The sequence below is a fragment of the Quercus robur genome, chromosome 10, assembly GCF_932294415.1.
Source record: "Quercus robur chromosome 10, dhQueRobu3.1, whole genome shotgun sequence".
Taxonomy (NCBI): Eukaryota; Viridiplantae; Streptophyta; class Magnoliopsida; order Fagales; family Fagaceae; genus Quercus; species Quercus robur.
Genome location: NC_065543.1, coordinates 55,756,108 through 55,900,286, shown reverse-complemented (window position 1 = coordinate 55,900,286; position 144,179 = coordinate 55,756,108). Strand labels below are relative to the sequence as shown.

The 144,179-nt window shown below is 36.1% G+C and overlaps 6 protein-coding genes across 7 annotated transcripts; all 6 read left to right on the top strand.

The window, feature by feature from the left end:
• Window positions 1-50,697: 50,697 nt before the first annotated feature.
• Window positions 50,698-51,168, top strand: LOC126704384 (uncharacterized). Its single transcript, XM_050403366.1, has one exon. It carries the CDS (start codon window positions 50,698-50,700, stop codon window positions 51,166-51,168), a length of 471 nt encoding a protein of 156 aa, XP_050259323.1.
• A 10,040-nt stretch (window positions 51,169-61,208) lies between these two features.
• LOC126702111 (cytochrome P450 CYP72A219-like) lies at window positions 61,209-65,793 on the top strand. Its single transcript, XM_050400736.1, has 5 exons — window positions 61,209-61,538; window positions 61,956-62,173; window positions 63,565-63,809; window positions 64,428-64,806; window positions 65,207-65,793. The coding sequence occupies exons 1-5, from the start codon at window positions 61,262-61,264 to the stop codon at window positions 65,630-65,632; spliced, it is 1,545 nt and encodes a 514-aa protein (XP_050256693.1). The 5' UTR covers window positions 61,209-61,261; the 3' UTR covers window positions 65,633-65,793.
• A 7,715-nt stretch (window positions 65,794-73,508) lies between these two features.
• On the top strand, window positions 73,509-78,055 carry LOC126702108 (cytochrome P450 CYP72A219-like). Its single transcript, XM_050400732.1, has 5 exons — window positions 73,509-73,835; window positions 74,255-74,472; window positions 75,859-76,103; window positions 76,720-77,098; window positions 77,499-78,055. Exons 1-5 carry the CDS (start codon window positions 73,559-73,561, stop codon window positions 77,922-77,924), a joined length of 1,545 nt encoding a protein of 514 aa, XP_050256689.1. The 5' UTR covers window positions 73,509-73,558; the 3' UTR covers window positions 77,925-78,055.
• An 8,777-nt stretch (window positions 78,056-86,832) lies between these two features.
• Window positions 86,833-87,721, top strand: LOC126702113 (uncharacterized). The gene is made up of 2 exons (XM_050400738.1): window positions 86,833-86,967; window positions 87,048-87,721. The coding sequence occupies exons 1-2, from the start codon at window positions 86,908-86,910 to the stop codon at window positions 87,561-87,563; spliced, it is 576 nt and encodes a 191-aa protein (XP_050256695.1). The 5' UTR covers window positions 86,833-86,907; the 3' UTR covers window positions 87,564-87,721.
• Window positions 87,722-96,248: 8,527 nt separating this feature from the next.
• LOC126702109 (cytochrome P450 CYP72A219-like) lies at window positions 96,249-100,825 on the top strand. The gene is made up of 5 exons (XM_050400733.1): window positions 96,249-96,576; window positions 96,996-97,213; window positions 98,601-98,845; window positions 99,462-99,840; window positions 100,241-100,825. Exons 1-5 carry the CDS (start codon window positions 96,300-96,302, stop codon window positions 100,664-100,666), a joined length of 1,545 nt encoding a protein of 514 aa, XP_050256690.1. The 5' UTR covers window positions 96,249-96,299; the 3' UTR covers window positions 100,667-100,825.
• A 14,842-nt stretch (window positions 100,826-115,667) lies between these two features.
• Window positions 115,668-128,062, top strand: LOC126702110 (cytochrome P450 CYP72A219-like). 2 transcript variants are annotated; one of them, XM_050400735.1, is made up of 6 exons: window positions 115,668-115,996; window positions 116,416-116,633; window positions 118,022-118,266; window positions 118,881-119,259; window positions 119,660-120,047; window positions 127,991-128,062. In XM_050400735.1, exons 1-6 carry the CDS (start codon window positions 115,720-115,722, stop codon window positions 128,026-128,028), a joined length of 1,545 nt encoding a protein of 514 aa, XP_050256692.1. In that variant the 5' UTR covers window positions 115,668-115,719; the 3' UTR covers window positions 128,029-128,062. The 2 variants fall into 2 exon arrangements, with proteins under 2 accessions (XP_050256692.1, XP_050256691.1); XM_050400734.1 differs by lacking the exon at window positions 127,991-128,062 and having other exon boundaries at window positions 115,669-115,996; window positions 119,660-120,246.
• Window positions 128,063-144,179: the final 16,117 nt, after the last annotated feature.

The window sequence follows — 144,179 nt, the reverse complement described above, 5'->3', positions numbered from 1 at the left end:
AACACTTGGCTAATTTACTAGGTTAATCCAATTGTGTTTTTAAGGGGTCTAAAAACTATCAGAAATCAAGAGAGTTATTATCATTTGAATATGTCCCAACGAGTTACCCGAAATGTTGATTCCAATTATGTGCCGATGGAGGGGCGTAAAAATGTGAAAGTTCAAAAACGTGTACAAAAACACTTTTGAACGTTTAGACCCCCAAAAAACAATTTAAACAACACACGCAATATGTTAAACAACTAGTGTGCGGAAACTTAACATATGCTATATCATGGAATTGATTAAACAACTATCTAAGCCACAACAAAATAAATCACAGCAGATAAAGTAAAGGCAGAGATAGAGAGGAAGGAAGATGCAAACACAGCGATAATACCAGATATGTTATCGAAGAGGAAACCGAAGACCTTGGCGAAAAACCTCTCCGCCGCCCTCCAAGCGGTAAACAATCCACTAGAAAATACAGTTGGGATACAAGGACAGCAATAGACCCTCCAAGCCTAATCTACCCAATGCACCTAAGCCCTCCAAGCTTCTTGCTCCAACGAGGTTACGCCGAACCTTTTTCTTTTCTAGCTTTCCGGATTCCGCTACTATACCGTAGCATCCACCAATAAATATTGGCTCCTTCCTAACTGCTTCCCAGAACTTCAAACGACTGTCTCACAGAGATGATAATGGTGAGAACCAGGTTTGGTATAAAGCCTCTCAAGGATTTGACAATGGAGAGGAAGAGAGTGAGGGATTTTGATGAGACTCTAAGGTAGAGATTGTGGGTGAAACAATCTGGTTTTTCTTTAGGGTTTCTCTCTCAAAATTCTCTCTGGAAGCTCTCTTTCAAACGTGGGTTAAAAGGGTATTTATACTGGAGTGAAGAGGAATGCGAAACGTCAGGTTTTTCCAAAACAGGGGTGGCTCGCGGCTTGACCTCGCGGCTTGACTAAGTCGCGAGTTCCAGTCGGGAGTTAACCGTATGGCCAGTTGTCCTGTTTTGTCCTGTAGTGCTCCAGCTAGCATGACTGTTCATCTTCCAGCATGCTTGGCACGTGTACATCTTCTGGCGGGTTGAAGCCGCGAGTCCAGCCGCGAGTCCCAGCCGCGACACTCTGTTTTCTTGCACACTCTTGAGCAATCTTCACACTATCTCACTCACTACCCTTACAACAATCCCACCTAAATACAGGGTTACTAAATGCTGAATTACAAGCAAATTTGGCACGGAATAAAGCCAATTAGATGGTTGAATAAATTCAACCTTACAATCTCCCCCTTTGGCTATTCCGTGACAAAACCCTAAAACAGACTCTAGACTTAACATGTGAGTTGGGAACAGTTGATCAAAACTCACTCACACCTAATTCTAGAAGCTGTGAAGCACTTGAATCATATGAACATAAACTCCTGAAACACAACAATACACCTTGATCATTGTAAGCAGAAAATTAAAAATGCATGTGAAACAGGCAAAATGAGATCAAGCATAAGATGGAGTTAATAAACAAACCATGGCTTGATCAACCAAGTGAACACCACAAGGTAGTGATCACAGTGTTCATTCACACTTGGAATGAACACAAGGACATACAAGTTAACAAGCACAAAGCAAGACACTTGTATGTTCAACACTCAACCAATGCATAGCTCACATGGCTTATGCATCTAGGAACAATCCTACAAGGGCACAAGAGTGACAGTACAACAATCACAATGCAGAACATTTGGATTAAAGTACTGATTTCAACATAGCATAAAGGCTGCACTTAAGCATGGTACAAACCACAAGGCCTACAAACTATGCATAAAGCCATAACCCTAAAAGCTTACAAAAGCATATGGGTACAAACCAACAAATATCCTGAATAACATCAACAACATATATTAAAGATTAAAGCAAAAGTATATGAAATGAGTTATGAACAGTTATACACCAAAACACAGTGTATCTAAAACCATAGAAACATAAGTTTAGAAGAAAAGATTAAAAACTAAGGAATGACAAAAGTATGTGTGTATGTGTGTACTCCCCCTATCACTATGCACACTTCCCTTTGAACTTTTCTCCCCCTTACTGAATGCTCTCCCCCTTTTTGTCACGAATAGCTAAAGACTCTCGTCCAACTTTCGTTGAATCTCATCTAGCTGATTCTCCATAGTCTCGAGTCGCATTTGGACATGGTTGTTTGTGGAGTAGAGAAGTGCCACAAGCTCATCAACCCGTTTCTGAATATGCTCAAGAACACTGCCAACTCTGTCAGTAGGAGAAGCAGTTTGTGCTTGCAAAATACCAGCCGGTGAAGCTTCAGGAACATCACGAGATGTAGATGTGGTATGTGCAGGTGTCTCTGAGTCAGGGGCAAATGAAGGACCCGGAGAGATGTGAGCATGTCTTGGTGATTTGGAGGAGTGACTTCTGCTCGCTTGAAGAGTGAACAAAGAAATGGGACGTTGACGAGTCAACATTTTACCATCTGCAGGAGGAGTAATGCCAGCACTAAGGATGAGTTTCATGACGAGACTGCAAAATGGAATGATTCCTCGAGCTGTAGATCGACAAGCGGTCTTCCTCAAGTTGTAGTAGATGTGAGCACATATATCAATGGGGGCTCCGGTAATGAGATCACACAGAAATATAGCTCTCCCAAGATTGATGAATGTAGTGTTGGACAGTGGGTAGAGATTGGTGAACATGATCAACTTCAGTGTGGTCAACTCAGGTGCAAACTTTGCGGTGCTAATGGAAGTTCCTGCACTAGACACCTCATGATCGTGTCCTAGGATTTGTAGAATTTCCCCAACCTCTGGATTTCGTTCATCATAGGGAGTTAAGTTCACATTCTGAGGTCTGGTGATGCCGAGAAGATCTGCGATGGAGTCTGGGGTAACACTAAACTCTGTTCCTCTGACCCAGAAAATGAGGATAGGTCCAAGATCAGATGCATTGGAGAAGCATTCCTTGACCAGCTCATCCATTGGATCATCAAAGTTTCCGAACAAGTTTGCCCAGTCTCGTTTCTCAAAGATTCGAGGGATGAAAGTAGTCCCTAAGGTGTTGAACTCTACTACCCGCTCCACTATAGTTGTTGACTTGTCAAACACATTTGAGTAGGCGTGTGAGTTCAGGGGAACTCTGAATCTATCCTCATTGGGATCTTGAGATGCTTGAGATGAAAGACGAGTCCTTTTAGCAACTGGGGTTGCTGGTTCGTCAGAAACAATGTCTTTACCCCTGGAAGATCGACGAGACATCTGCAAGAAAACAGGCCAACAGAAAAGAACCAAGCAACAATACCCCACAAAAGATTGTCAACAAGATTCAGTATAAACAATATTTCAATATAAAAACCCAGACTGAATATAGTGCAGACCCAACCAATCCTTTAAAAAAAACGCACAAACTAAAACGTGCATCAAACTTGGTGAAAGAGCACCAAGACAAAGAAAGACATCACAACTGTCATTGAGACAGGCTAACATGACCATGATATGCAATAAGAGACAGCATATGAACATTTAGAACAGATAACATAAATCACTCCATCAGAGACATGAGCATGGGAAAAAAAATTTCAATCATGAAGAAACCAAACATCCACACATCAAGATTCAGGCAAGAGTAATGAGTAAGTCACATAAACACCAAACCCATTTCAGAAAAGATTCTCAGATTCAATAATCAGAAAAAAAATCAGAACAATGAACAACACATTGACTGCTCAGCATGAAAACTGGTGAGAACAATATCAAAACAGGATACTCCATACCCATTATACATAGAGATAAGAATAACGAACACAATACCAGTCCAAACAGTAGCAGAAATATGCAGGAAAAAGAAACTGAGATTGAGAAAGCAAAACCCATACCTTTTCTTGATGATTTGGAGAAGAAACGAAGCACCAAAGGGGTTTGAAAAATGGATTTACGAAGAGTTTTGGGAGAAAACAACAGTTTTAAGAGAAGATGAACAGTTACAAAAGTTCGAGGGAAAAACTGAAAAAGTTTAAAAACTGCTCCTGTTTCTGCAAAACACGCGATTTTCGCGACTGGTTCAAGTCGCCACACAGTCGCCAGCTCAAGCCGCCAAATCACTCAAGAGGAAAATTTTGAAAAATTTTTCTAAGTGTTTTTCGCGACTGGAAGGTCTACCCGCGAGTGAGTCGCGAGCTGAGCCGCGAAAATCTCTGAGTGAATCTCGCGACTGGACCTTCCACTCGCGAACAAGTCGCCAAAACTGACCAGCGAAGATGCGACTGAGGCTCGCGACTTGACACATCCGCGACTGAGCCGCCAAAACAGGGCAAAACTGTATTTTTGAAATTTTCAGATTTTTTTTTTTTTTTTTTTTTGGCAAAACACTTTCCAAAAACACCTAAAACACTCAAAAATCTTTTTGTGCTTAAATTAACAAAGATTGAGCATGTGAAAACACATTTTATCAAGTACAATCACACAAATGAATATGGCATTTATCGAACATAAACTTGTGTGTTGTGTGTGGATATCAACAATGAGATAGTCCTTTGTCTAATGTGAAGCTTCAATGATCAATTCAACCAAGGCATACACAATTAGCACTAGATCATGTGACCAATCTCAATTATAGAAATATGAATATATGACTTCCCACACAACTTGATAACATAACTTGGAGCCTTTCATTTGACTCCACTTTCAGCCATAACATTTGATCTTTTGAGGCAATCATCTCTCATTGTGAGAGGGATAGACAACACTTTTCTTTGAAGAACAGGCCTTTGGCCTTTTTGAAAGAAATTTTACTTTTGATATAAGGTCGCTTACCCTTTTTCCTAGTCAAATACTAGAATGTGCGACAGGCTTTTGCAGCTCAATATCTTTTTTCATTTGGAGATTTACATTTAGTGAGCTCTTTTTAGCAAAAAAAATAAAAAATGGGAAGAGATATAGACACAAGTCTATGCATGTTTCAAGATCAACATAACCATTCACTAATCATTCATGACAAGTTCGAAGATCTATTTACAACAATCACATAGATTTCAAGATTTTTCCCATGGTGATATGAGTGCATGAAAACAAGCAATGCTCGAAAATGCACTAAGCCATTAGCACAAAGGTACAAGGCAAAACGAGTTTTTAAGACAAAACTCAACAAAGTCAATCAAGCTTTTTGATTTTCAAATTTTTTATGTAATTTTTGGATTTTTGACTCAAGAAACAAAAAGATTGATAAAACACAATTAAGAAATATTCACAAACAAACAACCAAAAACAAAAACAACAAGCATACCAAACAAACATAGTCACAAAGCATAGGAAGTATTAATGCATGGACATGTTGTAATGCTTATGCATGAGTACCCCTTTTCACCCACACGTCACTTGCGTTTGGGGTGATTTCCTTAAAGGATTGGGTACGGGAGTTAGGGCTTTCAAACCTTCGTGAGAAGCTTTCCAAGCAGTTGGTGAATGCACCAATCATCTTCATCACGTTCATCATTCCGGGATCTCCATTTTGCTCTCTAGGTTGATCCCCTGCCTAAGTTCTCCTATCAATTCTTGGTCCTCCTGACCTTTGAGGAGTAGCACTGTTCTTTGCTCTCAGCTTTTGGCAATTCGGTCGAGTGTGCCCTTGAAGTCCACAATAATGGCACACATACATTCCTCTAGGACCTCTTTGTGGTCGAGGACGTGACATGGGACGAGACTCAGACCTGCCCACATACTGATTACGATGTTTCAGCATCCGTTGGTCCACCACATTCTTCTTCTCCTCCACCTTGAGCTTCACACCAGTAGAGTCAGCTACAACTGGATCTTTGGCTTTGACAAACTTCACTTCTTTGGTGACATTTCCAGTTGAACTACTTTCTCCGCTATATCCCAGTCCGGATTTGTCTGAGAAGCTCTTTTGAGAAGATATAACATCGTCTAGCTTCTTGGTGGTGACCCTCTCTATTTTTGCATTTGCTTGAACAACCTCACTTTCAAGAAATCTTACTTTAGTGTAAGCTTCGGAGAGCTCACCATTCAAGATTTCAATCTCGCATTTGGCCTCCCTATACCGGATTAGGAGACTTTTGTAGTCCTCCTCAGCCTTCTTCATCTTTCTCACAGCAGCCTTGGCCACCCTTGTTTATTCACCAGATTTCTCCAAAAGTGAGTTGTAATTTTCTTGAAGAGTAGCTGTGCTTTCTTCTTCTTCAGCTTCTGATTCTTCAACAATTCCTAGTGAGTCATCCTCACTATGTTCTCCAAGGTCTTGAACAAGCAAATTCAATTCATCCGAAGACTCAACATGAGCAATAGTCATGAAAGCTGAGTAGTTCCCTTCTCCATCACAGCTCTCTTCAGATTCTGAGTCGGATGAGTCTGAATCACTCAAGGTCGTGGCATATACCTTGCCTTTCGATTTCAAATAATTAGGACATTCCTTCTTGAAGTGTCCATGCCCGTTGCATTCAAAACAAACGACACCTTGTGTGGATTGGGATTCTTTTCCATCTTTCCTTTGGAAATCCCTCTTCTCCCTTCCAGAATTTTGGAATTTTCTCTTATCATCAAATTTTCCATTGTTTTTGAATTTCAAAAACTTCTTGAAATTTTTAACAAGATAGGCTACATCCTTGTCCACCATATCTTCTCCTGACGAGCCTTGATCTTCCACCTTCTCATTAGTGGTCTTTAGAGCAAGGGATTTTCCCTTCCGTTGATTTGGCAGCGACATCTCATAGGTCTGTAGAGATCCAACCAGCTTCTGTACCTTGATGTCGTCAAGATCCTTGCTCTCTTCAATGGCTGTCACCTTAGCACGGAAACTTTCCGGCAATGATCGAAGGATCTTCCTTACAATCTTAGAGTCCTCCATCTTCTCCCCCAAGTTAAACTTACTGACAACCACTTCATTTAACTTCCCATAGAACGAGTCGAAAGACTCATCCTCACTCATCTTGAGCTCCTCAAACCGAGTGGTCAGCATTTGTAACTTGGTATCTTTCACCTTCTTCGTGCCTTCATAAGTTGTTTCCAGAATCTCCCATGCAACTTTGGCAATGGTAATGTGAGAAATCCTGTGAAATTCATCTGGAGACACACCACAGAAGATAGCATTTAGTGCTTTACTGTTAGCATTAGATGCAGCAAGAGCTGCCTTATCCCATGTGGATTTGGCTGCCTCAGGTTTGGTCCAACCCATCTCAACAGCATCCCACACGGATTCATCAATAGAGCATAGAAAAGCTCTCATACGAACCTTCCAAAACGCATAATTACTTCCATCAAAATATGGAGGTGCATTAAGGGATTGAGACCTATCCATCTCAAAAAGGGAGTCAAGGATCACACAATGGTAATGAAACCAAACAGCTGTGTACCCGCTCTGATACTAATTGAAAGTTCAAAAACGTGTACAAAAACACTTTTGAACGTTTAGACCCCCAAAAAACAATTTAAACAACACACGCAATATGTTAAACAACTAGTGTGCGGAAACTTAACATATGCTATATCATGGAATTGATTAAACAACTATCTAAGCCACAACAAAATAAATCACAGCAGATAAAGTAAAGGCAGAGATAGAGAGGAAGGAAGATGCAAACACAGCGATAACACCAGATATGTTATCGAAGAGGAAACCGAAGACCTCGGCGAAAAACCTCTCCGCCGCCCTCCAAGCGGTAAACAATCCACTAGAAAATACAGTTGGGATACAAGGACAGCAATAGACCCTCCAAGCCTAATCTACCCAATGCACCTAAGCCCTCCAAGCTTCTTGCTCCAACGAGGTTACGCCGAACCTTTTTCTTTTCTAGCTTTCCGGATTCCGCTACTACACCGTAGCATCCACCAATAAATATTGGCTCCTTCCTAACTGCTTCCCAGAACTTCAAACGACTGTCTCACAGAGATGATAATGGTGAGAACCAGGTTTGGTATAAAGCCTCTCAAGGATTTGACAATGGAGAGGAAGAGAGTGAGGGATTTTGATGAGACTCTAAGGTAGAGATTGTGGGTGAAACAATCTGGTTTTTCTTTAGGGTTTCTCTCTCAAAATTCTCTCTGGAAGCTCTCTTTCAAACGTGGGTTAAAAGGGTATTTATACTGGAGTGAAGAGGAATGCGAAACGTCAGGTTTTTCCAAAACAGGGGTGGCTCGCGGCTTGACCTCGCGGCTTGACTAAGTCGCGAGTTCCAGTCGCGAGTTAACCGTATGGCCAGTTGTCCTGTTTTGTCCTGTAGTGCTCCAGCTAGCATGACTGTTCATCTTCTAGCATGCTTGGCACGTGTACATGTTCTGGCGGGTTGAAGCCGCGAGTCCAGCCGGTTCAATAACGTGTACAAAAACACTTTTGAACGTTTAGACCCCCAAAAACAAATTTAATCAACACGTGCAATATGTTAAACAACTAGTGTGCGGAAACTTAACATATGCTATAACATGGAATTGATTAAACAACTATCTAAGCCACAACAAAATAAACCACAGCAGATAATGTAAAGGCAGAGATAGAGAGGAAGGAAGATGCAAACACAGCGATAACACCAGATATGTTATCGAAGAGGAAACCGAAGACCTCGGCGAAAAACCTCTCCGCCGCCCTCCAAGCGGTAATCAATCCACTAGAAAATACAGTTGGGATACAAGGACAGCAATAGACCCTCCAAGCCTAATCTACCCAATGCACCTAAGCCCTCCAAGCTTCTTGCTCCAACGAGGTTGCGCCGAACCTTTTTCTTTTCTAGCTTTCCGGATTCCGCTACTACACCGTAGCATCAACCAATGAATATTGGCTCCTTCCTAACTGCTTCCCAGAACTCCAAACGACTGTCTCACAGAGATGATAATGGTGAGAACCAGGTTTGGTATAATGGCCTCTCAAGGATTTGACAATGGAGAGGAAGAGAGTGAGGGATTTTGATGAGACTCTAAGGTAGAGATTGTGGGTAAAACAATCTGGTTTTTCTTTAGGGTTTCTCTCTCAAAATTCTCTCTGGAAGCTCTCTTTCAATCGTGGGTTAAAAGGGTATTTATACTGGAGTGAAGAGGAATGCGAAACGTCAGGTTTTTCCAAAACAGGGGTGGCTCGCGGCTTGACCTCGCGGCTTAACTAAGTCGCGAGTTCCAGTCGCGAGTTAACCGTATGGCCAGTTGTCCTGTTTTGTCCTGTAGTGCTCCAGCTAGCATGACTGTTCATCTTCCAGCATGCTTGGCACGTGTGCATCTTCTGGCGGGTTGAAGCCGCGAGTCCACCCGCGAGTCCCAGCCGCGACACTCTGTTTTCTTGCACACTCTTGAGCAATCTTCACACTAACTCACTCACTACCCTTACAACAATCCCACCTAAATACAGGGTTACTAAATGCTGGAATACAAGCAAATTTGGCACGGAATAAAGCCAATTAGATGGTTGAATAAATTCAACCTTACAATCTCCCCCTTTGGCTATTCCGTGACAAAACCCTAAAACAGACTCTAGACTTAACATGTGAGTTGGGAACAGTTGATCAAAACTCACTCACACCTAACTCTAGAAGCTGTGAAGCACTTGAATCATATGAACATAAACTCCTGAAACACAACAATACACCATGATCATTGTAAGCAGAAAATTATAAATGCATATGAAACAGGCAATATGAGATCAAGCATAAGATGGAGTTAATACACAAACCATGGCTTGATCAACCAAGTGAACACCACACGGTAGTGATCACAGTGCTCATTCACACTTGGAATGAACACAAGAACATACAAGTTAACAAGTACAAGGCAAGACACTTGTATGCTCAACACTCAACCAATGCATAGCACACAAGGCATATGCATCTAGGAACAATCCTACAAGGGCACAAGAGTGACAGTACAACAATCACAATGCAGAACATTTAGATTAAAGTACTGATTTCAACATAGCATAAAGGATGCACTTAAGCATGGTACATACCACAAGGCCTACAAACTATGCATAAACCATAAACCCTAAAAGCTTACAAAAGCATATGGGTACAAACACATTATATTGAATAAAAACTTAAGCAATATAAACTAAAAGTGCTTAAAATTTCTCCCCTTCAAAGTGATGAGAAGCTGTGATGCACTTGGAACATATATACTTGTAACCTGAAACACTTGCACAAAATACATTAGACCCTCAAGGTAAAGCAAGTAATAAAGAACAAGTATAATATAGCAAGTAGAGAAATGGCTATAATGATCACATAGCAAAGCAAATGATCATCTGAACATGCATTCAATGAAGCATAATAGCATAGGGATATATGCATGACCAAAGCACAAACATGATGCAATGAGAACACCAAAGCATAACACAAAGCACCATAAAGCCAACAAGAAAACAAACAGAACAAGGTTTTCTAGTTAACACAATGTCTTCTCCCCCTTGGTATATGCATCTCCCCTATGGAATATCTCTCCCCCTACAAATGTGCATGAGAAATAAAATTTCTCCCCCTAAGGATGTGCACAAGAGTCATATAGAAATGACAAAATACTCCGAAACATATTCTAGAGTATACTCTCCCCCTTTTTGTCAGGAATAGACAAAGGGTTAAGAAGAAACGAGGGCAAGAGATGAAGTAATGAACAATGATAATGATGCATGAGGGATGAGAGAAGAATGAGAAAATGAAGCTCAAACCTAAGACAAAGTAACATGCTACAAAGCATAAGGTAGACATGACAAGCTAGGATGAAACAGCAAGGTCAAGACCAATGCATGACAAGGATAGCAAAGGTGTGTGCAAGAGGTGGTTAAGTGCAATGCATGACCAATGCATGAAAAATGCACATGTGGGACAAGGTGTGTTAAATACACAACCAATGAACCAAACATGTTCCTAATGAGGAAACATGAGAAACCCCAAAGTTTGGTACTCATCGGAGTCCAAACAAGCGAGAAAATGCCTAAGAGACATTTTATCAAACACCTAGCATGCACACTATGAACAATAATGTGAAACAATGCATGAACATCATGAAATCCACCCTTAATACATGTTCTTTCTGCCACAAGGGGCCAACATCCAATGCATATCAACAAAAGAAACCAATCCCATGAAGAAAATTGACAGAAAATAAGTTTTCCCAACCCCAATGATAAAAATCCCAACCAAGAGCACAAAACTCTCCAAAACATAATCCAAGGATCAAAAAATAATGAAAAGAGTTTATAATTACCTTAGAGATGTTAATGGATTGAAAAACCATTCAAATTAGTTGGGTTTTGATGTAAAAATATTGAAAGAGGGGTTTTAGAGAGGATGGGAGAGGTTTAAAACAAGTTTCCCACGAAAAAGCTCTTTAAAAAGCTGATTCTGGGCGACTCGCGACTGGCGAGTCGCGAGCCAAGTCGCGAGCGAGCCGCGAAACCTCTCTGTCTGAGCTCGCGGCTTAGACTCGCGGCTTGCAAGCCGCCAAACCGACCAGCCAAAACTGGCAGCTTGCTGGCAGCTCACGCGACCAGCCAAAATGAGTGGCCAAAAAATCTGACACTTGTTTTTCAAACCAGAACATGTTTAAACATTGAAAAACAAAGTAAGCACTAAACATAAACACAAAAAGTGATAAAAATCACTTCCAAAAACATATAAAATGATCAAAAATATTTTTGGATTGAACCATATATGATTGAGCACACACACATCACATTTAGACAAGTACAATCTAACAAATGAATGAGACATTCATTGAACATTAGGCATGTGTGTTGTGTGTGTGTATCAAATGTGGAATAGTCCTTAGTCTAGAGTGAAGCTTCAATGATCAATTCAATCAAGTCATACACAACTAGTGCTAAGTCAAGTGGTCTATCTCAATTATAGAAATGAACATATATGACCTCCCACAAGAAAATGATTACATAAGATTGAAGCTTTTTATTTGGCTTCTTACAATTCATATCATTTGATCATTTTGAATCAATACAACTCATTTTGAGCAATACATCTCATTTTTGAGATTGATGCCTGAAATTTTTGATATTTCAATTTGATGAACAAGCCTTTGGCTTTTTGGGCATCATACATTTTCATATAAGTCGCTTTCCCTTTTTCCTAGTCGAATACTAGTATGTGCGACGGCTTTTGCAGCTCATTATCTCTTTTCATTTTGAGATTTACATTTATTGAGCTCTTTAAGCAATAAAGATAAAAGAGTGGGAAGAGATATAAGCACAAGTCTACGCATGTATCAAAACCAACATGACTATTGACAAATCATTCATGACAAGCTTGAAGATCGATTTACAACAATCACACAAAGATGTCAAGATTTTTCCCACAAAGATATAAGTGCAAAAATAACAAGCTAAGCTCGAAAATGCACAAAGCCATTTGTACAAAGGTACAAGGCCAAACTCACATGTGATATGTGCTCAAACATATACGATCAAACTTTTTGAATTTTTCACTTTTTATGTGGTTTTGGATTTTTACTCACACAAAAATAGAAACATAAAAGTAAGATAAAAAATGAAACAATGCATACAAATAAATGCAAGATGCACAAAATGTATGAAGATATGACATTTAATGCATGAAGGGTCCTACAAAGATCGAAAGAATTAGATCAAGGACCAAAGGAGCAAAAGCTCAACCATAGGAACCCTTCCTCATCCAAACAGAACAATTATTTGGAATGAGTGTCTCATGAGAAGTGAGACGAGGGTTGGAAGAATGAGAACCGAAGATGCACATAGACAAGGAGTTAAGAGCATTAAACACTTTCTTTAACAACATGCTATTATCACTCAAATCCGGTTTATCCTTTTTAGCACAACTTCCAAAAAGCTCAAGTTTCTCTTTTCTTTTGATTCTCTTAAGAGCTTGAAACTTAGAGCAATGAGGTCTTAGATGACCAAAGGCACCACAATGGTGACAAATAATGTGTTTAGGTCCACTAGGCTTTTTGGGAATGGATCTAGCAACATGGTTTTGTTCCCTCTTCAACTTATGACATTGAGGTCTTATATGACCAATCACACCACAATGGTGGCAAGTTGGAACAAACTTAGATCCATCCAAAGCCTTAGGTTGAGACCTAAACGAAGGCTTTGACTTAACAGCCTTTCTCTCCACCTTTTGATTTCTTTTATGTGGAGGAATGTACACCGATTTGTCCTTTAAGGTAGAACACACACTAGGCACAAAATCGGGTACCACAACATGATTGCAACAAAGATTATCATCCTTTTTAACAATAGGTTCAGCAATCAAACACTTGGCATGCATCTTAAGAGATTCATTTTCACATTTAAGATCATCAACAAGTTTGTTAGACAAAACAAGTTTAGCATCCAAGTCCATATTCAAACATTCAAACTCTTTCAGCTTTTCAAGAGAAATTTCAGCAAGTTTTTTATATTTCTCAACCAATTTGTTGGATTCATTGAGCTTAGCAATCAAATCATCCTTTTCACGAAATAACTTGCTCAAATTCTTTTGAAACTTCTTAGCATTTTTCTTGAAGAGTTTGTCAACAACACCCATAGATTCAAATAACATGTCATCACACTTATGAGGATTAACACTCATAGAGGCATTTTCACAAACACGTGGCATGTTACATTCATCACCAACCAAATCATGCAAAGAGGCATACAAAGCACAATCCATGGCAAATAAACACAAGGGGTCAAGGATCACACTTAGGTATTTAAACCACAACAAGTGTACCCGCTCTGATACCAATTGAAAGTTCAATAACGTGTACAAAAACACTTTTGAACGTTTAGACCCCCAAAAACAAATTTAATCAACACGTGCAATATGTTAAACAACTAGTGTGCGGAAACTTAACATATGCTATAACATGGAATTGATTAAACAACTATCTAAGCCACAACAAAATAAACCACAGCAGATAATGTAAAGGCAGAGATAGAGAGGAAGGAAGATGCAAACACAGCGATAACACCAGATATGTTATCGAAGAGGAAACCGAAGACCTCGGCGAAAAACCTCTCCGTCGCCCTCCAAGCGGTAATCAATCCACTAGAAAATACAGTTGGGATACAAGGACAGCAATAGACCCTCCAAGCCTAATCTACCCAATGCACCTAAGCCCTCCAAGCTTCTTGCTCCAACGAGGTTGCGCCGAACCTTTTTCTTTTCTAGCTTTCCGGATTCCGCTACTACACCGTAGCATCAACCAATGAATATTGGCTCCTTCCTAACTGCTTCCCAGAACTCCAAACGACTGTCTCACAGAGATGATAATGGTGAGAACCAGGTTTGGTATAATGGCCTCTCAAGGATTTGACAATGGAGAGGAAGAGAGTGAGGGATTTTGATGAGACTCTAAGGTAGAGATTGTGGGTAAAACAATCTGGTTTTTCTTTAGGGTTTCTCTCTCAAAATTCTCTCTGGAAGCTCTCTTTCAATCGTGGGTTAAAAGGGTATTTATACTGGAGTGAAGAGGAATGCGAAACGTCAGGTTTTTCCAAAACAGGGGTGGCTCGCGGCTTGACCTCGCGGCTTGACTAAGTCGCGAGTTCCAGTCGCGAGTTAACCGTATGGCCAGTTGTCCTGTTTTGTCCTGTAGTGCTCCAGCTAGCATGACTGTTCATCTTCCAGCATGCTTGGCACGTGTGCATCTTCTGGCGGGTTGAAGCCGCGAGTCCCAGCCGCGACACTCTGTTTTCTTGCACACTCTTGAGCAATCTTCACACTAACTCACTCACTACCCTTACAACAATCCCACCTAAATACAGGGTTACTAAATGCTGAAATACAAGCAAATTTGGCACGGAATAAAGCCAATTAGATGGTTGAATAAATTCAACCTTACAAGCCCGTTGCATTCAAAACAAACGACACCTTGTGTGGATTGGGATTCTTTTCCATCTTTCCTTTGGAAATCCCTCTTCTCCCTTCCAGAATTTTGGAATTTTCTCTTATCATCAAATTTTCCATTGTTTTTGAATTTCAAAAACTTCTTGAAATTTTTAACAAGATAGGCTACATCCTTGTCCACCATATCTTCTCCTGACGAGCCTTGATCTTCCACCTTCTCATTAGTGGTCTTTAGAGCAAGGGATTTTCCCTTCCGTTGATTTGGCAGCGACATCTCATAGGTCTGTAGAGATCCAACCAGCTTCTGTACCTTGATGTCGTCAAGATCCTTGCTCTCTTCAATGGCTGTCACCTTAGCACGGAAACTTTCCGGCAATGATCGAAGGATCTTCCTTACAATCTTAGAGTCCTCCATCTTCTCCCCCAAGTTAAACTTACTGACAACCACTTCATTTAACTTCCCATAGAACGAGTCGAAAGACTCATCCTCACTCATCTTGAGCTCCTCAAACCGAGTGGTCAGCATTTGTAACTTGGTATCTTTCACCTTCTTCGTGCCTTCATAAGTTGTTTCCAGAATCTCCCATGCAACTTTGGCAATGGTAATGTGAGAAATCCTGTGAAATTCATCTGGAGACACACCACAGAAGATAGCATTTAGTGCTTTACTGTTAGCATTAGATGCAGCAAGAGCTGCCTTATCCCATGTGGATTTGGCTGCCTCAGGTTTGGTCCAACCCATCTCAACAGCATCCCACACGGATTCATCAATAGAGCATAGAAAAGCTCTCATACGAACCTTCCAAAACGCATAATTACTTCCATCAAAATATGGAGGTGCATTAAGGGATTGAGACCTATCCATCTCAAAAAGGGAGTCAAGGATCACACAATGGTAATGAAACCAAACAGCTGTGTACCCGCTCTGATACTAATTGAAAGTTCAAAAACGTGTACAAAAACACTTTTGAACGTTTAGACCCCCAAAAAACAATTTAAACAACACACGCAATATGTTAAACAACTAGTGTGCGGAAACTTAACATATGCTATATCATGGAATTGATTAAACAACTATCTAAGCCACAACAAAATAAATCACAGCAGATAAAGTAAAGGCAGAGATAGAGAGGAAGGAAGATGCAAACACAGCGATAACACCAGATATGTTATCGAAGAGGAAACCGAAGACCTCGGCGAAAAACCTCTCCGCCGCCCTCCAAGCGGTAAACAATCCACTAGAAAATACAGTTGGGATACAAGGACAGCAATAGACCCTCCAAGCCTAATCTACCCAATGCACCTAAGCCCTCCAAGCTTCTTGCTCCAACGAGGTTACGCCGAACCTTTTTCTTTTCTAGCTTTCCGGATTCCGCTACTACACCGTAGCATCCACCAATAAATATTGGCTCCTTCCTAACTGCTTCCCAGAACTTCAAACGACTGTCTCACAGAGATGATAATGGTGAGAACCAGGTTTGGTATAAAGCCTCTCAAGGATTTGACAATGGAGAGGAAGAGAGTGAGGGATTTTGATGAGACTCTAAGGTAGAGATTGTGGGTGAAACAATCTGGTTTTTCTTTAGGGTTTCTCTCTCAAAATTCTCTCTAGAAGCTCTCTTTCAAACGTGGGTTAAAAGGGTATTTATACTGGAGTGAAGAGGAATGCGAAACGTCAGGTTTTTCCAAAACAGGGGTGGCTCGCGGCTTGACCTCGCGGCTTGACTAAGTCGCGAGTTCCAGTTGCGAGTTAACCGTATGGCCAGTTGTCCTGTTTTGTCCTGTAGTGCTCCAGCTAGCATGACTGTTCATCTTCCAGCATGCTTGGCACGTGTACATCTTCTGGCGGGTTGAAGCCGCGAGTCCAGCCGCGAGTCCCAGCCGCGACACTCTGTTTTCTTGCACACTCTTGAGCAATCTTCACACTATCTCACTCACTACCCTTACAACAATCCCACCTAAATACAGGGTTACTAAATGCTGAATTACAAGCAAATTTGGCACGGAATAAAGCCAATTAGATGGTTGAATAAATTCAACCTTACAAAATGGAATACTAATGATTCACTCACAAATTTGGCTTGGAAATATTTTTCCTATATCATGAGATCAATCATCTTGAAATCAAATTTTGGGGAAAAAAATGTTCCTGGCTAGTTCTTGACGAGCATTAATCACTTTGAAAATGTGTTGAAAAGTAACCTTCGGTCACCGTTTCAACAAAAACTATTGAATCGTAAGGAATTTTCAAACGTGGCCTGAACGTTTCAAGAAGTACACTTTCGGTGCATGAATTTTAATGCAAATTTTGTATTTTTTCGATGGAAATCAAGAGAGTTATTGTCGTTTGAATATGTCCCAATGAGTTACATGAAATAGGGATTCCTATTATGTGCCGATGCTGGGGCGTAAAAATGGAAGTTTAAAGATTCGCACACGAATTTCGCCTAGAAATATTTTTCCTATATCACGAGATCAATAATCTTGAAATCAAATTTTGGGTAAAAAATATGTTAGTGGCTAGTTATTCACAAGCCATAATTGCTTATAAAATTTGTTGAAAAGCGACCTTCGATCACCGTTTCGACAATAACTTTTGAATGGTGAGGAATTTTAGACACGGCCTGAATGTTTTAGGAAGTACACATTTAGAGCTTGAATTTGAATACAAATTTTGCATTTTTTTTTTCTATAAATCAAGAGAGTTATTATCATTTGAATATGTCCCATCGAGTTACCCTATATACGGATTCCAATTAAGTGCTGATGGAGAGGTGTAAAAATGGAAGACTAATGATTCGCTCAAGAATTTGGCTTGTAAATATTTTTCCTATATCATGAGATCAATCATCTTGAAATCAAATTTTGGGGGAAAAAATGTTTGTGCCTTGTTCTTGACGAGCATTAATCGCTTTGAAAATGTGTTAAAAAGTAACCTTCGGTCACAGTTTCAAAAAAAACTTTTGAAAGGTAAGGAATTTTCAGATGTGGCCTGAACGTTTTAGGAAGTACACATATGGTGCTTGAATTTGAACACAAAAATTGTATTTTTTCGATGGAAATCAAGAGAGTTATTTTCATTTGAATATGTCCCACCGAGTTAGCTGAAATACAGATTCCAATTATGTGCTGATGGAGGGGCATAAAAATGGAAGTTTAACGATTCGCACACGAAATTGGCTAGGAAATATTTTTCCTATATCACGAGATCAATAATCTTGAAATCAAATTTTGGGTAAAAAATACGTTAGTGGTAAGTTATTCACGAACCGTAATCGTTTAGAAAATGTGTTGAAAAGTGACTTTCGGTCCCCGTTTCGACAATAACTATTGAACGGTAAGGAATTTTTAGATGCGGCCCTAACGTTTTAGTAAGTACACATTCAGTGCTTGAATTTGAACACAAATTTTGTATTTTTTTCAATTGAAATTGATGCAGATTGGTTAAGGAAGAATAAAATATTTTAATATTTTATGTTGTTTTATTTTTTCTAGTTGAATTAGGATTTTAATTGTTTTTCTTTTCCTAGTTAAATTGTTTTTCCTTTCTCAAGTAGAAGTAGGTTTATTATTTCTTTTCCTAAAAGGAGTAAGAGAAATTCTATTCTTATAAATACTCTTTATAGAGTGGTTGATTATTGTTGTTATGTGTTGATTAATAAAAGCTTGTTAGAGAGGTTTTCTCTATTATTTTGCCTACTAGCCTAGTGTTCTTGTAGAACTTAGTTTTCGTGGAAGAGTTGTAGTAATTGTGTGTTACAGATTCTGCTTCTACACACCTACGCTGCATCAGAAATCAAGAGAGTTCTTGTCGTTTGAATATGTCCCAACGACTTACGTGAAATACGGATTCCAATTATATGCAGATGGAGGGGCGAAAAAATGGAAGTCTAATGATTCGCTTGGAAATATTTTTCCTATATCGCGAGATCAATAATCTTGAAAACAAATTTTGGGTAAAAAATACGTTAGTGGCTAGTTATTCACGAGCCGTATTCGCGTTGAAAATGTGTTGAAAAGTGACCTTCGGTCACCATTTCGACAATAACTTTTGAACGGTAAGGAATTTTTAGACGCGGCCTGAACATTTTAGGAAGTGGACATTCGGTGCTTGAATTTGAATGCAAATTTTGAATTTTTTTGATTGCAATTGTTAGGTTCTAAAGATTTAGGAACTTATGTATTTAGAACTCTAATGTGTATGGCTGGCAAACTATGATCAAAACAAGATGTTTAGTCGTGTTTAGACTTGCTCGCAATTGTGTCATTTATGTAAAGTTGGATTTAAGTTGATGCAGATTTAATAAAGCAATTCAGCCTGGTTCGATCGATCGAAGCTTAGGCTCGATCAATCGAAATTCGAGCAGAATGCATTTTCTACAAAATTCAAACTCAGCCCTAGTTCATTTAAAGCATTTAGGGTTTTGTATTTTTGCCCTAGGTATATAAGGCAAACCCTAGCCACATTTTAGTTTTGCTCATATTACTATTTATGTAAATCTCTTGTGAGATCTATGAGGAGCTTTCCTTTACACAAGCTTAGGATTATCAAGAAGGAGATTTTGTTCAAGAACTTGATGATCATTCAGTAGATGCCATAAGAACTTAAAGAAACACAAGCGGGTGTGCTTGTACTTGCTGGAGAATCCAAGAAAGAAGAAGTCTGTGGTCTCGGAGCTTGCATGTGGTCGTGTCAGTAAGTTTCTGCTGGTGGGTAGCAATAGGATGTTAGTGGTCTAAGTCATATTGTAAAACTTCGATTCTTTCATAGTGGATTAAGGTTTACCATGTGGATAGCTAGGTTAAATCCTCCCCAGGTTTTTACCAGTTTGGTTTCCTAGGTGATCTTATCATTGTGCTATTTATCTTTCCACTGCTTTGCATGATATTATTATATGATCGTATTAACCTAGATCTGAAACTTGGACTAAGTAATCACTTGGCTAATTTAATAGGTTAATCCAATTGTGTTTTTAAGGGGTCTAAAAACTATCAGAAATCAAGAGAGTTATTATCATTTGAATATGTCCTAACGAGTTACCCGAAATGTGGATTCTAATTATGCGATGACGCAGGGGTGTAAAAATGGAATACTAATGATTTGCTTACGAATTTGGCATGGAAATATTTTTCCTATATCACGAGATCAATCATCTTGAAATCAGATTTTGGGGAAAAAAATATATTCGCGGCTAGTTCTTGACGTGCAATAATCACTTTGAAAATGTGTTGAAAAGTAACCTTCGGTCACCGTTTCAACAAAAAAATTTGAACGGTAATGAATTTTCTGATGCGGCCTTAACGTTTTAAGAAGTACACATTCGGTGCTTGAATTTGAACACAAATTTTTGTATTTTTTCGATGGAAATCAAGAGAGTTATTGTCATTTGAATATGTCCCTCCGAATTTCCAGAAATACGAATTCCAATTATGTGCTGATGGAGGGGCGTGAAATTGGAAGTCTAACGATTTGTTCACGAATTTGGCTTTGAAATTTTTTACCAATATCGTGAGAAGGATAATCTTGAAATCAAATTTTGGGTAAAAAATACGTTATTGGCTAGTTATTCACTAGCCGTAATCACTTAGAAAATGTGTTGAAAAGTGCCTTCGGTCACCATTTCGACAATAACCTTTGAACGGTAAAGAATTTTTAGAGGCAGCCAGAATGTTTTAGAAAGTACACATTTGGAGCTTGAATTTGAAGACAAATTTTGAATTTTTTCGATGGAAATCGAGATAGTTATTATCATTTGAACATGTCCCACCGAGTTAGTCGAAATACGGATTCCAATTATGTGCTGATGGAGTGGCTTATAAATGGAAGTTTAATGATTTGCTCATGAATTTGGCTTGGAAATATTTTTCCTATATCGCGTGATCAATAATCTTGAAATCAAATTTTGGGTAAAAAGTACGTAAGTGGCAAGTTATTCACGAGCCGTAATCGCTTAGAAAATGTATTGAAAAGTGACCTTCAGTCCCCGTTTCGGCAATAACTATTGAACGGTTACAAATTTTTAGACGCGGCCTGAATGTTTTAGGAAGTAAACATTCAGTGCTCGAATTTGAACCCAAATTTTGTATTTTTTCGATTGAAATCAAGATATTTATTGTCGTTTAAATATATCCCAATGAGTTACATGAAATACCGATTTCAATTATGTGCAGATAGAGGGGCGTAAAAATGGAAGTTAAAAGATTTGCTCGCGAATTCTGCTTCGAAATATTTTACCTATATCGCAAGATCAATAATCTTGAAATCAAATTTTGGGAAAAAAATACGTTAGTGGCTAGTTATTCACATGCCATAATCACTTAGAAAATTTGTTGAAAAGTGACCCTTGGTCCCCGTTCCAGCAATAACTTTTGAACGGTAAGGAATTTTTACACGCGGCCTGAACATTTTAATAAATACACATTCAGTGCTTGAATTGGAACACAAATTTTGTATTCATTCCATTGAAATAAAGAGAGTTATTGTCATTTGAATATGTCCCAATGAGTTACGCAATAAATGGATTCCAATTATGTGCCGACGGAGGGGTGTAAAAGTGGAATACTAATGATTCACTCACGAATTTGGCTTGGAAATATTTTTCCTATATTATGAGATCAATCATCTTGAATTCAAATTTTGGGGAAAAAAAATGTTCATGGCTAGTTCTTGACGAGCATTAATCGCTTTGAAAATGTGTTGAAAAGTAACCTTTAGTCACCATTTCAACAAAAACTTTTGAACGATAAGAAATTTTCAGATGCGGCCTGAACGTTTTAGGAAGTACACATTCAGTGCTTGAATTTGACCACAAATTTTGTATTTTCTTGATGGAAATCAAGAGAGTTATTGTCGTATGAATATGTCCCTCCGAGTTTTCGAAAATACGAATTCCAATTATGTGCTGATGGAGGGGCGTAAAAATGGAAGTCTGACGATTCGCTCACAAATTTGGCTTGGAAATATTTTTCCTATATCGTGTGATCATTAATCTTGAAATCAAATTTTGGGTAGAAAATACGTTATTGGCTAGTTATTCATGTGCCGTAATCGCTTGGAAAATGTGTTGAAAAGTGCCTTTGGTCATGTTTTCGACAATAACTTTTGAACGGTAAAGAATTTTTAGAGACAGCCTAAATGTTTTAGAAAGTACAGATTCTGAGCTTGAATTTGAAGACAAATTTTGTATTTTTTAGATGGAAATCGAGATAGTTATTGTCGTTTGAACATGTCCCACCGAGTTAGCCGAAATATGGTTTAAAATTATGTGCCGATGGAGTGGCGTATAAATGGAAGTTTGAAGATTCGCTCACAAATTTGGCTTGGAAATATTTTTCCTAAATCATGTGATAAATTATCTTGAAATCAAAGTTTGGGTAAAAAATACGTAAGTGGCAAGTTATTCACGAGCCGTAATCGCTTAGAAAATATGTTGAAAAGTGACCTTCGGTCCCCGTTTTGGTAATAACTTTTGAATGGTAAGGAATTTTTAGACATGACCAGAACATTTTAGGAAGTACACATTAATTGTTTGAATTTGAGCACAAATTTTGTATTTTTCCCTTTGAAATCAAGAGAGTTATTGTAGTTTCAATATGTCCCAACGAGTTTCATGAAATACGGATTCCAATTTTGTGCCGATGGAGGGGCGTAAAAATGGAAGTTTAAAGATTCGCTCGCGAATTTTGCTTGGAAATATTTTTCCTATAACATGAGATCAATAATCTTGAAAACAAATTTTGGCTAAAAAATACGTTAGTGGCTAGTTATTCATAAGCTGTAATCACTTAGAAAATGTGTGGAAAAGTGACCTTCGGTCCCCGTTTCCGCAATAACTTTTGAACGGTAAGGAATTTTTAGATGCGGCCTAAACATTTTAGGAAATACACATTCAATGCTTGAATTTGAACACAAATTTAGTATTCTTTCAATTGAAATCAAGAGAGTTATTGTCGTTTGAATATGACCCAATGAGTTACATGAAATACGGATTCCAATTATGTGCTGACGAAGGGATGTAAAAATGGAATACTAATGATTCGCTCATGAATTTGGCTTGGAAATATTTTTCCTATATCACGAGATCAATCATCTTGAATTCAAATTTTGGGGAAAAAAATGTTTGTGGCAAGTTCTTTACGAGCATTAATCGCTTTGAAAATGTGTTGAAAAGTAACCTTCGGTCACCGTTTCAATAAAAGCTTTTCAACGGTAAGGAATTTTCAGACGCGGCCAGAACATTTTAGGAAGTACACATTCGATGCTTGAATTTGAACACAAATTTTGTATTTTTTGGATGGAAATCAAGAGAGTTACTGTCGTTTGAACATGTCCCTCCGAGTTTCCGGAAATACGAATTCAAATTATGTGCTGATGGAGGGGCATAAAAATGGAAGTCTAACGAATCGCTCATGAATTTCTCTTGAAAATATTTTTCCTATATCGTGAGATCAATAATCTTGAAATCAAATTTTGGGTAAAAAATAAGTTATTGGCTAGTTATTCACGAGCCATAATCGCTTAGAAAATGTATTGAAAAGTGCCTTCGGTCACCGTTTCGACAATAACTTTTGAACAGTAAAGACTTTTTAGTGGCGGCCTGAATGTTTTAGAAAGTATACATTATGAGCTTGAATTTGAAGACAAATTTTGTATTTTTTAGTTGGAAATCGTGATAATTATTGTTGTTTGAACATGTCCCACCGAGTTAGCCGAAATACGGATTCCAATTATGTGCCGATGGAGGGGCGTAAAAATGGAAGTTTAACGATTCGCTCACGAATTTGGATTGGAAATATTTTTCCTATATCATGAGATCAATAATCTTGAAATCAAATTTTGGGTAAAAAATACGTTAGTGGCAAGTTATTCATGAGCCGTAATCTCTAAGAAAATGTGTTGAAAAGTGACCTTCGGTCCTCGTTTCGGCAATAACTTTTGAATGGTAAGGAATTTTTAGACACGACCCGAACGTTTTAGGAAATACACATTCGGTGCTTGAATTTGAACACAAATTTTGTATTTTTTCAAAGGAAATCAAGAGAGTTATTGTCATTTGAATATGTCCCTACGAGTTTCTGAAAATAGGAATTCCAATTATGTGCTAATGGAGGGGCGTAAAAATAGAAGTCTAACTTTTCGCTCATAAATTTGGCTTGGAAATATTTTTCCTATATCGTGAGATCAATAATCGTGAAATCAAATTTTGGGTAAAAAATACGTCAGTGGATAGTTATTCACAAGCCGTAATCACTTAGAAAATTTGTTGAAAAGTGACCTTCGGTCACCATTTCGACAATAACTTTTGAACGGTAAGGAATTTTAAGACGTAGCCTGAACATTTTAGGAAGTACACATTTGGAGCTTGAATTTGAACACAAATTTTATATATATATATTTTTTATGTAAATCAAGAGAGTTATTATTGTTTGAATATTGCCGATCGAGTTACCCGATATATGGATTCCAATTAAGTGCTGATGGAGGGGTGTAAAAATGGAAGACTATTGATTCGCTCACGAATTTGGCTTGGAAGTATTTTTCCTATATCATGAGTTCAATCATCTTGAAATCAAATTTTGGGGAAAAGAAATGTTCGCGGCTAGTTATTCAAGAGCCGTAATCGCTTAGAAAATGTGCTGAAAAGTGACCTTCGGTCACCGTTTTGACAATAACTTTTGAACAGTAAAGAATTTTTAGATGCGGCCAGAATGTTTTGGGAAGTACACATTTGGTGCTTGAATTTGAACACAAATTTCGTATTTTTTTCAATGGAAATGAAGAGATTTATTGTCGTTTGAATATGTCCATCCATGTTTCTGGAAATACGAATTCCAATTATGTTCTGATGGAGGGGCGTAAAATTGGAAGTCTAACGATTCGTTCACATATTTGTCCTGGAAAATTTTTTCCAATATCATGATATCAGTAATCTTGAAATCAAATTTTGGGTAAAAAATACATTATTCGCTAGTTATTCACGAGCCGTAATCGCTTAGAAAATTTGTTGAAAAGTGACCTTCGGTCACCGTTTCGACAATAACTTTTGAATGGTAAGGAATTTTAGACGCGGCCTAAATGTTTTAGGAAGTACACATTCGGAGCTTGAATTTGAAGACAAATTTTGTATTTTTTTTTATGTAAATCAAGAGAGTTATTGTCATTTGTATATGTCCCAACGAGTTACCCGAAATACAAATTCCAATTATATGCTGATGGAGGGGCGTAAAAATGGAAGTTTAACGATTCGCTTGGAAATATTTTTCTTATATCACGAGATCAATAATCATAAAATCAAATTTTGGGTAAAAAATACGTTAGTGGCAAGTTATTCACGAGCCCTAATCGCTTAGAAAAGGAGTTGAAAAGTGACCTTTGGACACCGTTTTGGCAATAACTTCTTAAGGGTAAGGAATTTTATGATGCGGCCTGAACATTTTAGGAAGTACACATTTGGAGCTTGAATTAGAACACAAATTTTGTATTTTTTTTTTATGTAAATCAAGAGAGTTATTATCGTTTGAATATGTCCCATCGAGTTACCCGATATATGGATTCCAATTAAGTGCCGATGGAAGGGTGTAAAAATGGAAGTTTAACAATTCGCTCACGAATTGGGATTGGAAATATTTTTCCTATATCGCGAGATCAATAATCTTGAAATCAAATTTTGAGTAAAAAATACGTTAGTGGCTAGTTATTCGCGAGCCGTAATCGCTTAGAAACTGTGTCGAAAACTGCCTTCGGTCACTGTTTCGACAATAACATTTTAGCAGTAAGGAATTTTTAGATGCGGAGTGAACGTTTTTGGAAGAACACATTCGGTGCTTGAATTTGAACAAAAATTTTGTATTTTTTCAATGGAAATCAAGAGAGTTATTGTCGTTTGAATATGTCCCTCTCAATTCCAGAAATACGGATTCCAATTCTGTGCGGATGGAGGGGCGTAAAAATGGAAGTCTAACGATTCGCTCACGAATTTGGCTTGGAAATATTTTTCCTATATCGTGAGATCAATAATCTTGAAATCAAATTTTGGGTAAAAAATACATTAGTAGGTAGTTATTCACGAGCCGTAATCGCTTTGAAAATGTGTTGGAAAGTGACCATTGATCTCCGTTTCGACAATAACTTTTGAACGGTAAGGAATTTTAAGACGTGGCCTGAACGTTTTAGGAAGTACATATTTTGGAGCTTGAATTTGAACACAAATTTGGTATTTTTTTTAATGTAAATCAAGAGAGTTATTATCGTTTGAATATGTCCCATCGAGTAACCCGATATATGGATTCCAATTATGTGCCGATGGAGGGGGTAAAAATGGAAAACCAGTGATTCGCTCACGAATTTGGCTTGGAAATATTTTTCCTATATCATGAGATTAATCATCTTGAAATCAATTTTTTGGGAAAAAAGATGTTTGTGGCTAGTTATTCAAGAGCCATAATCGCTTAGAAAATGTGTTGAAAAGTGACCTTTGGTCACCGTTTCGACAATAGCTTTTGAGCAGTAAGGAATTTTCGAACGCAGCCTGAACGTTTTAGTAAGTACACATTCGGTGCTTGAATTTGAACAGAAAATTTGCATTTTTTTGTTGGAAATCAAGAGAGTTATTGTCGTTTGAATATGTCCCTCTGACTTTCTGGAAATACGAATTCCAATTATGTGCTGAAGGAGGGGCATAAAAATAGAAGTCTAACGATTCGCTCACGAATTTGGCTTGGAAATATTTTTCCTATATTGTGACATCAATAATCTTGAAATCAAATTTTGGGTAAAAAATAGGTTTTTGGCTAGTTATTCACGAGCCATAATCGCTTAGAAAATGTGTTGAAAAGTGCCTTCGGTCACCATTTCGACAATAACTTTTGAACGGCAAAGACATTTTAGTGGCGGCCTTAATGTTTTAGAAAGTACACATTTGGAGCTTGAATTTGAAGACAAATTTTGTATTTTTTTCAATGGAAAACAAGATAGTTATTGTCGTTTGAACATGTCCCATCGAGTTAGTCAAAATACGGATTCCAATTATGTGCCGAAGGAGGGGTGTAAAAATGAAAATCTAAAGATTTGTTCGCGAATTTTGCTTGGAAATAGTTTTCCAATATCGCGAGATTAATAATCTTGAAATCAAATTTTGGGTAAAAAATATGTTAGTGGCTAGTTATTCAAGACCCGTAATCGCTTAGAAAATGTGTTAAAAAGTGCCCTTCGGTCACTGTTTCGACAATGACTTTTGAACGGTAAGGAATTTTAGGACGCGGCCTGAACGTTTTTGGAAGTACACAATTGGAGCTTGAATTTGAACACAGATTTTATATTTTTATAATGCAAATGAAGAGAGTTATTATCGTTTGAATATATCCCATTGGGTTACCCGATATATGGATTCCAATTACGTGACAATGGAGGGGTGTAAAAATGGAAGACTAATGATTCGCTCAGGAATTTTTCTTGGAAACATTTTTCCTGTATCATGAGAGCAATTATCTTTAAATCAAATTTTTGGGAAAAAAAATGTTCACGGCTAGTTATTCAATAGACGTAATCGCTTGGAAAATGTGTTGAAAAGTGACCTTCGGTCACCGTTTCAACAATAACTTTTGAGCAATAAGGAATTTTCAGACGCGACCTGAACATTTTCAAAGTACACATTCGGTGCTTAAATTTGAACACAAATTTTGTATTTTTTCGATGGAAATCAAGAGAGTTATTGTCGTTTAAATATGTCCCTCCAAGTTTCCGGAAATACGGATTCCAATTATGTTCTGATGGAGGGGTGTAAAAATGGAATTCTAACGATTCGCTCATGAATTTGGCTAGGAAATATTTTTCCTATATCGTGAGATTAGTAATCTTGAAATCAAATTTTGGGTAAAAAATATGTTATTCGCTAGTTATTCACGAGCCGTAATCGCATAGGAAATTAGTTGAAAAGTGAACTTCGGTCACCGTTTTGAAAGAACTTTTGAAAGGTAAGGAATTTTTTGACACGGCTTGAATGTTTTAGGAAGTACACATTCGGAGCTTGAATTAGAAGACAAATTTTGTATTTTTTTGATGTAAATCAAGAGAGTTATTGTTGTTTGAATATGTCCCAACGGGTTAACCAAAATATAGTTCCCAAATATGTGCCAATGGAGGGGTGTAAAAATGGAAGTTTAACGATTCGCTTGCGAATTTCGCAAGGAAATATTTTTCCTATATCGCGAGATCAGTAATCTTTAAATCAAAATTTGGGTAAAAATTACGTTAGTGGCATGTAATTCACAAGCCATAATTGCTTAGAAAATGTGTTGAAAAGTGACCTTCGGACCCCGTTTCGGCAATAACTTTTGAATGGTAAGGAATTTTTAGACTTGGCTTGAACGTTTTTAGAAGTACACATTTGGTGCTTGAATTTGAACACAAATTTTGTATTTTTTCGATTGAAATCAAGAGAGTTATTGTTGTTTGAATATGTCCAAACTAGTTACACAAAATACGGATTCCAATTATGTGCCGATGGAGGGGCGTAAAAATGAAAGTCTAAAGATTCACTTGGAAATATTTTTCCTATATCGCGAGATCAATAATCTTGAAATCAAATTTTGGGTAAAAAATACGTTATTGGCTAGTTATTCATGAGCCGTAATCGCTTAGAAAATTTGTTGAAAAGTGACCTTGGGTCACCGTTTCGACAATAACTTTTGAACGGTATGGAATTTTTAGACACGACTTGAATGTTTTGGGAAGTACACATTCGGTGCTTGAATTTGAACACAAATTTTGCATTTTTTTGATGGAAATCAAGGGAGTTACTATCGTTTGAATATGTCCTAACGAGTTACTAGAAATACAGATTCCAATTATGTGCCGATGGAGGGGTGTACAAATGAAAGTCCTACGATTCGCTCACGAATTTCGCTTGGAAATATTCTTCTTATATCATGAGATCAATAATCTTGAAATCAAATTTTGGGTAAAAAATATGTTAGTGGCTAGTTATTCACAAGCCGTAATTGCCAAGAAAATGTGTTGAAAGGTGACCTTTCGTCACCGTTTCAACAATAACTTTTGAACGGTAAGGAATTTTTAGATGCGGCCTGAACGTTTTAGGAAGTACACATTCGGTGCTTGAATTTGAACACAAATTTTGAACTTTTTCGAAGGAAATCAAGAGGGTTATTGTCGTTTGAATCAGTCCCACCAAGTTACCCGAAATACGGATTCCAATTATGTGCCGATGGAGGGGCGTAAAAATAAGTCTTACGATTCGCTCGCAAATTTCGCTTGGAAATATTCTTCTTATATCACGAGATCAATAATCTTGAAATCAAATTTTGGGTAAAAAATACGTTAGTGGCTAGTTATTCTCGAGCCATAATCGCTTGGAAAATGTCTTGAAATGTGACCTTCGGTCACAGTTTCGACAACAACTTTTGAACAGTAAGTAGTTTTTGGGTGTGGCCTGAACGTTTTAGGTAGTACACATTCGGTGCTTGAATTTGAACACAATTTTTTTTTTTTTTTCAATGGAAATCAAGAGAGTTATTTTGATTTGAATATGTCCTAACGAGTTACCCAAAATACGAATTCCAATTATGCACCAATGGAGGGGCACAAATACTGAAGTCTCATGATTTGCTCACGAATTTGGCTTGGTAATATTTTCCTATAACAATATCCCAAAAGGGAAACACAAAATTTATATGGAACTACATTTAACAAATTTCCAAATCAACAATATCCCAACAGGGAAACACAAAATATCAAAAAGGAAAAGATAATAATAAAAAAGACAAAAAAATTCTTTGTTAATCAAGAATCCTCATCCAAGTTCCAATTAGAAGTACTCCTCCAATCCCCCTATTGAAAAAAATAATAATAAGATAAAAAAAAAAAAAAAAAAAAAGATTGTATTGCTTTATCATAAATCTATTGTTTAATAGAAAGAGAAGGAAAAAAATAAAAAAAAATAAAAATTGCTAGCTGCTTCTAGCCTCCATTTGGTGACTTGCATCAACTCGGTTCACAAATCAATTGACACTAGTCTCTCTCTCTTTGTCCCTATTGCATTAATTTATTTTATATTTAGTTTTTTATTTGAATTATTTTTCTTTGATTGATTGCATACAGTTTATTATTTATATATTTTTTAAGTGGATATATAACTAGTGTCTAAAATTTAATATTCAAAGATCAAAATATGAGTAATTTTAATGCAAAACTATTCACGATTGATGCATAATTTAAGATAAAAAGGCTCAAAGATGAGAATTGAAGAAATAACATATTGCTTCCTTAGAACATTTTTGTTGATTAAGATGATCGAATATCCAATTAATCAAAAATTATGTCATTATTTTTTTTTTAAATTAGAAAAAATATAAAATTATAAATTTAAAAAACCCATAATAATTTTGTTATATTTGGCTCCACTACTAATTATAATGTATTAAGAAATAATATATAAATATATATATATATATATATTTTCTATATTAGTTGATAGTTTGTTAAATACTAAAATGAACACTTGTAGAGAGTCTTTTGACTAAATATTGCTTAAATTCGAGTTTATTTATGATATATGTACTACAACATGAGGAGAGAGGTGAATATCAGCAATTATGTTGCCGGAATTTTGAGAAAAAGTAGGAAAGAAGGGAGAAACAATGTGACCAGCCGGAGGAAAGAGAAAAGTAATTTCGACAATACCATTGCTCCCTAATTTTTGTGCATGTATTCGACTGCCCAACTAACCAAAAAGAGGGGAGAAAATTTTAGGGCTTGTTTGGTTGTGAGATTTAAACAACAGTTTTCGTTGTTTAAACAGCACAACACGTATTTTCACAGCACATTTTCACCCACACATATTTCCACAATACTTAAACAACATTATTAGAACAACATTACCAAACGGACCCAATTGTGGCAATCATATAGGAGGGAGGAAAATTTGAATCATAGCAATCCAATTGCCAAAAATAGGAGAGACAAAGGGCCTGTTTGGTAACAATGTTTAAGTATTGTTGTTTGTTTTTAGTGTTTTGGAAATATGTATTTTAGTGTTACATAAATACGTGTCAAAAGTGTTATTATTATTTAAATACTTAAAATTGTTGTTTAAACACCCTAACCAAATAGGCCCAAAATATTTGTGGTGGCCCATATAAAATTGTTGTTGCTTAACCATCTGTCTTTTTTTATTGTAAAAAGTGCTTTGCCCTGGACTTTTTAATTATTTATTATTTAATTTTTTTTTTTTGATGGAGGACTTTTTAATGAAAAAGTATGGTGCCACAACTTGTGCCGCAATTTGCCCATGTGGCGAGTTGTGGTTGGTGGAGGGGTAAGGGTTGGTCCATGTGGGGACACCTCTCCACCAATCATAACTTGCCACATGAGCGAGTTGTGGCATAAGTTGTGCCACAAGTTGTAGCATCAGAACTACTCCTTTTTAATTCATAAGAGGTTATGTAGTCAATGATGCAATGTGCACCACATGAATCATGGGTGACGTCATTTTTTTTTTTTTTTGGTCACATTAAAACTAGCTCATTCTAGATTATAAACTACATTGAATATCAAATACACACTACTATCAACAGTATTTTATTTTATTTTGTTGTTATTGAGAAACCTATCAACAAATCCAATGAAAAAATGTTTTTTTACAGAAATTTTTTGGAGCTATATATATATATATATATATTTTTTTTTTTTTTCTAGCCGAATCAACAGTTGCACCAGCACTAGGCTGGCCATCAAGCAAGTGTGCCTTTGGAGCTCTATATTTGATTGCACAAAAAAGAGAGAAGAGTGCGAATTATCTATTTGGTTCAAGAGTGCGAATTTGGTTTGTAAAAATCAAATTTTCTAAAATCTTCTTTTTCTTCTAATTGCTTCCTCTATTTTCTTTCCACTTTTTTGACATAACCAAATAATAGAAAATCATAACTTTCTCTATACTATATACTAGTCGCTAACCCGTGCGATGCACATGAAAACTATTGATTATAAAAAAATAAAAAATCCAACAATGAGTAAAGAATTTAAACTTACACTTTTTTGCCACAACTTTGTCGTGGCAGTGGTAGAATGTTGTTTATGCACAAAAAAATTATTTATAATAAAATCTAAGAAATTTAGAAATAGAAAATTGGGTTAATAATATGCATATTATAGACATTTTGTAAGTTAGTATTAAAAAAAAAAAAAAAGAAACGAAGAAATATTTAACTTCTATACTTTTCTCAATCCTACTTAGTACTTGTTTGTTTCAGCATTTGAAGCCCAAAAGTTGCATTTTCAAAAAAGTCAGCCCAAAAATAGTGTTTGGTTAGTATAAAATGCAACTTTTTGGAAAAAGTTGCATTTTATATTTGTGAAGAGAACGCACGTTTGATATTTGGAGCTTTGATGGTCCATTTTGTTAAAAGTTCATGGGTGTTTAATATATTTGTTGGGGGTGAGTTGGCAATTACCAAATTGCCCTTCAATAAAGGGCAAGGTGTCTTCAGAGTCTCACGCATAGTGCCTCATTCCTCTCATCTCATCTCTCTGCTCTGCGCAAGCCAGCTCCATGCCTCTCATCTCTTCTCTCAGCTCTACCCTCTCCGTGCTGCTACAAGCCTCCCCTTGAGCGTAAGTCTCTCTTTTCTTTTGTCACCCGTTGAAAATCTTCTTCCTCTTCTACTTCTTTCTTTGTCTTCTTCAACGGGCCTTCCTTTGTAATTTTTTTTAAAAAAATTTTATTTGTCTAATCTGATATGAGAAATACATTTTGAAGGTAGAGTTTTGATCAACAAAACCCCAAGCAACACCGATCTGCTACTAAAAACCACCAGGTACCAACACTGATCTGATTTTTTTTTTTTTTTTTTTTACCTATCAAAAAAAAATTTTAGATCTTGCATGCTATGTTCTTGCTAAAGATCTATTTGATCTCTTGTCGGCAACTGAAAAAAATTTGTGGGTACATGCTTCGTAATTTATTTTTTATTATTTTGTGGATGCCTTGTCTTAAGTTATGTGATATCTGATTTGGCTATTTTAGCATGATTTGGGAATTTTAGAAATATAAAGAATGAGAAAGAAAGAAGAATTTTCAGAAGAAAATTCTTATATTTTTCATGCTAGTTGTCGTGGTTCGTTAAGTATGTGACATTCTGGAATATTGGGCTTGTTTGGTTGCTGCATGGTGAGGTGCTGCAGGGTGTGCCTACTCTGCTGATGTGGGGTGCGTCTGCTGCTGATGGGGCATGCCTGTGCAACTGCACATGCATGCCCCATCAGCAGCAAATGCACCCCACATCAGCAGCCCACGCACACTCCATCAGCAACCCGCACAAGTTTTTGTGTTTTAATGTTGATTATTAGTTATTTAATTATCTGGGTTTAGCAATACGTGTGGTTGAAAGTCTTTTGCTTGATTAGAATTTTCAAGTTTTAGTTATGTTATGGGGTTATATTATTTTTATGTTTTCTAGTACTGAGTGGTAGCTTGAGTTTTTTGGGTTGGTTTTTGTGGTTTTTGTTGATTATTAGTTATGTGATTTTTTGGGTTTTGAATGCTTTGGTGTAAGAATTTATTGCTTAGTTTAAGAATTGAGGTTTAAGCTGTACAATTTTTTTTTTAATGGTACTAAATGGTAGATTTTTTTGAAAATTTTATTGTTTATGTGATTTTTTTGGTCTTTAGTAATGAGGAGTGGAAGCATTTTGCTTCATTAAGAATTGGAATTTAATGTAAAGTTTAATCTAGTTGACTCGTAAATTGTTATTTTGTTATTTGTATGATTTGTTTTCAAGGTTAATAACCTTGGATACTGCAGTTTATTTGTTGGATTAAGATTATTTTTAAGATCACTATATGGAATTGTTAAATGTTTTGGGTAGTCTCATCTTCCTCTTTTTTGGATTCTCACGACTTGTTAAAATTTCAGTGTAAGACTTTTAAGAGGACCTCTTGTATACATATACTTGAAGCACTCCTATTCATCTCTAATAAATTATCCTTTACTTAAAAAATAAATAAATAAATAAAAATTAAGGTCCACAGAAGCAGAGGAGTTACTCTTGTAGGTTTGGTAAAGAAACCCAATTTAAATGAAATGGATTGTTATGGTTTGGCATAACTTTAGCCTTGAATTATGGAGGAGATAAGATTGGGTTTTAGAAAAAGGTTTTAGTGTGTTCTTCCCACCTTGATGAAGTTTGCATACACCAGTTTGGTTTCCCATGTTCTCCTTTGGCCATATATATTTCCGGTTAATCTAGTTGAAGTCCACCCTAGGTAGTGATCATTATTTGTTAATTTAAGGCTTCTAGTTTAAAGGTTTTATAGTCTCTTATCTTATACTTGGGGAGAACTCATCAAAAACCATTTATAAAACCATTATAAGACCACCTATGCTTTTATGGGATTGAATGTTGAGTTATTAAGAGTAGTCTATTGCAATGAACCTATCTGCTTTTGAGGCTAGTGTCCTCAATTATGGCAGCAATTTCTGGCTGTGTTTACTGACTAGTGAGTGTACAAACGATGCTTTTATGAGTTGTGACTTGATGAGATTCCTCTCTAGCCCTTCCTATTTTAATGCTCAGACTAGGCTGCAATTTTATTCATTTATTGTGGATTTATTAGATCATGTTTGTAACTAGTTCACTAAATTGGAATATTATGAATTCTATTTTTTGCATTTCTTATGGTTGGTTAGCTTTATAGATGGGTAAAAAGACCACTTCCAACCCCGAGGTAAAAAAGGCTAGAGCAGATTGGGATATTAATCCAACACGGACAACTACTTTTTGTAACCTTTGTGTGGAACAAATTCAAGCCCGGAATAGAACAAAAGGTGCTGGCTTTAGTAGCAAAGGTTGGATCAATTTGGTGACCAAATAATGTGATGAGACCGGTCAAAACTATGATAAGGACCAATTAAAAAGTAGGTGGGATGTATTAAAAGGTGATTGGAGAGTGTGGGAACAATTGAGGAATCTTGACATAGGATTAGGTTGGGATGCAGTGAAGGGAACGATTGCTGCTCCTGATAATTGGTGGGACCTGAAGTTGAAGGTGAGTTGAGTATTTTATTAATATGTAGTTAGTTGGAGATAGTTTTTTTATATTAATGTTATATGAGTGAAATTACAATTACATTTTGTAGGAATTATCATTCCCTGAGTTGGAAGACATTGGGTGTAGTTTTGATTTTTCTCCAAAAAAAATAGAGATGTTTCATCTGCCATATACAATATAAAATAATTAGTAGACATTTCAACCCAAAAACTAAATCCACGAAAACAATGTCAATATAAATACGGAGATTAACCCAAATACTCAAAAGAAAATCAATTCTAAACATAACAAAAGAATAAGATAGAAAGAAAATCTCAGGCACATACGAAAGCAAATAAAAAATTCGACATAAAAGACAAAATTCATTAATAACACTATAAACAAATATCCACATATGTTAAATTGAAATTCATTAATAATAACAATATAAACAAATTCGACATAAAATTCATTAATCAAAGAAACAATCACCTTTCATCCCAATGGAAGGACCCTATTTTCTGGTTGGAAGATAGTTTGAAGATTTGGAATGTCATTGTCATGTAGTTTAATGAAATTGTATGAAGATGGTACCTAAACATCACATCCATGGTTGGAAATTGCAGGTTTACTCATGGGAGCCATTAATTTGTCATGATGTTGTTGATATGGGATTATCAACGTTTGGGTTTGAGTTTAAACTGGACTTGTTAAAGAGATACAGTTTCACTTCTTGTTAAGTTTGGATTAAACAATAATAATTTTGTTTATATATATATATTAAAAGTCCTTGAATGGAGGTTTAACCACAATTACCAAAAGTGTTGAAATATTTCATCCAAACTTATGCATCGCACGTATATTAATCCATACTGTTGGGTTTGGAATCTCTCCCTTTCTAAAGTGGGAGCTGATGAGAATGAAAGAAAGATTGGAATGAGTCGGAGTTACACTAAATTGGAGTTAGACTAAATGACTGACATATATATATATATATAAGTTTGGACGAAATATTTCAACAATTTTGGTAATTGTGGTTAAACCTCCATTCAAAGAATTTTAATATATATATATATATTTCAACAATTTTGGTAATTGTGGTTAAACCTCCATTCAAAGAATTTTAATATATATATATATATATATTAAAATTCTTTGAATGGAGGTTTAACCACAATTACCAAAATTGTTGAAATATTTCGTCCAATCTTATGCATCGCACGTACATTAATCCATACTATTGGGTTTGGAATCTTTCCCTTTCTAAAGTGGAAGCTGATGAGAATGAAAGAAAGATTGGAATGAGTTGGAGATTTGGCTTTGAAATATATCTCCTATATCATGAGATCAATCATCTTGAAATCAAATTTTGGGTAAAAAATACGTTAGTGGCATGTTATTCACGAGCCATAATTGCCAAGAAAATGTGTTGAAAAGTGACCTTTGGTCACCATTTCGACAATAACTTTTAAAGGGTAAGGAATTTTTAGACGCGGCCTGAACGTTTTAGGAAGTACACATTTGGTGCTTGAATTTGAACACAAATTTTGAACATTTTCGATGGAAATTAAGAGAGTTATTGACATTTGAATCAGTCCCACCGAGTTACCCGAAATACAGATTCCCATTATATGCCGATGGAGGGGCCTAAAAATGGAAGTTTAATAATTCGCTCACGAATTTCGCTAGGAAATATTTTTCCTATATCGGGAGAACAATAACCTTGAAATCAAATTTTGGGTAAAAAATACGTTAGTGGCTAGTTATTCACAAGCCATAATTGCCAAGAAAATGTGTTGAAAGGTGACCTTCAGTCACCATTTCGACAATGACTTTTCAACGGTAAGGAATTTTTAGACGTGGTCTGAATGTTTTAGGAAGTACACATTTGGTGCTTGAATTTGAACACAAATTTTGAACTTTTTCGATGGAAACCAGGAGAGTTATTGTCATTTGAATCAGTCCCGCCGAGTTACCCAAAATATAGATTCCAATTATGTGCTGATGGAGGGGCGTAAAAATGGAAGTCTTACAATTCACTCGTGAATTTCGTTTGGAAATATTTTTCCTATATCACGAGATCAATAATCTCTTAATTAAATTTTGGGTAAAAAATACGTTAGTGGCAAGTTATTCATGAGCCATAATCGCTTAAAAAATGTGTTGAAAATTGACCTTTAGTCACTGTTTCGACAATAACTTTCGAATGGTAAGGAATTTCTAGACACGGCCTGTATGTTTTAGGAAGTACAAATTTGGGGCTTGAATTTGAACGCAATTTTTATATTTTTTTGATGTAAATCGAGAGAGTTATTGTCGTTTGAACATGTCCCAACGAGTTAGCAGAAATACAGATTCCAATTATATGCCGATGGAGCGGCATAAAAATGAAAGTTTAATGATTCGCTCACGAATTTGGCTTGGAAATATTTTTCCTATATCACGAGATCAATAATATTGAAATCAAATTATGGGTAAAAAATACGTTAGTGGCTAGTTATTCACGAGCCGTAATCGCTTAGAAAATTTGTTGAAATGTAACCTTCAGTCACCATTTCCACAATAACTTTTGACAGTAAGGAATTTTTAGATGCAGCCTGAATGTTTTCGAAAGTACCAACTCGGAGCTTGAATTTGAACAAAAATTTTGTATTTCTTCAATGGAAATCAAGAGAGTAATTGTCATTTGAATCCGTCTCACCATGTTACCCGAAATACGGATTCCAATTATGTGTAGATGGAGGGGCACAAAAATGGAAGTCTAACGATTCGCACACGAATTTGGCTTGGAAATATATTTCCTATATCATGAGATCAATCATCTTGAAACCAAATTTTGGGTAAAAAATACGTTAGTGGCTAGTTATTCACAAACCTTAATTGCTTTGAAAATGTTTTGAAAAGTGACCTTCGGTTACCATTTCGACAATAACTTTTGAAGGGTGAGGAATTTTTTGACACGGCCTGTATGTTTTAAGAAGTACGCATTTGGAGCTTGAATATGAACACAAATTTTGTATTTTTTCATTGTAAATCGAGAGAGTTATTGTCGTTTGAACATGTCCCACTGAGTTAGCCGAAATACAGATTCCAATTATGTGTCGATGGAGTGGCGTAAAAATGGAAGTTTAACGATTCGCTCACGAATTTGCCTTGGAAATATTTTTCCTACATCGTGAGAACAATAATCTTGGAATCAAATTTTCGGTAAAAAATACGTTAGTGGCTAGTTATTCACGAGCCGTAATCACTTAGAAAATGTGTTGAAATGTGACCTTCGGTCACCATTTCAACAATAACTTTTGAATGGTAAGGATTTTTTAGTCACGGCCTGTACGTTTTCGAAAGTACCCACTCGGACCTTGAATTTGAAATCAAATTTTGTAATTTTTTGATGTAAATCCAGAAAGACATTGCCGTTTGAATATGTCCCAACGTATTACCCGAAATACAGATTACAATTATGTGTAGATGGAGTGGCATAAAAATGGAAGTTTAATGATTCACACACGAATTTGGCTTGGAAATATTTTTCTTGTATCGTGAGATCAATAATCTTGAAATCAAATTTTGGGTAAAAAATACGTTAGTGGCTAGTTATTCACGAGCCTTAATCGCTTTGAAAATGTGGTGAAAGGTGACCTTTGATCACCGTTTCGACAATAACTTTTGAATGGTAAGGAATTTTTAGACGCTGCCTTAATGTTTTAGAAAGTACACATTCGGAGCTTGAATTTGAACACCAATTTTTTTATTTTTTATTTTTATGTAAATCGAGAGAGTTTTTGTCGTTTGAACATGTCCCACCAAGTTAGTTGAAATACGGATTCCAATTATTTGCTGATGGAGTAGCGTAAAAATGGAAATTTAATGATTCGCTCACGAATTTGGCTTGGAAATATTTTTCCTATATCACGAGATCAATAATCTTGAAATCAAATTTTCAGTAAAAATTACGTTAGTGGCTAGTTATTCACGAGCCGTAATCACTTAGAAAATGTTTTGAAATGTAACCTTCGATTACTGTTTCGACAATAATTTTGAATGGTAAAGAATTTGTTGACAGGGCCTGGATGTTTTCCAAAGTACCCACTCGGAGCTTGAATTCAAACAAAAATTTTTTATTTATTCAATGGAAATCAAGAGAGTAATTGTCATTAGAATCCATCCCACCGTGTTACCCGAAATACGGATTCCAATTATGTGTAGATGGAGGGGCACAAAAATGGAAGTCTAACGATTCGCACACGAATTTGGCTTGGAAATATATTTCCTATATCATGAGATCAATCATCTTGAAACCAAATTTTGGGTAAAAAATACGTTAGTGGCTAGTTATTCACAAACCTTAATTGCTTTGAAAATGTTTTGAAAAGTGACCTTCGGTTACCATTTCGACAATAACTTTTGAAGGGTGAGGAATTTTTTGACACGGCCTGTATGTTTTAAGAAGTACGCATTTGGAGCTTGAATATGAACACAAATTTTGTATTTTTTCATTGTAAATCGAGAGAGTTATTGTCGTTTGAACATGTCCCACTGAGTTAGCCGAAATACAGATTCCAATTATGTGTCGATGGAGTGGCGTAAAAATGGAAGTTTAACGATTCGCTCACGAATTTGCCTTGGAAATATTTTTCCTACATCGTGAGAACAATAATCTTGGAATCAAATTTTCGGTAAAAAATACGTTAGTGGCTAGTTATTCACGAGCCGTAATCACTTAGAAAATGTGTTGAAATGTGACCTTCGGTCACCATTTCAACAATAACTTTTGAATGGTAAGGAATTTTTAGTCACGGCCTGTACGTTTTCGAAAGTACCCACTCGGACCTTGAATTTGAAATCAAATTTTGTAATTTTTTGATGTAAATCCAGAAAGACATTGCCGTTTGAATATGTCCCAACGTATTACCCGAAATACAGATTACAATTATGTGTAGATGGAGTGGCATAAAAATGGAAGTTTAATGATTCACACACGAATTTGGCTTGGAAATATTTTTCTTGTATCGTGAGATCAATAATCTTGAAATCAAATTTTGGGTAAAAAATACGTTAGTGGCTAGTTATTCACGAGCCTTAATCACTTTGAAAATGTGGTGAAAGGTGACCTTTGATCACCGTTTCGACAATAACTTTTGAATGGTAAGGAATTTTTAGACGCTGCCTTAATGTTTTAGAAAGTACACATTCGGAGCTTGAATTTGAACACCAATTTTTTTATTTTTTATTTTTATGTAAATCGAGAGAGTTTTTGTCGTTTGAACATGTCCCACCAAGTTAGTTGAAATACGGATTCCAATTATTTGCTGATGGAGTAGCGTAAAAATGGAAATTTAATGATTCGCTCACGAATTTGGCTTGGAAATATTTTTCCTATATCACGAGATCAATAATCTTGAAATCAAATTTTCAGTAAAAATTACGTTAGTGGCTAGTTATTCACGAGCCGTAATCACTTAGAAAATGTTTTGAAATGTAACCTTCGATTACTGTTTCGACAATAATTTTGAATGGTAAAGAATTTGTTGACACGGCCTGGATGTTTTCCAAAGTACCCACTCGGAGCTTGAATTCAAACAAAAATTTTTTATTTATTCAATGGAAATCAAGAGAGTAATTGTCATTAGAATCCATCCCACCGTGTTACCCGAAATACGGATTCCAATTATGTGTAGATGGAGTGGCATAAAAATGGAAGTTTAACGATTCGCACAAGAATTTGGCTTGAAAATATTTTTCCTATATCGCGAGATCAATAATCTTGAAATCAAATTTTGGGTAAAAAAAACGTTAGTGGCTAGTTATTCACGAGCCTTAATCACTTTGAAAATGTGTTGAAAAGTAACCTTCGATCACTGTTTCGACAAAAACTTTTGAACGGTAAGGAATTTTTAGACATGGCCTGAACATTTTTGGAAGTACACATTCGGAGCTTGAATTTGAAAACAAATATTGTATTTTGTTTTATGTAAATCAAGAGAGTTATTGTCGTTTGAATATGTCCCAATGAGTTACCCGAAATACAGATTCCAATTAAGTGCTGATGGAGACGCATAAAAATGGAAGACAAATGATTCGCTCATGGATTTGGCTTTGAAATATTTTTCCTATATCACGAGATCAATCATCTCAAAATCAAATTTTGGGGAAAAAAACGTTAGTGGCTAGTTATTGACGAGCATTAATCGCTTTGAAAATGTGTTGAAAAGTAACCTTCGGTCACTGTTTTGACAAAAACTTTTGAACGGTAAGGAATTTTTAGACACAGCCAGAACGTTTTTGGAAGTAAACATTCGGAGCTTGAATTTGAAAACAAATATTGTATTTTTTTTTATGTAAATCGAGAGAGTCATTGTCATTTGAATATGTCCCAACGAGTTACTCGAAGTACGGATTCCAATTATGTGCCAATGGAGGGGCGTAAAAATGGAAGTTTAATGATTCGCACAAGAATTTGGCTTGAAAATATTTTTCCTATATCACGAGATCAATAATCTTGAAATCCAATTTTGGGTAAAAAAAACGTTAGTGGCTAGTTATTCAATAGCCTTAATCGCTTTGAAAATGTGTTGAAAAGTAACCTTCGATCACTATTTCGACAAAAACTTTTGAACGGTAAGGAATTTTTAGACGTGGCCTGAACATTTTTGGAAGTACACATTCGGAGCTTGAATTTGAAAACAAATATTTTATTTTGTTTTATGTAAATCAAGAGAGCTATTGTCGTTTGAATATGTCCCAACGAGTTACCCGAAATACAGATTCCAATTAAGTGCTGATGGAGACGCGTAAAAATGGAAGACAAATGATTCGCTCATGGATTTGGCTTTGAAATATTTTTCCTATATCACGAGATCAATCATCTCAAAATCAAATTTTGGGGAAAAAAACGTTAGTGGCTAGTTATTCACGAGCCTTAATTGCTTTGAAAATGTGTTGAAAAGTAACCTTCGGTCACTGTTTTGACAAAAACTTTTGAACGGTAAGGAATTTTTAGACCCAGCCAGAACGTTTTTGGAAGTAAACATTCAGAGCTTGAATTTGAAAACAAATATTGTATTTTTTTTTTAATGTAAATCGAGAGTCATTGTCATTTGAATATGTCCCAACAAGTTACCCGAAGTACGGATTCCAATTATGTGCCAATGGAGGGGCATAAAAATGGAAGTTTAACGATTCGCTCACGAATTTGGCTTGCAAAATATTTTTCCTATATCACAAGATCAACAATCTTGAAATCAAATTTTGGATAAAAAATACATTAGTGGCTAGTTATTCACGAGCCTTAATCGCTTTGAAAATGTGTTGAAAAGTGACCTTCGGTCACCATTTCGACAATAACTTTTCAATGGTAAAGAATTTGTAGATGCGGCCTGAATGTTTTAAGAAGTACATATTTGGAGCTTGAATTTCAACGCAAATTTTGTATTTTTTCGATGGAAATCAAGAGAGTTATTGTCATTTGAATATGTCCCAACGAGTTACATGAAATATGGATTCCAATTATGTGCTGATGGAAAGGCGTAAAAATGGAAGTCTAATGATTCGCTCATGAATTTGGCTTTGAAATATTTCCTATATCACGAGATCAATCATCTCAAAATCAAATTTTGAGGAAAAAAATGTTAGTGGCTAGTTTTTGACGAGCATTAATCGCTTTGAAAATGTGTTGAAAAGTAACCTTCAGTCACCGTTTCAACAAAAACTTTTGAACGGTATGGAATTTTTAGACGCGGCCGAAACGTTTTAGGAACTATAGATTCGGAGCTTGAATTTGAACACAAATTTTGTATTTTTTCGAAGGAAATTAAGAGAGTAATTGTCATTTGAATCAGTCCCACCATGTTACCCAAAATACAGATTCCAATTATGTGCCGATGGAGGGGCGTAAAAATGGAAGTCTTACAATTCACTCGTGAATTTCGTTTGGAAATATTTTTCCTATATCATGAGATCAATAATCTTGAAATCAAATTTTGGATAAAAAATACGTTAGTGGCTAGTTATTCACGAGCCTTAATCGCTTTGAAAATGTGTTGAAAAGTGACCTTCGGTCACCATTTCGACAATAACTTTTCAATGGTAAAGAATTTGTAGATGTGGCCTGAATGTTTTAAGAAGTACATATTTGGTGCTTGAATTTCAACACAAATTTTGTATTTTTTCGATGGAAATCAAGAGATTTATTGTCATTTGAATATGTCCCAACGAGTTACAAGAAATACGGATTCCAATTATGTGCTGATGGTGAGGCGTAAAAATGGAAGTCTAATGATTCGCTCACGAATTTGGCTTTGAAATATTTCCTATATCACGAGATCAATCATCTCAAAATCAAATTTTGGGGAAAAAATGTTAGTGGCTAGTTATTGACGAGCATTAATCACTTTGAAAATGTGTTGAAAAGTAACCTTCGGTCACCGTTTCAACAAAAACTTTTGAACGGTATGGAATTTTTAGATGCGGCCGAAACGTTTTAGGAACTACAGATTCGGAGCTTGAATTTGAACACAAATTTTGTATTTTTTCGAAGGAAATCAAGAGAGTAATTGTGATTTGAATCAGTCCCACCATGTTACCCGAAATACGGATTCCAATTATGTGTCGATGAAGGGGCGTAAAAATGGAAGTCTAATAATTCGCACACGAATTTGGCTTGGAAATATTTTTCCTATATCCTAAGATCAATCATCTTGAAATCAAATTTTGGGTAAAAAATACGTTACTGGCTAGTTATTCATGAGCCTTAATCGCTTTGAAAATGTATTACCCGGGAAAAAAAAAATAAAAAGATTTAAAAGGAGGGGTATTTAAGTAATTTTATTTTGTGGGACCAATTTTATAATTTTTACATATAAGGGAGTTTTTAGAAAATAAGGTTGAAACCCTAGCTATATATAAGCTTATTAAGTTTTGAGAGAGGTGACTACCCAAATTACTCAAGCAGGGAATGTTTGACTGTACAATTGAGGTAAGAGCCTAAAAATCTCTTTTTGTTAAATCTAAATTATATTTAGAATTAAAATATTTTTTATATCAGCATTTTGATCAATGGTGAGACTATTTAAAAAATCCAATGAGTACGATGAAGGAAACAAAGGAATTAGATCTATTTCCCTGTGCTGGCCATGGTGTTGCATTAACTGAAAGTGCTGCACAGGTTTACCGAATTATGTTTTGGTGAATAGCAAAAAACAATTATGGGGTAAGCCGGAAGCGTGATAAATTACAGAGGTAAAATATATGTGTCGAATTGTATTTTTGTAAAAGCATGTCAAGAGCTTAATTTTGGTTTGATATAGTGCTTTTCTTAGTTTTGTCCTCATGCCAAAAGAGAACTAGGGTCGGTGGCAAAAGAAAAAAAAAAAATATATATATATATATATACATTTATATATGTGTATATGATGAATGGAATTACCACCTTGAGAAAGCAATGCCAGCTCCTTTTCTCTATTATTGTTATTATTTTTAGTATTATATTTGTTTATTTAGTTGGTTGAGGCGTAAAGGGGAAGTCAGTAGGTCTGGCATAAGTGATTAAATATATATATATATATATATATACACATATATACATACATCAACACACAAATATAATAATGGGTGATGTACTTTTGGCCCTTTATGCCTATAGGTATGGTGTAACTATAGACTTGATTCCTAGGAACTATTAGTGGCAGAAAATAAAGAGAGAAAAACTATTGTAAATTACGTGGGATTTTGGTGTGAGTGGATAGTGGGCAATTATTAGTTATTTTAAATAGTCTCTCTTCTAGTTGGATACTGTTATAAGTTTTCTTGAATTATTTGATTATTGAGTATACTGTTTGGAGGTAAGTAACCTTATCTTAATTGGTTTTATTGTGCGTATTTTAACTACTAAAAATTGTTTACAGATGTTACAATTTTATTTCTATTGTACTACTGATTTCAAGTAAAGAATTATCACAAATATATTTGATTACTGAATATATGATGTATCTTATTTAATTGTTTTTAGTTATACTGATTCAAATTAAAGAATAAGGAATTTTCACAAATACATATGAGCATTGAATATAAGAATTATTTATTTAATTGTTTTTTTTAGCTATATTGACTTAAAGTAAAGAATATAGAAGTATCACAAATAGATTTGAATATTGAATATATGATTTTAGATATATATATATATATATATTTATATGTATTTGAATAAGATATATTTTTGGTAGAAACTATGATTTCTTATATATGATAATGGATAATCTGACTATGAATTTACCCTGATACCTAGCCAATGGGGGTTATTCATTGGTACTCTGATACCCAGCCAGTGGGGGTAATTCATTGGTACTCTGATACCCAACCAATGGGGGTTATTCCTTGGTATATTGATACTCAAACCAATGAGGGTTATTCATTGGTATTCTAATGCCTAGTCATGGGGATAGAGTGTGACCATAGTCATAAGATTGTTAAGAATATGAATCATGTTTGAACATTGAACTATTTTGAGTCCTTAAAATTACATAGGTGATTTTGAAAATGTTTGAGTATTTGAACTATTTCGAGTCATTAAAACTACTTATGTATTTTTAGAACCTATTGTAAGTTATAGCTTTTGATATATGAAAAACTGACTGCTTTCTAAACCATCTATGATATAGTTGTAAGATTAAAGTATGTGATCTATTTGCAACTTATTGTTTTAAAACTATGAAACTTCTTTAGTAATTTCTGATAACCCATAGCATATTATAACTTCTGAAGGCTCATATTACATCTTATTACTTTACAGATCTATTGCTTGATAGAATTTCTTAGGATTTTGGTTACTTATTGAGTTGTCAACTCACCCATTTTTTCCCCTCCTATTTCAGATTATGAAGAATAACAAGTTTTAGAAGTTCTGATGTTGTGTTGTGAACGGGAAAATAAGCTTAGTGATTTTGGGATTGAATGGTCTTCAAATAGTTTTATATTTATTGGCCAATTGGCATTATGTACATAAGGTTTGGATTTTTGTTCCTATTAAATTATTGGAGATCTATTCATAAGGAAATTGTTTAGGTATTTTGTATTTAATTGATTTAATTTTGAGGATAAATTTTAGTTGCTAAGAAGGCATACATGGACAGCTATTAGTATATGGACAACTATCTCCTAAACCCTGGAAGGTAAATGACATTATTTTTGGTTGGTGTGTGTTTGACATGTGATGGCATGAAGGCTATGGGTTGGTATATATAAAGGGGTAGAAGTGCAGGAGGTTAAAATTGTGAATTAAAATGCAAAATATATATCTTGATTTTTATTCTAATGCTACAATTCATAACCAAACTTACAAATAAGTTTAAAAGGTAAAACACATTCTTGTTTCAGTTAATTCTCCTTGAAAAAAAATATATAGAACTACATTTAACAAATTTCCAAATCAACAATATCCCAAAAGGGAAACACAAAATATCCAAAAAGGAAAAGATAATAATAACAAAGACAGACAAATTCTTTGTTAATCAAGAATCCTCTTCCAAGTTCTAATTAGAAGTACTCCTCTAATCCTCCTATTGAAAAAAATAATAATAAGATAAAAAAATTATTTTAAAAAAAAGGTTGTATTGCTTTATCATAAATCTGTTGTTTAAAAGATAGAGAAGAAAAAAATAAAAAAATAAAAACTGCTAGCTGCTTATAGCCTCCATTCGGTGACTTGCATCAACTTTGTTCACAAATCAATTGACACTAGTCTCTCTCTTTGTCCCTATTGTATTAATTTATTTTATATTTAGTTTTCTATTTGAATTATTTTTCTTTGATTGATTGCATACAGTTTATTATTTATATATTTTTTAAATGGATATATAACTAGTGTCTAAAATTTAATATTCAAAGATCAAAATATGAGTAATTTTAATGCAAAACTATTCACAATTGATGCATAATTTAAGATAAAAAGGCTCAAAGATGAGAATTGAAGAAATAACATATTGCTTCCTTAGAACGTTGTTGTTGATTAAGATGATCGAATATCCAATTAATCAAGAATTGTCATGATTTTTTTTTTTTTTTAAATTAGAAAAAATATAAAATTATAAATTAAAAAAAACCATAATAATTTTGTTATATTTGGTTTTGCCCCTAGAAAAAATTACTAGCTCCACTACTAATTATAATATATTAAGAAATAATGTTTTTTTTTTTTTGGTTTCTATATTAGTTGATAGTTTGTTAAATACTAAATGAACGCTTGTAGAGAGTCTTTTGACTAAATATTGCTTAAATTCGAGTTTATTTGTGATATATGTACTACAACATGAGGAGAGAGGTGAATATCAACAATTATGTTGCCGAAATTGTGAGAAAAAGTAGGAAAGAAGGGAGAAACAATGTGACCAGTTGGAGGAAAGAGAAAAGCAATTTTGACAATACCATTGCTCCCTAATTTTTGTGCATGTATTTGACTGCCCAACTGACCAAAAAGAGGAGAGAAAATTTTAGGGCTTGTTTGGTTGTGAGATTTAAACAACAGTTTTCGTTGTTTAAACAACATAACACGTATTTTCACAGCACTTTTTCACCCACACGTATATCCACAACACTTAAAAAATGTTACTAGAACAACATTACCAAACGGACCCAATTGTGGCAATCCAATTTCCAAATATAGGAGGGAGAAAAATTTGAATCATAGTAATCCAATTGCCAAAAATAGGAGAGACAAAGGGCCTATTTGGTAATAGTGTTTAAGTATTGTTGTTCAGTTTTCAGTGTTTTGGAAATATGTATTTTAGTATTACAGAAATACATGTCAAAAGTGTTATTGTTATTTAAATACTTAAAATTGTTGTTTAAACACCCTAACCAAATAGGCCCAAAATATTTGTGGTGGCCTATATAAAATTGTTGTTGCTTAACCATCTGTTTTTTTTTTTTTTATTTATTGTAAAAAGTGCTTTGCTCGGACTTTTTAATTTTTTTAATTTTTTTTTTTTTGATGGAGGACATTTTAATGAAAAAGTCTGGTGCCACAACTTGTGCCGCAATTCGCTCATGTGGCGAGTTGTGGTTGGTGGAGGGGTAATGGTTGGTCCATGTGGGGACACCTCTCCACCAACCATAACTCGCCACATGGGCGAGTTGTGGCATAAGTTGTGCCACAAGTTGTAGCATCAGAACTACTCCTTTTTAATTCGTAAGAGGTTTTGTAATCGATGACGCATTGTGCATCACATGAATCACGGGTGATGTCATTTTTTTTTTTGGTCACATTAAAACTAGCTCATTCTAGATTATAAACTACATTGAATATCAAATACACACTACTATCAACAGTATTTTATTTTATTTTGTTGTTACTAAGAAACCTATCAACAAATCCAATGAAAAGATGTTTTTTTACAAAAATTTCTTGGAGCTCTATATATATATATATTGTTTTTCTAGCCGAATCAACAGTTGCACCAGCACTAGCTCGGCCATCAAGCAAGTGTGCCTTTGGAGATTTATATTTGATTGCACAAAAAAGAGAGAAGAGTGCGAATTTGGTTTGTAAAAATCAAAACTTCTAAAATCTTCTTCTTCTTCTAATTGTTTCCTCTATTTTCTTTCCACTTTTTTGACATAACCAAATAATATAAAATCATAACTTTCTCTATACTATATACTAGTCGCTAACCCGTGCGATGCACGGGAAAACTATTGATTATAAAAAAAAATTAAAAAAAATTAAAAAAATCCAACAATGAGTAAAGAATTTAAACTTACAACTTTTTTGCCACAACTTTGACATGGCAGTGGTAGAATGTTGTTTATGCACAAAAAAATTATTTATAATAAAATCTAAGAAATTTAGAAATAGAAAATTGGGTTAATAATATGCATATTATAGACATTTTGTTAGTTAGTGTTTTAAAAAAAACGAAGAAATATTTAACTTCTATACTTTTCTCAATCCTACTTAGTACTCGTTTGTTTCAGCGTTTGAAACCCAAAAGTTGCGTTTTCAAAAAAGTCAACCCAAAAATAGTGTTTGGTTAGTATAAAACGCAACTTTTTGGAAAAAGTTGCGTTTTATATTTGTGAAGAGAACACGCATTTGATATTTGGAGGTCTGATGGTCCATTTTGTTAAAAGTTCGTGGGCTTTTAATATATCTGTTGGGGGTGAGTTGGCAATTACCAAATTGTCCTTCCATAAAGGGCAAGGTGTCTTCAGAGTCTCACGCACAGTGCCTCATTCCTTTCATCTCATCTCTCTGCTCTACACAAGCCAGCTCCATGCCTCTCATCTCTTCTCTCAGCTCTACCCTCTCCGTGCTGCTACAAGCCTCTCCTTGAGCGTAAGTCTCTCTTTTCTTTTGTCACCCGTTGAAAATCTTCTTCCTCTTCTTCTTCTTTCTTCGTCTTCTTCAACGGGCCTTCCTCTGTAATTTTTTTTTTTAAAATTTTATTTGTCTATTCTGATCAGAGAAATACATTTTAAAGGTAGAGTTTTGATCAACAAAACACCAAGCAACACCGATCTGCTACCAAAAACCACTAGGTACCAACAATGATCTGATTTTTTTTTTTTTTTTTTAACCTATCAAAAAAAAAATTTCAGATCTTGCATGCTTTGTTCTTGCTAAAGATCTATTTGTTCTCTTGCCGGGTACTGAAAAAAATTTGTGGGTACATGCTTCGTAATTTTTTTTTAATTTTGTGGATGCTCTGTCTTAAGTTATGCGATATCTGATTTGGGTATTTTAGCATGATTTGGGTATTTTAGAAATATAAAGAATGAGAAAGAAAGAAGAATTTTCAGAATAAAATTCTCATATTTTTCATGCTGGTTGTCGTGGTTCGTTGAGTATGTGACATTCTAGAATATTGGGCTTGTTTGGTTTTTGCATGGTGAGGTCCTACAGGGTGTGCGTGCTTTGCTGATATGGGGTGCGTCTGCACACGCATGCCCCATCAGCAGCAGACGCACCCCACATCAGCACCCCATGCACAACCCATCAACAACCCACACATGTTTTTGTGTTTTAATATTGATTATTAGTTATTTAATTATTTGGGTTTAGCAATACATGTGGTTGAAAGTCTTTTGCTTGATAAGAATTTTCAAGTTTTAGTTATGTTATGGGGTTATATTATTTTTATGTTTTCTAGTACAAAGTGGTAGCTTGAGTTTTGTGGGTTGGTTTTTGTGGTTTTTGTTGATTATTAGTTATGTGATTTTCTGGGTTGGTATTTATTTTTATTTTTATGTTTTCTAGTACTAAGTGGTAGCTTGAGTTTTTTGGGTTGGTTTTTGTGGTTTTTGTTGATTATTAGTTATGTGATTTTCTAGGTTTTGAATGCTTTGGTGTAAGAATTTATTGCTTAGTTTAAGAATTGAGGTTTAAGCTATACAATTTTTTTTTTTTTTTTGGTATTGAATGGTAGATTTTTTTGCAAATTTTATTGTTTATGTGATTTTTTTGGTCTTTAGTAATGAGGAGTGGAAGTGTTTTGCTTCATTTAGAATTGGAATTTAATGTAAAGTTGAATCTAGTTGACTCGTAAATTGTTATTTTGGTATTTGTATGATTTGTTATCAAGGTTAATAACCTTGGATACTATAGTTGATTTGTTGGATTAAGATTATTTTTAAGATCACTATATGGAATTGTTAAATGTTTTGGGTAGTCTCATCTTCCTCTTTTCTGGATTCTCACGACTTGTTAAAATTTCAGTGTAAGACTTTTAAGAGGACCACTTGTATACATATACTTGAAGCACTCCTATTCATCTCTAATAAATTATCCTTTACTTAAAAAAAAAATAAAAATAAAAATTAAGGTCCATAGAAGCAGAAGAGTTACTCTTCTAGAACAACATGATATAATGTTTAGGGATGTTGTAGCAATTGGGGTAGCTGCATGGACACCTTCTTCAAATACACTCCTTCCAACAATGCCAGAAGAGGGTGTTGGTGATTCAGATGGTAGCTCCGAATTTAGGGATAACCAATGTGACATGAGTTTAGACATTGATAGTTTGCAGCAAGGACATACTAGTCAATCACGTAGTTCAGGACAAAAGCGAACTAGTGAATCAATACCCTCACAGAAGAAAAAGAAGAAGAAGATAGGAGGAGCTGCAATGTTGGATGATCGTATTAGTCAATTAATAACTGTATGTCAGAATAGGTCTGAAGGTACTTCTCGAGAGTCACCAAGTTCAATTGATAATGTCATGGCGATTGTGAGAGCACTTCCTGGAGTGGAAAATATGTTTATGGTTCAAGCTTCCTATATCTTACTAAAAAGGTCACGTGGGGAGATGTTCCTAACTTTCAAGGACCCAGAGTCATAACTGGAGTGGCTACAAGGAATGATTTATAACCAAAAGTAGTGACCAACCTTATGTGGTATTAACTATGTTGTATTAACTTTAAACTAAGTTAGCTATGTTGTATTAGCTATGTTGTATTAACTTTAAACTAAGTTATGTGATATTTAGTATTAGCTTTGGACTAATATATGTGTAATGTAAACACATTTGAAATTTTCATTACAGTGTTATGTACTTGATGTTCTGAATTGTCTTGGTATGTTCTGAATTGTCTTGATGTTCTGATTATTATGTTGATTTATATTAAAGTAGTATTAGCAATGGTTGACTATTTGTTACTTTGTTGTGTAGCTTAAACCAATATGGATGATTATAATGGTACTCATGTGAGTGGCCATTTTATGGAACTATTAATGGATGGGGATTACAGAAATTCCTGTGATGATCATGATGATGGTGATTATAACAATGCTGACAATAATAATGATGGTGATAACGGTGATGATGATGATGGTGAGAGTAGTGACAGTGATGATGACAGTGACAGTGATTCTGATGATGATGATAGTAATGACAATTCTGATGAGGAGTTTTACCAGCTTGTGACAGTTACCTGTAAAGCAGTTGTGACATATTTCAATAAGTACATTAATAAGACTCCTTGTTATGATTCTGAACAAACAGGGTGGGCTTGGGTGAGACACTATATGGAAGGTAATGAGAAATTGTGTTACAATATGTTTAGAATGAAAAAAGGAGGTGTTTCATAATTTGTGTTAAGTTTTACAACATGACTATGGACTTCAACATTCAAGGAATATAAGGTTAGAAGAGTCAGTGACAATCTGTTTACTGATACTTGGTCATGGAACATGTAACCGAATGGCTCAAGAAATATTTCAACATTCGGGTGAAACCATAAGTAGACATTTTGAGAAGATGATCGCTCTGTTGGGTGTTCACTTTGCAACTGCATATGTAAAGCCTTCAGATCCAACTTTTAGTGAAGTTCCAACCAAAATACAAGACCATCCAATTTATTGTCCACATTTCAAAGTATGTGTACTGTTGTATATTTGAATAAGTGCTATTTTCTATAAGATAATGCAATGCATATGGAACTAAAAACTATTAATGTTTTTATTAGGATTGCATCGGTGCAGTTGATGGCACACATGTGATAGCGGTTGTACCTACTAAGAAGTCCATTCCATGCTTTGGAAGAAAGGGATATCCAACCCAAAATGTGATGGCTGCATGTGACTTTGATATGTTATTCACATTTGTTTTGCCTGGATGGGAAGGTGCAACACACGACACCTCCATTTTTCTTGATACTATTCGTAAACAAACAACTTTCCGCACCCACCACAAGGTTTGTGCCATGGTTAATCAATTGTTCATTATAATGACATATTGTGTGTGTGTTAATATAATTGAATATTTTTTTCTAGGGAAATATTATGTAGTTTGTCAGTTTTTAGACCCCTTAAACAATTGATTAAACCTAGTTAATTAACCAAGTTGTTACTTAGTCCAATTAAACAAGTCTAGGTTATCACAATATAAAAGATCAAATCATGCAAAGCAGCAGAAAATAAATAACACAAGATATGATCACCCAGGAAACCAAACCGGTAAAAACCTGGGGAGGATTTAACCTAGCTATCCTCAAGGTAAACTTGAATCCACTATCTTGAAAGAATCGAAATTCATACAAAAGGACTTACAAGCACCCCTGCTTGACTTCCTAATGCTACCAACCAGTAGAACTTACTGACACGACCACATGCAAGCTCCGAATCCACGGACTCCTTCTTTCTTGGATTCCCACCAGCTACAAGCACACCCGCTTGTGTAGTCTTTAAGCTTCAATGACAGCAACTGAATTGATCATCAAGGTGTAGAAAATATCTCCTCCTTGAAAACCCTAAGTTTGTGTAAAGGAAAGCTCCTCTAGATCTCACAACAGATTTACACAAACCTCAAATATGAGCAACACAAAAACGTGGCTAGGGTTTGCCTTTTATACTTAGGACAAATAAGAAACCCTAAAAATGTTTTAAAACAAATAGGGCTGAGTTGGACGAATCTGCAGAAAAGCAATCTGCCCGAGCTTCGATCGGTCGAGCCTAAGCTTTGATCGATCGAGCCAGGCCGAAAGCCACAGTGCTTCCTGCTTTGAACTCGATTCCAACTTTACATTGACATACAACTTTGAGCTAGCTTTAAACACTTCTAAACACATTGTTTTGATCATGGTTTGCCAACAATACACATTAGAGTTCTAAATACATAAGATCCTAAACTTTAGAACCTAACATAGTTGATTCTGGATACCCAATGATGAAAGGCTATTTGGCACCATACAAGGGGATATCATACCATCTTCAGGAATTTCGAAGGAGAGGTGGAAGCCTTAAAACTAGACATGAAAAATTTAATCATGCTCACTCATCTCTTCGATGTACGATTGAGCGCACTTTTGTTGTGTGGAAGAATAAATGAAGATTTATCAGAAACATGTCATCTTTTCCATTCCATATCCAAATACTTATTGTATCTGCTACTATGGCTCTTCATAATTTTGTTAGACTAAATGATAGGGATGATAGGGGCTTCATAAACGCCAATCGAGATTCAATTTCCAGAAGAGAACATAATAGTGAAGCATGAAGCAGTTATGAGCAGAACTCAAGATCTTTAACGAACCCTATGATGATGGTTCTTCGTGATTCCATTGCTAATTCCATTTAGGGGGATGGTAATTAGTAGTTGTCTTTTTTTTTTTTAATATCATGTAGTACAATTTAAACTTGGGTTATTGGTATGTATTTTATTATCTTTTTTACACTTTTATGTCGTACAATTTAAACTTGGATTATTGGCCTATATTTTATCATCTTTTTACATTTTTATTTTGTGCTCCATGATGATGAAAATTATTTAGATTTAATTAATATTGATAAGAAGTCATTAATGGTAATAACAAATAATTATGACACTAAAAAAGAAAAATTGCCCAAACATTATTAAAATAATACCAATAATATATTATTATTATTATTATTATTATTATTTAGTAAGTATATGAAGTAGTTGATTTAAGTATGAAATAAACTTCCTTATATATACATTGTTCTTTTTGGTAATTTATCCCTCAAATTACAACTTTTATAAGTGCTAGCCAAACACTTAGCTTTTTCAAAAAGCACTTTTTAACAGTTTTTACCAAACACTTAGCTTTTTGAAAAAACACTTTTCATTATGCACTTTTTGAAAACTCAACTTTTTCAAAAAGCCTAACTTCAAAAAGCTGAACCAAACTCACCCTTAGTCGTAGTAATAACAATATAGACAATTCAAAACATGGAACAATATTAAAATTATAACACCTAATTCCATTATCTTTCATGTTGAATCCAAACAAATAATCAATCAACCAAAAATCATAGCTTTAATTAAGAAAACAAAAAATCACATGAACCCAAATAAAAAGTATTTAAGGTGAAGAATTAAGATCAACCTACTGAGACGCAAATATCAAAAACCCCAAGACTTAAAACTTCCAAATTTATAGAATCCCCAAATTCTACTTCAAAACCAAATAAAACCCTTCAAATTCAACAAATTTATATATAACATACCAAATAAAAATTTATCATTCCCTGAGTTGGAAGACATTGGTTGTAGTTTTGATTTTTCTCCAAAAAAAATAGAGATGTTTCATCTGCCATATACAATATAAAATAATTAGTAGACATTTCAACCCAAAAACTAAATCCACGAAAACAATGTCAATATAAATACGGAGATTAACCCAAATACTCAAAAGAAAATCAATTCTAAACATAACAAAAGAATAAGATATAAAGAAAATCTCAGGCACATATGAAAGCAAATAAAAAAATTCGACGTAAAAGATAAAATTCATTAATAACAATATAAACAAATATCCACATATGTTGAATTGAAATTCATTAATAATAACAATATAAAAAAATTCGATATAAAATTCATTAATCAAAGAAGCAATCACCTTTCATCCCGATGGAAGGACCCTATTTTCTGGTTGGAAGATAGTTCGAAGATTTGGAATGTCACTGTCATGTAGTTTAATGAAATTGTATGAAAATGGTACCTAAACATCACATCCAAGCTTGGAAATTGTAGGTTTACTCATGGGAGGCATTAATTTGTCATGATGCTGTTGATATGGGATTATCAATGTTTGGGTTTGAGTTTAAACTGGACTTGTTAGAGAGATAGAGTTTCACTTCTAGTTAAGTTTTGACTAAACAATAATAATTTTGTTTATATATATATATATATATATTAAAATTCTTTGAATGGAGGTTTAACCACAATTACCAAAAGTGTTGAAATATTTCATCCAAACTTATGCATTGCACGTACATTAATCCATACTATTGGGTTTGGAATCTCTCCCTTTCTAAAGTGGAAGCTGATGAGAATGAAAGAAAGATTGGAATGAGTTGGAGTTTGTTAGGACATATGTGATTCACTTGTTAGGAACATATGTCACTATATTATGTAATTGGCTAATCCTTTGACAAAACACACTTTATTTGTATTTGGGTAGAACTAGGATATGTTTAATACTTCAAGAAACTTTGTTTCAAGATCAAGTGTTGAAGCCATGCAAGTCTGTCCAAGATTCAAGCTGAAAAGTGCAAGTTTATTAAAGCTCAATAGCTAGTATCTGTCATGCTTGAAGAGCTGTTCCAGCCTCGCGGCTCGACAGTTGCTCGGCAGATGGCTATTTGTCAAGGTTTAAGAAAAACAGATTTTATGTTCTGTTTTCTTCGAATCCATGATTATATGTTTGGGCTTTCTTTTCTTACAATCCTAGACATATAAAAGGATTATTTTAAAGGCCGTCAAAGTGGACACAAGTTGCACAAGTGTTGAGCAAAAGTTTGTTAAAGCAAATTGGCCAGAGACAGAGTTTGCCCTAGTTCATCGTTCTTGTGAAGAAGTTGTTGTGTTTATGCATCATAGGGTTTTATGACTAAGCATCTTCTTGATCTTCATCGTCTGGATGAATTGAAGAACTTTGTAGCCAACAACCTGTTAGGAATATATGTCACTATGTTATGTAATTGGCTAATCCTTTGACAAAACACACTTTACTTGTATTTGGGTAGAACTAGGATATGTTTAATACTTCAAGAAACTTTGTTTCAAGATCAAGTGTTGAAACCATGCAAGTCTGTCCAAGATTCAAGCTGAAAAGTGCAAGTTTATTAAAGCAAATTGGCCAGAGACAGAGTTTTCCCTAGTTCATCGTTCTTGTGAAGAAGTTGTTGTGTTTGTGCATCGTAGGGTTTTGTGACTAAGCATCTTCTTGATCTTCATCGTCTGGATGAACTGAAGAACTTTGTAGCCAACAACCTGTTAGGAATATATGTCACTATATTATGTAATTGGCTAATCCTTTGACAAAACACACTTTACTTGTATTTAGGTAGAACTAGGATATGTTTAATACTTCAAGAAATTTTGTTTCAAGATCAAGTGTTGAAGCCATGGAAGTCTATCCAAGATTCAAGCTAAAAAGTGCAAGTTTATTAAAGCTCGATAACTAGTATCTGTCGTGCTTAAAGAGCTGTTCCAGCCCCGTGGCTTGACAGTCGCTCAGCAGATGGCTATTTGTCAAGGTTTATGAAAAACAGATTTCCTGTTCTGTTTTCTTCGAATCCGTGATTATATGTTTGAGTTTTCTTTTCTTACAATTCTAGACATATAAAAGGATTATTTTAAATGCCGTCAAAGTGGACACAAGTTACACAAGTGTTGAGCAAAAGTTTGTTAAAGCAAATTGGCTAGAGATAGAGTTTGCCCTAGTTCATCGTTCTTGTGAAGAAGTTGTTGTGTTTGTGCATCGTAGGGTTTTATGACTAAGCATCTTCTTGATCTTCATCGTCTGGATGAACTGAAGAACTTTGTAGCCAACAACCTTCTCTAGTTGGTGATTGAAGTCATGTACTGGGATCCGCGTAATTGGTTAGTCACGTACTAGGAGCCGTGCATTACAAAGAGAAATTGTCACTACAGAACAAGTCCAATTGGATATTGGGGTAAGGGTTCAACTGTAGGTTGGTATAAGGTACTGAGATTCCTTTACTTGTAACCGCTTATTTTAAAAATAGTGGATTCCCGGGAGTGGTGACCTTAAAATCACTTGGTGGGGTTTTGTCTCGGTGGTTTTCCCCATTCGTAATCAAATCACCGTGTCAATTTATTTTCTGCTCCATATTTAGTTAATTGGTGATTTTTTTGTGCTACCACATATTTTGCACGTTAATTGAATTAATTAATTATCTTGGCTAATTAATCGATAAATTCATCACGAGGGGTCATTACATTCTTGGCCTATCAAGTGGTATCAGAGCAGGCACACTCTGAGTAGGGTTAATCTTTGCTGTGTTGATCCATTGACCCCTATTTTTCATAGATATAGGACAGTCATTAATTATACCTCCTTTATTTGATGGCACTAATTATGCATACTGGAAAGTATGCATGAGAGCTTTCTTGCGGTCTTTAGATAAGAAAGTGTGGCAAGCTGTTGAGATAGGCTGGACCAAGCCGAAGGAAGCACCGGCCGATTGGGATGATGCCAAGATTAAGGCGGCAAACTTCAACCACAGGGCATTGAATGCTTTATTCAGTGTGGTCACTAATGAGGAGTTCAAAAAGATATCATCTACTGAAACTGCTAAGGAGGCATGGACCATTCTCTAGACAATCTATGAGGGAACCAAGGCTATCAAAGATTCAAAGCTTTAGAGGCTCACTACAAGCTTTGAAGAAATCAAGATGGAGGAGGTTTTGCAAGTCTTTGGTAAGAACAAACCTGACTTTAATGGGTTAAATCACCTTAAAATTGTAAGTATTCCCTAAAGATTCTAATTTTTCTTTATTTTCCTATAAAATTTATATGCAATGTCTTTCGAAGATAAAATATTCACATCCATGAATATTCATGTCAATAATAGTTAATTAATCGAGTAAAAGCCATTTTCTATTGAGCTCATGATAGTCAACATACTCGTTTTTTGTTAGAGTTGGCACTTGGTAGTATAGACTATAGACCACTAATTTGAGTGTAAACCTCAAATTTGATTAGATTTCTAGATCGAGTAATAAATTTTGTTTCAAATTTATCAATCATAAATAAGCTTCAAAATGGAATACTCTTCAACAGGAAAATTTAATGAACTTATTTTATTTTACAAAATTTTTTAAGAAATGCACATTGGTAATAGTTGGTTATCCATGGCATAGGTAACCATGATATTGAATGAGGCTCTGAGGTTGTACCCACTAGCAGCTTCGCTACTTCAAATAGTTCACAAGGAAACCAAGCTGGGAAATTTGATTATACCAGCTTAAGTGGAGATTACTCTACCAACAATCCTAGTCCACCATGATTATGAACTATGGGGTGAGAATGCAAAACAGTTTAACTCGGAGATATTTTTAGAAGGCATTTCAAAGGCAACAAAGGGCCAAGTATCATTTTTCCCATTTGGTGGGGGTTCGAGGATATGTGTTGGTCAAAACTTTGCTCTAGTAGAGACCAAGATGGCTTTGTCACTCATTTTGCAGAACTTCTCATTTGAGACGTCCTCATCCTATGCTCATGCTCCTTGCTCAATCATAACTCTTCAACCTCAATTTGGCGCTCACATTATATTACATAAGATATAGTACCACAAAGTTGTTCCAGTTAAGCAAGATTTATCACCATTGTCCCTCATGGCTTATTTGGTGTTCTATTTATTATTTAATGATTAAAAACTCATTTTCTAAAGAACAAGAAACAACATATTATGATTTCCACTCTATTATATTAGGTTTGTGTTTCTACATCCATTATTGCATTAATTGAAGGAAACAATGTTGAATAATGTTAAATATATATATAATTATAAATATACATCATTATTATTGGTAAATTTTCATTTTCAAAGTATAATGTTAATTTTTTAATCCTACCCAAATTAAAAACCCTTTTACCGATTATAAGATCCCGATTTTAACAAGTTTATTGAAAAGGCTAGAGTATATGATGCTAGTAGAAAATTAATGAATTTCCCTTAAGCGTTCTAAACATTTGTGTTAAATTAATGTTAAGAATATCTAAACATTTGTGAAGCTTAAATCAGATTTTCGAGACCAACAAGCTCTCTTAATGTGATCGTTCCCAAAGGCCTTGTGAATGGGGATTTCAAAGTTGATAGCTTCTAATAAACTTGCTGCATGGTCGGATGAGAACGTGGATTGGTGTGCAAGCATGCCAATGCTATCTTTGTCACTAAAATCACCTTCTCTGCAGCTTGCCCTGTAGGCAACGCAAGCTGTTGATCCAATAATTACTATCTTCTAATGTGACTACTCCAAAACTATAAACGTCACACTTTTCACTTACTTCCATTGTGTAAGCATGTTTTGAAAGTAAAAGATCAGAGTTTTACTATTCTTTCACATTGTAGAAGCAAGTTTTTTATAACATTTCTATTCATATAGTAAATTCCTTTGGAATTAGGTGGAGGGGGCAACCAAAGGAATGGAATTCTGTTAAAATTTTGAATGTCAAATAAGAAAAAGGGAATTCTTTTTCTTAGAGAGAAGGGGTGGAGTTACCTATGAATTATGTCATCTTAAAAAAATTTCCTTGAACGCATGAGTATTATAGGTAGTGCAAGCAAAATTTTGATTTAAACTATTCACCAAATACTTAAATCTAGTTTGAAAGAATTGACCAGTTGGAAAATGACGCTCACTCTGTAAAATGTGATTCTTCAATAAGTACTAATTTGTTGGATGTATTTATGCACAATTACTATGTAAAAAAAAAAAAAAAAATTAAATAAAAATCTCAACAATTGAAATTAAAAAGAACATTTTATTTATTGTAATAGTGATTATGACCCTAACTAAAGGAGGTAACCATATAAATTATCAATGATTGGTGGACAAAGTTTACCTACAAAATTGGTTGTAGCCAAAGGCTACAAACTTACTCAATAAAATAAATGTGAAAATACACTTTTGGTCCTTACATTTTGGGCTTATTCTCATTCTGATCCCTAGAAATAGAAAATCAATTCTATTTCGGTCCCTACGATAAACCCACTAACAAAAAATGCATATGTGGCAAACAAAGTGCTCTGTTGGCAGGCTTTACAATTAAAAAATAAATAATTGATCCTACGTGCCATTAGCCACACATCCATGTCATATCCATGTTAGCAAAAAAATTCATTAGGCATTTAAATAATGCTATGTCAGCATTTTACTTTTTTTTAATTAATTATTTTAAAAGCCAAAAAACAATAATTAGTTAAAAAAAAAAAAAAAAAAAAAAAAAAAAAAAAAAAAAAAAGAAGAAGCTAAAATTAGCTTATTTTCATCATTCGCATTAGAGATAGACAAGCTTTCTTATTCGAAAAAGGGCTCTAGAAGTTCAGTCGGTGTTCTCTCATCTCTTAATTAAGATATTTCGAAATTGAAAATCGTGAGACTCGCCCATGCTAGTAAAGGGGCATTCATCGGTATTTTGTTTAGGGATAAACCGTACTAAGGAAAGGATGAGATATAGCGTTAACTCCACTTGTTGGTATTCGTTGGGACGCATGGTTGGCTAAAAGTTCTAACTGCTCTAGTTGAGACTGCTGCTAGCTTTCCAGCTACTGGATCACTAAAAGCTATATATATATATATATATTAAAATTCTTTCAATGGAGGTATAACCACAATTACCAAAATTGTTGAAATATTTCGTCCAAACTTATGCATCGCACGTATATTAATCCATACTGTTGGGTTTGGAAACTCTCCCTTTCTAAAGTGAAAGCTGATGAGAATGAAAGAAAGATTGGAATGAGTTGGAGTTGGACCAAATCACTGACACACACACACATATATATATATATATACAAAAGTTTGGACGAAATATTTCAACAATTTTGGTAATTGTGGTTAAACCTCCATTCAAAGACTTAATATATATATATCGTCCATTCTTATCTCTTCTTCACTTTCTTATACCTCTAGCTCTCTCTCTACAAAGAAAAAAATAAAAATGGAAATTTCTCTGGACAAAGTTGCCACCTCCGTTCTTTTTGTTATAATGACAACGTTGTCATACATGATTCTGAATTGGGTGTGGTTAAGACCAAAATATTTAGAGAGGTGCTTGAGAAAGCAAGGTCTTGTAGGCAATTCCTATAGACTTTTCTTCGGGGACACGAAGGATGGCTCTATGATGATAAAGCAAGCTTGTTCTAAACCCATAGAACTCTCTGATGATATTGTGCCACGTGTACTCCCCTTTGAACATCACACAGTGAAGCATTATGGTATGTATGTCTACAATAAACTTAATTACCAAAAGATTTTGTTGCAGCAAACACAAATTACATCTCACTCATTTCCATAGCAATAAAGTATGTATGGTTGTTTTAAGTCCTGTAACTTCTGTTTAAAAGCTTCCAACTATGAATTAGCTTATGCCCAAAATCTTAAATCTGAACCAGAAAAACTAGACCGATTGACTAAACTATAAACAAGAATCTAAATTGGTAGCGGTGGAGCCAAAATTTTCATAGGTAAAGCCAGTGTTACTACTTCTAATTTAAACACAGCTAAAATTATTTTTTGCCAATTAGTAATTGTTAATAAGAAACTCTCACTTGAGATTTGTTATGAAAATGATATAGACATAATATTTTCTAAAAAAAATTGGATTTTCTTCTAACCTTCGTGAACAAATGCAGGCAAGAATTCTTTTACATGGCTTGGCCCAAGACCCCGTATTAACATTATGAGCCCTGAACAAATCAAAGATGTTTTCACCAAGATGGGTGACTTTCAGAAGCCCAAAACAAATCCAATTACTAGATTGCTTGCAATGGGAATAATAAACTACGAGGGTGAGAAATGGGCTAAACACAGAAAGATTATCAACCCTGCTTTCCATTTAGAGAAGTTGAAGGTTATATATTACATTTCTTATCCTTTTAAATCCATGTGGAAATCAATAGTTGTGTCCAGATTATATTATTGTTATGTCTTGAGTAAAAACTGTTGAACCTTAGTTTGGAGCAGCATGATTTATCTTTAAAGTGATATTGTACAAATCACCAAGTTTAACACAAAAACACTATTGTACTGAACTCCATAGCCAAGTTTCAAATGTCCGTCTAGCACATGTTTGTGATCAAAAAACTTATAGGCACAATACAATAATCACAATAGGGAATTGTTTGCATTTTGGTTATCAATAATGCTATAGACACAAACTATTTTACATACTTTTTTACAAACTAATGATGTGGTGAGTGATTATTTGTATGTGAAAAGATGACGTTAGTAATGGACCTAGACGAGAACCAATAAGAATTTGCCACATAAAAAATTTGTAAAAATGTTGTGAAATAATTTGTGATTGTAGAAGTAACCATAACTTAAAAGTGACAATATTTTTTGAGATGGGTAGTTAATGGGCGAAGTAGGGTTCAAACTACATACACTAGGCACCACAAAGAATATAATTATTGCTAGATACTACATTTGATTAATTAATTCAAAGTCATTATAGAAAATACTACCTTTGATCTATTGCTTAAAATATGATTGACCAAAAATATTGTGTGCGTATAAGATTCTAAGTACATTCAAACATCAGTAATGCTAGTATAGCAAATAATATTATATGTCCATTTTCTTCTCTTTTTTTTTTAAAAAAAAAAAAAAAAAGACTATATGCCCATTCAAACTTTTAAATATGAATAATATCAATTAAATTTAAACTTAGATTCTCGTTTGCTCCAATGGTAAAAGTTTGACTCCTACCTACACCGATTTTTTTTTTTTTTTAATAGTATCTTGTTTTAAAAGTAAAGAATAATTATCATAGGGTAGATGCTACAAATTTTTAATTCTATCTCAATAAAAAAATAAACTTAAAAACATCTATAGCCATCAAAGTAAAAAAGAAAAAAGAAATAGTTATAAAGCATTTAACTACTCTGAATTCATTATATAAATGAAAGGGTAATTCTTTGTTGGAATATTGACATATATTACAAACCGTATGTGTATTATAAGCGTAGTTGGGATTCTATCAAAAACAATATAGAGTAATAATATAGACATAACATTTTTTTACTGTTATTGAAGTCGTAAATCGTTAGTAATTTTTCTCTTAAAAAAATGGTTATTGATTTTCATATGGGCTATATATCATTAGTAACTTGTCATTTGCAACAGCTGTGAAAAAATTTGCACAGAAAGTTACGTATGGAGATTTGTTGAACAATATAATGCCAATAATCTTGTTTCTATTTATTATAGTTTAAACAATTTACATTGTGATTGCTACAGCTTATGTTACCTGCATTTTATCAAAGTTGCATTGATATGATTAGCCAATGGGAGAGGTTGACCTCTGAAAATGGATCTTGTGAGTTAGACATATGGCCTTATCTTGAAAACATGTCAAGCGATGTGATTTCAAGAACAGCATTTGGAAGTAGCTATAAAGAAGGAAGAAGAATATTTGAACTTCAAAAAGAGCAAGCACAACTCTTTGTAAAAGTATCACAATCTGTATACTTTCCTGGACTAAGGTAGTGATTAAACATTCAACTCTAAAATTTAGTCAAGTTTGGTTCCTTACCCCCCCACCCCCCAAAAAAAAAGAAGTCAAATTTGATTTTTATTGAGATAGGATTAACCAATTACAATTCAATTTATTGAAATTCTATTGTATCTATTAAAAATATATATATGCTAATTTTTTTTTTCATTGGAATGTACTACTTTTTAATATAACAAGATTTCAATGAATTTCAAAAATTGCTTGGCTCAACTTCCAAATAAAATTCTCATGCATCTGAAGTCCGATCGTTGTTTTAAAAATCTGTAATGTCAAAAAATTGATTTTGGCCCCAATTCCCAGTTTAACTCGATTTTGATAAATTTTGGGTCATTTTATCGGATCGGATTGATTTCGGTTCCTAGTTGAATTAGTCAGTCCTGTGCGGTTTTTAAAACCATGTCTCCAATGAAAACAAAATTCCAAATTTTATTGTTTATTCAGAAACGAAATTGGTTATAACCTACTTTTTTGAACATCTCATCAAACACAAAAATTAATAGAGATCATCACATTATAATTAATACAATTTCCGTTTCTGTGCCTTCAATCTTCTCAATTTACTAATAGCTAATATTTATGCATGCAGGTTTTTACCGAATAAGACACACAGGAGGATGAAGGAAATTGCAAGAGAAGTACAAGACTTACTAATGGGAATCATTAACAAAAGGGAGAAGGCATGCAATGGCAGAAATGACGACTTATTAGGCATACTAATGGAATCAAATTCTAGAGAGATTAAGGAATTTGGTAATAAGAAGAGTGCCGGAATGAGTATTATGGATGTAATTGAGGAATGTAAGCTTTTCTACCTTGCCGGGGAAGAGACAACCTCAGTTTTACTTGTTTGGACAATGGTTTTGTTGAGTAAGTATCCAAATTGGCAAGCTCGTGCAAGAGAAGAGGTTTTGCAAGTCTTTGGTAAGAACAAACCTGACTTTGATGGGTTAAATCGCCTTAAAATTGTAAGTATTCCCTAAAGATTCTAATTTTTCATTATTTTCCTATAAAATTTATATGTAATGTCTTTTGAAGATGAAATATTCACATCTACGAATATTCATGTCAATATTAGTTAATTGATTGAGTAAAAGCCATTTTCTATTGAGCTCGTGATAGTCAGCATACTCATTTTTTGTTAGAGTTGGCACTTGGTAGTATAGACTATAGACCACTAATTTGAGTGCAAACCTCAAATTTGATTAGGTTTTTAGATCGAGTAATAAATTTTGTTTCAAATTTTATCTATCATAAATGAGCTTCAAAATCGAATACTCTTCAAGTGGAAAATTTAATGAACTTATTTTATTTTACAAAATTTTATAAGAAATGCACTTTCGTAATAATTGGTTATCCATGGCGTAGGTAACCATGATATTCAATGAGGCTCTAAGGTTGTACCCACCAGCAGCTTTGCTACTTCGAAGGGTTCACAAGGAAACCAAGCTGGGAAATATGATTATACCAGCTGGAGTGGAGATTGCTCTACCAATAATCCTAGTCCACCATGATTATGAACTGTGGGGTGAGAATGCAACACAGTTTAACCCGGAGAGATTTTCAGAAGGCATTTCAAAGGCAACAAAGGGCCAAGTATCATTCATCCCATTTGGTGGGGGTCCGAGGATATGTGTTGGTCAAAACTTTGCTCTAGTAGAGACCAAGATGGCTTTGTCACTCATTTTGCAGAACTTCTCATTTGAGATGTCCTCATCCTATGCTCATGCTCCTTGCTCAATCATAACTCTTCAACCTCAATTTGGTGCTCACGTTATATTACATAAGATATAGTACCACAAAGTTGTTCCAATTAAGCAAGATCTATCACCATCGTGCCCCATGGCTTATTTGGTGTTCTATTTATTATTTAGTGATTAAAATCTCATTTTCTAAAGAACAAGAAAGAACATATTATGATTTCCACTCTATTATATTATGTTTGTGTTTCTACATCCATTATTGCATTAATTGAAGGAAACAATGTTGAATAATGTTAAAAATATATATAATTAGAAATATACATCATTATTATTGGTAAATTTTCTTTTTTAGAGTATAATGTTAATTTTTTAATCCTATCCAAATTAAAAACCCTTTTACCGATTATAAGATCTCGATTTTAACAACTTTTTTGCAAAGGCTAGAGTATATGATGCTAGTAGAAAATTAATGAATTTTCCTTAAGCGTTCTAAAGTTGAAATATTACACCTAGGGAGATAAAAATGCAATTAATCTCTTTGGACTCAGCCAAAAAACTAAGGAAAAAAGGGGAAGAAAATGAATTCTTCAAACTAAAGCAATTTATTTAAGAAATGCCAACCAAATTTTCTAAGCACCCTTTTGCAAATCAACCACCTTCTTCCATGGCTCTCGGCTCGATATCTCGTCCCACCATCTCCCCACATTTTCTCTCGAAGTAAATGAATTGCCCTTATTAGTGTCACTGACCAAGTACTGAGTGTTGGGCAAGTGTGAAAGATCTGCCAAATAAAATTCATCACTAGCCAAGAACCGAGCCTCCCTGAGCCTCTTTTCATAGATGTCAAGCACTTTTGATAGCTTCTCTTCATTCTACCTGAAAACTACTTTGTCTTGCTTGATATTCATTCGAGGCGCAAATGCAAGTTGAAACAACTGATGATACCGAAAACAATACCACCAGTGAGTCACACGCTCCTCGTACGATCGCAAATGGCACCTGCACAACGAAAAAGAATGACCTAGCAGAGAGTACCGGTGTGGTACCGGCCAAATACCCTCCGAAGGTCAAGTTAGGACTATTCTCACTGCTCTAGAGTGCTAGAGAGGGTAAAATTATGCGTACCTTGGGTCACGAGGGTGCTAAGGTTTTTATAGTAGCAAGGGTCATCCCTTTTTTCCTTGGAGTAGAAGTCTTTTCCTTATAGGAGTCCCTTTAGGCGTATTTTCCGGGATCCTTTCCTTATAGGAGTCCTTTTGAATATTCTCTAGCGTGGGAAACAAGTCAACTCTTGACTTATAACGTGGGAAGCAAGTCGACTTTATGATCGGTCCGTCAGCCTCAATTTATCTCCTTCAGCTTTTTGGGCGTCACTTAGTAAAACCGTCAATCTTGGAGGCCGTCAGCTATGACCGTCAGCTATCGCTCCGTCTGTTTACTTATGGAAGAGAGCATAACACCGTCAGTCTGAGGCTCTCCTTTTATCCTCATCAACAACTATTGGGTCCCAAATAATATTATTACAAATATAAGCAATCCAAAATAACAATTACATACAGGAACACAAAATTTACATGGAAAACCCTTTATCTTTGAAGGGAAAAACCACAAGACAAACTCCGAATAATTTCACTATGATAAAATCAATTACAATAATTTTTGTGTATGTCTCTCGGCTAAAGAAAATCTATTTTATTTTTCTTTGCTTTCACACACACACACACTAATTATCTCTTTCAAAGGTGGCAAACTTTTGCTCTCTCCTTTTTATTATTTTTTTTTTCTCCATGCACAGCTCTCTCTTAGCTATCTTCTTTTTCTTTAAGCGGCTCCCTCTTGGCAGCTCTCTCTTCTTTTTCTTTCTTGTGCGGCTTCCTCTTTCTTTACTCTTGCACATACTCTCTTTGTGTCTTCCCAAAGGTGGCAGTACCTTGCTCTCTCCTTCCTCTTCATGTCTAGTATTGAAGTCATGCAAATCTGTCAAAGAAACAAGTAAAGATGGGAAGTTCATTAAAACTGGACAGATTCCCGAAAAATATCTCAACAAATGTATCTATCGAGGTCTCAACAGATAGCTCGACAACTGTATCTATCAAGAATTACGAAATTTAGATTTCCAGATTTGATTTTCGGCCCATGCTGACATGTATGTATAGGGTTTCTTTTCTCACAACCCTAGATATATATAAGGTTTATTTTAAAGGCCGTCACACATGAGAATACAAGGGGAACACATGCAAAAAGTGACCGAATGCCTTATTGTCTCTGAAAGAAGCTACTGCGTCTTTACGCCTTAGGGTTTTGTAACCAAGTGCTTTTTAATCTTCATTGTTGATGAAGTGAAGAACATTGCAGCCAACAATCATCCTCAAGTTGGTGTGTTAGTCTCGTACTGGGATCCGTGCAAAAAGGGTGGCGTTCATATATTGAAGATTTCAGAGGTTTTGAAGTAGTAGAAGGTTTCTGCTGTAAGTTCATCTACGAGATCTAAAACTTTTCTTTACTATAATGAATTGCTTTTCTAGAAGGTTTCCCCCCAAGTTTTTAACTGTGAAACTAGTTTGTTTCTTTGGTTTTCCTAGGTTATCATATCTTCTCTTATTTAATTTTTCGTTGTGCATGATATTGATGTTTGTTTGTTTTAACAAGGTTTATTCAAAATAAATCTAATTAACAACTTTGGTTTAAAACTTATTAATTCTAAAACTTGTTAGATCCAAACACACATGCACACTAAACAAGCCTAACCAATTTTATATTTCAAAAACCAGTCAAGACAATTTAGTGAGTATACATTAACATATGTATTCCTTGTAATGGCCAAATCACACTGTACTTGCACATGTAACAAAAGTAGCAAAGAATATTGCGTGTTGTGCGTGAAAAACCTCGCAAGATTGCATAAGTGTCTACATGTTTTGATACAAATGTAGCAGACCCCTAAATGCTCTTTTAATTGCTTTCGGAGCATCATGAAGATTCATATATATGTCTGATTGAACCTGAGGATCCGGCGATGGCTTGATGGAATTCTCGTTTATGGAGAATTGACTCAAATGCAATTTACATTTTAGCCCCAAAAAAAAAAATTATCACTCTAACTGACTCACTGAATGCATTGGTCATTTTGTTGACCCTCAAAGTTATCAGTATTGGTATTAACTAATATACCAAATATATTAGGCATCTAGAACAAATGGATTGCCCATTTAATTTTGATGTACAACCTTGTGCTGAATCAATCTTTTGTGCTTTTTTTAATCATTTTTCTTTCTTTCCATACTACAAGTTTTAATTGTTCAATTAAATGCTATAATAATACTTAAATGTATTAATTAATAGATACATGGACCCTTCCATAAAAAAATAAAAAGATTTTAACCAAAAAAATATAAAGTATAAACAAAGAAAAGAGAATACCAAGAATTTACGTGGTTCAGTTTGGCCTACGTCCATGGGTGGCAACAACAAGAAATTTCACTAACAAATTTGGAGAATACAAAATGATGTAGAGACATTCTCACAAAACTCAAACCCCTATACACCCAAAATTATTCTCTCTCAAAGACAAAGTTTACTACCTCCAAAAAATGTTTGGGATTGAATACAAAATTTGAGGCTAAACCTAAAATAAGTAGAAGATTTCCCTTCTCTGGAATTCTTGCACAACACTCATTAAAGTGGTCTCTCACTATGACCTTTTGCCACACCTTTTTGTATCACCCAACTTTTTAGACTCGCCACACAAATCAAACAAGAGAGCAACATATATATATTTGACTAAAAGAGAATACAAATCATCTGTATCATTTTTTTTTTCTACCAATTTTCCATCATTTTTTTTTTTTGTCCACCAATTATGATATCTCTTTTTTTCCATTTTAAAATTTAGTTATTTTATAAGGAACGTAAAAAAGAATACATGGTAAGAATTAGTTTTCAATCAATAGAAGAAACCAAAGTAACAAAGGAGAATATGTTGTTATGCACCAAAAGATATGCGATTAAAGCATGAATGACAAAAGTAACACATCTCCATTGTAGCTTGAATTTAATCAAACCACCTAAATGAAAAATCCTTCTACGCCTCCATCAAAGTCTCCATAAATTATCTCAAATTGCAACCCAAATCAATTCAAAATATGAATATAAGGAAAAATCTAACAATCTTCACCATAATTAAAATTCCACCATGCAATCTTTCAAACAAGTCAAAGAAAGAATTTCTAAAATTCTCCTACACCTCCATCAAAGTCTCTATGGATTATCTCAAATTGCAACCCAAATCAATACAAAATATGAATATAAGGAAAATTCTAATAATCTTCACCGTAACTAAAATTCCACCAAGCAATCTTCCAAACAAGTCAAAGAAAGAATTTCTCCTTAATCCGAAAATGAAGAATTACAAATTGCACCAAGCTTTTCAAAAATTATCGACAATGAAGAGATTTTGTAGATCACCAAATGTAATCAAAATCCTCCCTGCCTTCTAGAGACTACTCTCAAGCCACGATTACTTAAGGTGCCAAATCAAAACGAAGCCCAACCAAAAGACCAAAGTGCAAATCATCTCAAGCTACTTACAAATATGCCAATAGGTGCCAAATGCATCCAAAAATAGTGTCAAAACCAATTAGAGCCCAACCAAATGAACAAAAGGCATATAATCCCAAGCAAACTCCAAATAAAACCTTTCTGAACTTATAGTTTATTTAGTATCCACCTCTTTATTCCCCCCCCCCCCCCTTCCCCACACACACACACACAAAAAAATCAATTTACCACGAATGCTTCTTGATGCAATAAGATAAAAACCAATTGTCCAAAACCAATCAAACAAACAATCCTATTAACGAAGAACTCCAAAAGACCAATGCATGAATACCACAACCAAACCTATAATAAATTTCTAGCTACAATCTCATGACTAGTATAACCAGAAGTAAGATCTTTTGAGCTCCTACCATGTCATTCCCATAGAAGAAAGTTTCCCTGCATATTAATTCAATACTGATTGGAAAAAAAAAAATAAAATAAAATAAAATAAAAAACAAAACAAAACAAAACAAAACAAAACAAAGAAAAAACAAAAAAAAAAAAACCAAAAAAAAAAAAAAAAAAAAAAACAAAAAAAAAAATGCTTGCTTCTATTCAAGGCAAGGGTGAAGATACCTGTGGCAATAGCAAATGAGGTCTCTTAAGAAGAACTAATTCTCTAAAACTTGATAACCTTATACAAATGTGTAGTGCCAATGAGGAAGACCTTCAAAATAGTGAAAAGAGCAATTTCTAAAATCTTAACTATATATATATATATATATATTTTTTTTTTTTGGTACACATGAGGCGAATCTAGGAGAATATATAATACAATCCAGTATGAATCTTTTCACAAAATTGGGGTGACCTCATGTAATCATGTGGATATAATCAGCAAAAAGTAAGCATCCATTTTTTCCCCTTCTCACCCTCTAACTTCTCGACATCTCACATAGAAATAATCTCAGATATAAAAAAATAAATAAATAAATAAATTCAATTAGAAATATAAATAAAATATACGGAGCTCAATGAACACACCATGATAAGTTTGAAAACAATGTTCAAATTGACCTTAACCAGTTTGGTTTCCCACACTTTAAGAGCTTTTGACTGAAAACATAAAGTAGAAGAAAGCAAGAAAGAACTCAGCTTCCTTTAAGCTTGAGGCGCTTAGGCGGGCTTGGATAGGTCTAGAGATGGAGGCTTGGACAGGTTGAAGATGGTGTTCTTGCAGTACTAGATGAACATTAAAGCGGCCAAAGATTGGCGCTAGGCATCACAATAGAGTAGAGATTCGAGCTCAATCCCGACAACTGCAGAGGAAATGAACAATCATGCAAAATTGTGGTTTTTTAAGTTTTAGCTTTATAAGTATTTAAAACTATACACGAGGATCGAATGCACACAAATAAGATAGCATACTTGAGAATATATAAACACTTGTGAAGCTTAAATCAGATTTTCAAGACCAACAAGCTCTCTTAATGTGATCGTGCCTAAAGGCTTTGTGAATGGGGATTTCAAAGTTGATAGCTTCTAATAAACTTGCTGCATGGTCGGACGAGAATGTGGATTGGTGTGCAAGCATGCCAATGCTATCTTTGCCACTAAAACCACCTTCTCGGCAACTTGCCCTGTAGGCAACGCAAGCCATTGATCCAATACATCTTCTAATAGCACATCATAGGAAGATGATGCAAATGAGGTTGATAGAAATGATGAGATCAAATCACCCAGATGCCTTCCCATAATTACTTCTAATGTGACTACTCCAAAACTATAAACGTCACACTTTTCACTTACTTCCATTGTGTAAACATGTTTTGAAAGTAAAAGATCAGAGTTTTACTATTCTTTCATATTATAGAAGCAAGTTTTTAATAACATTTCTATTCATATAGTAAATTCCTTTGGAATTAGGTGGAGGGGGCAACTAAAGGAATGGAATTCTACTAAAATTTTGAATGTCAAATAAGAAAAAGGGAATTCTTTTTCTTAGAGAGAGAGAAGGGGTGGGGTTACCTATCTATTATGTCATCTTAAAAAAATTTCCTTGAACGCATGAGTATCATAGGTAGTGCAAGCAAAATTTTGATTTAAATTATTCACCAAATAATTAAATCTAGTTTGAAAGAATTGACCGGTTGGAAAATGACGCTCACTCTATAAAATGTGATTCTTCAATAAGTACAAATTAGTTGGATGTATTTATGCACAATTACTATGTAAAAAAAATTAAAAATTAAAAATTAAAAATTAAAATCTCAACAATTGAAATTAAAAAGAACATTTTATTTATTGTAATAGTGATTATGACCCTAAACAAAGGAGGTAACCATGTAAATTATCAAAGATTAGTGGACAAATTTTATCTACAAAATTAGTTGTAGTCCAAGGCTACAACCTTACTCAATAAAATAAAGGCGAAAATACACTTTCGGTCCCTACATTTTGGGCCGATTCTCATTTTGGCCCGTATTTTGATTTGACTACTATTCTAGTCCGTAAAAACTAAAAATCAATTCTATTTTGGTCCCTACGATAAACCCACTTATAAAAAATGCATATGTGGTAAACAAAGTGCTCTGTTGGCAGGCTTTGCAATTAAAAAATAAATAATTGATCCTATGTGTCATTAGCCACACATCCATGTCATATCCACATTAGCAAAAAAATTCATTAGGCATTTAAATATTGCTATGTCAGCATTTTACTTTTTTTTTTAATTAATTATTTTAAAAGCCAAAAAACAATAATTAGTTAAAAAAAATAAATAAAAAAGCTAAACTTAGCTTATTTTCCTCATTCGCATTAGAGACAGACAAGCTTCCTTATTCGAAAAAGAGCTCTAGAAGTTCAGTCGGTGTTCACTCATCTCTTATTTAAGATATTTCGAAATTGAGAATCGTGAGACTCGCCCATGCTAGTAAAGGGGCATTCATCGGTATTTTGTTTAGGGATAAACCGTACAAAGGAAAGGATGAGATATAGCGTTAACTTCACTTGTTGGTATTCGTTGGGACGCATGGTTGGCTAAAAGTTCTAACTGCTCTAGTTGAGACTGCTGCTAGCTTCCCAGCTACTGGATCACTAAAAGCTATATATATATATATATTAAAATTCTTTCAATGGAGGTTTAACCACAATTACCAAAATTGTTGAAATATTTCGTCCAAACTTATGCATCGCACGTATATTAATCCATACTGTTGGGTTTGGAAACTCTCCCTTCCTAAAGTGAAAGCTGATGAGAATGAAAGAAAGATTGGAATGAGTTGGAGTTGGACCAAATCACTGACACACACACACACATATATATATATATACAAAAGTTTGGACGAAATATTTCAACAATTTTGGTAATTGTGGTTAAACCTCCATTCAAAGACTTAATATATATATATCGTCCATTCTTATCTCTTCTTCACTTTCTTATACCTCTAGCTCTCTCTCTACAAAGAAAAAAATAAAAATGGAAATTTCTCTGGACAAAGTTGCCACCTCCGTTCTTTTTGTTATAATGACAACGTTGTCATACATGATTCTGAATTGGGTGTGGTTAAGACCAAAATATTTAGAGAGGTGCTTGAGAAAGCAAGGTCTTGTAGGCAATTCCTATAGACTTTTCTTCGGGGACACGAAGGATGGCTCTATGATGATAAAGCAAGCTTGTTCTAAACCCATAGAACTCTCTGATGATATTGTGCCACGTGTACTCCCCTTTGAACATCACACAGTGAAGCATTATGGTATGTATGTCTACAATAAACTTAATTACCAAAAGATTTTGTTGCAGCAAACACAAATTACATCTCACTCATTTCCATAGCAATAAAGTATGTATGGTTGTTTTAAGTCCTGTAACTTCTGTTTAAAAGCTTCCAACTATGAATTAGCTTATGCCCAAAATCTTAAATCTGAACCAGAAAAACTAGACCGATTGACTAAACTATAAACAAGAATCTAAATTGGTAGCGGTGGAGCCAAAATTTTCTTAGGTAAAGCCAGTGTTACTACTTCTAATTTAAACACACAGCTAAAATTATTTTTTGCCAATTAGTAATAGTTAATAAGAAACTCTCACTTGAGATTTGTTATGAAAATGATATAGACATAATATTTTCTAAAAAATATTGGATTTTCTTCTAACCTTCGTGAACAAATGCAGGCAAGAATTCTTTTACATGGCTTGGCCCAAGACCCCGTATTAACATTATGAGCCCTGAACAAATCAAAGATGTTTTCACCAAGATGGGTGACTTTCAGAAGCCCAAAACAAATCCAATTACTAGATTGCTTGCAATGGGAATAATAAACTACGAGGGTGAGAAATGGGCTAAACACAGAAAGATTATCAACCCTGCTTTCCATTTAGAGAAGTTGAAGGTTATATATTACATTTCTTATCCTTTTAAATCCATGTGGAAATCAATAGTTGTGTCCAGATTATATTATTGTTATGTCTTGAGTAAAAACTGTTGAACCTTAGTTTGGAGCAGCATGATTTATCTTTAAAGTGATATTGTACAAATCACCAAGTTTAACACAAAAACACTTTTGTACTGAACTCCATAGCCAAGTTTCAAATGTCCGTCTAGCACATGTTTGTGATCAAAAAACTTATAGGCACAATACAATAATCACAATAGGGAATTGTTTGCATTTTGGTTATCAATAATGTTATAGACACAAAATATTTTACATAATTTTTTACAAACTAATGATGTGGTGAGTGATTATTTGTATGTGAAAAGATGACGTTAGTAATGGACCTAGACGAGAACCAGTAAGAATTTGCCACATAAAAAATTTGTAAAAATGTTGTGAAATAATTTGTGATTGTAGCAGTACCCATAACTTAAAAGTGACAATATTTTTTGAGATGGGTAGTTAATGGGCGGAGTAGGGTTCAAACTACATACACTAGGCACCACAAAGAATATAATTATTGCTAGATACTAACTTTGATTAATTAATTCAAAGTCATTATAGAAAATATTACCTTTGATCTATTGCTTAAAATATGATTGACCGAAAATATTGTGTGCAAATAAGATTCTAAGTACATTCAAACACATCAGTAATGCTAGTATAGCAAATAATATTATATGTCCATTTTCTTCTCTTTAAAAAAAAAAAAAAAAAACTATATGCCTATTCAAACTTTTAAATATGAATAATATCAATTAAATTTAAACTTAGATTCTCGTTTGCTCCAATGGGAAAAGTTTGACTCCTACCTACACCGAAAATTTTTTTTTTTTAATAGTATCTTGTTTTAAAAGTAAAGAATAATTATCATAGGGTAGATGCTACAAATTTTTAATTCTATCTCAATAAAAAAAATTAACTTAAAAACATCTATAGCAATCAAAGTAAAAAAGAAAAAAGAAATTGTTATAAAGAATTTAACTACTCTGAATTCATTATATAAATGAAAGGGTAATTCTTTGTTGGCAATTTGACATATATTTCAAACTGTATGTGTATTATAAGCTTAGTTGGGATTCTATCAAAAACAATATAGAGTAATAATATAGACATAACATTTTTTTACTGTTATTGAAGTCGTAAATTGTTAGTAATTTTTCTCTTAAAAAAATGGTTATTGATTTTCATATGGGCTATATATCATTAGTAACTTGTCATTTGCAACAGCTGTGAAAATATTTGCGCAGAAACTTACGTCTGGAGATTTGTTGAACAATATAATGCCAATAATCTTGTTTCTATTTATTATAGTTTAAACAATTTACATTGTGATTGCTACAGCTTATGTTACCTGCATTTTATCAAAGTAGCATTGATATGATTAGCCAGTGGGAGAGGTTGACCTCTGAAAATGGATCCTGTGAGTTAGACATATGGCCTTATCTTGAAAACATGTCAAGCGATGTGATTTCAAGAACAGCATTTGGAAGTAGCTATAAAGAAGGAAGAAGAATATTTGAACTTCAAAAAGAGCAAGCACAACTCTTTGTAAAAGTATCACAATCTGTATACTTTCCTGGACTAAGGTAGTGATTAAACATTCAACTCTAAAATTTAGTCAAGTTTGGTTCCTTACCCCCCCACCCCCAAAAAAAAAAGAAGTCAAATTTGATTTTTATTGAGATAGGATTAACCAATTACAATTCAATTTATTGAAATTCTATTGTATCTATTAAAAATATATATGCTAATTTTTTTTTTAATAGGAATGTACTACTTTTTAATATAACAAGATTTCAATGAATTTCAACAATTGCTTGGCTCACCTTCCAAATAAAATTCTCATGCATCTGAAGTCCAATCGCTGTTTTAAAAATCTGTAAGGTCAAAAAATTGATTTTGGCCCCAATTCCCAGTTTAACTCGGTTTTGACAAATTTTGGGTAATTTTACCAGATCGGATTGGTTCCGGTTCCTAGTTGAATCAGTCGGTCCTGTTCGGTTTTTAAAACCATGTCTCCAATGAAAACAAAATTCCAAATTTTATTGTTTATTCAGAAACGAAATTGGTTATAACCTACTTTTCTGAACATCTCATCAAACACAAAAATTAATAGAGATCATCACATTATAATTAATACAATTTCCGTTTCTGTGCCTTCAATCTTCTCAATTTACTAATAGCTAATATTTATGCATGCAGGTTTTTACCGACTAAGACACACAGGAGGATGAAGGAAATTGCAAGAGAAGTACAAGACTTACTAATGGGAATCATTAACAAAAGGGAGAAGGCATGCAATGGCAAAAATGACGACTTATTAGGCATACTAATGGAATCAAATTCTAGAGAGATTAAGGAATTTGGTAATAAGAAGAGTGCCGGAATGAGTATTATGGATGTAATTGAGGAATGTAAGCTTTTCTACCTTGCCGGGGAAGAGACAACCTCAGTTTTACTTGTTTGGACAATGGTTTTGTTGAGTAAGTATCCAAATTGGCAAGCTCGTGCAAGAGAAGAGGTTTTGCAAGTCTTTGGTAAGAACAAACCTGACTTTGATGGGTTAAATCGCCTTAAAATTGTAAGTATTCCCTAAAGATTCTAATTTTTCTTTATTTTCCTATAAAATTTATATGTAATGTCTTTTGAAGATGAAATATTCACATCCATGAATATTCATGTTAATATTAGTTAATTGATTGAGTAAAAGCCATTTTCTATTGAGCTCGTCATAGTTAGCATACTCATTTTTTGTTAGAGTTGGCACTTGGTAGTATAGACTATAGACCACTAATTTGAGTGCAAACCTCAAATTTGATTAGGTTTTTAGATCGAGTAACAAATTTTGTTTCAAATTTTATCTGTCATAAATGAGCTTCAAAATCGAATACTCTTCAAGAGGAAAATTTAATGAACTTATTTTATTTTACAAAATTTTTTAAGAAATACACTTTCGTAATATTTGGTTGTCCATGGCGTAGGTAACCATGATATTCAATGAGACTCTAAGGTTGTACCCACCAGCAGCTTTGCTACCTCGAAGGGTTCACAAGGAAACCAAGCTAGGAAATATGATTATACCAGCTGGAGTGGAGATTGCTCTACCAATAATCCTCGTCCACCATGATTATGAACTGTGGGGTGAGAATGCAAAACAGTTTAACCCGGAGAGATTTTCAGAAGGCATTTCAAAGGCAACAAAGGGCCAAGTATCATTCATCCCATTCGGTGGGGGTCCGAGGATATGTGTTGGTCAAAACTTTGCTCTAGTAGAGACCAAGATGGCTTTGTCACTCATTTTGCAGAACTTCTCATTTGAGATGTCCTCATCCTATGCTCATGCTCCTTGCTCAATCATAACTCTTCAACCTCAATTTGGCGCTCACATTATATTACATAAGATATAGTACCACAAAGTTGTTCCAATTAAGCAAGATCTATCACCATCGTGCCCCATGGCTTATTTGGTGTTCTATTTATTATTTAGTGATTAAAATCTCATTTTCTAAAGAACAAGAGAGAACATATTATGATTTCCTCTCTATTATATTATGTTTTTGTTTCTACATCCATTATTGCATTAATTGAAGGAAACAATGTTGAATAATGTTAAAAATATATATAATTAGAAATATACATCATTATTATTGGTAAATTTTCTTTTTTAGAGTATAATGTTAATTTTTTAATCCTACCCAAATTAAAAACCCTTTTACCGATTATAAGATCTCGATTTTAACAAATTTTTTGCAAAGGCTAGAGTATATGATGCTAGTAGAAAATTAATGAATTTTCCTTAAGCGTTCTAAAGTTGAAATATTACACCTAGGGAGATAAAAATTCCATTAATCTCTTTGGACTCAGCCAAAAAACTAAGGAAAAAAGGGGAAGAAAATGAATTCTTCAAACTAAAGCAATTTATTTAAGAAATGCCAACCAAATTTTCTAAGCACCCTTTTGCAAATCAACCACCTTCTTCCACAGCTCTCGGCTCGATATCTCGTCCCACCATCTCCCCACATTTTCTCTCGAAGTGAATGAATTGCCCTTATTAGTGTCACTGACCAAGTACTGAGTGTTGGGCAAGTGTGAAAGATCTGCCAAATAAAATTCATCACTAACCAAGAACCGAGCCTCCTTGAGCCTCTTTTCATAGATGTCAAGCACTTTCGACAGCTTCTCTTCATTCTGCCTGAAAACTACTATGTCTTGCTTGATATTCATTCGAGGCACAAATGCAAGTTGAAACAACTATTGGGTCCCAAATAATATTATTACGAATATAAGCAATCCAAAATAACAATTACATACAGGAACACAAAATTTACATGGAAAACCCTTTATCTTTGAAGGGAAAAACCACGAGACAAACTCCGAATAATTTCACTATGATAAAATCAATTACAATAATTTTTGTGTATGTCTCTCAGCTAAAGAAAATCTATTTTATTTTTCTTTGCTTTCACACACACACACTAATTATCTCTTTCAACGGTGGCAAACTTTTGCTCTCTCCTTTTTCTTTTTTTTCTCCATGCACAGCTCTCTCTTAGCTGTCTTCTTTTTCTTTAAGCGGCTCCCTCTTGGCTGCTCTCTCTTCTTTTTCTTTCTTGTGCGGCTTCCTCTTTCTTTACTCTTGCACATACTCTCTTTGTGTCTTCCCAAAGGTGGCAGTACCTTGCTCTCTCCTTCCTCTTCATGACTAGTATTGAAGTCATGCAAATCTGTCAAAGAAACAAGTAAAGATGGGAAGTTCATTAAAGCTGGACAGATTCCCAACAAATATCTCGACAAATGTATCTATCGAGGTCTCAACAGATAGCTCGACAACTGTATCTATCAAGAATTACGAAATTTAGATTTCCAGATTTGATTTTCGGCCCATGCTGACATGTATGTATAGGGTTTCTTTTCTCACAACCCTAGATATATATAAGGTTTATTTTAAAGGCCGTCACACATGAGAATACAAGGGGAACACATGCAAAAAGTGACCGAATGTCTTATTGTCTCTGAAAGAAGCTACTGTGTCTTTACGCCTTAGGGTTTTGTAACCAAGTGCTTCTTGATCTTCATTGTTAATGAAGTGAAGAACTTTGCAGCCAACAATCATCCTCAAGTTGGTGTGTTAGTCATGTACTGGGATCCGTGCAAAAAGGGTGGCGTTCATATATTGAAGATTTCAGAGGTTCTGAAGTAGTAGAAGGTTTCTGCTCTAAGTTCATCTACGAGAATTGTAGAGGCTAGGGACAAAAGTTTTGTACTAGATCTAAAACTTCTCTTTACTATAATGAATTGCTTTTCTAGAAGGTTTCCCCCCAAGTTTTTTACTGTGAAACTAGTTTGTTTCGTTGGTTTTCCTAGGTTATCATATCTTCCCTTATTTAATTTTTCGTTGTGCATGATATTGATGTTTGTTTGTGAAAGTTCAAAAACGTGTACAAAACACCTTTGAACGTTTAGACCCCCAAAATACAACTTAACCAATTCAAGCAATATGTCAAACAACTAGTGTGCGGAAACTTAACATATGCTATAATATGAAATTGGTTAAAAACTATCTAAGCCATAACAAAATAAAACCACAGCAGATAATAAAAAGGCAAAGATAGAGAGGAAGGAAGATGCAAACACAAAGACAACACGCGATGTGTTATCGAAGAGGAAACCGAAGTCCTCGGCGAAAAACCTCTCCGCCGCCCACCAAGCGGTAATCAATCCACTAGAAAATACAGTTGGGATACAAGGACAGCAATAGACCCTCCAAGCCTAATCTACCCAGTGCACCTAAGCCCTCCAAGCTTCTTGCTCCAACGAGGTTGCGCCGAACCTTTTTCTTTTCTAGCTTCCCGGATTCCGCTACTAGACCGTAGCATCAACCAATGAAGATTGGTTCCTTCCTAACTGCTTCCCAGAAATCCAAACAACTGTCTCACAGTGATGATGATGGTGAGAACCAGGTTTGGTATAATGCCTCTCAAGGATTTGACAATGGAGAGGAAGAGAGTAGGGGAATTTGAAGAGACTCTAAGGTATAGATTGTGGGTGAAAAATCTTGTTTTTCTTTAGGGTTTCTCTCTCAAAATTCTCTCTGAAAGCTCTCTTACAATCGTGGGTAAAAGGGGTATTTATACTGGAGTGGGAGAGGAATGTGAAACGTCAGGTTTTACAAAACAGGGGTGGCTCGCGGCTTGACCTCGCGGCTTGACTAAGTCGCGAGATCCAGTCGCGAGTTAACCGTATGGCCAGTTGTCCTGTTTTGTCCTGTAGTGCTCCAGCTAGCATGACTGTTCATCTTCCAGCATGCTTGGCACGTGTGCTACTTCTGGCGGCTTGCAGCAGCAAGTCACCCGCGAGTCCCAGCCGCGAGTCTCTGTTTTCTTGCACACTCTTGAGCAATCTTCACTCTATCTCACTCACTACCCTTACAACAAACCCACCTATATACAGGGTTACTAAATGCTGAATTACAAGCAAATTTGGCACGGAATAAAGCCAATTAGATGGTTGAATAAATTCAACCTTACAGTTTGTTTTAACAAGGTTTATTCAAAATAAATCTAATTAACAACTTGGGTTTAAAACTTATTAATTCTAAAACTTGTTAGATCCAAACACACACGCACACTAAACAAGCCTAACCAATTTTATATTTCAAAAACAAGTCAAGACAATTTAGTGAGTATACATTAACACATGTATTCCTTGTAATGGCCAAATCACACTATACATGCACATGTAACAAAAGTAGCAAAGAATATTGCGTGTTGTGCGTGAAAAACCTCGCAAGATTGCATAAGTGTCTACATGTTTTGATACAAATGTAGCGGACCTCTAAATGCTCTTTTAATTGCATTCGGAGCATCGTGAAGATTCATATATATGTCTGATTGAACCTGAGGATCCGGCGACGGCTTGATGGAATTCTTGTTTATGGAGAATTGACTCAAATGCAATTTACATTTTAGCCCCAAAAAAAATTATCACTCTATCTAACTCACTGAATGCATTGGTTATTTTGTTGACCCTCAAAGTTATTAGTATTGGTATTAACTAATATACCAAATATATTAGGCATCTGGAACAAATGGATTGCCCATTTAATTTTGATGTACAACCTTGTGCTGAATCAATATTTTGTGCTTTTTTTAATCTTTTTTCTTTCTTTCCATACTACAAGTTTTAATTGTTCAATTAAATGCTATAATAATACTTAAATGTATTAATTAATAGATTCAAGGACCCTTCCATAAAAAAAATAAAAAGATTTTAACCAAAAAAATATAAAGTATAAACAAAGAAAAGAGAACACCAAGAATTTACATGGTTCAGTTTGGCCTACGTCCATGGGTGGCAACAACAACAAATTTCACTAACAAATTTGGAGAATACAAAATGATGTAGAGACATTCTCACAAAACTCAAACCCCAATACACCCAAAATTATTCTCTCTCAAAGACAAAGTTTACTACCTTCAAAAAATGTTTGGGATTGAATACAAAATTTGAGGCTAAACCTAAAATAAGTAGAAGATTTCCCTTCTCTGGAATTCTTGCACAACACTCATTAAAGTGGTCTCTCACTATGACCTTTTGCCACACCTTTTTGTATCACCCAACTTGTTAGACTCGCCACACAAATCAAACAAGAGAGCAACATATATATATTTGACTAAGAGAGAATACAAATCATCTGTATCTTTTTTTTTTCCTACCAATTTTCCATCATTTTTTTTTTTTTTTGTTGTCCACCAATTATGATATGTCACATGTTCTCTTTTTTTCCATTTTAAAATTTAGTTATTTTATAAGGAACGTAAAAAAGAATACATGGTAAGAATTAGTTTTCAATCAATAGAAGAAACCAAAGTCAACAAAGGAGAATATGTTGTTATGCACCAAGAGATATGCGATTAAAGCATGAATGAAACAAAAGTGACACATCTCCATTGTAGCTTGAATTTAATCAAACGCCCCTCAATGAAAAATCCTTCTACGCCTCCATCAAAGTCTCCATAAATTATCTCAAATTGCAACCCAAATCAATTCAAAATATGAATATAAGGAAAAATCTAACAATCTTCACCATAATTAAAATTCCACCATGCAATCTTCCAAACAAGTCAAAGAAAGAATTTCTAAAATTCTCCTACACCTCCATCAAAGTCTCTATGGATTATCTCAAATTGCAACCCAAATCAATTCAAAATATGAATATAAGGAAAATTCTAATAATCTTCACCATAACTAAAATTCCACCAAGCAATCTTCCAAACAAGTCAAAGAAAGAATTTCTCCTTAATCTGAAAATGAAGAATTACAAATTGCACCAAGCTTTTCAAAAATTATCCACAATGAAGAGATTTTGTAGATCACCAAATGTAATCAAAATCCTCCCTGCCTTCTAGAGACTACTCTCAAGCCACGATTACTTAAGGTGCTAAATCAAAACGAAGCCCAACCAAAAGACCAAAGTGCAAATCATCTCAAGCTACTTCCAAATATGCCAATAGGTGCCAAATGCATCCAAAAATAGTGTCAAAACCAATTAGAGCCCAACCAAATGAACAAAAGGCATATAATCCCAAGCAAACTCCAAATAAAAACCTTTTCGAACTTATAGTTTATTTAGTATCCACCTCCTTATTCCCCCCCCCCCCCCCTTCCCAACACACACACACACAAAAATCAATTTACCACGAATGCTTCTTGATGCAATAAGATAAAAACCATTTGTCCAAAACCAATCAAACAAACAATTCTATTAACGAAGAGCTCCAAAAGACCAATGCATGAATACCACAACCAACCTATAATAAATTTCTAGCTACAATCTCATGACTAGTATAACCAGAAGTAAGATCTTTTGAGCTCCTACCATGTCATTCCCATAGAAGAAAGTTTCCCTGCATATTAATTCAATACTGATTGGAAAAAAAAAAAAAAAAAAAAAAAAAAAAAAAAAAAAAAAAAAAAAAAAACAACAACAACAAAAACAACAACAACAACAACAACAAAACAAAAAAAAACAAAAAAAAAACAAAACAAAAAAAACCAAAAAAAAAAAAAAAAAACAAACAAACAAACAAAAAAATGCTTGCTTCTATTCAAGGCAAGGGTGAAGATACCTGTGGCAATAGCAAATGAGGTCTCTTAAGAAGAACTAATTCTCTAAAACTTGATAACCTTATACAAATGTGTAGTGCCAATGAGGAAGACCTTCAAAATAGTGAAAAGAGCAATTTCTAAAATCTTAACTATATATATATATATATTTTGGTACACACGAGGCGAATCTAGGAGAATATATAATACAATCCAGTATGAATCTTTTCACAAAATTGGGGTGACCTCATGTAATCATGTGGATATAATCAGCAAAAAGTAAGCATCCATTTTTTCCCCTTCTCACCCTCTAACTTCTCGACATCTCACATAGAAATAATCTCAGATATAAAAAAATAAATAAATAAATAAATTCAATTAGAAATATAAATAAAATATAAGGAGCTCAATGAACACACCATGATAAGTTTGAAAACAATGTTCAAATTGACCTTAACCAGTTTGGTTTCCCACACTTTAAGAGCTTTTGACTGAAAACATAAAGTAGAAGAAAGCAAGAAAGAACTCAGCTTCCTTTAAGCTTGAGGCGCTTAGGCGGGCTTGGATAGGTCTAGAGATGGAGGCTTGGACAGGTTGAAGATGGTGTTCTTGCAGTACTAGATGAACATTGAAGCGGCCAAAGATTGGCGCTAGGCATCACAATAGAGTAGAGATTCGAGCTCAATCCCGACAACTGCAGAGGAAATGAACAATCATGCAAAATTGTGGTTTTTTAAGTTTTAGCTTTATAAGTTGATGATTCCTTGATTATCAGTGGGTTGACAAGACTTGAACGTAGATCTTTGGGGCTATCTCCTGTAATACAAAGAACACAGAATCAGAAGGGACCGGTGAGGACCGGCCAAAAATCCTCCGATGATCAAGTTAGTTACTTTGAACTCTCTGTAACGAAGAAGTATTCTCTTAAAAGTCAGAAAATGTCTGAATCCAATCTCACCCTTAATCGAAGAAGCCTTATATAGTGTGCGTGTGTGGAATGGTTATCTGTTTGGTAACCGTTCCCAGTGTCGAGGAGTCCGGAGAATTGGGAGTAACTTCCATAACCGCTGTGGAAGTTACCTAGGAACTCGTCCATTCATAGTAAGGATGGACGAGACCTTCATGAGGAACTCGTCCACTTTTAGTCCATCCATAGTAAGGATGGACGAGACCTTCATGACGATCTCGTCCACTTTTAGTGAAAGGTGGACGAGATCATCTTGGAAGGCTTGTCGTTCATAAATGACGAGTAGATCTCACGAGGTATTAAGCTCGTCCATATACGGACGAGGTTCGCTGGTATGCTTCCAATTTTCTCCGCCTATTGTAGCTTCTGTCGTTGGACGAGACATATGGACGAGTTACGGACTTGGGATTTTGTGACACCATCAGTTGCCCCCTCATCCATGTGAGTCGTCCAAAGGGTTAAACGTCCTTGGGCACAATTGGTTAATAATTACTGTGCCACATGTCCTTTTCTTATTAGAGACTGATTCCGTCGATTTATTTTTCCAAGGTAGATGCCACGTGTCGTTTCCGTATTGGTTGGGTCGTTTCGATTACCCAGGTCAGCATCCTATAAATAGTGGAATGCCTCCCTTAACCCTCCTCATTCCATAAATTTTCTTCCTTGACATCCCTCGTCTAGAGCCTCGTCTAGGAGTTCTCTGCGTCTAGAGTCTTCTTCCGTCTAGAGCCAGGTACTCTTCTTTTTCTCGTCTTTAGGTTTAAGTTTCTTGTTAGGGATGTCTGTTGCTTCCTCGTCTACTGATAGCCTTAATAAGGTTATAGACGAGTATTGTGATGATACTAGTGATAGGTCTAACTCTAGCAGTGCTAGTGATGAGAGTTGAGGAAGCACGGACGAGAACTACTCTTCTGGGGCCCCTGGGCTCCCTATTGAAGTCGTCCAAGAACAGCTTAGGAGAGCTTCTGGCTCTCAAGCTGGTTCTCCGTCCAATCCTTCGGACGAGGTAGAGACCGTCTTTAGTTGCGCTATAGGCGTCCATTCTAAGACGGACGAACAGAGGTTAGGTAACCTTAAATCCTGGTATCAAATCCCGGACGAGTTTAACCCTAGGTTACCCGTCCGTGGAGAGTGGTGTTGTGAGCCCCGTTTTGGAATAGGCGTCTATGAATCTTACTTTTTAGGTGGCCTTAGGTTTCCTTTAAATGCCTTCTCTAGGGAGTTATTAGTCAAGTTAGGTTTAGGTGTTTGTCAATTCAATCCTAATGCATGGAGATTAATTATCTCCATGCAAATTTTGTGGAGGGAAGTTTTTGGTGGGGACCGTCCTCTTACAGTGGATGAGTTCCTTTATTGTTACAAACCTTCTGCCATAAGTCAATCTGAAGGTTTTTATCAGTTTACCGCTAGGGGGAATGATTGTAGGTTGATCAAGTCCCTAGTTTCGTCTGATAGGAAGTGGAAGACGGAGTTCATTTTTCTTTCAGGCTTCTGGGCAGGGAACCCTGTGGACGTTGGCAGGGATCCCTTTCCCCCTTGCACTGGGGACCTAGGGAACCTTCGTCCAGAAGGTACGCCCCTTCCCCTTGTCTATTTTTATTCTTACTCCTATTGGTACATTTACAATTTCTAACCTCTATTTGTTCATTGTGTTGTAGCTGCCAAACGTCCGTCCTTGAGCAAATTTCACCGTGACCGCGTCCACAGGGCTCGTCTACACGCAGATAGGAGCTTCCATTCTCTTGTCACGCTTAGACGTCTAGCCAAGTGGGGTTTAGGTCCCGAGCCTTCAGACGAAGCTATAGCCCACGAAGTTACTGTGCGAAAAAGTAAGTTTTTAGCTATATTTCCTTTCCCTTTTCTTTTTTGTAAACATTTCTTAATTTGTCCATCTCGTCTTAGGAATGTCAACAATGAAGGAGAACAAAGGGAAGGAAATTGCTGGAGAAGGGAAGCGTCCTGAGGGTATGGCCCAGGATCGTCCTGAGGGTCAGACGCGTCCAACGACTGGGGACAAAAGAAAATTCTTGCCAAAGAATATTGACCTGGAAGGGCTCCCCAGTCGTAGAGATAAAAGGGTTAAGCAGGGCTCGTCCAAGGTGGTTAAGTCAAAACCTCCTCAGTCTCAGCCTGCCGTCTAGATAGTCGACGTGGACTCGTCCACTCCAGTTGAATCCACTCCGTCCAAGACTCCGCCCAGAACTCCTTTAGCCAAATCTACTACGCCTGGCCCGTCCCAGCCTTCTACGAACATTATTGAGAGCGAAGATCTGGCTTGGGAACGTTTCCAGACAGCCGTCAAGGACGAGGATATAAACATGTGCTATAACATGGGCTTGAAGGAGTTTGAACATTCAGGCGTCCATGACCTCTTCAAGGTATGCCAGTATCCCTCGTCCTTGTTCAGTTATTAATTTTTCCTCATTTAATCATTCTATGTTGTTTTCTCTATTCACAGGCCATGTCAAAGTTCATAGCAGCGTCTAGACAGGCAACGGAGCTGGACAAGACGAGAGTCTTGTTGGAGACAAGGATTCAGGAGGTGAACGCTGACTGTAAGAAATGGGCTGGGTTTGCTGAAAAAGCTAAGGACGAGGTCAAAGAGCGTAACAAGTTGATTGAGGAGCTAAGGACGGATGCATTGGAGAAGGAAATGCGCATTGATCACTTACAAAAGATGAACAATGAGTTGAATGCTCGTCTTTCCAAGGCAAGAGAGGACGCTGTGGCTGAGTTCAAGTCGTCCAAAGAGTATACAGACACTTTGGATCGCAATTATGCAGCTGGTTTTGAAGATTTCAGAATGGATGCTGTTGAAAACTTCCCTGAAGTTGACTTCAGCTCAATCAAGCTTAACCTTGCTGCTGCCACAAGCTCTCTCCTCCAGACCGGCTCTGATGACGTCAACGTGGAAGACGACGCCAGTACTCAGCCTCCTCAGGACGAGCCTGCTGAGAATGCTCCCCCTTCTTAGGACGAGACTTTAACCTTTGTAATTTTGCTTTTTCTTTCTTTTTGTAACCTTTGTGTTTGGTCCTTTGTTTTTGGACCTTCTTTATGTAACAAGAATACATTATACTCGTCCATGGTTTTAGGACGGGTTTTTTAAGTATACTATTTCTGCTTTTCAAACTAATCAAGGGTTTTTGGACGTAGGATGTCGACCTTTTGAATGAAGTTTTATTTTCTTTGCATGGACAAATGATTTCATTTTCTTTGCATGGACGAGTGATCTCATTTTCTTTGCATGGACGGATGTTGCTAAGCTATTTTACTCCTAGCTCGTCCATGTTGAGAATACATATTTTTCATGTAGTCTAACTCGTCTTAGCAGGTAGTATTTTTAATTAGCTTGATTCGTCTTAAGACTTGCAAACTAATTTTACATACCATCTACTTATTTTGCCAACTTTTTCTCTCGTCCAGAATTTGGATTGTTTCAGTTGGCTCTACCTCGTCCATGAGTTGGACGAGTATGGATGTGGTTTCTTCCTTTTATTCAAGAAAATTTAGACGTTACATCTCTGCGTCCAGAGATTTTGTTCGTCTTGGATTTTTCAACCCTCTTGAGGATTGAATTGGACGACAATGTCATGGAGAATTCACACAACATTTTGTACATAACATAAATATTGTTTACAGACAAGGCACATGCACAGTGATGCCTTTTTATTTAATAAATACATACTTCATGACTTCGTCCATAACCACAACACATCTATAAAAAGTAAATCATAGTTTCAAACTTCACACACAAACAATACCAAACATAGTAGTATCAAACAGCATCACTCATAATAGTACGCTAGTAGACAGATAAGACCCAGTCTCGTCCATAGGTTCACTCTTACTGGTAGTACCTCCTCAGGTGCTCCACATTCCAAGGATGTTCCAACTTTCTCCCGTCCAGGGCCTCCAGGTAGTAGGATCCTTGCCTTTTACAATTGATTACTTTATAGGGTCCTTCCTAGTTTGGGCCCAACTTCCCATGTGCTGGGTTCTTGGTTGACAAAGAGACCTTTCTCAGGACGAGATCTCCTATATTGAAACGCCTAGGCTTCACCATCGCATCATACTGCCTAGCCATGAGGTTCTTATACTTTACTGCCCTGTGTTCTGCGTTTGCCCTTACCTCGTCTATTAGATCGAGGTTCAGACGAAGCTGGTCCTCATTATCCTTGTCTTGATACATCATCACCCTGTGATTAGCCATATGTACTTCTGCAGGTATGACTGCATCGCTTCCATAGGCTAACTTGAAAGGGGTCTCCCCTGTAGGGGTCCTCACTGTGGTCCTGTATGCCCATAAAACTCCTGGTAATTCATCTGGCCATATTCCCTTTGCCCCCTCAAGCCGAGTCTTGATGATTTTCAACAAGGATCGGTTTGCAACTTCAGCCTGGCCGTTGGCTTGGGGGTGTGCAGGGGAGGAGTAATGGTTCTGAATTCCAAAGTGTAAGCAAAAGTCCTTGAAGAGTGCATTGTCAAATTGTCGTCCGTTGTCAGACACCAATAACTTTGGCACTCCAAATCTGCATACAATGTTCTTCCAGACGAAGTTTTTTACATTCTGCTGTGTGATATTTGCCAACGGTTCTGCCTCCACCCATTTGGTGAAGTAGTCGATGCCCACCACTAGAAACTTCATCTGCCTTATTCCCAAAGGGAAGGGACCCAAAATGTCTAGTCCCCATTGTGCAAAGGGCCACGGTGCCACCATTGGGGTGAGGTATTCCGATGGTTGTCTGGGGACGTTGCTAAATCGCTAGCATTGGTCGCAGACCTTAACGTATGCTTTAGCATCAGCTTGCATGTGCGGCCAGTAATACCCTGCACGGATGACCTTGTGGACAAGTGATCTGGCTCCTGAGTGATTGCCACATGCCCCTTCATGAACTTCTCTCAGCACGTAGTTTGCTTCGTCCGGAGTTAAGCATCTAAGGTAAGGCTGAGAGAAACCTCTCTTATATAGCACTTCATTCATAAGGACGTATCTAGCTGATCTCACCCTCACCTTTCTGGCCTCGTCCTTCTCTTCTGGTAATCGTCCATCCTTCAAGTATGATACAATTGGAGTCATCCAATTTTCTCTGTTATCCACCTGCTGTACTTCCTGGACATCGATACTTGGCATATATTGAACTTCATCTGACTTCTCTAATGATTCATCTGCTGAGGCCTCTTTTGCTATAGTATCAGCTTCCACGTTCTCCTCCCTTGGGATTTGAACGAAGTCAGCTTTTTCAAACCTTTTCACAAGGCGCATCACTCTACCAAGGTATTTCTTCATTCTTTCTTCCTTCGCTTCATACGTCCCATTCACTTGCCCCATGATTAGTTGGGAATCCCCCATGACACATATGGACTTGGCTTCTACGGACTTTGCCAATTCTAGCCCTTTGAGGAGGGCTTCATATTCGACTTCATTGTTAGTCGCTTGATACTGTAGACGGACTTTGTGTTTCAGTTTATCTCCCTCTGGGGATTGCAAGACCACACCAATTCCTCCTGCATGCCGTGTAGACGAACCATCCACGTGGACGATCCATCTTTCACTGTCTTCTGTCTCTCTATGACTTGGGGTAAACTCTGCAATAAAATCTGCTAGGGCTTGAGCTTTTATGACATGCCTTGGTTGATACCTGATATCGAACTCACTTAGCTCCACGGCCCACTGGATTAATCGTCCTGCAGCTTCCAGTCTATTCATTGCCTTTTTGAGAGGATAATCTGTCATAACATTAATGACATGTGCTTGGAAATAATGCCTCAGCTTCCTTGAAGCTGTGATTAGTGCGAAGGCCAACTTCTCCATTTGTGGATATCGTCCTTCCGCTCCTTTCAATGCCTTGCTTGTATAATACACAGGTCTTTGGACTTTATCTTCCTCTCTTATCAATGCTGAGCTCACTGCATGTGGGGTTACCGCTAGGTACAAATATAGTTCTTCTCCTTCCACTGATGGACTCAGCAGCGGTGCCATGGTAAGGTATACCTTCAAATCTTCGAAAGCTCTCTGACACTCGTCGGTCCATTCGAATGCTTTTTTGAGAACCTTAAAAAATGGCAAACATTTATCAGTAGCTTTAGAAACAAACCTGTTAAGCGCAGCGACTCGCCCAGTGAGGGATTGGATTTCCTTGGTATTTTGCGGTGGCTTCATGTCCAGTATTGCTTGAATTTTATCTGGATTCGCTTCAATTCCCCTGTGGGATACCATAAAGCCAAGGAATTTCCCTGATGATACTCCAAAGGCACATTTGCTAGGATTCAGCTTCATGTGATATTGCCTCAATGTCTCAAATGTCTCCTGCAGGTCGTCTAGATGTCTTCCTTCGTCCTGACTTTTTACCAGCATGTCATCTACATAGACTTCCACATTCCACCCAATCTGCGGACGGAACATGTGGTTGACCAACCTCTGATACGTCGCCCCTGCATTCTTTAAACCAAACGGCATCACCTTATAACAGAATAAGCCTTGACTAGTGACAAAAGATGTCTTCTCTTGATCAGCCTCGTCCATTCTTATCTGATTGTATCCTGAAAAGGCATCCATGAAGCTAAGCAATTTGTGGCCTGCAGTTGAGTCTACTAACTGGTCAATGCGCGGTAACGGATAGCTGTCCTTGAGGCAAGCCTTGTTCAGATCAGTGAAGTCCACACACATTCTCCACTTGCCATTCGCTTTTTTGACCATTACTACATTGGCCAACCAATCCGGGTAGTATACTTTCCGAATGAACTTTGCTACCATCAGCTTTTGGACTTCATCCTTGATTGCACTATCTCTCTCAGGGGCAAACACCCTCTTCTTTTGCCGCACAGGCTTGGAGGAAGGACATACATTCAAACGGTGGGTAATGACACTAGGGTCTATACCCGGCATATCCTCGTGACTCCACGCAAACACATCGATGTTTTTCTTCAAAAATTGGACGAGGTCCATCTTAATCTTCTCTTCTAAATCTGCTCCCACCCTGGTACACCTCTCAGGGTTATCTTCATCCAAGGAAATATCTTCCAATGCTTCAGTAGGTTCTGCTACAACCCTCTTTTCTTCAATATTCATTGCTTGAACTTGTTCATCCATGGCCAGCATGGCCAAGTAACACTCTCTTGCTGCCAATTGGTCGCCTTGTACCTGTCCTACCCCGTGTTCTGTTGGAAACTTGACTGATAAGTGGTAAGTAGAAGTAACAGCTTTCCAACTATTCAAAGTTGGCCTCCCAATGATGGCATTGTAAGAGGATGGACAATCTACCACAAGGAAGTTCACATCCTTGGTAATCTGTCGTGGATATGCCCCCACTACCACGGATAAGGAAATGATACCCACTGGTTGCACCTTCATCCCACCAAAGCCTACTAGGGGGGAGTTCACTGGACGGAGCTGGTCTCGTCCTAATCTCATCTGCTGAAATGCTGGATAATATAAAATGTCTGCTGAGCTTCCATTGTCCACAAGCACTCTTCTGGTTGTGTAGTTTGCAATTAGTAAGGAGATGACGAGGGCATCGTCATGAGGGTGATGAATTCTGTCAGCATCCTCGTCCGTGAAAGTGATTGCCCGCTCGTTCGTAGATCTTGCCCTTAATGATCGTCCAGAAAGTTGGACGCTCTGTACTACCTTCAAGTATGCTTTCTTGGACTTGGACGACTGGCCAGTTGTACTTCCCCCAATGATGACTCTTATCTCCCCGAGTGGTGGTCGCGATGAATCTTCCATCTTTCCCTTCTGTTTCTCGTCCCTCTGGTCTCGTCCAAGGAAACCCCTCAACTTCCCTTGCCTTATGAGATTTTCAATTTGCTCCTTCAAGTCAAAACACTCGTCCGTGTCATGACCATGATCCCTATGGAAGCGACAATACTTGTTCCTGTTGCGCTTGTTGGGATCACCCTTCAATTTCTCCGGCCATTTCAGGGAAGGATCATCCTTGATTTGCATAAGGACTTGCTCAAGTGGGGCGTTTAAAGGGGTATACTGCTGATTCCGTACTGGAGGGCCTGGCTTCTTACTTTCTCGATCTCTCCTTTCCTCCATCCGTCCCTTCTTTGGACGAGTACCTTGCTCGTGTTGACGACTGGGATTTGCGTCCATTCTCTCGGACCTCTTCCTCTTCTTAGCAATGATTGCATCTTCCGCATTCATAAAATTCTGAGCCGAATGGACGAGTTCGGCCATGGACTGGGGCTCTTTTTCATAGAGCTTGTGTATAAACAGATCTGAATTCACCCCATTGTGGAAGGCTGCCAGTAGAAGCTTATCATCTGCTTCGTCCACACTGAGAGCTTCTCGAATTTGGAGGTATTTTGCTAAACCAAACTCGCGCCGAACCCTTAAGGGTGGTTGGGAAGGCTCTACACATTATCTCATCAGGCACTCCTTGAAGATGCATGGTGGTCTTGAAAGTGGCTATGTGATCAAACGGGTCACGTGTTCCATCATATGAATCCAGAGAAGGCAACTTGAACTTTGATGGTAGTGGGTGGCCGTTGATGGAAGCCGTAAAGGGAGAATCAGTCCTGTGAACCAAATCTTCTATCGGATTCGCCCTTTTCATATTCTCCTTCATCTCCTCCATAACTCTCTTCATTTGGTCCATTTCTTCCTTCAAGTATGGTACCGTTCGTGAAGTGGTGCCTCTAAACTGACTTCCAACTTTGGTATTCTCTCTTCCACCATGACTATCTGTTTGTCTTCCTTCACGTTCTTCTTGTGTTTGCCTCCTCATATTAATCTCCATTCGTAATTCTTGGTTTTGGCGAGTCAACTCCGCCATAGCGTCTGCCATAGATTGTGCATGTTGGGCAGATGACTGCATGACCGGCGTAGACTGGCGATCGCGATGCGGGTTACTGCTTCCCTGATGGCCTGGGCTAGTAGCCCTTGATCTAGTCCGAACCATCAACCCTTTGTCACGGAGAAGCAAACTGTAAAACAATCGCTTCCCACAGACGGCGCCAACTGATGATTCCTTGATTATCAGTGGGTTGACAAGACTTGAACGTAGATCTTTGGGGCTATCTCCTGTAATACAAAGAACACAGAATCAGAGGGGACCGGTGAGGACCGGCCAAAAATCCTCCGATGATCAAGTTAGTTACTTTGAACTCTCTGTAACGAAGAAGTATTCTCTTAAAAGTCAGAAAATGTCTGAATCCAATCTCACCCTTAATCGAAGAAGCCTTATATAGTGTGCGTGTGTGGAACGGTTATCTGTTTGGTAACCGTTCCCAGTGTCGAGGAGTCCGGAGAATTGGGAGTAACTTCCATAACCGCTGTGGAAGTTACCTAGGAACTCGTCCATCCATAGTAAGGATGGACGAGACCTTCATGAGGAACTCGTCCACTTTTAGTCCATCCATAGTAAGGATGGACGAGACCTTCATGACGATCTCGTCCACTTTTAGTGAAAGGTGGACGAGATCATCTTGGAAGGCTTGTCGTTCATAAATGACGAGTAGATCTCACGAGGTATTAAGCTCGTCCATATACGGACGAGGTTCGCTGGTATGCTTCCAATTTTCTCCGCCTATTGTAGCTTCTGTCGTTGGACGAGACATATGGATGAGTTACGGACTTGAGATTTTGTGACACCATCATAAGTATTTAAAACTATACACGAGGATCGAATGCACATAAATAAGATAGCATACTTGAGAATATATAAACACTTGTGAAGCTTAAATCAGATTTTCGAGACCAACAAGCTCTCTTAATGTGATCGTGCCTAAAGGCTTTGTGAATGGGGATTTCAAAGTTGATAGCTTCTAATAAACTTGCTGCATGGTCGGACAAGAATGTGGATTGGTGTGCAAGCATGCCAATGCTATCTTTGCCACTAAAACCACCTTCTCGGCAACTTGCCCTGTAGGCAACGCAAGCCATTGATCCAATACATCTTCTAATAGCACATCATAGGAAGATGATGCAAATGAGGTTGATAGAAATGATGAGATCAAATCACCCAGATGCCTTCCCATAATTACTTCTAATGTGACTACTCCAAAACTATAAACGTCACACTTTTCACTTACTTCCATTGTGTAAACATGTTTTGAAAGTAAAAGATCAGAGTTTTACTATTCTTTCATATTATAGAAGCAAGTTTTTAATAACATTTCTATTCATATAGTAAATTCCTTTGGAATTAGGTGGAGGGGGCAACTAAAGGAATGGAATTCTACTAAAATTTTGAATGTCAAATAAGAAAAAGGGAATTCTTTTTCTTAGAGAGAGAGAAGGGGTGGGGTTACCTATCTATTATGTCATCTTAAAAAAATTTCCTTGAACGCATGAGTATCATAGGTAGTGCAAGCAAAATTTTGATTTAAATTATTCACCAAATAATTAAATCTAGTTTGAAAGAATTGACCGGTTGGAAAATGACGCTCACTCTATAAAATGTGATTCTTCAATAAGTACAAATTAGTTGGATGTATTTATGCACAATTACTATGTAAAAAAAATTAAAAATTAAAAATTAAAAATTAAAATCTCAACAATTGAAATTAAAAAGAACATTTTATTTATTGTAATAGTGATTATGACCCTAAACAAAGGAGGTAACCATGTAAATTATCAAAGATTAGTGGACAAATTTTATCTACAAAATTAGTTGTAGTCCAAGGCTACAACCTTACTCAATAAAATAAAGGCGAAAATACACTTTCGGTCCCTACATTTTGGGCCGATTCTCATTTTGGCCCGTATTTTGATTTGACTACTATTCTAGTCCGTAAAAACTAAAAATCAATTCTATTTTGGTCCCTACGATAAACCCACTTATAAAAAATGCATATGTGGTAAACAAAGTGCTCTGTTGGCAGGCTTTGCAATTAAAAAATAAATAATTGATCCTATGTGTCATTAGCCACACATCCATGTCATATCCACATTAGCAAAAAAATTCATTAGGCATTTAAATATTGCTATGTCAGCATTTTACTTTTTTTTTTAATTAATTATTTTAAAAGCCAAAAAACAATAATTAGTTAAAAAAAATAAATAAAAAAGCTAAACTTAGCTTATTTTCCTCATTCGCATTAGAGACAGACAAGCTTCCTTATTCGAAAAAGAGCTCTAGAAGTTCAGTCGGTGTTCACTCATCTCTTATTTAAGATATTTCGAAATTGAGAATCGTGAGACTCGCCCATGCTAGTAAAGGGGCATTCATCGGTATTTTGTTTAGGGATAAACCGTACAAAGGAAAGGATGAGATATAGCGTTAACTTCACTTGTTGGTATTCGTTGGGACGCATGGTTGGCTAAAAGTTCTAACTGCTCTAGTTGAGACTGCTGCTAGCTTTCCAGCTACTGGATCACTAAAAGCTATATGTATATATATATTAAAATTCTTTCAATGGAGGTTTAACCACAATTACCAAAATTGTTGAAATATTTCGTCCAAACTTATGCATCGCACGTATATTAATCCATACTGTTGGGTTTGGAAACTCTCCCTTCCTAAAGTGAAAGCTGATGAGAATGAAAGAAAGATTGGAATGAGTTGGAGTTGGACCAAATCACTGACACACACACACATATATATATATATATACAAAAGTTTGGACGAAATATTTCAACAATTTTGGTAATTGTGGTTAAACCTCCATTCAAAGACTTAATATATATATATCGTCCATTCTTATCTCTTCTTCACTTTCTTATACCTCTAGCTCTCTCTCTACAAAGAAAAAAATAAAAATGGAAATTTCTCTGGACAAAGTTGCCACCTCCGTTCTTTTTGTTATAATGACAACGTTGTCATACATGATTCTGAATTGGGTGTGGTTAAGACCAAAATATTTAGAGAGGTGCTTGAGAAAGCAAGGTCTTGTAGGCAATTCCTATAGACTTTTCTTCGGGGACACGAAGGATGGCTCTATGATGATAAAGCAAGCTTGTTCTAAACCCATAGAACTCTCTGATGATATTGTGCCACGTGTACTCCCCTTTGAACATCACACAGTGAAGCATTATGGTATGTATGTCTACAATAAACTTAATTACCAAAAGATTTTGTTGCAGCAAACACAAATTACATCTCACTCATTTCCATAGCAATAAAGTATGTATGGTTGTTTTAAGTCCTGTAACTTCTGTTTAAAAGCTTCCAACTATGAATTAGCTTATGCCCAAAATCTTAAATCTGAACCAGAAAAACTAGACCGATTGACTAAACTATAAACAAGAATCTAAATTGGTAGCGGTGGAGCCAAAATTTTCTTAGGTAAAGCCAGTGTTACTACTTCTAATTTGAACACACAGCTAAAATTATTTTTTGCCAATTAGTAATAGTTAATAAGAGACTCTCACTTGAGATTTGTTATGAAAATGATATAGACATAATATTTTCTAAAAAATATTGGATTTTCTTCTAACCTTCGTGAACAAATGCAGGCAAGAATTCTTTTACATGGCTTGGCCCAAGACCCCGTATTAACATTATGAGCCCTGAACAAATCAAAGATGTTTTCACCAAGATGGGTGACTTTCAGAAGCCCAAAACAAATCCAATTACTAGATTGCTTGCAATGGGAATAATAAACTACGAGGGTGAGAAATGGGCTAAACACAGAAAGATTATCAACCCTGCTTTCCATTTAGAGAAGTTGAAGGTTATATATTACATTTCTTATCCTTTTAAATTCATGTGGAAATCAATAGTTGTGTCCAGATTATATTATTGTTATGTCTTGAGTAAAAACTGTTGAACCTTAGTTTGGAGCAGCATGATTTATCTTTAAAGTGATATTGTACAAATCACCAAGTTTAACACAAAAACACTTTTGTACTGAACTCCATAGCCAAGTTTCAAATGTCCGTCTAGCACATGTTTGTGATCAAAAAACTTATAGGCACAATACAATAATCACAATAGGGAATTGTTTGCATTTTGGTTATCAATAATGTTATAGACACAAAATATTTTACATAATTTTTTACAAACTAATGATGTGGTGAGTGATTATTTGTATGTGAAAAGATGACGTTAGTAATGGACCTAGACGAGAACCAGTAAGAATTTGCCACATAAAAAATTTGTAAAAATGTTGTGAAATAATTTGTGATTGTAGCAGTACCCATAACTTAAAAGTGACAATATTTTTTGAGATGGGTAGTTAATGGGCGGAGTAGGGTTCAAACTACATACACTAGGCACCACAAAGAATATAATTATTGCTAGATACTAACTTTGATTAATTAATTCAAAGTCATTATAGAAAATATTACCTTTGATCTATTGCTTAAAATATGATTGACCGAAAATATTGTGTGCAAATAAGATTCTAAGTACATTCAAACACATCAGTAATGCTAGTATAGCAAATAATATTATATGTCCATTTTCTTCTCTTTAAAAAAAAAAAAAAAAAAACTATATGCCTATTCAAACTTTTAAATATGAATAATATCAATTAAATTTAAACTTAGATTCTCGTTTGCTCCAATGGGAAAAGTTTGACTCCTACCTACACCGAAAATTTTTTTTTTTTAATAGTATCTTGTTTTAAAAGTAAAGAATAATTATCATAGGGTAGATGCTACAAATTTTTAATTCTATCTCAATAAAAAAAATTAACTTAAAAACATCTATAGCAATCAAAGTAAAAAAGAAAAAAGAAATTGTTATAAAGAATTTAACTACTCTGAATTCATTATATAAATGAAAGGGTAATTCTTTGTTGGCAATTTGACATATATTTCAAACTGTATGTGTATTATAAGCTTAGTTGGGATTCTATCAAAAACAATATAGAGTAATAATATAGACATAACATTTTTTTACTGTTATTGAAGTCGTAAATTGTTAGTAATTTTTCTCTTAAAAAAATGGTTATTGATTTTCATATGGGCTATATATCATTAGTAACTTGTCATTTGCAACAGCTGTGAAAATATTTGCGCAGAAACTTACGTCTGGAGATTTGTTGAACAATATAATGCCAATAATCTTGTTTCTATTTATTATAGTTTAAACAATTTACATTGTGATTGCTACAGCTTATGTTACCTGCATTTTATCAAAGTAGCATTGATATGATTAGCCAGTGGGAGAGGTTGACCTCTGAAAATGGATCCTGTGAGTTAGACATATGGCCTTATCTTGAAAACATGTCAAGCGATGTGATTTCAAGAACAGCATTTGGAAGTAGCTATAAAGAAGGAAGAAGAATATTTGAACTTCAAAAAGAGCAAGCACAACTCTTTGTAAAAGTATCACAATCTGTATACTTTCCTGGACTAAGGTAGTGATTAAACATTCAACTCTAAAATTTAGTCAAGTTTGGTTCCTTACCCCCCCACCCCCAAAAAAAAAAGAAGTCAAATTTGATTTTTATTGAGATAGGATTAACCAATTACAATTCAATTTATTGAAATTCTATTGTATCTATTAAAAATATATATGCTAATTTTTTTTTTAATAGGAATGTACTACTTTTTAATATAACAAGATTTCAATGAATTTCAACAATTGCTTGGCTCACCTTCCAAATAAAATTCTCATGCATCTGAAGTCCGATCGCTGTTTTAAAAATCTGTAAGGTCAAAAAATTGATTTTGGCCCCAATTCCCAGTTTAACTCGGTTTTGACAAATTTTGGGTAATTTTACCAGATCGGATTGGTTCCGGTTCCTAGTTGAATCAGTCGATCCTGTTCGGTTTTTAAAACCATGTCTCCAATGAAAACAAAATTCCAAATTTTATTGTTTATTCAGAAACGAAATTGGTTATAACCTACTTTTCTGAACATCTCATCAAACACAAAAATTAATAGAGATCATCACATTATAATTAATACAATTTCCGTTTCTGTGCCTTCAATCTTCTCAATTTACTAATAGCTAATATTTATGCATGCAGGTTTTTACCGACTAAGACACACAGGAGGATGAAGGAAATTGCAAGAGAAGTACAAGACTTACTAATGGGAATCATTAACAAAAGGGAGAAGGCATGCAATGGCAAAAATGACGACTTATTAGGCATACTAATGGAATCAAATTCTAGAGAGATTAAGGAATTTGGTAATAAGAAGAGTGCCGGAATGAGTATTATGGATGTAATTGAGGAATGTAAGCTTTTCTACCTTGCCGGGGAAGAGACAACCTCAGTTTTACTTGTTTGGACAATGGTTTTGTTGAGTAAGTATCCAAATTGGCAAGCTCGTGCAAGAGAAGAGGTTTTGCAAGTCTTTGGTAAGAACAAACCTGACTTTGATGGGTTAAATCGCCTTAAAATTGTAAGTATTCCCTAAAGATTCTAATTTTTCTTTATTTTCCTATAAAATTTATATGTAATGTCTTTTGAAGATGAAATATTCACATCCATGAATATTCATGTTAATATTAGTTAATTGATTGAGTAAAAGCCATTTTCTATTGAGCTCGTCATAGTTAGCATACTCATTTTTTGTTAGAGTTGGCACTTGGTAGTATAGACTATAGACCACTAATTTGAGTGCAAACCTCAAATTTGATTAGGTTTTTAGATCGAGTAACAAATTTTGTTTCAAATTTTATCTGTCATAAATGAGCTTCAAAATCGAATACTCTTCAAGAGGAAAATTTAATGAACTTATTTTATTTTACAAAATTTTTTAAGAAATACACTTTCGTAATATTTGGTTGTCCATGGCGTAGGTAACCATGATATTCAATGAGACTCTAAGGTTGTACCCACCAGCAGCTTTGCTACCTCGAAGGGTTCACAAGGAAACCAAGCTAGGAAATATGATTATACCAGCTGGAGTGGAGATTGCTCTACCAATAATCCTCGTCCACCATGATTATGAACTGTGGGGTGAGAATGCAAAACAGTTTAACCCGGAGAGATTTTCAGAAGGCATTTCAAAGGCAACAAAGGGCCAAGTATCATTCATCCCATTCGGTGGGGGTCCGAGGATATGTGTTGGTCAAAACTTTGCTCTAGTAGAGACCAAGATGGCTTTGTCACTCATTTTGCAGAACTTCTCATTTGAGATGTCCTCATCCTATGCTCATGCTCCTTGCTCAATCATAACTCTTCAACCTCAATTTGGCGCTCACATTATATTACATAAGATATAGTACCACAAAGTTGTTCCAATTAAGCAAGATCTATCACCATCGTGCCCCATGGCTTATTTGGTGTTCTATTTATTATTTAGTGATTAAAATCTCATTTTCTAAAGAACAAGAGAGAACATATTATGATTTCCACTCTATTATATTATGTTTTTGTTTCTACATCCATTATTGCATTAATTGAAGGAAACAATGTTGAATAATGTTAAAAATATATATAATTAGAAATATACATCATTATTATTGGTAAATTTTCTTTTTTAGAGTATAATGTTAATTTTTTAATCCTACCCAAATTAAAAACCCTTTTACCGATTATAAGATCTCGATTTTAACAAATTTTTTGCAAAGGCTAGAGTATATGATGCTAGTAGAAAATTAATGAATTTTCCTTAAGCGTTCTAAAGTTGAAATATTACACCTAGGGAGATAAAAATTCCATTAATCTCTTTGGACTCAGCCAAAAAACTAAGGAAAAAAGGGGAAGAAAATGAATTCTTCAAACTAAAGCAATTTATTTAAGAAATGCCAACCAAATTTTCTAAGCACCCTTTTGCAAATCAACCACCTTCTTCCACAGCTCTCGGCTCGATATCTCGTCCCACCATCTCCCCACATTTTCTCTCGAAGTGAATGAATTGCCCTTATTAGTGTCACTGACCAAGTACTGAGTGTTGGGCAAGTGTGAAAGATCTGCCAAATAAAATTCATCACTAGCCAAGAACCGAGCCTCCTTGAGCCTCTTTTCATAGATGTCAAGCACTTTCGACAGCTTCTCTTCATTCTGCCTGAAAACTACTATGTCTTGCTTGATATTCATTCGAGGCACAAATGCAAGTTGAAACAACTATTGGGTCCCAAATAATATTATTACGAATATAAGCAATCCAAAATAACAATTACATACAGGAACACAAAATTTACATGGAAAACCCTTTATCTTTGAAGGGAAAAACCACGAGACAAACTCCGAATAATTTCACTATGATAAAATCAATTACAATAATTTTTGTGTATGTCTCTCAGCTAAAGAAAATCTATTTTATTTTTCTTTGCTTTCACACACACACACTAATTATCTCTTTCAACGGTGGCAAACTTTTGCTCTCTCCTTTTTCTTTTTTTTCTCCATGCACAGCTCTCTCTTAGATGTCTTCTTTTTCTTTAAGCGGCTCCCTCTTGGCTGCTCTCTCTTCTTTTTCTTTCTTGTGCGGCTTCCTCTTTCTTTACTCTTGCACATACTCTCTTTGTGTCTTCCCAAAGGTGGCAGTACCTTGCTCTCTCCTTCCTCTTCATGACTAGTATTGAAGTCATGCAAATCTGTCAAAGAAACAAGTAAAGATGGGAAGTTCATTAAAGCTGGACAGATTCCCAACAAATATCTCGACAAATGTATCTATCGAGGTCTCAACAGATAGCTCGACAACTGTATCTATCAAGAATTACGAAATTTAGATTTCCAGATTTGATTTTCGGCCCATGCTGACATGTATGTATAGGGTTTCTTTTCTCACAACCCTAGATATATATAAGGTTTATTTTAAAGGCCGTCACACATGAGAATACAAGGGGAACACATGCAAAAAGTGACCGAATGTCTTATTGTCTCTGAAAGAAGCTACTGTGTCTTTACGCCTTAGGGTTTTGTAACCAAGTGCTTCTTGATCTTCATTGTTAATGAAGTGAAGAACTTTGCAGCCAACAATCATCCTCAAGTTGGTGTGTTAGTCATGTACTGGGATCCGTGCAAAAAGGGTGGCGTTCATATATTGAAGATTTCAGAGGTTCTGAAGTAGTAGAAGGTTTCTGCTCTAAGTTCATCTACGAGAATTGTAGAGGCTAGGGACAAAAGTTTTGTACTAGATCTAAAACTTCTCTTTACTATAATGAATTGCTTTTCTAGAAGGTTTCCCCCCAAGTTTTTTACTGTGAAACTAGTTTGTTTCGTTGGTTTTCCTAGGTTATCATATCTTCCCTTATTTAATTTTTCGTTGTGCATGATATTGATGTTTGTTTGTGAAAGTTCAAAAACGTGTACAAAACACCTTTGAACGTTTAGACCCCCAAAATACAACTTAACCAATTCAAGCAATATGTCAAACAACTAGTGTGCGGAAACTTAACATATGTGAAAGTTCAAAAACGTGTACAAAAACACTTTTGAACGTTTAGACCCCCAAAAACCAAAATAATCAACACACGCAATATGTTAAACAGCTAGTGTGCGGAAACTTAACATATGCTATAACATGGAATTGATTAAACAACTATCTAAGCCACAACAAAATAAACCACAGCAGATAATGTAAAGGCAGAGATAGAGAGGAAGGAAGATGCAAACACAGCGATAACACCAGATATGTTATCGAAGAGGAAACCGAAGACCTCGGCGAAAAACCTCTCCGCCGCCCTCCAAGCGGTAATCAATCCACTAGAAAATACAGTTGGGATACAAGGACAGCAATAGACCCTCCAAGCCTAATCTACCCAATGCACCTAAGCCCTCCAAGCTTCTTGCTCCAACGAGGTTGCGCCGAACCTTTTTCTTTTCTAGCTTTCCGGATTCTGCTACTACACCGTAGCATCCACCAATAAAGATTGGCTCCTTCCTAACTGCTTCCCAGAACTCCAAACGTCTGTCTCACAGGGATGATAATGGTGAGAACCAGGTTTGGTATAAAAGCCTCTCAAGGATTTGACAATGGAGAGGAAGGGAGTGAAGGATTTTGATGAGACTCTAAGGTAGAGATTGTGGGTAAAACAATCTGGTTTTTCTTTAGGGTTTCTCTCTCAAAATTCTCTCTGGAAGCTCTCTTTCAATCGTGGGTTAAAAGGGTATTTATACTGGAGTGAAAAGGAATGCGAAACGTCAGGTTTTTCCAAAACAGGGGTGGCTCGCGGCTTGACCAAGTCGCGAGATCCAGTCGCGAGTTAACCGTATGGCCAGTTGTCCTGTTTTGTCCTGTAGTGCTCCAGCTAGCATGACTGTTCATCTTCCAGCATGCTTGGCACGTGTGCATCTTCTGGCGGGTTGAAGCCGCGAGTCCAGCCGCGAGTCCCAGCCGCGACACTCTGTTTTCTTGCACACTCTTGAGCAATCTTCACACTAACTCACTCACTACCCTTACAACAATCCCACCTAAATACAGGGTTACTAAATGCTGAAATACAAGCAAATTTGGCACGGAATAAAGCCAATTAGATGGTTGAATAAATTCAACCTTACAATCTCCCCCTTTGGCTATTCCGTGACAAAACCCTAAAACAGACTCTAGACTTAACATGTGAGTTGGGAACAGTTGAACAAAACTCACTCACACCTAACTCTAGAAGCTGTGAAGCACTTGAATCATATGAACACAAACTCCTGAAACACAACAATACATCATGATCATTGTAAGCAGAAAATTATAAATGCATATGAAACAGGCAAAATGAGATCAAGCATAAGATGGAGTTAATAAACAAACCATGGCTTGATCAACCAAGTGAACACCACAAGGTAGTGATCACAGTGCTCATTCACACTTGGAATGAACACAAGGACATACAAGTTAACAAGCACAAGGCAAGACACTTGTATGCTCAACACTCAACCAATGCATAGCACACAAGGCATATGCATCTAGGAACAATCCTACAAGGGCACAAGAGTGACAGTACACAAACCAAAATGCAGAACATTTAGATTAAGTACTGATTTCAACATAGCATAAAGGCTGCACTTAAGCATGGTACATACCATAAAGCCTACAAACTATGCATAAACCATAAACCCTAAAAGCTTACAAAAGCATATGGGTACAAACCACATTATATTGAATAAAAACTTAAACAATGTAAACTAAAAGTGCTTAAAGTTTCTCCCCTTCAAAATGATGAGAAGCTGTGATGCACTTGGAACATATATACTTGTAACCTGAAACACTTGCACAAAACACATTAGACCCTCAAGGTAAAGCAAGTAATAAAGAACAAGTATAATATAGCAAGTATAGAAATGGCTATAATGATCACATAGCAAAGCAAATGATCATCTGAACATGCATTCAATGAAGCATAATAGCATAGGGATATATGCATGTCCAAAGCACAAACATGATGCAATGAGAACACCAAAGCATAACACAAAGCACCATAAAGCCAACAAGAAAACAAACAGAACAAGGTTTTCTAGTTAACACAATGTCTTCTCCCCCTTGGTATATGCATCTCCCCTATGGAATATCTCTCCCCCTACAAATGTGCATGAGAAATAGAATTTCTCCCCCTAAGGATGTGCACAAGAGTCATATAGAAAAGACAAAATACTCCGAAACATTCTCTAGAGTATACTTTCCCCCTTTTTGTCAGGAATAGACAAAGGGTCAAGAAGAAACGAGGACAAGAGATGAAGGTATGAACAATGCTAATGATGCATGAGGGGTGCAAGATGAATGAGAAAAAGAAGCTCAAACCTAAGACAAAGTAACATGCTACAAAGCATAAGGTAAGCATGACATACTAGGATGAAACAGCAAGGTCAAGACCAATGCATGACAAGGGTAGCAAAGGTGTGTGCAAGAGGTGGCTAAGTGCAATGCATGATCAATGCATGAAAAATGCACATGTGGGGCAAAGTGTGTTAAAATACACAACCAATGAACCAAACATGTTCCTAATGAGGAAACATGAGAAACCCCAAATTTTGGTACTCATCGGAGTCCAAACAAGCGAGAAAAAGTCTAAGAGGCATTTTATCAAACACCTAGCATGCACACTATAAACAAAAATGTGAAACAATGCATGAACATCATGAAATCCACCCTTAATACATGTTCTTACTGCCACAAGGGGCCAACATCCAATGCATATCAACAAAAGAAACCAATCCCATGAATAAAAATTGACAAAAAAATAAGTTTTCCCAACCCCTATGATGAAAATCCCAACCAAGAGCACAAAACTCTCCAAAACATAATCTAAGGATCAAAATCAATGAAAAGAGTTTATAATTAACTTAGAGATGTTAATGGATTGAAAAACCATTCAAATTGGTTAGGTTTTGATGTAAAAATATTGAAAGAGGGGTTTTAGAGAGGATGGGAGAGGTTTAAAACAAGTTTCCCACGAAAAAGCTCTTTAAAAAGCTGATTCTGGGCGACTCGCGACTGGCGAGTCGCGAGCCAAGTCGCGAGCGAGCCGCGAAACCTCTCTGTCTGAACTCGCGGCTTAGACTCGCGGCTTGCAAGCCGCCAAACCGACCAGCCAAAACTGGCAGCTTGCTGGCAGCTCACGCGACCAGCCAAAATGAGTGGCCAAAAAATCTGACACTTGTTTTTCAAACCAGAACATGTTTAAACATTGAAAAACAAAGTAAGCACTAAACATAAACACAAAAAGTGATAAAAATCACTTCCAAAAACATATAAAATGATCAAAAATATTTTTGGATTGAACCATATATGATTGAGCACACACACATCACATTTAGACAAGTACAATCTAACAAATGAATGAGACATTCATTGAACATTAGGCATGTGTGTTGTGTGTGTGTATCAAATGTGGAATAGTCCTTAGTCTAGAGTGAAGCTTCAATGATCAATTCAATCAAGTCATACACAACTAGTGCTAAGTCAAGTGGTCTATCTCAATTATAGAAATGAACATATATGACCTCCCACAAGAAAATGATTACATAAGATTGAAGCTTTTCATTTGGCTTCTTACAATTCATATCATTTGATCATTTTGAATTAATACAACTCATTTTGAGCAATACATCTCATTTTTGAGATTGATGCCTGAAATTTTTAATATTTCAATTTGATGAACAAGCCTTTGGCTTTTTGGGCATCATACATTTTCATATAAGTCGCTTTCCCTTTTTCCTAGTCGAATACTAGTATGTGCGACGGCTTTTCCAGCTCATTATCTCTTTTCATTTGGAGATTTACATTTGGTGAGCTCTTTTTAGCAAAACAAAAATAAAAAGTGGGAAGATATATAAGCACAAGTCTACGCATGTATCAAAACCAACATGACTATTGACAAATCATTCATGACAAGCTTGAAGATCGATTTACAACAATCACACAAAGATGTCAAGATTTTTCCCACAAAGATAAAGGTGCAAAAATAACAAGCTAAGCTCGTAAATGCACAAAGCCATTTGTACAAAGGTACAAGGCCAAACTCACATGTGATATGTGCTCAAACATATATGTTCAAACTTTTTGAATTTTTCACTTTTTATGTGGTTTTGGATTTTTACTCACACAAAATAGAAACATAAAAGTAAGATCAAAAACGAAACAATGCATACAAATAAATGCAAGATGCACAAAATGCATGAAGATATGACATTTAATGCATGAAGGGTCCTACAAAGATCGAAAGAATTAGATCAAGGACCAAAAGAGCAAAAGCTCAACCATAGGAACCCTTCCTCATCCAAACGGAACGATTGTTTGGAATGAGTGTCTCAAGAGAAGCGAGACGAGGGTTGGAAGAATGAGAACCGGAGATGCACATAGTCAAGGAGTTAAGAGCATTAAACACTTTCTTTAACAACATGCTATTTTCACTCAAATCCAGTTTACTCTTTTTAGCACAACTTCCAAAAAACTCAAGTTTCTCTTTTCTTTTGATTCTCTTAAGAGCTTGAAACTTAGAGCAATGAGGTCTTAGATGACCAAAGGCACCACAATGGTGACAAATAATGTGTTTAGGTCCACTAGGCTTTTTGGGAATGGATCTAGCAACATGGTTTTGTTCCCTCTTCAACTTATGACATTGAGGTCTTATATGACCAATCTCACCACAATGGTGGCAAGTTGGAACAAACTTAGATCCATCCAAAGCCTTAGGTTGAGACCTAAACGAAGGCTTTGACTTAACAGCCTTTCTCTCCACCTTTTGATTTCTTTTATGTGGAGGAATGTACACCGATTTGTCCTTTAAGGTAGAACACACACTAGGCACAAAATCGGGTACCACAACATGATTGCAACAAACATTATCATCCTTTTTAACAATAGGTTCAGCAATCAAACACTTGGCATGCATCTTAAGAGATTCATTTTCACATTTAAGATCATCAACAAGTTTGTTAGACAAAACAAGTTTAGCATCCAAGTCCGTATTCAAACATTCAAACTCTTTCAGCTTTTCAAGAGAAATTTCAGCAAGTTTTTTATATTTCTCAACCAATTTGTTGGATTCATTGAGCTTAGCAATCAAATCATCCTTTTCACAAAATAACTTGCTCAAGTTCTTTTGAAACTTCTTAGCATTTTTCTTGAAGAGTTTGTCAACAACACCCATAGATTCAAATAACATGTCATCACACTTATGAGGATTAACACTCATAGAGGCATTTTCACAAACACGTGGCATGTTACATTCATCACCAACCAAATCATGCAAAGAGTCATACAAAGCACAATCCATGGCAAATAAACACAAGGGGTCAAGGATCACACTTAGGTATTTAAACCACAACAAGTGTACCCGCTCTGATACCAATTGAAAGTTCAAAAAACGTGTATAAAAACACTTTTGAACGTTTAGACCCCCAAAAACAACTTAACCAACACACGCAATATGTTAAACAGCTAGTGTGCGGAAACTTAACATATGCTATAACATGGAATTGATTAAACAACTATCTAAGCCACAACAAAATAAACCACAGCAGATAATGTAAAGGCAGAGATAGAGAGGAAGGAAGATGCAAACACAGCGATAACACCAGATATGTTATCGAAGAGGAAACCGAAGACCTCGGCGAAAAACCTCTCCGCCGCCCTCCAAGCGGTAATCAATCCACTAGAAAATACAGTTGGGATACAAGGACAGCAATAGACCCTCCAAGCCTAATCTACCCAATGCACCTAAGCCCTCCAAGCTTCTTGCTCCAACGAGGTTGCGCCGAACCTTTTTCTTTTCTAGCTTTCCGAATTCCGCTACTACACCGTAGCATCCACCAATAAAGATTGGCTCCTTCCTAACTGCTTTCCAGAACTCCAAACGTCTGTCTCACAGGGATGATAATGGTGAGAACCAGGTTTGGTATAAAAGCCTCTCAAGGATTTGACAATGGAGAGGAAGAGAGTGAGGGATTTTGATGAGACTCTAAGGTAGAGATTGTGGGTAAAACAATCTGGTTTTTCTTTAGGGTTTCTCTCTCAAAATTCTCTCTGGAAGCTCTCTTTCAATCGTGGGTTAAAAGGGTATTTATACTGGAGTGAAGAGGAATGCGAAACGTCAGGTTTTTCCAAAACAGGGGTGGCTCGCGGCTTGACCTCGCGGCTTGACCAAGTCGCGAGATCCAGTCGCGAGTTAACCGTATGGCCAGTTGTCCTGTTTTGTCCTGTAGTGCTCCAGCTAGCATGACTGTTCATCTTCCAGCATGCTTGGCACGTGTGCATCTTCTGGCGGGTTGAAGCCGCGAGTCCAGCCGCGAGTCCCAGCCGCGACACTCTGTTTTCTTGCACACTCTTGAGCAATCTTCACACTAACTCACTCACTACCCTTACAACAATCCCACCTAAATACAGGGTTACTAAATGCTGAAATACAAGCAAATTTGGCACGGAATAAAGCCAATTAGATGGTTGAATAAATTCAACCTTACAATATGCTATAATATGAAATTGGTTAAAAACTATCTAAGCCATAACAAAATAAAACCACAGCAGATAATAAAAGGCAAAGATAGAGAGGAAGGAAGATGCAAACACAAAGACAACACGCGATGTGTTATCGAAGAGGAAACCGAAGTCCTCGGCGAAAAACCTCTCCGCCGCCCACCAAGCGGTAATCAATCCACTAGAAAATACAGTTGGGATACAAGGACAGCAATAGACCCTCCAAGCCTAATCTACCCAATGCACCTAAGCCCTCCAAGCTTCTTGCTCCAACGAGGTTGCGCCGAACCTTTTTCTTTTCTAACTTCCCGGATTCCGCTACTAGACCATAGCATCAACCAATGAAGATTGGTTCCTTCCTAACTGCTTCCCAGAAATCCAAACAACTGTCTCACAGTGATGATGATGGTGAGAACCAGGTTTGGTATAATGCCTCTCAAGGATTTGACAATGGAGAGGAAGAGAGTAGGGGAATTTGAAGAGACTCTAAGGTATAGATTGTGGGTGAAAAAATCTTGTTTTTCTTTAGGGTTTCTCTCTCAAAATTCTCTCTGAAAGCTCTCTTACAATCGTGGGTAAAAGGGGTATTTATACTGGAGTGGGAGAGGAATGTGAAACGTCAGGTTTTACAAAACAGGGGTGGCTCGCGGCTTGACCTCGCGGCTTGACTAAGTCGCGAGATCCAGTCGCGAGTTAACCTTATGGCCAGTTGTCCTGTTTTGTCCTGTAGTGCTCCAGCTAGCATGACTGTTCATCTTCCAGCATGCTTGGCACATGTGCTGCTTCTGGCGGCTTGCAGCCGCGAGTCACCCGCGAGTCCCAGCCACGAGTCTCTGTTTTCTTGCACACTCTTGAGCAATCTTCACTCTATCTCACTCACTACCCTTACAACAAACCCACCTATATACAGGGTTACTAAATGCTGAATTACAAGCAAATTTGGCACGGAATAAAGCCAATTAGATGGTTGAATAAATTCAACCTTACAGTTTGTTTTAACAAGGTTTATTCAAAATAAATCTAATTAACAACTTGGGTTTAAAACTTATTAATTCTAAAACTTGTTAGATCCAAACACACACGCACACTAAACAAGCCTAACCAATTTTATATTTCAAAAACAAGTCAAGACAATTTAGTGAGTATACATTAACACATGTATTCCTTGTAATGGCCAAATCACACTGTACATGCACATGTAACAAAAGTAGCAAAGAATATTGCGTGTTGTGCGTGAAAAACCTCGCAAGATTGCATAAGTGTCTACATGTTTTGATACAAATGTAGCGGACCTCTAAATGCTCTTTTAATTGCTTTCGTAGCATCGTGAAGATTCATATATATGTCTGATTGAACCTAAGGATCCGGCGACGGCTTGATGGAATTCTTGTTTATGGAGAATTGACTCAAATGCAATTTACATTTTAGCCCCAAAAAAAATTATCACTCTATCTAACTCACTGAATGCATTGGTTATTTTGTTGACCCTCAAAGTTATTAGTATTGGTATTAACTAATATACCAAATATATTAGGCATCTGGAACAAATGGATTGCCCATTTAATTTTGATGTACAACCTTGTGCTGAATCAATATTTTGTGCTTTTTTTAATCTTTTTTCTTTCTTTCCATACTACAAGTTTTAATTGTTCAATTAAATGCTATAATAATACTTAAATGTATTAATTAATAGATTCAAGGACCCTTCCATAAAAAAAATAAAAAGATTTTAACCAAAAAAATATAAAGTATAAACAAAGAAAAGAGAACACCAAGAATTTACGTGGTTCAGTTTGGCCTACGTCCATGGGTGGCAACAACAACAAATTTCACTAACAAATTTGGATAATACAAAATGATGTAGAGACATTCTCACAAAACTCAAACCCCAATACACCCAAAATTATTCTCTCTCAAAGACAAAGTTTACTACCTCCAAAAAATGTTTGGGATTGAATACAAAATTTGAGGCTAAACCTAAAATAAGTAGAAGATTTCCCTTCTCTGGAATTCTTGCACAACACTCATTAAAGTGGTCTCTCACTATGACCTTTTGCCACACCTTTTTGTATCACCCAACTTGTTAGACTCGCCACACAAATCAAACAAGAGAGCAACATATATATATTTGACTAAGAGAGAATACAAATCATCTGTATCTTTTTTTTTTCCTACCAATTTTCCATCATTTTTTTTTTTTTTTGTTGTCCACCAATTATGATATGTCACATGTTCTCTTTTTTTCCATTTTAAAATTTAGTTATTTTATAAGGAACGTAAAAAAGAATACATGGTAAGAATTAGTTTTCAATCAATAGAAGAAACCAAAGTCAACAAAGGAGAATATGTTGTTATGCACCAAGAGATATGCGATTAAAGCATGAATGAAACAAAAGTGACACATCTCCATTGTAGCTTGAATTTAATCAAACGCCCCTAAATGAAAAATCCTTCTACGCCTCCATCAAAGTCTCCATAAATTATCTCAAATTGCAACCCAAATCAATTCAAAATATGAATATAAGGAAAAATCTAACAATCTTCACCATAATTAAAATTCCACCATGCAATCTTCCAAACAAGTCAAAGAAAGAATTTCTAAAATTCTCCTACACCTCCATCAAAGTCTCTATGGATTATCTCAAATTGCAACCCAAATCAATTCAAAATATGAATATAAGGAAAATTCTAATAATCTTCACCATAACTAAAATTCCACCAAGCAATCTTCCAAACAAGTCAAAGAAAGAATTTCTCCTTAATCTGAAAATGAAGAATTACAAATTGCACCAAGCTTTTCAAAAATTATCCACAATGAAGAGATTTTGTAGATCACCAAATGTAATCAAAATCCTCCCTGCCTTCTAGAGACTACTCTCAAGCCACGATTACTTAAGGTGCTAAATCAAAACGAAGCCCAACCAAAAGACCAAAGTGCAAATCATCTCAAGCTACTTCCAAATATGCCAATAGGTGCCAAATGCATCCAAAAATAGTGTCAAAACCAATTAGAGCCCAACCAAATGAACAAAAGGCATATAATCCCAAGCAAACTCCAAATAAAAACCTTTTCGAACTTATAGTTTATTTAGTATCCACCTCTTTATTCCCCCCCCCCCCCCTTCCCAACACACACACACACAAAAATCAATTTACCACGAATGCTTCTTGATGCAATAAGACAAAAACCATTTGTCCAAAACCAATCAAACAAACAATTCTATTAACGAAGAGCTCCAAAAGACCAATGCATGAATACCACAACCAACCTATAATAAATTTCTAGCTACAATCTCATGACTAGTATAACCAGAAGTAAGATCTTTTGAGCTCCTACCATGTCATTCCCATAGAAGAAAGTTTCCCTGCATATCAATTCAATACTGATTGGAAAAAAAAAAAAAAAACAAAAAAAACAAAAAAACAAAAAACAAAACAAAAGCCAAAACAAAAAAAAAAAAAAAAAAAAAAAAAAAAAAAAAAAAACAACAACAACAAAACAAAACAAAACAAAAAAAAACCAAAAAAAAAAAAAAAAAAAAAACAAACAAACAAACAAAAAAATGCTTGCTTCTATTCAAGGCAAGGGTGAAGATACCTGTGGCAATAGCAAATGAGGTCTCTTAAGAAGAACTAATTCTCTAAAACTTGATGACCTTATACAAATGTGTAGTGCCAATGAGGAAGACCTTCAAAATAGTGAAAAGAGCAATTTCTAAAATCTTAACTATATATATATATATATATATTTTGGTACACACGAGGCGAATCTAGGAGAATATATAATACAATCCAGTATGAATCTTTTCACAAAATTGGGGTGACCTCATGTAATCATGTGGATATAATCAGCAAAAAGTAAGCATCCATTTTTTCCCCTTCTCACCCTCTAACTTCTCGACATCTCACATAGAAATAATCTTAGATATAAAAAAATAAATAAATAAATAAATTCAATTAGAAATATAAATAAAATATAAGGAGCTCAATGAACACACCATGATAAGTTTGAAAACAATGTTCAAATTGACCTTAACCAGTTTGGTTTCCCACACTTTAAGAGCTTTTGACTGAAAACATAAAGTAGAAGAAAGCAAGAAAGAACTCAGCTTCCTTTAAGCTTGAGGCGCTTAGGCGGGCTTGGATAGGTCTAGAGATGGAGGCTTGGACAGGTTGAAGATGGTGTTCTTGCAGTACTAGATGAACATTGAAGCGGCCAAAGATTGGCGCTAGGCATCACAATAGAGTAGAGATTCGAGCTCAATCCCGACAACTGCAGAGGAAATGAACAATCATGCAAAATTGTGGTTTTTTAAGTTTTAGCTTTATAAGTATTTAAAACTATACACGAGGATCGAATGCACACAAATAAGATAGCATACTTGAGAATATATAAACACTTGTGAAGCTTAAATCAGATTTTCGAGACCAACAAGCTCTCTTAATGTGATCGTGCCTAATGGCTTTGTGAATGGGGATTTCAAAGTTGATAGCTTCTAATAAACTTGCTGCATGGTCGGACGAGAATGTGGATTGGTGTGCAAGCATGCCAATGCTATCTTTGCCACTAAAACCACCTTCTCGGCAACTTGCCCTGTAGGCAACGCAAGCCATTGATCCAATACATCTTCTAATTGCACATCATAGGAAGATGATGCAAATGAGGTTGATAGAAATGATGAGATCAAATCACCCAGATGCCTTCCCATAATTACTTCTAATGTGACTACTCCAAAACTATAAACGTCACACTTTTCACTTACTTCCATTGTGTAAACATGTTTTGAAAGTAAAAGATCAGAGTTTTACTATTCTTTCATATTATAGAAGCAAGTTTTTAATAACATTTCTATTCATATAGTAAATTCCTTTGGAATTAGGTGGAGGGGGCAACTAAAGGAATGGAATTTTACTAAAATTTTGAATGTCAAATAAGAAAAAGGGAATTCTTTTTCTTAGAGAGAGAGAAGGGGTGGGGTTACCTATCTATTATGTCATCTTAAAAAAATTTCCTTGAACGCATGAGTATCATAGGTAGTGCAAGCAAAATTTTGATTTAAATTATTCACCAAATAATTAAATCTAGTTTGAAAGAATTGACCGGTTGGAAAATGACGCTCACTCTATAAAATGTGATTCTTCAATAAGTACAAATTAGTTGGATGTATTTATGCACAATTACTATGTAAAAAAAATTAAAAATTAAAAATTAAAAATTAAAATCTCAACAATTGAAATTAAAAAGAACATTTTATTTATTGTAATAGTGATTATGACCCTAAACAAAGGAGGTAACCATGTAAATTATCAAAGATTAGTGGACAAATTTTATCTACAAAATTAGTTGTAGTCCAAGGCTACAACCTTACTCAATAAAATAAAGGCGAAAATACACTTTCGGTCCCTACATTTTGGGCCGATTCTCATTTTGGCCCGTATTTTGATTTGACTACTATTCTAGTCCGTAAAAACTAAAAATCAATTCTATTTTGGTCCCTACGATAAACCCACTTATAAAAAATGCATATGTGGTAAACAAAGTGCTCTGTTGGCAGGCTTTGCAATTAAAAAATAAATAATTGATCCTATGTGTCATTAGCCACACATCCATGTCATATCCACATTAGCAAAAAAATTCATTAGGCATTTAAATATTGCTATGTCAGCATTTTACTTTTTTTTTTAATTAATTATTTTAAAAGCCAAAAAACAATAATTAGTTAAAAAAAATAAATAAAAAAGCTAAACTTAGCTTATTTTCCTCATTCGCATTAGAGACAGACAAGCTTCCTTATTCGAAAAAGAGCTCTAGAAGTTCAGTCGGTGTTCACTCATCTCTTATTTAAGATATTTCGAAATTGAGATCGTGAGACTCGCCCATGCTAGTAAAGGGGCATTCATCGGTATTTTGTTTAGGGATAAACCGTACAAAGGAAAGGATGAGATATAGCGTTAACTTCACTTGTTGGTATTCGTTGGGACGCATGGTTGGCTAAAAGTTCTAACTGCTCTAGTTGAGACTGCTGCTAGCTTTCCAGCTACTGGATCACTAAAAGCTATATATATATATATATTAAAATTCTTTCAATGGAGGTTTAACCACAATTACCAAAATTGTTGAAATATTTCGTCCAAACTTATGCATCGCACGTATATTAATCCATACTGTTGGGTTTGGAAACTCTCCCTTCCAAAAGTGAAAGCTGATGAGAATGAAAGAAAGATTGGAATGAGTTGGAGTTGGACCAAATCACTGACACACACACATATATATACAAAAGTTTGGACGAAATATTTCAACAATTTTGGTAATTGTGGTTAAACCAATATTCAAAGACTTAATATATATATATATCGTCCATTCTTATCTCTTCTTCACTTTCTTCTACCTCTAGCTCTCTCTCTACAAAGAAAAAAATAAAAATGGAAATTTCTCTGGACAAAGTTGCCACCTCCGTTCTTTTTGTTATAATGACAACGTTGTCATACATGATTCTGAATTGGGTGTGGTTAAGACCAAAATATTTAGAGAGGTGCTTGAGAAAGCAAGGTCTTGTAGGCAATTCCTATAGACTTTTCTTCGGGGACACGAAGGATGGCTCTATGATGATAAAGCAAGCTTGTTCTAAACCCATAGAACTCTCTGATGATATTGTGCCACGTGTTCTCCCCTTAGAACATCACACAGTGAAGCATTATGGTATGTATGTCTACAATAAACTTAATTACCGAAAGATTTTGTTGCAGCAAACACAAATTATATCTCACTCATTTCCATAGCAATAAAGTATGTATGGTTGTTTTAAGTCCTGTAACTTCTGCTTAAAAGCTTCCAACTATGAATTAGCTTATGCCCAAAATCTTAAATCTGAACCAGAAAAACTAGACCGATTGATTAAACTATAAACAAGAATCTAAATTGGTAGCGGTGGAGCCAAAATTTTCTTAGGTAAAGCCAGTGTTACTACTTCTAATTTAAACACACAGCTAAAATTATTTTTTGCCAATTAGTAATAGTTAATAAGAAACTCTCACTTGAGATTTGTTATGAAAATGATATAGACATAATATTTTCTAAAAAATATTGGATTTTCTTCTAACCTTCGTGAACAAATGCAGGCAAGAATTCTTTTACATGGCTTGGCCCAAAACCCCGTATTAACATTATGAGCCCTGAACAAATCAAAGATGTTTTCACCAAGATGGGTGACTTTCAGAAGCCCAAAACAAATCCAATTACTAGATTGCTTGCAATGGGAATAATAAACTACGAGGGTGAGAAATGGGCTAAACACAGAAAGATTATCAACCCTGCTTTCCATTTAGAGAAGTTGAAGGTTATATATTACATTTCTTATCCTTTTAAATCCATGTGGAAATCAATAGTTGTGTCCAGATTATATTATTGTTATGTCTTGAGTAAAAACTGTTGAACCTTAGTTTGGAGCAGCATGATTTATCTTTAAAGTGATATTGTACAAATCACCAAGTTTAACACAAAAACACTTTTGTACTGAACTCCATAGCCAAGTTTCAAATGTCCGTCTAGCACATGTTTGTGATCAAAAAACTTATAGGCACAATACAATAATCACAATAGGGAATTGTTTGCATTTTGGTTATCAATAATGTTATAGACACAAACTATTTTACATAATTTTTTGCAAACTAATGATGTGATGAGTGATTATTTCTATGTGAAAAGATGACGTTAGTAATGGACCTAGACGAGAACCAGTAAGAATTTGCCACATAAAAAATTTGTAAAAATGTTGTGAAATAATTTGTGATTGTAGCAGTACCCATAACTTAAAAGTGACAATATTTTTTGAGATGGGTAGTTAATGGGCGAAGTAGGGTTCAAACTACATACACTAGGCACCACAAAGAATATAATTATTGCTAGATACTAACTTTGATTAATTAATTCAAAGTCATTATAGAAAATATTACCTTTGATCTATTGCTTAAAATATGATTGACCGAAAATATTGTGTGCAAATAAGATTCTAAGTACATTCAAACACATCAGTAATGCTAGTATAGCAAATAATATTATATGTCCATTTTCTTCTCTTTAAAAAAAAATAATAATAAAACTATATGCCTATTCAAACTTTTAAATATGAATAATATCAATTAAATTTAAACTTAGATTCTCGTTTGCTCCAATGGGAAAAGTTTGACTCCTACCTACACCGAAATTTTTTTTTTTTAATAGTATCTTGTTTTAAAAGTAAAGAATAATTATCATAGGGTAGATGCTACAAATTTTTAATTCTATCTCAATAAAAAAAAATTAACTTAAAAACATCTATAGCAATCAAAGTAAAAAAGAAAAAAGAAATTGTTATAAAGCATTTAACTACTCTGAATTCATTATATAAATGAAAGGGTAATTCTTTGTTGGCAATTTGACATATATTTCAAACCGTATGTGTATTATAAGCTTAGTTGGGATTCTATCAAAAACAATATAGAGTAATAATATAGACATAACATTTTTTTACTGTTATTGAAGTCGTAAATTGTTAGTAATTTTTCTCTTAAAAAAATGGTTATTGATTTTCATATGGGCTATATATCATTAGTAACTTGTCATTTGCAACAGCTGTGAAAATATTTGCGCAGAAACTTACGTCTGGAGATTTGTTGAACAATATAATGCCAATAATCTTGTTTCTATTTATTATAGTTTAAACAATTTACATTGTGATTGCTACAGCTTATGTTACCTGCATTTTATCAAAGTTGCATTGATATGATTAGCCAGTGGGAGAGGTTGACCTCTGAAAATGGATCCTGTGAGTTAGACATATGGCCTTATCTTGAAAACATGTCAAGCGATGTGATTTCAAGAACAGCATTTGGAAGTAGCTATAAAGAAGGAAGAAGAATATTTGAACTTCAAAAAGAGCAAGCACAACTCTTTGTAAAAGTATCACAATCTGTATACTTTCCTGGACTAAGGTAGTGATTAAACATTCAACTCTAAATTTAGTCAAGTTTGGTTCCTTACCCCCCCACCCCCAAAAAAAGAAGAAGTCAAATTTGATTTTTATTGAGATAGGATTAACCAATTACAATTCAATTTATTGAAATTCTATTGTATCTATTAAAAATATATATGCTAATTTTTTTTTAATAGGAATGTACTACTTTTTAATATAACAAGATTTCAATGAATTTCAACAATTGCTTGGCTCACCTTCCAAATAAAATTCTCATGCATCTGAAGTCCGATCGCTGTTTTAAAAATCTGTAAGGTCAAAAAATTGATTTTGGCCCCAATTCCCAGTTTAACTCGGTTTTGACAAATTTTGGGTAATTTTACCAGATCGGATTGGTTCCGGTTCCTAGTTGAATCAGTCGGTCCTGTTCGGTTTTTAAAACCATGTCTCCAATGAAAACAAAATTCCAAATTTTATTGTTTATTCAGAAATGAAATTGGTTATAACCTACTTTTCTGAACATCTCATCAAACACAAAAATTAATAGAGATCATCACATTATAATTAATACAATTTCCGTTTCTGTGCCTTCAATCTTCTCAATTTACTAATAGCTAATATTTATGCATGCAGGTTTTTACCGACTAAGACACACAGGAGGATGAAGGAAATTGCAAGAGAAGTACAAGACTTACTAATGGGAATCATTAACAAAAGGGAGAAGGCATGCAATGGCAAAAATGACGACTTATTAGGCATACTAATGGAATCAAATTCTAGAGAGATTAAGGAATTTGGTAATAAGAAGAGTGCCGGAATGAGTATTATGGATGTAATTGAGGAATGTAAGCTTTTCTACCTTGCCGGGGAAGAGACAACCTCAGTTTTACTTGTTTGGACAATGGTTTTGTTGAGTAAGTATCCAAATTGGCAAGCTCGTGCAAGAGAAGAGGTTTTGCAAGTCTTTGGTAAGAACAAACCTGACTTTGATGGGTTAAATCGCCTTAAAATTGTAAGTATTCCCTAAAGATTCTAATTTTTCTTTATTTTCCTATAAAATTTATATGTAATGTCTTTTGAAGATGAAATATTCACATCCATGAATATTCATGTTAATATTAGTTAATTGATTGAGTAAAAGCCATTTTCTATTGAGCTCGTCATAGTTAGCATACTCATTTTTTGTTAGAGTTGGCACTTGGTAGTATAGACTATAGACCACTAATTTGAGTGCAAACCTCAAATTTGATTAGGTTTTTAGATCGAGTAACAAATTTTGTTTCAAATTTTATCTGTCATAAATGAGCTTCAAAATCGAATACTCTTCAAGAGGAAAATTTAATGAACTTATTTTATTTTACAAAATTTTTTAAGAAATACACTTTCGTAATATTTGGTTGTCCATGGCGTAGGTAACCATGATATTCAATGAGACTCTAAGGTTGTACCCACCAGCAGCTTTGCTACCTCGAAGGGTTCACAAGGAAACCAAGCTAGGAAATATGATTATACCAGCTGGAGTGGAGATTGCTCTACCAATAATCCTCGTCCACCATGATTATGAACTGTGGGGTGAGAATGCAAAACAGTTTAACCCGGAGAGATTTTCAGAAGGCATTTCAAAGGCAACAAAGGGCCAAGTATCATTCATCCCATTCGGTGGGGGTCCGAGGATATGTGTTGGTCAAAACTTTGCTCTAGTAGAGACCAAGATGGCTTTGTCACTCATTTTGCAGAACTTCTCATTTGAGATGTCCTCATCCTATGCTCATGCTCCTTGCTCAATCATAACTCTTCAACCTCAATTTGGCGCTCACATTATATTACATAAGATATAGTACCACATAGTTGTTCCAATTAAGCAAGATCTATCACCATCGTGCCCCATGGCTTATTTGGTGTTCTATTTATTATTTAGTGATTAAAATCTCATTTTCTAAAGAACAAGAGAGAACATATTATGATTTCCACTCTATTATATTATGTTTTTGTTTCTACATCCATTATTGCATTAATTGAAGGAAACAATGTTGAATAATGTTAAAAATATATATAATTAGAAATATACATCATTATTATTGGTAAATTTTCTTTTTTAGAGTATAATGTTAATTTTTTAATCCTACCCAAATTAAAAACCCTTTTACCGATTATAAGATCTCGATTTTAACAAATTTTTTGCAAAGGCTAGAGTATATGATGCTAGTAGAAAATTAATGAATTTTCCTTAAGCGTTCTAAAGTTGAAATATTACACCTAGGGAGATAAAAATTCCGTTAATCTCTTTGGACTCAGCCAAAAAACTAAGGAAAAAAGGGGAAGAAAATGAATTCTTCAAACTAAAGCAATTTATTTAAGAAATGCCAACCAAATTTTCTAAGCACCCTTTTGCAAATCAACCACCTTCTTCCACAGCTCTCGGCTCGATATCTCGTCCCACCATCTCCCCACATTTTCTCTCGAAGTGAATGAATTGCCCTTATTAGTGTCACTGACCAAGTACTGAGTGTTGGGCAAGTGTGAAAGATCTGCCAAATAAAATTCATCACTAGCCAAGAACCGAGCCTCCTTGAGCCTCTTTTCATAGATGTCAAGCACTTTCGACAGCTTCTCTTCATTCTGCCTGAAAACTACTATGTCTTGCTTGATATTCATTCGAGGCACAAATGCAAGTTGAAACAACTATTGGGTCCCAAATAATATTATTACGAATATAAGCAATCCAAAATAACAATTACATACAGGAACACAAAATTTACATGGAAAACCCTTTATCTTTGAAGGGAAAAACCACGAGACAAACTCCGAATAATTTCACTATGATAAAATCAATTACAATAATTTTTGTGTATGTCTCTCAGCTAAAGAAAATCTATTTTATTTTTCTTTGCTTTCACACACACACACTAATTATCTCTTTCAACGGTGGCAAACTTTTGCTCTCTCCTTTTTCTTTTTTTTCTCCATGCACAGCTCTCTCTTAGCTGTCTTCTTTTTCTTTAAGCGGCTCCCTCTTGGCTGCTCTCTCTTCTTTTTCTTTCTTGTGCGGCTTCCTCTTTCTTTACTCTTGCACATACTCTCTTTGTGTCTTCCCAAAGGTGGCAGTACCTTGCTCTCTCCTTCCTCTTCATGACTAGTATTGAAGTCATGCAAATCTGTCAAAGAAACAAGTAAAGATGGGAAGTTCATTAAAGCTGGACAGATTCCCAACAAATATCTCGACAAATGTATCTATCGAGGTCTCAACAGATAGCTCGACAACTGTATCTATCAAGAATTACAAAATTTAGATTTCCAGATTTGATTTTCGGCCCATGCTGACATGTATGTATAGGGTTTCTTTTCTCACAACCCTAGATATATATAAGGTTTATTTTAAAGGCCGTCACACATGAGAATACAAGGGGAACACATGCAAAAAGTGACCGAATGTCTTATTGTCTCTGAAAGAAGCTACTGTGTCTTTACGCCTTAGGGTTTTGTAACCAAGTGCTTCTTGATCTTCATTGTTAATGAAGTGAAGAACTTTGCAGCCAACAATCATCCTCAAGTTGGTGTGTTAGTCATGTACTGGGATCCGTGCAAAAAGGGTGGCGTTCATATATTGAAGATTTCAGAGGTTCTGAAGTAGTAGAAGGTTTCTGCTCTAAGTTCATCTACGAGAATTGTAGAGGCTAGGGACAAAAGTTTTGTACTAGATCTAAAACTTCTCTTTACTATAATGAATTGCTTTTCTAGAAGGTTTCCCCCCAAGTTTTTTACTGTGAAACTAGTTTGTTTCGTTGGTTTTCCTAGGTTATCATATCTTCCCTTATTTAATTTTTCGTTGTGCATGATATTGATGTTTGTTTGTGAAAGTTCAAAAACGTGTACAAAACACCTTTGAACGTTTAGACCCCCAAAATACAACTTAACCAATTCAAGCAATATGTCAAACAACTAGTGTGCGGAAACTTAACATATGCTATAATATGAAATTGGTTAAAAACTATCTAGGCCATAACAAAATAAAACCACAGCAGATAATAAAAAGGCAAAGATAGAGAGGAAGGAAGATGCAAACACAAAGACAACACGCGATGTGTTATCGAAGAGGAAACCGAAGTCCTCGGCGAAAAACCTCTCCGCCGCCCACCAAGCGGTAATCAATCCACTAGAAAATACAGTTGGGATACAAGGACAGCAATAGACCCTCCAAGCCTAATCTACCCAGTGCACCTAAGCCCTCCAAGCTTCTTGCTCCAACGAGGTTGCGCCGAACCTTTTTCTTTTCTAGCTTCCCGGATTCCGCTACTAGACCGTAGCATCAACCAATGAAGATTGGTTCCTTCCTAACTGCTTCCCAGAAATCCAAACAACTGTCTCACAGTGATGATGATGGTGAGAACCAGGTTTGGTATAATGCCTCTCAAGGATTTGACAATGGAGAGGAAGAGAGTAGGGGAATTTGAAGAGACTCTAAGGTATAGATTGTGGGTGAAAAAATCTTATTTTTCTTTAGGGTTTCTCTCTCAAAATTCTCTCTGAAAGCTCTCTTACAATCGTGGGTAAAAGGGGTATTTATACTGGAGTGGGAGAGGAATGTGAAACGTCAGGTTTTACAAAACAGGGGTGGCTCGCGGCTTGACCTCGCGGCTTGACTAAGTCGCGAGATCCAGTCGCGAGTTAACCGTATGGCCAGTTGTCCTGTTTTGTCCTGTAGTGCTCCAGCTAGCATGACTGTTCATCTTCCAGCATGCTTGGCACGTGTGCTGCTTCTGGCGGCTTGCAGCCGCGAGTCACCCGCGAGTCCCAGCCGCGAGTCTCTGTTTTCTTGCACACTCTTGAGCAATCTTCACTCTATCTCACTCACTACCCTTACAACAAACCCACCTATATACAGGGTTACTAAATGCTGAATTACAAGCAAATTTGGCACGGAATAAAGCCAATTAGATGGTTGAATAAATTCAACCTTACAGTTTGTTTTAACAAGGTTTATTCAAAATAAATCTAATTAACAACTTGGGTTTAAAACTTATTAATTCTAAAACTTGTTAGATCCAAACACACACGCACACTAAACAAGCCTAACCAATTTTATATTTCAAAAACAAGTCAAGACAATTTAGTGAGTATACATTAACACATGTATTCCTTGTAATGGCCAAATCACACTGTACATGCACATGTAACAAAAGTAGCAAAGAATATTGCGTGTTGTGCGTGAAAAACCTCGCAAGATTGCATAAGTGTCTACATGTTTTGATACAAATGTAGCGGACCTCTAAATGCTCTTTTAATTGCTTTCGGAGCATCGTGAAGATTCATATATATGTCTGATTGAACCTAAGGATCCGGCGACGGCTTGATGGAATTCTTGTTTATGGAGAATTGACTCAAATGCAATTTACATTTTAGCCCCAAAAAAAATTATCACTCTATCTAACTCACTGAATGCATTGGTTATTTTGTTGACCCTCAAAGTTATTAGTATTGGTATTAACTAATATACCAAATATATTAGGCATCTGGAACAAATGGATTGCCCATTTAATTTTGATGTACAACCTTGTGCTGAATCAATATTTTGTGCTTTTTTTAATCTTTTTTCTTTCTTTCCATACTACAAGTTTTAATTGTTCAATTAAATGCTATAATAATACTTAAATGTATTAATTAATAGATTCAAGGACCCTTCCATAAAAAAAATAAAAAGATTTTAACCAAAAAAATATAAAGTATAAACAAAGAAAAGAGAACACCAAGAATTTACGTGGTTCAGTTTGGCCTACGTCCATGGGTGGCAACAACAACAAATTTCACTAACAAATTTGGAGAATACAAAATGATGTAGAGACATTCTCACAAAACTCAAACCCCAATACACCCAAAATTATTCTCTCTCAAAGACAAAGTTTACTACCTCCAAAAAATGTTTGGGATTGAATACAAAATTTGAGGCTAAACCTAAAATAAGTAGAAGATTTCCCTTCTCTGGAATTCTTGCACAACACTCATTAAAGTGGTCTCTCACTATGACCTTTTGCCACACCTTTTTGTATCACCCAACTTGTTAGACTCGCCACACAAATCAAACAAGAGAGCAACATATATATATTTGACTAAGAGAGAATACAAATCATCTGTATCTTTTTTTTTTCCTACCAATTTTCCATCATTTTTTTTTTTTTTTTGTTGTCCACCAATTATGATATGTCACATGTTCTCTTTTTTTCCATTTTAAAATTTAGTTATTTTATAAGGAACGTAAAAAAGAATACATGGTAAGAATTAGTTTTCAATCAATAGAAGAAACCAAAGTCAACAAAGGAGAATATGTTGTTATGCACCAAGAGATATGCGATTAAAGCATGAATGAAACAAAAGTGACACATCTCCATTGTAGCTTGAATTTAATCAAACGCCCCTAAATGAAAAATCCTTCTACGCCTCCATCAAAGTCTCCATAAATTATCTCAAATTGCAACCCAAATCAATTCAAAATATGAATATAAGGAAAAATCTAACAATCTTCACCATAATTAAAATTCCACCATGCAATCTTCCAAACAAGTCAAAGAAAGAATTTCTAAAATTCTCCTACACCTCCATCAAAGTCTCTATGGATTATCTCAAATTGCAACCCAAATCAATTCAAAATATGAATATAAGGAAAATTCTAATAATCTTCACCGTAACTAAAATTCCACCAAGCAATCTTCCAAACAAGTCAAAGAAAGAATTTCTCCTTAATCTGAAAATGAAGAATTACAAATTGCACCAAGCTTTTCAAAAATTATCCACAATGAAGAGATTTTGTAGATCACCAAATGTAATCAAAATCCTCCCTGCCTTCTAGAGACTACTCTCAAGCCACGATTACTTAAGGTGCTAAATCAAAACGAAGCCCAACCAAAAGACCAAAGTGCAAATCATCTCAAGCTACTTCCAAATATGCCAATAGGTGCCAAATGCATCCAAAAATAGTGTCAAAACCAATTAGAGCCCAACCAAATGAACAAAAGGCATATAATCCCAAGCAAACTCCAAATAAAAACCTTTTCGAACTTATAGTTTATTTAGTATCCACCTCTTTATTCCCCCCCCCCCCCTTCCCAACACACACACACACAAAAATCAATTTACCACGAATGCTTCTTGATGCAATAAGATAAAAACCATTTGTCCAAAACCAATCAAACAAACAATTCTATTAACGAAGAGCTCCAAAAGACCAATGCATGAATACCACAACCAACCTATAATAAATTTCTAGCTACAATCTCATGACTAGTATAACCAGAAGTAAGATCTTTTGAGCTCCTACCATGTCATTCCCATAGAAGAAAGTTTCCCTGCATATTAATTCAATACTGATTGGAAAAAAAAAAAAACAAAAAACAAAAAACAAAAAACAAAACAAAACAAAAAAAACAAAACAAAGAAAAAACAAAAAAAAAAAAAACAAAAAACAAAAAACAAAAACCAAAAAAAACCAAAAAAAATAAAAATAAAAAAACAAACAAACAAACAAAAAAAATGCTTGCTTCTATTGAAGGCAAGGGTGAAGATACCTGTGGCAATAGCAAATGAGGTCTCTTAAGAATAACTAATTCTCTAAAACTTGATAACCTTATACAAATGTGTTGTGCCAATGAGGAAGACCTTCAAAATAGTGAGAAGAGCAATTTCTAAAATATTAACTATATATATATATATATATATTTTTTTTTTTGGTACACACGAGGCGAATCTAGGAGAATATATAATACAATCCAGTATGAATCTTTTCACAAAATTGGGGTGACCTCATGTAATCATGTGGATATAATCAGCAAAAAGTCAGCATCCATTTTTTCCCCTTCTCACCCTCTAACTTCTCGACATCTCACATAGAAATAATCTCAAATATAAAAAAATAAATAAATAAATTCAATTAGAAATATAAATAAAATATAAGGAGCTCAATGAACACACCATGATAAGTTTGAAAACAATGTTCAAATTGACCTTAACCAGTTTGGTTTCCCACACTTTAAGAGCTTTTGACTGAAAACATAAAGTAGAAGAAAGCAAGAAAGAACTCAGCTTCCTTTAATAGAAAAGTCAAATTTGGTTCCCTACCCCCCCCCCCCCCCCCAAAAAAAAAGAAAAGTCAAATTTGATTTTTAATGAGGAATGTACTATTTTTTAATATAACAAGATTTCAATGAATTTCAACAACTGCTTGGCTCACCTTCCAAATAAAATTCTCATGCATCTGAAGTCTGATCGTTGTTTTAAAAATCTGTAAGGTCAAAAAATTGATTTTGGCCCCAATTCCTAGTTTCACTCAATTTTTGACAAATTTTGGGTGATTTTACCGGATCGGATTGGTTCAGGTTCCTAGTTGAATCGGTCGGTCCTGTTCGGTTTTTAAAACCATGTCTCCAATGAAAACAAAATTCCAAATTTTATTGTTTATTCAGAAACGAAATTGGTTATAACCTACTTCCTAAACATCTCATCAAACACAAAAATTAATAGAGATCATCACATTATAATTAATACAATTTCCGCTTTTGTGCCTTCAATCTTCTCAATTTACTAATAGCTAATATTTATGCATGCAGGTTTTTACCGACTAAGGCACAGAGGAGGATGAAGGGAATTGCAAGAGAAGTACAAGACTTACTAATGGGAATCGTTAACAAAAGGGAGAAGGCATGCAATGGCAGAAATGATGACTTATTAAGCATACTAATGGAATCAAATTCTAGAGAAATTAAGGAATTTGGTAATAAGAAGAGTGCCAGAATGAGTATTAAGGATGTAATTGAGGAATGTAAGCTTTTCTACCTTGCTGGGGAAGAGACAACCTCGGTTTTACTTGTTGAGTAAGTATCCAAATTGGCAAGCTCTTGCAAGAGAAGAGGTTTTGCAAGTCTTTGGTAAGAACAAACCTGACTTTGATGGGTTAAATCGCCTCAAAACTGTAAGTATTCCCTAAAGATTCCAATTTTTCTTTATTTTCCTATAAAATTTATATGTAATGTCTTTCGAAGATGAAATATTCACATCCTTGAATATTCTTGTCAATATTAGTTAATTGATCGAGTAAAAGCCATTTTCTATTGAGCTCATGATAGTCAGCATACTCATTTTTTGTTAGAGTTGGCACTTGGTAGTATAGACTATAGACCACTAATTTGAGTGCAAACCTCAAATTTGATTTGGTTTGTAGATCGAGTAACAAATTTGTTTCAAATTTTATCAATCATAAATGAGCTTCAAAATCGAATACTCTTCAAGAGGAAAATTTAATGAACTTATTTTATTTTACAAAATTTTTTAAGAAATGCACTTTCGTAATAGTTGGTTGTCCATGGTGTAGGTAACCATGATATTGAATGAGGCTCTGAGGTTGTACCCACCAGCAGCTTTGCTACTTCGAAGGGTTCACAAGGAAACCAAGCTGGGAAATATGATTATACCAGCTGGAGTGGAGATTGCTCTACCAATAATCCTCGTCCACCATGATTATGAACTGTGGGGTGAGAATGCAAAACAGTTTAACCCGGAGAGATTTTCAGAAGGCATTTCAAAGGCAACAAAGGGCCAAGTATCATTCTTCCCATTTGGTGGGGGTCCGAGGATATGTGTTGGTCAAAACTTTGCTCTAGTAGAGACCAAGATGGCTTTGTCACTCATTTTGCAGAACTTCTCATTTGAGACGTCCTCATCCTATGCTCATGCTCCTTGCTCAATCATAACTCTTCAACCTCAATTTGGTGCTCACGTTATATTACATAAGATATAGTACCACAAAGTTGTTCCAATTAAGCAAGATCTATGATCATCGTGCCTCGTGGCTTATTTGGTGTTCTATTTATTATTTAGTGATTAAAATCTCGTTTTCTAAAGAACAAGAAACAACATATTATGATTTCCACTCTATTATATTATGTTTGTGTTTCTACATCCATTATTGCATTAATTGATGGAAACAATGTTGAATAATGTTAAAAATATATATAATTGGAAATATACATCATTATTATTGGTAAATTTTCATTTTTAGAGTAAAATGTTAATTTTTTAATCCTACCCAAATTAAAAACCCTTTTACCAATTATAAGATCTCGATTTTAACAACTTTATTGCAAAGGATGGAGTATATGATGCTAGTTGAAAATTAATGAATTTCCCTTAAGCGTTCTAAATTTGAAATTTTACAAGTACGGCACCAAGATACCTAGATCCATTTGGGCCTTGAATTTTGGCCCAGCAGCGTGGCCCATGGCCCCAATCTCTTTCTACCCAAAACCCCAGTCTGAACCCACACAAATTGTAGGCCTAAGTTTTGCCACCTAATCCTTGCTTGGCAATCATTCCCGAACACTAAAGAAAGAATAATGTCCAAACACATCATCCATATCATGTCTGGCAACACCCAGGAAACACCATTGTCGGGCACGCCTGTTGGAGTTGGAACCAGTTCCAAGGCCACTTTCACCACATTCCACTCCCACCTAACCATCCACTTACAACTGATGATATTGGACCGCCAATTGCACTAACTATGGCATTAATCATGATCTCTCCACTAATCTAGAGCTATAAATATGAGAAGTTGGGGAAAGGAAATGGTTGTTGAAAGGTTCTCAAGAAAACAGAGAGTAGAGAAAAAGAGTGATTTAGTAAGAGACAGAGAGAGAGAAAAACAGCTTCGTTGAGTCTTTGTGTCAAGAACAACCCGAAATAGGAAATCCTAAACCCACATTACAAATAAGTTGTGAGCCCAAGTGAAGTTAGGCCCAACAACCTTATTTCAGGTGCGCACAATTGGCACCCACCATGGGGCTATCCTATGAAGCTGTGGTTCGACTGAGACTCACAAATGGGAAAATGTCTAAAGGACATTCTATAGGCCCCGCCGAGAGTGGATCTATGGGGTCATCTCTGGAATCCACATGGCGAGAGAAAAGACAAAAAAGACGTGAGGATAGGGAGCGCGAGCGAATAGAGGAAAAGTCTAGCCTTAGGGAGGGGTCAGACCAAACTCACCGAACAATGTCAGGTCCTCAAGGCACAGGCAATTTAACGAGAGAGACTAGGAACTGGGGCGGTTGTGCAGACTGGTGAGGGATTTGGAGTTGGAGGCAACAGGTTGGTGCTAGAGAAGGGACCAAGATGACCGAGAAAGGAGGGATGGTAGCATGGGAAATTAAGGTGAGAAGGGATCTAGCTAGTCCGATTTCCATCAACGTCGGGATCATTCCCTTTCCCGAGAATCATGCCGACGTAGAACCTCTCCCATTCTTGAGAGTCACTTCAATGCCGAGACCGTTCACATTCACGCAGATATGTCGATCGTGGTTCGAATTCCCGGAGGAGCGACAGCCCTACAACACTGCTATGGATGCTATGAGCCGAGCCTTACGAAGAGCCGCTCAGTTGCCATTCTCAAACGAAATTGAACGGGCCCCTATGCCAAGCAGATTTACACGGCCACCATTTAACTCCTACAATGGGAAAATGGACTCGGTAGAGCACATCAATCATTATATCCACATGATGTCTTTGCACACAAACAACAATGCGCTAATGTGTAAGGTGTTTCCCTCAAGTCTCGACCCCACGGTGTTGAGATGGTTTAATGGGTTGCAAAAAGGTCCCATTCACAGTTTTGCTGAGCTAATCCAAGAATTCGGTACTCAGTTTGTGACATGCAGCCGGGTGCCACAACCGATGGATGCATTGCTATCCATAAAGATGAGGGTCGGTGAAACCCTTTGGAGTTATGCCAGCTGGTATTGGGAGCTATACAATGATATTGGTGGGGGTAACGAGAAGATTCCAGTGAGCACTTTTAGAATGGGGCTGCTTGAGGACTCTGAACTACAAGAGTTGTTGACGAAATGACCTCCCGAGGATATGAGACAACTTATGAGGCGTATTGAGGAGTATAAACGCCTCGAGGACAATCGGCTGCAAAATAAGGGCAAGGCCCCCTTGCTGAATCGTTCCCGGCAGGGTGTTTTTCCCTCAAGACCAAGGAAGGATTTTAGGATGCAAGAACTGGAAGCACAAATGGGGGGTGAATGTGGCGTTCAAGGAGCCGGTACATAAGATCATAGACCGAATTAAGAACGAACCGTTCTTCAGGTGGCCGAACAAGATAAGGGGTGACCCATCTCAGAGGAATCAAAATTTGTATTGCACATACCACATGGATAAGGGGCACACCATTGAGCAGTGCTGGGTATTAAAAGATCACCTAGGGCAACTGGTGAAGGCAAGATATTTGAAAGAGTTCGTAGTGGACTCTGGAAACCGGGATGCCGGTCATGGTGCTCAGCAAAAAGGGAATCCTCTCCCACCACCATTAGGGGTGATTGAGGTCATCCATGCTGCCCCGAGGGGTGTGACTATAACTAGAAGAGGGGTGTTGACAGTGGCACCCAAAGAAAATTGCTCGGAAAAACAACCTCCCGAGAAGACGATAAAAGTTGGTCGGGTGCCTATCTCCTTTGATGAGGAAGATCTGGAGGGAACGATTCAACCGCACGATGATGCGTTGGTAGTAACGGTGTGGATAAGCGACTTCTTAGTGAAAAGGATGATGATAGACCAAGGAAGAGGGGCCGACGTAATGTACTTGGAACTATTCGAAGGGCTTGGATTAAAAAATCAGGACTTGACGAAGTATGATACGTCGTTGGTCTTGTTTAATGGAAGAGTGGTGATTCCCGAGGGTCAAGTTTCCCTTCCTGTATATATGGAAGGTAAGGAAGTGATGGTGACTTTCATAGTAGTTAGATCATTCTTCCCATACACGACGATCCTAGGAAGGCCGTGGATTCATGCAATAGGGGTTGTTTCATCCACCTTGCACGTGAAGGTTAAATTTCCTACCGAACAGGGCATTGCCGTAGTACGGGGAAACCAGCAAGTGGTTAGGCAATGCCTAGTTGCCGCAGTCAGTTGGAAGGGCAAGCAGGCTGAACAGAAGGAAACCACCGAGGAGGCATCTTTATAACAATTACAGAAGCCCCGAGAAGAAGTAGGGGTTAGTTGTACCGAGAAGCTGATGAAGATTAAAATCTTACCAGATATTGATAGGTATTTTCAAATAGGGATGAGCATGAAGAACCAGGATAAGGTAGAAATGTTGTTATTCCTTATGTAGAACGTGGATGTTTTTGCATGGAGTCCGTACGAAGTGCCCGGGGTGGACCCTGAGTTCATTGTCCATAAGCTTAACGTGGACCCATCAGTCCCCCTAAAGAAGCAGAAGCCAAGGAAAGCAGCCAAGGAGCATGTTGACGTGGTAAAGTTGGAAGTCCAAATGCTAAAGGAAGCTGGGGTGATAAGGAAGATCTTCTTCCCAGAATGGCTAGCAAATACCGTGGTAGTGAAGAAGAAGAATGGCAAGTGGAGGGTTTGTGTGGATTTCACAGACTTAAACCGGGCATGCCTGAAAGATCCGTTCCCTATGCCGAAGATCGACCAATTGGTAGATGCACATACGAACACCCAAGGATGAGCTTCTTGGATGCCTTTTAGGTGTATCATCAAATTGCCCTGGCACTCGAGGACCGAGAAAAGACAGCATTCATCTCCCCGGATGCCAACTATCATTATAATATGATGCCATTTGGATTGAAGAACGCTGGAGCCATGTACCAACGGATGATGACGAGGATGTTCCAGGATAAAATAGGGTGTATGGTAGATGTATACATTGACGATATGGTAGTGAAGAGTAAACAGGAAGCACGACATGTAAAAGATCTTCAGGGAGTGTTTGAGGTACTTCGGCAACATAAGTTATGCCTAAATTCTGAGAAGTGCACTTTTGGTGTGAAGGTCGATAAGTTCCTGGGGTATCTGATCACCAATCAGGGAATAGAGGCCAACCCTGATCAGATTGAAGCTGTGAATTGCCTCAGGCCACCAAGCAATCCCAAAAGAAGTGTAAGTATTGATCAGGATGTTAGCCGCACTTAACAAGTTCATCTCCAAATTTGCCGATCGTTGTAGACCATTCTATTAGCTTCTGAAGAAGTGGAAAGGATTTCAGTGGAATGAAGAGTGTGACAGAGCCATTCGAGATTTAAAGGATTATCTGATGCAAGCATCCATGTTAACGGCCCCGGATTCCAGGGAGGATTTATTTCTGTACCTCTCAGTGTCCGATCATGCCGTGAGCACCATGCTATTAAGAGACCGAGGAATATAGCAACTAGTATATTACATGAACAAAACCCTGGTTGATGCCGAGACAAGATACTTGCCCTTGGAGAAGTTGGTGTTAGCCTTAGTGCACGCTACGAGGAAGCTGCCGCATTATTTTCAAGCTCATATTGTATTCGTCCTAACTGAGTATCCTTTACAGTCATTGTTGAAGAGGTCAGACTTCACGGGTCAAATAGCTAAATGGGGGATCCAGCTAGGTTCCTTTGACATACGGTATAGGCCGCAAAGCTCAATAAAGGGCCAGCTCCTTGCTAATTTCGTTGCGGATTTTTCTCCAAAAAACGATGGGAAGATGATCTGTCATGTAGAGAATCGCCCATAGAGAGTGTTTGTGGACAGTGCTTCGAGTGCCATGGGGGCTGGTGCCAGAATTGTCATAATTACTCCGAAGGGAATACGGTTGGGGCATTCCTTTAGATTGGGATTTAAAGCCTCTAATAACGAGGCCGAGTATGAGGCCTTTCTTGCCAGATTAAGGACTGTTTTATGCATAAGTGCCGAGGATGTAGAGATTTACTCTGATTCTCGACTAGTTGTTTATCAAGTCCAGGGCAGCTTTGAAGCTCGGGATTCTCGGATGAAAGCCTATTTGCAGCCAGTAATGCAAATCATTAACAAGTTTTGTATGGTGAAGGTGGCCCAAGTTGGCCGGGCACAGAACAGACACACTGACTCCCTAGCCACGTTAGCCTCGTCAATGATCGAGGAGGTGCCTTGGCTAATCAAAGTAGAGCTTATAAGGGAGCCAAGTATTAGTATGGCTGATAACACCATTACGGCCAGGGTCGACGTTGCCATGATTTTAGCAACCTGGCCATGTTGGATGGACCCGATCATTGACTTCTTGGCCAAGTGTGGTGAACTTATGTAGTGCACAAGTTGCAAGATTTGACCCTACCCAAAATAATGAGTTAATGGTAGAACGTTTAGATTGGTTGGATGAGTGCCGAGAAGCAACAATTATACGACTAGCGGAGTATTAGCAGAAACTTACCCAACGATACAACCGAGATGTAAAGGCTTGGGAATTCAGTACTGGAGACTTGGTACTGAGGAAAGCCATGGGGAATATGCGAGAAACAAATGCAGGGAAGTTAGCCCAAACTTGGGAAGGACCGTACAGAGTTACTGCCATTGTGGGCGCAGGAGCGTACTATTTAGAAGACCTTAGTGAGAGGCCACTTCCCTGGCCATGGAATGTCCACAATCTTAAGAAGTTTTATCACTGACTATCAGTGTGTGGAAGTGTAAAGCCAAATATGTACATCAGATTGGTTAATATGATGATGAAGTTTCTCGTTGCAGTTGTATTCAATTTTATTATTACTTATTTAGTATTGCCAGATAATGTGTATAGGGGAAGCTAAAAAATAATTAAAAAAAACATCCTGAGGACAGAAGCATAATTCCTGGTTCAATTATTATCATCGAGCAGGTGGAAACCTTATACCAAAAAATATACTAAGGACAGAAACCTGATTCCTGGTTTGATCACTATCACCGAGCAAGTGGATTCCTTCTATTAAAGATATTCTAAGGACAGAATTCTGATCCACGGTTCGATTTTTATCATCAAGCAGGTGGAATCCTTCTATTAAAAATATTCTAAGGACAAAAACCAGATCCACAGTTCGATTTTTATCACCGAGCAGGTGGAAACCTTACACCAAAAAATATACTAAGGACAGAAACCTAATTCCCAATTCGATCACTATCACCGAGCAGGTGGAATCCTTCTATTAATGATATTCTAAGGACAGAAGCCTGATCCATGGTTTGATTTTTATCATCGAGCAAGTGGAAATCTTGTACGAAAAAAAATAAAAATAAATAAATAAATAAAATCCTAAGAATAGAAGCATGATTCCCGATTTGATCACTATCACCGAGTGGGTGGAATCCTTTTACTAAAAAATATCCTAAGGACAGAAACTTACTTCCTGGGAAGGTGGAAGCCTACCATACATCTTCCTGAGAAAGCAAATATGTGTTGAGTGGGATTTCCAATATTTGGGGGCTTGACCTATTCTACCCTACAAACCATCCCCAACCATACATGCACGGGGGAAAAAAAAAGTGGTAGCTAAGCATTCATGAGTATGACCAAAGCAAATATTTTTCAAATAAATCATTATTCCATCAAAGTCAACAGAAAAATGAAACCAATGTTTCGTCACTAAACCCGGTGACCGCATATGAGTTATACCCGGAAAAGAAAGCAATTGTTTAGTCACGACAACTCAGTGACGTAGGTAAATTAACTAAATAGGATAAAATATCAAAAGATTAGAAAAATAAATATAAGCAGTGAGGGTCCGGTTTGGCAATTAAGTTCTTGGGTCTGCAGGTTCTATCTGGGCGGCTGTCTCGATCTGCTGCTGGTCAGCTGCAAGAAGAAGGAGGTCCCCGCTAGGCTGATCACCAGCATGGGGGATACTGGTGGCTTCCATATCATCCAACTCCACATGAGCGTCTATTTGCTCCACCACTTCCTTCATGCTTGCCATCTCTTCTTCGTCAGTAGGCACCGGGGGGTTCTGCGCGGCTAGAGTAGAGCTCGGGAATGGTATCTGGCCGGGATCCCTCAGAGGAGAATCTTCAGGGACCCCCATGGCTTGCAAAGCAGCAAACCAATCGGCCTCAAAACCCAACCTCCAAGCCTGATTCACAATCGGCTCCACGGAATTCTTGGCATCTGCGAATCTTTCGTTGTACCATTTTTCTTCGCAAGCCTCCAAAGCCACTCTCAAGTCGACGAGTTCCTCGACTTGAGCAGTATTCATACTTACTGCCTCGACTAATTTTAGATCCGCCTCATTTTGCTTCTCCAAGAGTTCCGCAGACCTTTTCTTCGCCAGTGCCCTTTCCTTCTCTGTGGCAGCAGCTTTCTTCTCAGCAGTATCAGCAGCCTTTATTTTCTCCTTTGCTATTTTAACAGCCGTTTCCCTAGCAACCTTGTCCCAGTCAACATCCTTGGAAAGTTCCTTTACACGCCCATCAAGGATGTGGGCCAGTTGAGCAGCCTAATGAAATAACAGGAGTCAGTACGACAATGAAGGAAAAGATAAATGAAAAATAATTAATACGTGTAAGGGTTAGTAAGGAATCAGTAAATGAAGGATTACCGCAATAATGTGCCCCTGCAGCCTTCTTCCCATAGATTCCTCCGCCCCCTCCTCAAAAGCGTGCACGTCCTCGGGTAGAAGAAGGCTGTGCACCAAACTTTGGGCAACACGACCCCCTTCACCTTTATCCCAAACCTATACATAAGCACTCACGAGGAGTGGCTTGCAGTCCAACTGAAACTTAGGCTACCACACTTGTGTTGCTTGGGAAAAGGATGCCACACTCACCTCGACCTGGATCTGCGGCTCTTGAATGACTATACCACCGGATGGCCAGGGGGGAGTCCGGGTCATTGCATCTCCCGGACCGGTAGAAGTATGTTAGGCAACGTGTTACCTCTTTCGGGTTCGTCTGGTTTAGGGAGGAGGTGGGGAGGGAGGCGTTTAGCCTTGGCCCTGAGGTGGTTGCTGTTGCGCGGCCTGCCTTGCACCGGGCACAAAACGGTCTATGGTCATGGTCTTCTAGGTCACCATATCTCCACTAGGATCAGATTCAGTATCAGAAAGGTTAGTAATACCAACGACAATGTAGGAGCCTTGGGTTCAACGGGTTTTTCAGGTTGTGCGAGTTCCTATTGGACGGGAGCTTCTTCCTTAACAGGTGCGTGAGCAAGTTCTCGGAGACGTCGGGACACGCATTCTGCTGACTCATCCTGCAACGGCGCGAGCTCATCAGAACAAGTATATCGCCTACCCAACTCCCGAGCTTCTCCCATTGTAAATCTCAGCAGAAGAAAATTTGTGTGCCGAACATCAATGTATGATAAGTGGGGGCTGTCTACCAAAAGCGCTTGCTTGAAGGGCTGCCAGATAGAGTAGACAAGTTCGACTCCAAGAATCAGATGGGACGCTCAAAGCTGCCCATCCCAATGAACAAATATCTCGGACCGAAGTACAAAGTTTAGGTCCCTGACGTGGACTACCCTGATGTCGAGGATAAACACTTTGCCGTCTACAAAAAATAAATAAATATATATGTATGTATAATAAGATGAAGTATGGCGTCAGTATTTAGATAAATAAAACAACCATAAATGGAAAGACAGTTAAGTTAGAAATCAATACGAACCCACTTCACCTCGTGAGAGGGGGCAGGGGATTTCTCCGACAAACCAATTGACGTGCACCCAGACGAACTCCCCAACTGAATTCCTATTAGAATCAAGCAGGCATGATATCAACCGTACCCGTGTATCTCTAACCTTTAAGTAGTAGTTTGTAATTTTATTCCCACACAAACTATACATGTGGTCTATATCATGGTGGTTTAATTGCAAACCGAATGTATGGTTCAACCTACTGACACAACTAACTACCCGGTAAAAATTGGGGGGAAGTTGGTCTAGGCAAAGCCCATAATACCTAAGTGTATTGAGTAAGAGAGGTCCATGGGAAACCTAACCCCACCCTCTAGAATCGCCATTAAGGGAAAGAAAGCAGTATGTTCCCCTCTGTGGAGAGCAATTTCACTCTCGTGGCAATACGCCACTTCCACGTCATCAAGAATGCCAAACTTTTGCCTAAATGTGGTTAAAGACGCTACAGTGTTCAAAAGGAAAGCATAACCCATCTTAAAGTCTAGGATTGAAGGAAGAAACTCGAAGAAAGCTGAAGTAAAAGGGAGAGGTAGAAAACTTACTTTGGGCTCTAAGGAAGAAGGGGGCTCTGGACTGATGAATAAGTGCATAAATGAATGCTCAGCAGAGAGAAAATTCAAAGAGTGGAGAGTGAAAAAGTGAAAAAATGATTTGTGATGGGCTATTTATAGAGGCCGAAGGGGAAAGGGCAGCGTCCAATCAACCATAATGGGGCTCAGTTAGCGAAGAAACTTTACAGACGCCTATGCCAACTGACACACGCCCCACCTCGATTCACAAACCATCAGGCAATGATGACGGCTAAACCAAACGACCTAGAACAGCACGCCCTTTGAGAGCTCATTAATGGATTTCTGAGACTGCCCATGCTTCCACCTATTAACCTACTCAAACGTAAATGCCTTTTGGATTCCTTAATTCTTCCCAGTAGCCAGGCATGAATCAAGAGGAGGCTAATGTACGGTACCAAGGTACCCAGATCCATTTAGGCCTTGAATTATGGCCCAGCAGCGTGGCCCATGGCCCCAATCTCTTTATACCCAAAACCCCAATCTGAACCCACACAAACTACAGGCCCAAGTTTTGCCACCTGATCCTTGCTTGGCAAATCATTCCCGAACACTAAAGAAAGAATAATGTCCAAACACACCATCCATAGAATGCCTAGCAGGGCCCAGGAAACACCATTGTCTGGTATGCTTGCTGGAGTTGGAACCAAGTTCCAAGGCCACTTTCACCCCATTCCACTCCTACCTAACCATCCACTTACAACTGATGATATTGGACCTCCAATTTCACTAACTATGGCAGTAATCATGATCTCCACTAATCAAGAGCTATAAATATGAGAAGTTGGGAAAGGAAATGGTTGTTGAAAGGTTCTTAAGAAAACAGAGAGTAGAGAAAAAGAGTGATTCAAGAAGAGAGAGAGAAAAGCAGCTTCATTGAGTCTCTGTTTCAAGAACAACTCAAAGTAGAAAATCCTAAACCCACATTACAAATAAGTTGTGAGCCCAAGTGAGGTTAGGCCCAACAACCTCATTTCACATGCACACATTACACATAGGGAGATAAAAATGCCATTTATCTCTTTGGACTCAGCCAAAAAACTAAGGAAAAAAGGGGAAGAAAATGAATTCTCTTAAATGAAGCAATTTATTTAAGAAATGCCAACCAAATTTTCTAAGCACCCATCTACAAATCAACCACTTTCTTCCACGAGTCTCGGCTCGATATCTCGTCCCACCATCTCCCCGCATTTTCTCTCGAAGTGAATGAATTGCCCTTATTAGTGTCATTGACCAAGTACTAAATGTTGGGTAAGTGTGAAAGATTTTCCAAATAAAATTCATCACTAGCCAAGAACCGAGCCTCCCTGAGCCTTTTTTCATAGATGTCAAGCACTTTCGACAACTTCTCTTCATTTTGCCTGAAAACTACTTTGTCTTGCTTGAAATTCATTCAAGGCGCGAATGCAAGTTGAAACACCTGTTGGGTCCCAAATAATATTATTACAAATATAAGCAATCCAAAATAACAATTACACACAAGAACACAAAATTTACGTGGAAAACCCTTTATCTTTGAAGGGAAAAACCATAGGACAAACTCCGAATAATTTCACTATGATAAAATCAATTACAATAATTCTTGTGTATGTCTCTTAGCTAAAGAAAAATCTCTCTTATTTTTCTTTTCTCTCTCACACACACTAATTATCTCTTTCAAATGCGACAACACTTTGCTCTCTCATTTTTATTTTCTTCTCCATGCAAAACTCTCTCTTGGCTATCTTCTTTTTCTCTAAGCTGCTCCCTCTTGGCTGCTCTCTCTTCTTTTTCTTTCTTTTATGGCTTTCTCTTTCTTTGCTCATGCACATTCCAAGTCACAATTGGAATTTCAGGCAATTTCCCAACAATCTCCACCTTCACTCAAATTCCATCAATTGTCCTCAACTATCTTCTTTCCTCTTAGGATAGCTCCTACCTTAATCAAGTAGTCCTCTTTTCGTCTTAGAATAGGTCCACCTTAATCAAAGAAATCCCTTTTCTTCCATCTTAATTCACATAAAGAGTCATCCACTAAATCAACCAAGCTCTAATACTACTGTTGGTCTTTTCTTTCACAGCATTGTGCACAACTGATCTTAATAGAATTAATCGAATAGTTCCCAATGCCTGTTTATCAAGAAGGTTCCATTCTTCATCCTTCATAGTATCAGGTTTCTTCCCCAAAAGAGACAGATGCAACTTCTTCCCATAGAGATAACCTTCAATCTGCATCCTCCAATATCCAAAATATGTTCCATCAAACTTTTCAGTTCCTAAAGTCTTACCTTCTTCTCCGACCATCGCTTCTACTCTAACCTTAACTCTAATACCACTTGTTGGGTCCCGAATAATATTATCACAAATATTAGTAATCCAAAATAACAATCACACACAATAACACAAAATTTGCATGGAAAACCCTTTCTCTTTAAAAGGAAAAATCACAGGACAAGCTCTAAATAATTTCACTATTATTAAATTAATTAAAATAATTCTTGTGTATGTCTCACAGCTAAAGAAAATATCTTTTATTTTTCTTGGCTTTCACACACACACACTAATTATCTCTTTCAAAGGTGGCGACACTTTGCTCTCTCCTTTTTATTTTTTTCTCCACGCACAGCTCTCTCTTAGCTGTCTTCTTTTTGTTTAAGCGGCTCCCTCTTGGCTGCTCTCTCTTCTTTTTCTTTCTTGTGCAACTTCCTCTTTCTTTACTCTTGCACATATCTAGTATTGAAGCCATGCAAATCTGTCCAAAAAACAAGTAAAGACGGGAAGTTCATTAAAGCTGTATAGATTCCTAACAGATATCTTGACAGATGTATCTATCGAGGTCTAGACAGATAGCTCGACAGCTGTATCTATCAAGAATTACGAAATTCAAATTTCCAGATCTGATTTTCGGCCCATGCTAACATGTATGTGTAAGGTTTCTTTTCTCACAACCCTAGACATATATAAGGCTTATTTTAAAGGCCGTCACACATGAGAATACAAGGGGAACATATGCAAAAAGTGACCGAGTGCCTTATTGTCTCTGAAAGAATCTACTGCGTCTTTACGCCTTAGGGTTTTGTAACCAAGTGCTTCTTGATCTTCATTATTGATGAAGTGAAGAACTTTGCAGCCAACAATCATCCTCAAGTTGGTATGTTAGTCACATATTAGGATCCATTAAAAAAGGGTGGCGTTCATATTGATAGGCCAAAAACGGATTGACCCCTTGTAATTGAAATTAATTAATTAATTAGCCAAGTTATTAATTGATCAATTTACCATGCAAAGCACATGGTAGCACAAACAAATCACCAAACAACTAAATATGCAGCAAAAAATAAAAGACACGGTGATTTGTTTACGAATGGGGAAAACCTAACAGCAAAAACCCCACCGGGTGATTCTCAGGTCACCACTTCCGAAACTCCACTATTATCACAACAAGCGGTTACAAGTAAAGGAATCCCAAGTACCTTACCAACCTACAGTTGAACCCTTACCCCAATACCCAATTGGACTTGTTCTATAGTGACAGTTCCCCTTTCGATGCACGGCTCCCAAGTACGTGACTAACCAATTGCGCGGATCCTAGTACACGACTTCAATCACCAACTAAGAAGGTTGTTGGCTACAAAGTTCTTCAGTTCATCCACACGATGAAGATCAAGAAGATGCTTGATCACAAAACCCTACGGTGAACATACACAGTAACTTCTTCAAGAGAAAGAGATGAACTAGGGTAAGAACTTCGTCTTTGGTCACAATTTGCTTAAATAGATTTTGCTCAATGCTTGTGCAACTTGTGAACTATTTAATGGCCCTTAAAACAATCCTTTTATATGTCTAGGGTTAGGAGAAAAGAAAGCTCAAAAATACATTCACGGATCCCAAGAAAATCATATCAGAATTCTGAAATTCTTAAACCTCGACAAATAGGAGGTGTCGAGCAGCTATCGAGCAGGTGTCGAGTACACGGGCTAAATAGCTTCCCTAAACCTCGACACATGCTAGCTGTCGAGCTAGCTGTTGAGCTTTAGTAATTTTGCACTTTCAGCTTGTTTTCTTGGACAGACTTGAAGGCTTCAACACTTGATCTCAAAACAAGTTTTCTTGAAGTATTTAAACACATCCTAAATCTACCCAATTACAAGTAAAGTGCATTTTGTCAAAGGATAAGCTAATTACATAAAATCATGATATATGTTCTTAACATGTGAAACACATATGTCCTAACACATATATTAAAGAGTTCAGAGGTTTTGAAGCAATAGATGGTTTCTGCTGTAAGTTCATCAACGAGGATTGTAGAGTCTAGGGACAAAAGTTTTGTACTAGATCTGAAACTTCTCTTTACTATAGTGGATTGCTTTTCTAGAAGGTTTCCCCCCAGATTTTTTACTGTGAAACTAGTTTGTTTCATTGATTTTCCTAGGTTATCATATCTTCTCTTATTTAATTTTTCGCTGTGCATGATATTGACATGATATTGATGTTTGTTTGTTTTAACAAGGTTTATTCAAAATAAATCTAATTAACAACTTGGGTTTAAAACTTATTAATTCTCAAACTTGTTAGATCCAAACACACATGCACGCTAAACAAGTCTAACTAATTTTATATTTTAAAAACAAGTCAAGACAGTTTAGTGAGTATACATTAACACATGTATTCCTTGTAATGGCCAAATCACACTGTACTTGCACATGTATCAAAAGTAGCAAAGAATATTGCGTGTTGTGTGTGAAAAACCTCGCAAGATTGCATAAGTGTCTACATGTTATGGCTATTTGAGATATGAGAAAATCACTTTAACTCATACACAATCATAACTGCTTGATGGGGACTATCACCTTCAAGGTACATCCTATGACTCCTACATCTCTTATAAGACACGCTTGCAATCATATATAAAGCGTTAACAAGACAAGATAGAATTAACAAGTTTTAAACAATATCAACCAGGGGATGGTAACTCACATTATAAAAAGGGTAATCAAGTCAGGCATAACCCAAATTAGAACCAATTTAAAGGCTCCCAGAAAGGAAGAAGCATCTTTAGTAAAGACAACCATCTTTCCCACCATATATAGATCTGAACCAAAATTACAGCCTAAATTTTTTCTCATTTTTTGAATTCTTTTTTGTTCACTCTTGACACACACCTTCCCCTAATATTATTTTTCGCAGTTATTTTCTAAAGCTATCATCTTGCAATTTCTTGAATTTTTTTTGACATTCATATTTTCTTAACCTACTTTCTCGTACTTCTCATTTTTTTTTTCTTGACTTATTTTCTCACAACATAATCTACTTCTAAGATCACCTCTGGAAAGTTTTTTTTTTTTTTTTTTTTTTTGATACACACCTCTGGAAAGTTTTAATTACTCTTAAACCATTTTTTTCAAAATTTTTAAGGGGTTTTAATTTTTTTTCTGCATTTACTCTTTTTGTTTTCTATCTTATTTTTGGTTTCTGATTTTTTGGTTGTATTTATTCTTTGTTCATTGGTTATTTGGAAACAAAAATATGTGTTATGGTTTTACTGGAAGGAATATAATGAGGGTTTATTTAGATTTAAAGTGGGATGATGGATGTCTCTTTATTAGAGAAGTTTGTTACAAATTGAGCATATAAACCATTCCTGGAAAAAAAAATTATACTTTGTGGAGATCGAGGTATGTATTTTATAACTTGCAAGTTAATTTCCCCTTTAATTTTGATACAAATGTAGCGGACCTCTAAATGCTCTTTTAGTTGCTTTCCGAACATCATGAAGATTCATATATATGTCTGATTGAACCTGAGGATCCGGTGATGGCTTGATGGAATTCTTGTTTATGGAGAATTGACTCAAATGCAATTTACCTTTTAGCCCCAAAAAAAAAAAAAAAAATTAACACTCTGACTGACTCACAGAATGCATTGGTTATTTTGTTGACCCTCAAAGTTATTAGTATTGGTATTAACTAATATACCAAATATATTAGGCATCTGGAACAAATGGATTGCCCATTTAATTTTGATGTACAACCTTGTGCTAAATCAATCTTATGTGCTTTTTTTAATTTTTTTTTTCTTTCTTTCCATACTACAAGTTTTAATTGTTCAGTTAAATGCTATAATAATACTTAAATGTATTAATTAATAGATAGATGGACCCTTCCATAAAAAAAAAAAAAAAAAAAAGATTTTAACCAAAAAAATATAAAGTATAAACAAAGAAAAGAGAACACCAAGAATTTACGTGGTTCGGTTTAGCCTACGTCCACAGGTGGCAACAACAAGAAATTTCACTAACAAATTTGGAGAATACAAAATGATGTAGAGACATTCTCACAAAACTCAAACCCCAATACAACCAAAATTATTCTCTCTCAAAGACAAAGTTTACTACCTCCATAAAATGTTTGGGATTGAATACAAAATTTGAGGCTAAACCTAAAATAAGTAGAAGATTTCCCTTCTCTGGAATTCTTGCACAACACTCATTAAAGTGGTCTCTCACTATGACCTTTTGCCACACCTTTTTGCATCACCCAACTTGTTAGACTCGCCACACAAATCAAATAAGAGAGCAACATATATATATATTTGACTAAGAGAGAATACAAATAATATCTGTACCATTTTTTTTTCTACTAATTTTCCATCATTTTTTTTTGTCCACCAATTATGATATGTCACAAGTTCACTTTTTTTCCATTTTAAAATTTAGTAATTTTATAAGGAACGTAAAAAAGAATACATGGTAAGACTTAGTTTTCGATCAATAGAAGAAACCAAAGTCAACAAAGGAGAATATGTTGTTATGCACCAAAAGATATGCAATTAAAGCATGAATGAAACAAAAGTGACACATCTCCATTGTAGCTTGAATTTAATCAAACCACCTAAATGAAAAATCCTTCTACGCCTCCATCAAAGTCTCCATAAATTATC

Bases quoted from the DNA above. Each gene is read 5' to 3' on its own strand.
- LOC126702111 (XM_050400736.1), top strand. From the start codon at position 61,262: ATGGAAATTTCTCTGGACAAAGTTGCCACCTCCGTTCTTTTTGTTATA. The intron at 61,539-61,955 runs GTATGTATGTCT...GAACAAATGCAG, and splicing joins TCACACAGTGAAGCATTATG to GCAAGAATTCTTTTACATGG. The intron at 62,174-63,564 runs GTTATATATTAC...TGATTGCTACAG, and splicing joins TCCATTTAGAGAAGTTGAAG to CTTATGTTACCTGCATTTTA.
- LOC126704384 (XM_050403366.1), top strand. From the start codon at position 50,698: ATGTTTAGGGATGTTGTAGCAATTGGGGTAGCTGCATGGACACCTTCT.
- LOC126702108 (XM_050400732.1), top strand. From the start codon at position 73,559: ATGGAAATTTCTCTGGACAAAGTTGCCACCTCCGTTCTTTTTGTTATA. The intron at 76,104-76,719 runs GTAGTGATTAAA...TTATGCATGCAG, and splicing joins GTATACTTTCCTGGACTAAG to GTTTTTACCGACTAAGACAC. The intron at 77,099-77,498 runs GTAAGTATTCCC...TCCATGGCGTAG, and splicing joins GGTTAAATCGCCTTAAAATT to GTAACCATGATATTCAATGA.
- LOC126702109 (XM_050400733.1), top strand. From the start codon at position 96,300: ATGGAAATTTCTCTGGACAAAGTTGCCACCTCCGTTCTTTTTGTTATA. The intron at 96,577-96,995 runs GTATGTATGTCT...GAACAAATGCAG, and splicing joins TCACACAGTGAAGCATTATG to GCAAGAATTCTTTTACATGG. The intron at 97,214-98,600 runs GTTATATATTAC...TGATTGCTACAG, and splicing joins TCCATTTAGAGAAGTTGAAG to CTTATGTTACCTGCATTTTA.
- LOC126702113 (XM_050400738.1), top strand. From the start codon at position 86,908: ATGTGCTATAACATGGGCTTGAAGGAGTTTGAACATTCAGGCGTCCAT. The intron at 86,968-87,047 runs GTATGCCAGTAT...CTCTATTCACAG, and splicing joins GCGTCCATGACCTCTTCAAG to GCCATGTCAAAGTTCATAGC.
- LOC126702110 (XM_050400735.1), top strand. From the start codon at position 115,720: ATGGAAATTTCTCTGGACAAAGTTGCCACCTCCGTTCTTTTTGTTATA. The intron at 118,267-118,880 runs GTAGTGATTAAA...TTATGCATGCAG, and splicing joins GTATACTTTCCTGGACTAAG to GTTTTTACCGACTAAGACAC. The intron at 119,260-119,659 runs GTAAGTATTCCC...TCCATGGCGTAG, and splicing joins GGTTAAATCGCCTTAAAATT to GTAACCATGATATTCAATGA.